This window comes from Cephus cinctus, unplaced genomic scaffold (assembly GCF_000341935.2).
Source record: "Cephus cinctus unplaced genomic scaffold, Ccin1 Ccin1_scaffold0101, whole genome shotgun sequence".
In the NCBI taxonomy this organism is placed as follows: Eukaryota; Metazoa; Arthropoda; class Insecta; order Hymenoptera; family Cephidae; genus Cephus; species Cephus cinctus.
The window spans coordinates 1223727-1362102 of record NW_014332838.1 but is presented as its reverse complement, the minus strand read 5'-3'; the positions used below and the strand labels follow the sequence as shown (position 1 = coordinate 1362102).

The following is a 138376-nucleotide window of genomic DNA, read 5'->3' as shown; positions in this document are numbered from 1 at the left end:
TAAATGAAATTCGAAAAACTTTCTTTTTCCATTCCCTTTAATTACTTCGATTTGTACCACAGTCGTAATCCATCGAATGGCAATTATCCCGAAGACACTTTCCTTCCTTAGCTCCCTCGATTAATTAGCTGAACGTCTCAACAGTGCCCGAGACATTTTTTTCCCACGGGATTCCTCCCACCATCCGAATGATTGTTACGTTTAATTTTCTCGTCGCTACGACATTTCTCCCGAGATTGGATTAGGAGGATCATGGTACAGTAATACATACCACCGAGTTATCGTTTAAAGATTATTTGTCCAATTAACCCGAATTCAGCATGGAAGCCTTGTAAACACGGTAGCTCCGTACTGGTAAGTTAGGCAGAACGATTCATCGCCATTACTATGACTTCAAGAGATTGCGAAATAATTACAGAAACCATATACGTATAACGTACTGTAAATTTCTGAGAGATTCCTTTGTCAAGGCAGACATACGCGTATCTGTACTAACTTAGGTTGATTGAATTAATTGTCATCGATGTAAGAAAAATAATTGAAACAAATAAAAGCATCGACGTAGCGCCAGGTCGAAGGTGTCGTGACTAAAGATAAATTAGCCAGGAATCAGGCTCCTGAGTAAAAATTCAATTTAGGTCAACCCACTGGCAATTAATCTTCTGCTTGTAAGCTCTACGTCTCCAGGCGCAGCACGAAGAACTAAGCAAATAGCTCAGTGGTATTAACCTGCGGTGGATTCACGTTGCAGCGATCTTTCGAAAGCACGTCGACTTCGTTCTCCGAAGTATCACATGAAATCCTCGACGATGAAGATACGATCCTCTATCTATGTTATTTCCTTGAAATATATTACCCTGATGCTGTAGGAATATTCCAGTAGACGTTATATCCATCTGGATAAATACGGAACTCTCGGTTAAAATAGTAAAGGACTTTGAAAAAAAAAAGATATATATAACATCTATAGGATCACATGCTCACTCTCTACAGTAGTTATTTACTTAGTGATAATCGAGGTACCGATAGCAAATACGGTAAAATAATTCAATCTCGAGTGAAACAGACTATACATGATGTATTCATTAAGGTTTATACTTAGCGTAATGTTTTAATGATAGTCGATGCTCGAACCACGTGCTATTACAATACCAGTACGTAGAGCGGCACGTGCGTGAGATCGCGAGTGAATGAAAATTACCTAACCTCAATATACGATGATATAAAGGAGACACGCACTTCTGATGTTTGAAGAACATTTGTGAATCCGACGAGACGTGAAATGTTGGCAACGACGAGGTTAGGTACGGCGTCGAGCAAAGGACTATTTGCACTTTGGCTTAGTAGCTGGGAAATTGGAGATAATGATGACGTACTTAAAAAGCAAGCAAGGGTGTGCGCGCAGGGGATGTGAAAAGGCTCGATAAAACCCTCTGTGCCGTTGTTATCGAAGATGGTCTCCGTGAATTGGATGAACTTTATCGCGATTTTTAATTCGTAAAATGGTTTCGTACCAGTCGCAAGCGAGGACTCAACAATGGCTACTGCCTTTACGTGTGTTGACCCTCGAATAGGATCATTAATAAAATTGACCACGCGCCAATAGCCTTCGAAGGGTAGGTAACACAAACGCGTCAAAAGTAGGTAAAACGTAGGTAGGCTATGTTATATGAAAAAAAAAAGGACCTTCACAATATTACAAAAGAGCAACATATGTTTCTGAAGCGTGCTAGGAGGGTAGTGGGTAGCACAATGCGTAAGGATTCTAGCGTCTAAATATATTGAAGATACGTCTTGGGCACGGTCGCAATATCGTACGGTAGGACATTGGTGTCGAACTAACCCGACTTCGGTACGACTTCCAAGAACTGAGTATTATGGAGAATCAATGTCCTGGAAAATTGCTAGGTTACTTAGCCAGCCAGAACCACTCGTCTACTATACCGACGCGTGTAAATATTCAAAGAGAACCATCTTCCTCAGTTGCTTTCTACGAGTCTCCGTTATCCTGACTGACAGTATTACATCACTTTTCAAACACCATTCTTTAACTAGCTACATATATACTTCGCCTTATTGTACAGTACCTCGTGATTGCAAATGTTTCCATTTTCTTTTATGCTATCCTCGTACGATCTTTCCTATGTGTCTCTGCGTGGGTTACGTTGACACGAATACTGCACAATAATGCAAACCAAAGTATCATGTTAAAATTGTAGGCAAGTATAGCTTTACGTGCCGTGAATCGCGCCAGGTCGCAATTATACATTTATACGTACGTTCTAAACACAATGACTGATACAAACAACGTAAACAGAACTTTCGAGAAGGGAGACTGTACACTGGAGAATAACGTACTTCGTTTCCGTATGCTACTGCATGAGCAGTTCATATTTTATGCATTAAATTATTTCTACATTCGTATTGTGTACAAAGTGACATAACCTCTTAACGTACGGGACGAAAGCACAGTGAATCCTCAAGTTTCCCTTAGGATCGCATCGCGTGTTGACTTATCGATCCTAAGTCCTGTTCACATATAGACTGCAGGGTATATAAGCACTTTGCGAGTTTAATGAACCGCCACTAAGTTTTATGACGTGGATACTTAATCGTAGAAGTGCACCGCGCACGGCATGTGTTACTGGTTGAAATCATGAAGCGGGTCTCTGCGCATGCGCGATCGGGCCGCCCTCTACTTATACAACTTTCAAAAGGGAATAGAGCGTGCCTATATATTTCACGAAACATTAAATTACACGGACCAACGGATCGCCATCGACAATATGCTACTTGTTTACCAAATCACTCCTCATTGACTGGCTCGCCAGATAAATAACCACTAACAATAATGAGAGACACTTGATTGTGCAGCAAGGGTGAAGACGCGTGCGCCTCTATACTGCTTGTTTATTCCTTTAGCATCCCACGGGAAGGCTATATACGTCTATCGGCATATGTATGTATATTATATATCATACATATATAGTATATGTTGTACGCCGTAGGCACACTCCCATATAATGCTAATGGCTATAACGAACCCCATTCGAGGTTAAATTTATATTACGGAGAAATGTCGTTTCGCAATTTGCTCCTTGCATAAACACTCTAAAGCGTTTATACGAAACGTGGGGAAGATATATTTAAAAAAAAAATGAAATAAAATCATTGCCCTTTGATATATTTCGATGGTAGATCCTATTCGGAGTCAAGGACTTTGCAGGGAGAATATCTAAATGGAAAACGGTACGGAACTCCAATGTATAAACACACCGTGCGAGGGTATAGCGAGATTTTCAATGTGCTGATTGTCAAAGGAACTTTTATGAGATTTGCATGTCGGTCTGATACGCTTTCGAATTTCGTAAAAAGCGGCGGCACGAATGACTCGTATAAACGATTGGATACGTTATGTGTATATATCGTGAAAAGCACACCGGCTATTAATTTCGATTGCTATCGGAATTATTCAATTTCCTTTGGGATATCTGACTTCCGATATCTTTTCTCGAATCTGCATAACAAAGCACACCGTCCAAATGCTGTTTCTCCAACATATGACCCAACCAATTTCCACCTCGACAATAAGAGAAATGCATTTGACTGTGGACTCATCCCAACTGTTACGTCATTGTGTCCTGAATGACAAGGCGAAAAAATAGTAAAAACGAAAGTTGCCTGGTCATTAATACGAATTTGTCGTACGGTCGACTCAAATGAAATTGATGACGGCTCTATTTCCGTTGCAGCCTCCTTTGCATCCGACGTCATAATGACATCAATTCTTTTTTTACCTACAAACATCCAAAACTTAACAATGTAAATGTGCCATTGGTGCTATGTATGACAATAAGAATCAACACGTGCCTATTACACGTTAACATGTAATTTTTTTATGTTTTCCAGTGCCAATGTATCCCTATAAAAATAACTCTAATGGATACAGGCATTTCGGAAAGAATAGATCAAATGATATGCGAAAAATATACAAAATTACCTTTGTATAATACATATATTTTTATCATTTATCATCGGCTGATCATTATTAGTAATCCATAGGGTAATGGTACGTGTTACAGTATATATATGTATATCAACACGTATGCCTATGTCTTATCCAACTCCACGAGGAATACCGTATAGTACAGGCATGTCTACCATATCGTTAAACTAATATCGTTGGGTGTCGTAATTATCTAATTCTTCGCGGTATCTAATATCAACACAATATTGATATATAACAGACATTAACGCTCGTCACTGTGTCACGTATCTGGTACGGGGACCATGACGAACTGTCCAGTAGTGCACGTGTGCTCCGTGACGAGAGGGTGAAAACAACCCTAAGCTAGGTCGCTCCAAATGCAGTGGCGCAGGCGGCAATATCAGGTACGGCCTTCTTATACCATTGCGCAACGGTAACCACCACTTGTTATTTTTCAATAGCAACAAACTTTTTCCATTCTTTCAACTTTGCAAATTACCCGCTCTGACGAGGCCATTGACTGTTTGACTTTAATTCGCAGCGCCGTATATAGAAGCCGGAAAAATATTGTACTAGAGTTCAAAACTTTCTTAGCCCCTCCAGTTGCCCGACCACGCCAATGGAGCGCTGCTGTAGCTATGAATTTGCGATGCCGTTCTTTTTAATTCGATAGTCTAGGGTGAAGGACATATTGCTTTCCGCACGAGGAGGGTGGCCAATGACAGTACGACATTGTATTTGTTTCCTATGTACCGTGCTTAATGTTCTATGTGCACTGCGTGGTCGTGACAAAGGAATACGATCGTGCGCAGGTGCACGCTCGAATAGTCGTAGAAAATTACACGTGAAACGAATTCAACTGTTTGTTTAATTAAAAATTAAATTCTCGCATCGACCGTTTTATCCGAGTCATTGAAAATTCCGTGTTTCGCGGGTGTGAATCTGTGAAGATTTCAAGTTACACTTTCCGCTCTTCCCGAGAGAATTTCAGATAGAGGTTAGGACACCGCTCGTCAAAGTTCCTACCCAATAGATTTTCTAGTGGCAAATCACATCTATCTTTTATGTACGAGTCTCATCAATAATATCGTTCTATAACGACCAAGGTACGAACTCCACCCAGTTTCACGCTCGGCTGCTCTCGTCTAACAAGGCAGGTTCAAGTACCCATTGTCAAGTTTATGAATACCGAAAATACATTCTTGAATCAGCCATATGAAATTATGATATATTGCATGTCGCGTTAGCCTACAGATGCAGCGTGATGACAAACCAGACAATAATTTCGTTATGGCGGTCGAATATATGCGAGTATCCTTCTTTTTGGGTTATCTCACCAGGCGCGGAAGGTTGTGCTGAATTTTTTATGGACTCCATAAAAAAAAAAAACATACAGAGTGGTTCGTATATTTCTTCCTGTTTTTTTTTCTTTTTTTCTTTTCACGCCACAGAGACATTTTTATGAAAAACAGTCACATGAAAATTCACGTTTAAAGGCTCTAATCGACGTCGTGCGTTAGAGCCGCGCGAGGATAGCGTGTGAACCGTTTCATGTGAAACCGTAAAGGTCAGAGACTCGAGGCTCTAACTAGATGCTCCAAATAGGTAAGTGTTACAATGAATCCGCTGTGTAATGCCGAAAACTCACGTATCATTATACGATTATTAAAGGTGTTAAGTTCTCGAGGGAGATTAATGCATGCAAGCAGCTCAAAAAATGGGGTGGCCTTATTCAACTGCAACGACAGTATAGAGAGCGTGCGCTAAATTATTACTTTCCAAGGTGCAACGTATACGACAACCAGTACCCAATGAAACTGCATATTTTTCAACGGTATCATTCGTCAGGGCAATATTAATTTTGTTCGATCGGCTATACAAGCACCTTCGACGTATACGGTATGTTTATTAGATCGATGGATGTCATTGACACTTAAAAAAAGAAATAGATAATAAATACGAGAAACGTAAAGTCTTGGGTCTTCTCGATAACAGAAATTAAACCGATGACACGATAATATCCTCCCTGTCTGGTATTTGAAGTTTGGATAGGGGTTGGAAATCTCGCGTTCCAGATGTCTGCCTCATCCACAATATCCCATATTACTTACACGCTCGTCCCGCCACCAGGGCGGTCCCTTCGTCCCTAACCTAATAGGGCTACCCAGCTACGGGGGTGCAGTAGGCCGAGAAGGGCTACTCGATCCCTGCTAATTATGCACATAGAATGGCGCCCTAACGTTTTTATTGGAACTTTTAAATCGAGGCGGTACCTCCGAGGAATGTTCAATTTAAACATAGTGCAGATTTAGCACAACCATAAAAGCACCCTCCCCCCTCCCGCGACATTGTGCGTCTCGGTAAGAATGTTTAATGGTGACACCGAGCATCCCTCTCGAGAGGCCAACGCAAGCGCAGGTGAACGCACTCACGGCGAGGCTATAGTTGGAGATCGAGTAAATTTACGTGAAGGGCGTTTTTCGGAATTCCGCCAAAAGGGCCACAAGTGGCTTCGACTTTCGACAAATACTCGAGAGAGGACTTCGCATTTGGATGGGGGACTGGAAGAAAGGCCCTGGCCGCTCTTTCACGGACGCCTGTAGCGCTTAAGAATCTACGACAAATAAAGATTTACGATCGAGAAAGCGAACCAACGAAAAGTCGTGATGCCGATAGAAACGCGAAACAGGAAGTACACGGTGAAGCGTCAGCCAGGAGGGTCAAGGCTTTATTGAGTATTAAAATGTTATAGCTCACCTCACGCCCAGGAACTCGCTACATACTTTTTACATACATACATATCCAATTCCCGTAATTGTAATTTCAATCGGGAAAAACCTTAAGGGTGCTGGCCGATCGCGCTCTTTATTATTTCATCTATTTGCATTATAAGTTTCAGAGAGAAAATGAGAGAAGTCGCAAAAGTTTACTCCTAAGAATTGCGCACGCTTACCCGTGCTTTATCTTCCAGCATGAGATACATGACACCGAGAATAGCATCGGTGGTAGGAATGGACCGGAGAAAAATACTCAATATTATAAATGATAGAAAAAGGTCTCGTGTACATCTTGAGAATCATAGACTGTGGAAATATAGAGTGGAAAACCTTTCGGTGAATCCAGTATGAATAAACGAGAAGATCCTATAGGGTAAAGGAGTTTCGAAAAACGGAAATGCTCGAGCCATTATCTGTTTGTCTATAAAGATAGGCGAGTGCGAGGTATATAAGGGTGAATGTCGTTCAAGAGTCGCCTAAACCTTTTTTTTTTCTTCTTTCTTTTTCTTTCATGAAAATACCCACAGTGAAACCCCGTCGCGACAGTAAGCATTACCCCGTAGCAAACGCCTACGAATACCCGTACGATCCATTCACCCTGAAGATTCTTCAATGAAAACGACACTTGGCCTTCATTCGGGAAAAACCGAGGAAAAACATCTCTCAAGATGATCCCAAGGTGCCCAGGATACTTTTCTCTCAATGGATGTTCGGAAGGTCTTTCGCGCGCGGCCACGGCCATTTTCTTTCCTCCCTTCATTCAAGCGCGAGAATCTACAATGAGCTCTGGGCTTCCTTTTCTCGGTACTTCACGCCGAGAAATTTGAATTTTACGTTCGCAGCCATTGGTGGGGATCAGGTTAGGTTACAGGTACTCCAATGACAATGTGAATTCGTCGAGTACGACACTTTGTGAATGAAATTCATACTACCGTTCTGGAGTCTTAGCATCTGGTCAGCTCGCCTTACTACGAGCATAATGGCGGACCAAGGATCATTGTTGACTACGGACTATCCCGGCTGGTCTTTATGGGGGTTTACGGTCAGCAGAGTAGTTCGAGAAGAGTCTCGTGGGGTTATGGCATACAGACACGTGTTTTCTATTGCCCAATGGAAAATCGCATTACGCGGATATGAACGAGGATGCCCGAGGACGTTATTGATTTCAAATTAGTTAGGGCTTTATCGTACATTGCGATTTCGCGTTACTAAGATAATCTAGGGGGAAAAAAAAAAAACATAAATTTTTCAAATACGCGACAAAGCTATCTGTATATGAAATTTGATGTGCGACATAAAAACCAGTTATATCATCGTTCTTTAGCGAAGAGATGAGCAAGGGAGGAAAAATATATTTTGGGAAGTCGAAAAAAAAAATTCCCCAGGGGGATCTTAAATCACCCTGTTCCCCAGGTGTGTCGCCGCTAATCGATTTTCCCTGTGTTTTATAGCGTAAAAAACCAACCTAAACCTTTCGTCCTCTTACACAATACATTCGTATTGATTTTAGTATAGGTTTTTAAAAACGATTCTTTTTCACAAAAAAATTTAACGCGTAAAAATCTTAAAAATATATGTTTTGTTCTTTCAAAATCGTCAAGTCAATCTTTTGTCGAAAGTCACGTAACTCGACTCAACGATCCTTGCTATGTATGAGCACAGTATAAGACTAAAGTGTATTGCGCTGAGATAGCCTAGTATTCGGTTTACTATAATAAAACAAGAAGCACGTTCGAGATTTCGTTTTACAGTATGTGCATATATATATATATATATATTGACTATAAAAGCAATCGTACATCTGCCAGTCGTAAATTTCACGCGAATTTCTACTCCCCACTGTACCCAGCAGTAGCCATGGTACCTTGGAACTTGCGTCATAGGTAGGTACTTCTTGAAAATTCACGCGTAACCGTGAGCAGTGCAGCGCAAAGCCACTCGAAATTGTCTGAAAAGAGGGAGAGACGTGGAGAAGTAAAAAAAAATAAGAGAGAAGAGGAGAGAAGAACTTCAAGGGCCGTGAAATCGCGGTGTGCCCGGTAGGATTTTCAAAAATCCGCGTGTCGAATCATAGGGGTGCACTGTGCGCTTTACTGGGATTGGGGTTGCTCGACAAATCGGTCGTCTAAGAAATTGACAAGGAATGAAAAACGATCTTTGAGTACTTTACTGTTCCCGTACAGCTGCAATCGACTGGCAGTATAAGTCTGACGTCACAGTGAACAATTTATAAGCGATACTAAAAATCGACATAGAAATTCACAGTAATTTTATTTATAAATTAAATTCCTCATCTTGATCTTTATATCCGTATTGAGTGAAACAGAAGAACCTTGTTGGATTAATTTTAATAAATTGTCCTGTCCCAAAATTTGCTCTTGGTTTTTGGCTAAATTGATAGTCTGGTTTACTTAGGGTGATTGCGTGATTTGTCCGGCAGTCGTACCAACACCCCAACGGCCTTGGGTAAGGATGGCCAGAAATTTGTCTCCTCCACTTACGGTTTTCGACTTCTAATTTGTCAAGAGGCAACAAGAGCCCATGAGAATGACAATGGGAAAAGCAAGATAGAAGTAAATAGGGGCTGGGCCGCAATGGCAAAACAGTACATGGCCACTTGGAGACTCGACGAGGGATGGAAAGTCGAGTAAAATTGAAATTGGAAATGGTCATGGGGTCTTGAGAATTTACCTGGACCGGAACACCTGGTGGGTCTACTTCGAGAGTGTGATGCAATTCTTAAAGGTATTATATAGGTATACACCTTATAATCATTTTTCGTATACAGAGAAATAACAATGAATGTGGCTATAACCCTTTCTTATACGCAAGTGTAATAGAGAAGATTTAGGATTCAGTAGTTCACTAGATAGGTACTCAAGTACTGATAAGGCAACTATAACGTATACCATTGATAAGTGGAAATAACAAGTGGCAACTCAAGGATTCACCGACCCAAAAAGAAACCTTCAAGCTTTTGAATTAATTCTTTGCGTCACAGCCGGTCACTGACTCACCATTTTTCTCTCAAACCTAAATGTTATAAACTAATTTCTGACAATAAATAACGTGTTTTTTTCATTTCTGTAGTGGCTTTAAAACATGGGCAAGTAAACAGAAAATCTATTCAGTCATCGTTATTTATTTGCAATAGTATTATAAACAAACAAATCCTCGAAATAGGTGCTTTAATGAAAAAAAAATCATTTTTGATTAAATTAACAACAAATCCAAAATGATAATTCAGATACTTATAAAGGACATCCTAAAGTATACTTCAGAATTTTATTGACTTTTTTTTAGTAGGTTTTTTTTTATTATAAATTATTTTTCATCTAAATTAACTTTTTTCATTTTGATCCGCCAATTTGAATTTTCAGATTTTGAATTCAGATTCGTAATCAGTGACCTCAAAAACCCCCGAGTACCAAATTTTAAGAAAATCCTAAGAAAAAAATGCATGGCTCTTAAAGAAGCTTCGTTAGTTGATTTTCCAACGTGCCAGTCAATTAAGCACTACTTCCGGTTCTTGTGCTACTAACTGACCGTATTCTTGTGTCTCTAAATTGAGGTTAAAATTACCCAGCCCCGAAGGCATAGGTAAGATACTTCTGATAAAGAAAAAAAAAAAAAAAAAAAACCTCAAATAAATTGATACATAAATGTCGAATATCGCAAAGCATTATTTTTCAAGATTAGACAGTCTATACCTGAAAAATCAATCCCAAGAGACTGAAGCGTGACCCCATGATTGATTATGCCAAAACAATAGATCTTCAAAGTATTTACTAACAATGAATACTCATGTTTCTTGTCTCTATGTGTAAAACAACCCTTTCAGCGTTCCGACGCTATGAAAAACAGAACAGTCGCTCTGGCGATATACGGTTGAAAGGAAAGTACAAAAACTAAGCTACAGCTATACTATAGATATCAGCTATACTACAGGCTATATAGCTTTATTTGAAATCTGTGAGAAACGTACATAAAATTGAAAAATCACCTTTGGGCCAGGCTTATGCGTAACGCGGTGCTTATTAATTTGGGTCAGTAATAAAGATACGTGAACGGTAATACCACGTGTATCATAGAAGAATTATTGTGTGCGAACGACGCAAGTCTAAAGTATCCAACGTGGTTGTATGGTACAATAAAAAGTGGAAAGCTCCCGATGGTATCTTTATATTGCATTATTGCATTAAGCACTTCTGCACACAAACGGGTAGCATCGCCGGAACCAACAATGGCCTGGCCCTGCAGGACCCCGGGATACGACTCCCCGTTTTCACGACTATTGTCGTATTATCATGGACAAAGGCTCTGATCAAACATATGCAACACGGACGTAAGGTACGGATACGCGTACTGGTACATGAGAGAGAAACGATTTACATTGATCCTTCTAACCGCGTTCCTGGCATTTATTACCCGCCATTTATGAAATAAGATGGAAGCTGTTGCGGCACGATATCGTTTACTTAGGCCGCCTCGTATACAGACCGCGAATACCTTTGTGCGCAGCATTATATGCCAAAAATTATAACCGTATTTCGTGACCCGAGGGCAAAATGAATCCAGCGTATCCTCCTCTTACAATTTTATTTTCGACTAAGGACGCTCCATGTTCTTCTGCCTTTCGCACACGAACCTTAAGCCGTTAGCAGGCAATTAAGTAGCCATCCGAGTTTGAAAAATACGAGGAGTCTTTACGACCTATACCTATACGCGATTGGTGGTGTTGTTACTTGGGAATGACTTTTTTTTTCACTTTTACCTCTCTACCGTAATTTCATGAGACGTATATCGTCCGTGGTCCATGCTTTTATTTAACTGACAATAAAGTTCGTTTGCATCGCCGATGGTTGCTGTGTATTTTATTTGCTTCTTAGAACAGGGAATAATTTCGAAAAATATTCACATGGTATTTCAATATCAAGGCACTTTGACGCGTAGCTGTACTCTTTTGAGCGTGGAATTTCCTTTCAACGATTTTCACAATTTGCAATGACAAACGCAAAAGCGGATTTCGCAGAGCTGAGACTCTTCAACAAAACGAATTCAAGGATAATAAGAATTAAAGACAACACAGGGATTAACCAAGCATAAAAGGAAAATTTCTATAGCTCGAATTAATTATCATGGTAAAAAGGAGGATCAAAGCGCCGCGAATACCATTTAAACCTCATCTCCAATCCATCCCCGACTACTTACATATTCCAGCAATAAAACCAAAAGTCGAGTGATGATATACAGGTGAAAAATGAAATCGCAGTGAAATGCAACCGTAGAGTGGAATACATGAAGTTCAGTCAGGTGACGCGATATATCCGACATGTTAAATTAAAAAGATCTTCCTGCAACCGCTATCAGCCCCTCAGTCCGTAGCGGGAGAGTAAAAAAGTAAAATACGTAGGAAAAATGTAATAAAAAGTAAAATCCAAGGAGATTGAGAATAAAGACTATTCGGCGTAGCACAGAAAGAGCGAGCAGAGTCCCAAGACTCGTGGATTTCCAAGGATTTCCAAAGGATACGCTCTCCTCCACCCATCCACTCCCTTCGTGCCCCCTACTAGTCTTTCCGCCCTTTACCTCGAAAATAAGGGAAAAAAAACTTTCTCATTCTTTCTTTTTCAACCACCCTTTATAAGCGACACCCCCTATACTCCTCCTTGGCTGATCTCGCTCCTACCATCTAAGCTCCCGTCACCGACCGAGAGCAGAAAACGTGAAATTCGATCGACAAAATCAAATAGAACGTCTACCTACTCATTGTTCGCGATCTAAGATCTCTGATCTTCCAGATCGCATTTCAACGATCACTCGTTCCCATTGACAATGTCAAACCAAGGCAAATACTATCCCCGCCACGTCAATGATACGTATACAAATAATCTATGACAATCCCAGCGAGCTATGCTAACTGCGGTACGAAACAAGTCCTGGACAAATAACCACGGGTGGCGTTTAAGTCCACAAAGAGCAAATACGACGAAAGGAGCAAATGCATAAACGAAGATTAAGCTTTTCTATTGCACGAGTCGTCGCGTTGTTACAATGTACGTTATAAGTATGTTGAAGAACATTTTACGGTTGACAAAAGGAAGAAAAAAATACAATCAATAAAAACAACGGTAATACCTATACACGCAAAGCCGTTGCAAGTATTGACACATTTTTTTAGTCTTTTATCCGCCATTCTCAAATATGCGACAACGTTATGAAAATTTTACGTTTAAATAAAAGACAATAATATTTTACTCGCGATATCAAAACTTTAGATAAGTTCTTTACTGTATTTTGAATTTACTAAAATTTCGTGTCGATTGAACTTCCGCGGTGATTTACGACTTGTTCGTTAAGTATCTATAGGTATACAGTAATATCTATTGGATCGAGTCATAAATAAGTTCCGTTTTGTAAATAAAATTTATTTACCTGCAACGGAAATTATTTGTGACTTAATTCAATATATATGTATATGTACGTGTGTATATATATATATATATATATATATATATATATATATATATATATATATATATATATACACCGTACCTCAACTCATTTCCCTTTTATTCATCCTCCTGAGATACTTTTCAACGTTTCAACAATATCTCCGTATATTTCACCCGCGCATCCTTAATCTGCCAAACGTATATTCTCTTTACGGCCGATATCTTACTGCTTGCTACTCCGCGCAAATAATATTTTTTTCAATAAAATTCTTTCAAACGAAACAACCGTATGTAAATTATTACTGTAAGATATCAATTTTAAGAATATTACTCTCGTATCATCCAATACACTTTTAAGGTCTTACCTTCAACCTCATCTATCATATCCAGAATCCTTAAGCCTTGCACACTCGAAATGCTTAAAAGTCAAGCTCCTTATCCTGTTAACAAACAAAACAAAGTAAGTCAACCACCGTTCCTGACCTTTGATCTCGTACCATATCCTGCTAATGCGATAAGCTCTTTAATGTTACACAGCTTATGTGGAAATTGCAGTGTTAGGTCATGATAACGTAATCTACTGTCAGTTCCAATGCAGCTGTGGTTTTACGCGATGCGTTCAAACCCGCACCGAATATCGTATATTATAATATATATATATATATATTCGGATTATTACCAAGAATTTAATTAGCTTGAGTTGGTTGACTGTGATCCGATCAGTGTCGACTCCACTAAGCTACTACTAGGTTTCTGTCATTACTGTGTAGGTACCGGCTTCTCAATAAAGCACTTGTCCTCAGTAATGACATGTGGTATAGTACCAATGCAACATAGTACTATACAATGCACTACGCTGTAGAGTAGTGTTATTCATCCCTGTTTCTCTCTCTCTTTCTCTCTCTCTCTCTCGTTCTTTCTTGTCAAGCCATTAGTACCCCTTAGGGAGAAAACCGACTGTGACTGTATGCAAACGGGACATTGTTTCATTAATTCAGTAATTTCCTAGTTCATCGACTGTGAGTTTATAGGGATGAAAAATGTCTAGCAATATCTATAAAACGGGATATTCGCCGATATAGCACGTAAGAGCGAATATAGATAAAAGGAAGGACAAGTATGGAAAGTCGATAGAGGAAAGAGTTTTTGATAGAGAGTGTGTAATCAAGTACGATGAAATGAAGATGAATCAAGAGATTTATCGGGTTGAGAGGAAAAAAAAAACAAGTCTAAGTCGAGAGTCACGTTCGAGAAATTTCTCGAGTTTTTCTCAATTGCGAAATTCCGCCCTGGGAACCAGACTGATTAATTGCATTACCTCTTTCCCTGCAATCAGATAAAGATGCAATCAAATAAATTGCCTGCCCATCAGCCACTCTGATAATATTTCGATTTCGCAACGAGAGCTTTTAATTAACGTCGAGCTAACAGAATAATTGGAACAACGCAAGGGATCAGGGTAGCAGTATATAAGAATATTCGTACACTACCGGTTTTGAATATTTAAAATCTTGTTTTTCTTTCTTTCTTCTTTTTTTTTCGTTTTTCCATCGCCACTCAATAATATACGTATGAGCAGTTACCATGGCGACTAACAATCAAGGTTAATTTCTAACGCGTGGAACTTGTCTGATTTACTGGCTTGATTAGTTTCGCAATGATATAAAATTAGCATAGGCATAGGTTACTGGCCTTTTTTTATGGCCAGTTTTGGACTCGCGCCCCTTGAGTGGCGTCATTGTCCCATTATTACCGTCGCAGAAGGTAGAATCAATTTTGACGTCGTAGGGCTGAAAAAAGTTATGCAAATTTGTTATTAGTACCAGCCAACAGGCAAAGTGACACTTACCCACGGGAGTAAAAGGGTTCCTAACTACTATGGGTCTAAGGCAGCTGAATATAATTATCAACATGTTTTCCGATTGAAATTAAACACGAAGAAACATTGAGAGATGCAATAGCTGTAACAGATAATTTTTTAATTCGTCCAAATGAACTTTTGTCACTGACATTGGTACATCTGTACAGTCTGCTCTGTAGAATTAATACTAAAGTCTGTCACCACGTGGAAGACAAAAAAATCAATTTGACCTTTAGTTTCAACACCAAAACGTGTATCGACCTCTGTGCCGAAATAGCTGAAACAGTATAAACTTTTTGAGGGAAAAAGGTAGAATGACAAAAAAAATGGTTTCTTCATTAATTTTAAAAGAGACTGCAAACAGTCTACGAAACACAATGAAATCTTTATATGAAGAATATTAATATTATTAGAGAAATTCGATCTTCTCTTAACTGGGTATATATAACACAGAGAGAGAATCTCGTTTGCGGAGTGAAGTTGTTAACGAAACGCTTCAACGAGGATGCCGTGAAGAGTCCCAGCGGTCTCCTATAAGCGCAAGAGAATTCATTGCTGCCTGCGAAACAGAGCGGCTTGCTAGAAAAAGATTGTACCAACTTTATACTACATTGTTCCCAGGTGTAAAACAGAAACTGTTACCAATTACAAGTAAGTAATACGACGAGTGATATAGAATAAATAGGCAAACATCTTGCGAGTATAAAAAAAAAAATTAGACGTGACTACATAAATTTCTGAAAAAAAAAGAAATAATGTCAAAAAAGAGTTATACCACGTTGCGGCATAACATTAGAAAATTTACCGTGACATATCGAATACGTATTCGTAACACGTACGACACCTGTCATTTTTCCTTTTTTCTTAAATTACACCAGCAAGGCAAGTAAGACAGTGCAGGTGTCGATTAACCATGAAACGTATAGTCAGTTTAAAAATAAAAGTTTCAAAAGAAAAGTAGACACCTTACGCCCGTTCGTCCCGCTATACAGGAAAGTTGGAAGAATTTTGCCCACGAGTCAGTCAATTTACACGACAAAGGAGAAATGGAGACTGAAGTGAAACTGACAAGATTTTTACGCGATCGCACGTCGATTAGATTGCATCCTGATATAACCAGGCTCGTACACTAAGTGGTGTCTTCTCGTGCCCCATTGTATTTTGCGGCCAGCAGTTAAGTTAATCCCGCTGGGCTGATCGTAGATAAACGCGGGTTAAATAAGGATTAGCGCGATGACTCGGCGAGATCAGAGGACCAAGGATGCTGGAAAACTAGTGTACTCTTCTCTGTCCAGTCACCACTTTACCAGTGACAGTTCCAAAGGGTACCTACTAGTCATCCAATCGGATTTTTTTTCTTAATTTCTTCAAGGGATGAATTTCTCGAAATTTGTGTCGCCCGCGCGACCGGGAACAAGGGTAGATCGTTATCGAATGCGTTAACCTGCCGTTAAAAGGTCGACTGACTTTTTAAGGGATGAAAGGAAAATCTCTCGTTAAGCCCACGACCGTATGGTAGTTGAAGATTTTGTCAAAGCTCGATAAAATATATTTATAAATATTTTCTCAGGTATACCTATGAATGTCTATTCATGTTTTTTACCTCTTTCTCACATTTTTTTGGTCAAACTATACAATAGTCCAATAACCCTCTGAACTTTAACCATCTATTCTTACCACAAAATATACCGAGGGCGAACGTTTGCGGTCGAAATGATAACAGATTAGACCCCACCCGCCCCACGATATACGAGGACCAACGTTTAACCCCTGCGACACCTCGCACCCCTTTAACGTTAGCTATCAAAGACAGTCTCTGTATTTCCCCTTGGTGTACGATCCAGACCCAGACCCTTTTCTGACAACGGTTGGTAATTTGTTGCCTCCAGAGCCGAGAATTAAGTATCACGAAATGATGGGACATTGTATTTTTTGTCGAGGTAATCGTTTTAATTTAGCGTGGTAGCGAAAGAGAGAATTGAAAAAAAAAGACTTGACTACGACAAAAAATAGCTCGGCAAAGTATTCGCTGTTTTTTTTTCTTTGAACAGCTCAACAAATTTAAAATTAAGCGACAATTTCATGCTGCTGATTGTGAAAAATTGCAGACTTGAATATATCATAAGTGTTCGTACTGTTGATACTACCATTTGCAGAAAATCTTATTTCGTTGGCCTTCAATTACGTTGCCGTCCATTCAGAATGTCTGTCTATGTATGTAAATCCTTAGTGTATCATTGGTAGACATTACGACACAATGGACGTAGCGAAGGAAAGTATATATATATATACTCCATTGCGCCCTCTACTGGAAATCTACTGCAACACAACTTCACGTAGATAATATATTATGCTACGGGGTAACCCGAAACGTTCGCGTGGCGAATCTTAATGCAAGCAGCTGGATGATCCAGTGGCGTGATCATCTCTTGCATTGTGAAAGTAACCAGGAGAAGCGTGTAGGATTCCATCAAGAAAATATTTCACGTTTTGCCGCCAATGGACCTGCATGCAAATGATTTTCTAAGCGGGTAGCATGTAACAATCTTTCTATCGCTTGCATAATACAGCATCGGCAAATTTCACCAGTGTGGCATCCCAGCATTACACGCCATCTAGGATGAAACATATCCTTACAATGTTTGCACGGCATATGTATACATACATTCTACAAAAGTTTTAAGGAATCGGGCGAAGATTAGTTTCCGCGTGGTAAGCTTTATATGTATATTTTATACACACTGTACGAAACAGTATCAGCAGACGAAATGTTCCGAATACGAAATAAATAAGAAAATTCTTAATCGATAATGTACACGCTATTAACGTAACGATAGATTAAGCAGGCATATATGAAAACATAGATTTTATGTTTAGTCTGTCTAAAATGATTGAAAGTGGAGTGTTGATTGTAATACGAAAAAATTGAGTACTAGAAAAGAATGTATTATTATTTAATATAGCAATTTTGAAAATTAAAAACAAACAGCGGCTCAGTGGTTTTTTTTATGTTTGTTTTTTAATTGCACCTAGAACCTCATATACATTTTTATTAAAGCCTAAAAATCGCAACAAAAAGACCTAAATTTATCCATAATCATACTTAAAGCTGGTTGGTTACTGTTGGTAAATCTCACCAACTATCACACTATAGTTTTGCTTTATTTAGTTATCCTAAGTCAAAATTTTGAGTAAAAACTTAGTATTTAGTTTTAAGGTAGCTTCTTTTTCGTTAGATGGGGAAAGTAGGTTGGTAAAAAAAACATCTGTCACTTTTGAGAGAAGGTCATGAAAAATATCAAAGAGCGGCTCAGTGGTCTAGGGGTATGATTCTCGCTTTGGGTGCGAGAGGTCCCGGGTTCAAATCCCGGCTGAGCCCACTTTTTTTTTTTTCATTTCCTTTCACTATAAATATCCAGTATATGATGTATATATACAAAAAAAAAAGTATTAAAGCTGCAAACACTAGGTGCAACGCATAATGAAGATTTATAGCGAGCACATTAATGAAAAAGATCGAGCGTATAACCATACGCGTACAATTCATTGAAATCTATGCTATAGCTTACATGGATCTACCGTCTACTTATTTAACTTTCTACTTCTACACGCGTACAAGCACTCGCTCAGAAACAGAGTGACAAAGCGAAGCAACAAATTAGAAGAAAGTGATTTTCTGGCACTACCATATACGGAACTACGGATCTTTCCGATCGATATCCAATAAATTCATATTATTTTCATATAAAAAGCAAACAATAACATTCCTTTGAATATTGTTACAAAAAAATTATAATAAATTACAATTAAGTTATTCAATATTCGTATAATAATGGTAAACGAAAATCAATATTAAGAACCCGAGTATCACACCTTGTAAAACCGCCGAGGTAAGTGGTACAGCAATAAAACTCTCAAACACAATAAAAATTCTATTTGCCATAATTACATAGTGGGTATCCAGGAGCAGCCATTATTTATGTAGGTTTAAAACTGTGGGATACGTATGGCAATCTATTGCTGATTACTATACGCTCGGTCAGGTTTTCGGTTAGAACAGCCATTTCTGAGGCAATTTCCTGAAGGCGTCGACTAGAATTGAACGGATACGATAGTCACAGGTGCGTTTAATATGTGTATTTCACGGTTTAACATAGATCAAACAGCGAACACGTACCCACAATGAGTGTAGGAGGCGTCACCTGCCACCAATAATGACCAAATAATGACTTTGTGAAACCCTAAATTCATCACGAGTATAAGACTAGCCCGAGAGATCACCTTTTATAGGTATATAAGCTAAGGGTTCTTCTTCGGTACGATGAAACACTACCCTCAACGTTTCACGGATTAAAATGCTTTCATGCGCTAGTCATTATTTTATGTAAATAACTATTAGATACCTTAGACCAATTCTGCTCGAACCCTGAAACCGGTTTCTTCCTCTTTCTAACCAAAGTATAAGACGGCACCTCGTTGTTGCTAGGATGCTCCTGATGTAAAATATCGATTTCTCAACTGAGCTTTTTGCTTAATCAGCAACTCGCTTAGAAGCTCCTTACAAAAAGTAGACCCTTTCCCCTTAGGTTTACCCCTCTCAAAAGAAAATCATAAAATTAGTCTTTCGACATAATAATTGGTAATATTACGGATACTATTAAAGAGAGCCTGATACTATCCTTCGTTATGTTTAATGAGACATCGGAGGAAATATATTAATTGAAATGTCAATTCAAAAAGTTTGTTATGACATCAGAACATATATAAGGTATCATTATTCAAATGATAGAATTTGAGTTATAATGCGTTTATCAAAATAAACTCTTTATGGTAAATTAAGAAACTTTTAATGGGAATGTAATCTGGTCAATATCTTCATAAATTTGGAAGACTTTTATGCGGTTAAATTTACATTTAGCCATCCCGTTATCGCTGGAGCTATTTTATTATTTTTTTTTTTTACGGTACCAAATCCCATAAACAAAGACGAGCACGGTGTTATTTGTTTTTCTTGATTATTGGGATAACAAGCATAAGCTTATTAGTATGCTAAATAAATCTTTCACGAGCATAAAGTAGAGGTGAAATCTTATTGAGAATCATACGAGCTCTGAAGCTTGTTCATAATGTATTTGATACCCCCAATAGAAGCGATATTTGGCAGTATAATTGTTTCTAGTAAAACCCCTAAAAATTCTCAAGTCAAACGTAAAATAGTAAATACGGGATATAAGAGCTCGTTACAGAAAATAATTCATGAAAATATAAAACTTTGAGATAACTCTGTAGTAAGTATATACGTCATAAGACAGTACTCCATTACAGAGCATTCCAGTAAACCGGTAATACAGTCTGGAAGGTCACAAGCATCGTATCAGTTTACACGGCAAGGAACACGGCATTATAATGAGTCGAAAAGATACAAAAAGCGCACGAGATCAATTCCAAAGCCAAGAGGTACAAATCGGTTGGGTAAAATGATTCTAGGTATAGGTTTACTTTCGTAGGCGGATTTTCGAAAATTATCCGCGCATCATCGAGCACGCACAGTGAGCTCTGTGTAGTCATTGTTAGCAGACAGTAGAAGCGTCATGATGCATCGACGTCCCTGTTACACAATGCGCATGCGTGACAAAGGCTAAAGGACATCGACACGAGAAAAAGGAAAATTCTTCGATTCGTTCGCTTGTAAAATTCACAATTCCTCTCTAACCTCCACGTGGATACCTCGATTGTGTACGAAAGGCGTTAAGTAGGTAAATTCTCGAGCGTGCGCGCGCAGATCTTAGGCCTCTAATGCAAAAAGCGTGTTTCACCAAAATATATTTAATATCTCTACCGCGGTAACGTGCGATCCGTAATGGCGGACATTTTGGTATTGTCCTCAGCGAGAAAACGGTTTCAACTTTCGAGTGCCCGCAGCCTGAACTCGAGTGTTGTCGGCTGTCGGTGGCTTTTTTCAGCTTTGATCGAGCGCCACTTCAGAGTGCATAAGATGAAATGAATTAATGTTGGGAACGTGGAAAAAAAATATTAAGAGCAGGAGAGCCAACAACAAAAAAAAAGAGAGAGAATTACGTGTTCCGCGCTACTTCTTGGGTACTCTCCTTTTTATGTGTACTTTATGTCGACGGTTGATGTCGCACGCTATTTATATATCAACAGTGTACTTCGTATTATGAATCTTTACATAGAGACACTCAGAGAAACATTCAACGGTTTCAATGGCATAAAATGTATATACTAATATTAGAGTATATATAGATATACTGACAAGGTAAACAAATAAATCAATTAGAAATCGAATAATACCTTATTTTATATATACAAAATTTCTGTACGTTATCGATGGATCGGTGCGGAAGTATACACTTAAAAAGACATTGACAAACTATCCGAATTCGCGTGCCGTTTAGAAATTTTTTTAACAGTCTATTAGTATGCAAAGCTCGGTATTTGAGTAGAGAAGAGAATTACACGTTTCACCGATAAAGCAAACGAAGGACCCTTCCCATTTAAGTTGGTGTTGGCATTAGGCAGAAACGTGTCTGATTAAACAAAGCAATTTAGTTAGATGCCTACATTGGAGAAACTCGCGCTGGCAAAGTCGAAAATAAACAAGCAATCATAATTAGCAAATGTTATTGCGTCCGAGAGAGCGCCATTCACTCTCCAAGATTGTCATGTTCCTACTTAAAGACAACGTAAGGCTATAGAAAAAATTAAACGGAAATTTTGGACGCCTGATATCCGCATGGATATCTGCAGTACGTTCCACAATATAGAAGCGATAGCGAAATGGATTCTTTCTCACCAGACTTCAAGTTTATTATGAAAGTATTACGATAAATATTATAAAGACAAAAATGCATTCAGAAAACAGAAAGAGCAATTCAAGATAGCATTGGATAATGTAAAACAATATTATGCACAACATAACCACGAAATCGCGTGTCCATATTTCTCGAGACTGTCCATCTCGTCCAGAATGACAGTTCCTTTCGGGACGTTGTTTACTCTACGATTACTTTCCATCGGCAAACTAAACGAGACATTAGAACTGTGCACGAGAGTTCGTGATTTTAATAATCGACAAAGACTCACCGAAAGCAAACGAGGATGTTCCTGCGATAGCTGGATCGGTGTAGATAGCTGTAGATCACTGCCATAACTAATCTGACTGACTGTCCCTAAATTAGCACCCACAATCGCGACGGTTAGAAGAAGCAGACTGAATCTTTAGTTCAGTGGTTGTCCGTCGGCGGCGCGTCGCCACTCTTGACGTCATGCCGACGGACCCCGTTGGGCCTCGCTGCGCTCCCGCACGTGCCATCTGGCGTCTAGTAAATCCGAAATTCATTTTTCAACTCTAGATTTGAAATTGTTTAATTCGTTAACGTCACTATCAACATTTTATATTATTCTCGGTAATATATGCCCATTGAAGATTTTCCCTAACGGATTTCGAAAAGTAACGATTACGAGACACTCGCTTCTTGGACTTACTTCTCCTCGGTGGAGTGGATCCTTATTCTTGTGAGCTTTCCGATCGGAGATTTGGAAGGCATCCAGGCCAAGTGTTACGATAGTCTTTTCGATGGGGACTGATCCTCTCCATTGTCCACACTCCCGGAGTGGCAACGACATTCTTGTACTTGTCGGTTATCCCCAGCTCGGTATATCCTCGGGCGCCTGGGTTCTGATAGCTCGCTTTCATTACAGCAGCTATCCCTCCTTACGGCTACATATTGGAGATTCTCTTGAGAAAAGCGTCTGATCTGTAACAGGCGCACACTCTTTATAGCGTCTCTTGTGTCTCCCCATTTCCGAGGCGACTTTCGATAAGACCTTCTAGCTCGTTCCTGGCTCCCTTTTTTAGGAACTTTTTCTGGGCTGAATGTCATCAGGTGTCCACAACGACTAGGTCACGTTCCCTCTGTAGCTCCTTATAGCTTGATATTGGCATCATGGTGGTTTCTTGATGAGCTTCCCGTCGAGATCTACAGCGTCGTTGCTGTTGGTTACACGTTAGATAGTATAAAGAAAAATCGAATCGACTAAGAGAAATGAAAAAAAAAAGATTAAATTTTTTAATGATACCTTAGGTGATCGTAGGTGACTGTCGTGAAGCGTTAAGTCCGCTCCATCGAAATACGCGAAAATAAGCCTTTCAGAAAGGCTCGTCAGCATGTAACATCACAAAAAAAATATATATATATATAAAAAGTTGAATCTAGATTATTTTACTAATTAGTACTTGAAATTGATATATTTCAAATGATTATATCACCATGGACCAGACTGAAAGTTTTCAAGAGCCTTCAACAATTTGGGAAGAAAATGGCATTCTCGACAAATTAGATCTCCTTAAAAATTTCACTATATATATATCGGTATACTTACGTTTGTCAAGGGCCCCGTTAATGGACCCAAAGAATCTTCTTCGCGATTCTACGTTATTTCGTGGAACTGTCCCGAGTGTAACCATTGGAATCTAAAGTACGGTCACGAACAAGGACAACAATGTGTAAATATCTTACGGACGCGTAGGAGAGGCGTTAATAAACGCCAAGTGGCGTGGAAAATGCTGAGAAACATCTAAGCGACTTTGGCTACCACCTGACTGCATTGAAATCGCTAAACGTCATTTAACGGCGGTAATATCAAAAGGACCGACTTCGGTCAAAGGAATCGAAGGTGACAATTTTTTATTTCACCCTGTGACCTTACGAACGCCCATTCACTAAAGTCAATGAATGGAGAATTCTTGGGCTGTTGCTTTCGTGAATGGAGCTGAAAATAATGCCGTGACGTTCCTTGCGTTGTGTCGTGTAGTACCTATAGTATACTGTAGTACTATTATATATACTATAGTGTAGTACCTATAGTATACTGTAGTGCAGATTGTGTAGAATATGGATAGTACGGTCTACGATGGTGATCCTGAAAAAAAAAAGGGAGCCCAAAGTACTGTGTAAGGCATAGGACCCCATGCTGGGTCTTTCGTGATACAAGTGTTCCATTGTACCATTTTTGAGAGTGACATTGTGTCGGCTGCTCTTTAACACCATTAACTGCGTTTTACCTTAAATTCACCCCAAAGTGGAATTCCCTCTTGACAAATTTTTCCTTGATTCACGACTTTGCCGTGGCTTTTCATTGGGGTTGGTATAATGCGGCGGGTTGCTACTTCAAGAATTGTGAGAATATGGAAAAGTTAATGTGGCGGACTTGTTTAATCTGATGGAAATCGAACGTGTAACGCTACGAATTAAAGTTACCTATTTAAGCGATACAGAATTCTTGGATAGGGACTATTTATTGTAACTGCTTATTGCGCTGTGTAGCACGAGGAAAACGTTTGCTTAGAACGAGACATAAAGTATACGAGTAGGAAGCGTACAGAAAATATTATAGATCTTTACTGGCAAGTTATTCGAAGTTTGTATTAAGAGAATAAGAAAACGAATAAACGAAGATATTCAAATGTAAATCTACATCTCTCAAAACTCAATTAAGGTAGTTTGTATTTTTAGTAAAATTTGTTCCATAAAAGTAAGATAGTGGAAATGCCATAAAAGAAATGTCCAGAATATATTTTTTAGTTCTTTTTATTTCCTTCGAATTTGTACTATGATACGTAGTAAAAATATACAATTATTCTTGACAATATAGATTCTATTAAAAATATATACAATTTGTACATTCAATTTTTGAGCTGCTACGTAACCGGCTGCACTGGATACTGATAAATAAGGCAAAAATATCGTATCGCCGCCAAATACAAAACTGTCTCACATTACTATAAAAGAGTCTTTTATACTATCTTAAGAATTTACAATATGTTCGACGGTATGCTTTGTGCAATTACGATTTCTGTATACCGGAGTAGCAATGGTTTCTTGAATATGAGAGTCATACGGCGATTCGCTTCTTCTTTTCTTCATCTCAGACTCTTCTAATCTATTCGCCGCCCGCTTAGAACCTCTTGACAAATCATGCACGTCCTGAATAGATGGTAAAAGATCACAAGTCATTGATCGTTGCTGTAAATTTGGCTTCTCATCTCCGCAAGATCTGCGTCGATACTCAGTATCAATTGCCACGGTTAAGCCAGTCGAATTTTCGAAAGTAGAAGAGGACGAGTTATCGTTAGCAAACTCCGAACCGCCGGATGGTCTCATTCTAATAGCCAAGGATTCATCCTGGTGTCCTCTAATCTCGCCATCCTGCTGACGAGCGTCCCGAAATTTCTCCTGACTGACTTCATCCTGCTCGCACTTCCGGCCCTCATCAGCGCAGCCATCCTTTTTCTTCCCGCAGGTTCTCAAACAGCAACACTTTTGACTCTGACCAGCTGGTAGATCCTCTTTCTTATACTTGACTCGGCGATTTTGAAACCAAATCTTCACCTGCTTCTCGGACAGCCGTAAATTCGTAGCAATCTCAATCCTCCTCAGACGCGATAGATACATGTTAGAAGCGAATTCCCTCTCGAGCTCCAACAGCTGAGTACTCGTGAACGCAGTACGAATTCTCTTGGAGCTACTGGCAATGGAATTCGGCGACTTAGGCGGTGGCGTCGGGGTGCTGTTTCGCGAAGGCGACTCATGCGGCACGGTGATATCTGTAAAAAGGAAATAAAATGAATTATTTACAGTTCAAAGTTAGAAATTTTTCTATAACACCGCGAGTCAAGGAAACAACGTGCACCCGAATAAATCCCAAAGGATATTATCAGTGATAAGGATACATCCACCGTGTTCCCACATACCCCCATTAACCTTATTAATATACCATCGAGATATTAACCTGAGAGTCGGCTCGTGGAGACGTTCAATGGCGACGGAGGACTCTGTCCCGGAAGTGGCAGACCAACGATCCCAGGAGGACTCAGAGGAACAGGAACTGGCAATGCTGGCGCTCTGGGCACCGGTCTCACGGGTTGATAGCCCAGACCCAGGTTGAAAAAGTTGAACATATAGTTCGGCAACTGATTCCCGTAGTAGGGCAGTGGGTAAGACGGTGGCGAATTATTGCCGATCAGCGAATCCACCAGGAAGCTACGAGACATCTTAACGTTTCTCCCAACCACCTTTTCACACCCCTCACGAGTACGAGTATTCACTTATGCTTTCACGGTGTTAATTATCTCCACACAGTATCACAGAAAATTCCTATGTTTATCCCGACATCTACACGATCCAGGAAACACCTCGTAGAAGCAATTGGCATTAGGAGAGGCTCCTGGAGAAAATAAATATCCAGGGTTCTACACAGTTCGGAGTCACCCCGAGTTCTGAACCCAAAAAAGGGCCCGTGCTCAGATATATACAGGGTGCTAACTCCACCCAGGGGTTGGTATTCTTTGGGGGGCCTTTGTTAAGGGCCCCGCCCTTCGTAGGTACCCTACCAGCACCCTAACCGACGGGAGCACGATGCCGTCCCTGGGGAAGGTGAATGAGTAGGGCATTTTAGGCGTTAATTCGACGGGTGGTCATTTCTAAAGTTATGTATGCTACCCAATTTTGTTTTCCTAATTTTTGTCAATTTACACAATTATTTTTTTTTCATTTAACTTTGATTATCCCTTCGCGATACCGTGATACTTTCACCTTTATTCTTTAAACTCCTATCAACCTCTCTCGAGAACGTGCTGGAGAATCGAGAGAAGGTAATCGAGATAAGCTGCTTTTGTCAAGTTGAAGACACTTACTTAAGGGTGTCTTCTTCGGAAGCCTTTCTTGGCACGGTAGTACCACTGGATTATGGAGATTTAGAAACAAAAGAGAAGGGAAAAAAAAAACGTTAAACCAACATTTTCAGAAATTCACGATCAAACAGATACAGACTGTCCACGATACTATACATTATTCGGGTATCCATTTCTAAATTGTAATAACGTATACGATAGCAGCTCAAAATTGGCAAACGTATTTATGCAATATTCCAATTTAATGGGAGAACATGCCAAAGTTTCAGACGCGTTGCTCAATTTACATAGCAATCTACGCGAGGGATCGAAATTACCTATTTTCACCTGAGTTATATGGAAATGCAGGAAGCGGCTATATATAAAACCATACGTGCAGCCACATCGAACAATTCAATTTCAATTATCGAAATTGGAAAAACGACACTCCTAATGACCTCTCATTACGTGGCGCAGGTTCGAAAAAAAAAAAGAAAAAAAAACAAGTAATGATTGTTTCTCCTATACTCATCATACTCACTGGGAGTATACACGTACTACACACGACAGTCTGTTTTTAGATTACACCGATCGTACGCATTTCATTGGCCTTGGCGCTAAGCGCCAACAACACCCTCTGTGAAAGTCACAAAGCGGAAAATTAACGTTTAACGTAAAACGTTGAGTATCCGCTGTCACGATCGACGTCAATATTTTCGCTGCGTCATCTATCGCGTTTCGCCTCGTGTGAACGACACGCTCGTCTACACCTGTCCGTCCCGATACAAGAAACTACAGTCCATTTCGAAGGATATTAATAAAAAAAAGTCCTATTTTTTCAATCTGAAACTTCAATTCAAAAATTATTAATACAATACACAGATCGATCGATGAAAAATAATTAAATAAAATTATTCGTATATTTACATCAGCTTGTATTTCTAGGGTTCATTTTAAATAGCTCAATACAGCTCTAATGAGTTCACGCGAGAGTATTGTTATTAGTGGAAATAAAAATTAATTAGTGAATTATTAGCGTAATTATTATTACATACATAGTATACATACGTATTAAGAAAATCAATTCGGTACAAGCCAAGTACGCGGTCCCGTACAGTCACCATTTGAAAGCCTTAATAGGAACAGCTAATCCCGTTACAATGTTACAACCCTGTACCCGCCGGCAACCCCATCATCACATTAAAAATCATAGTAACGTTATCTTATGGGATATTGAATAATACAACGTGCATCTCGGCATATGCTATAGCTAAAAATTATATATATATATATATATTCCATGATTCTAAAAGGGTCGCAACCCTCGAGGGTTGTACGATCCATGAATGTACCGTATGTGTGTACGTGTATGCCATTACTCGAGTATCTCACGTCATTACGTATCAAGGATATTTTAATTTCGGGGCAACCCCACCCGAACTAGAACCATACTATTGGTTCAAATTCGTCCCTGGGCGTGTCGACGATATTAAGGGATGCGAAAAGAGGGTCCTTTTGCCACTGGATTTCCGGATCAGTACTCCGTGAAATATATTCGATAATACAACGATATGAATATACTTTGACTAAAGTTTCAACGTTTTCAAGGTAGCTTGTGATATTTGAAAGAAATTCAAAAAAAATTTATCAACCATGTAAACCAAGGGGATACCAATAAAACGATAGCCAAAGATTTATCAAACGCAATTTATCAGTCCGCTTAATTATATATATTTTCGTTTGACACCCCAGACACTCCCTCAAGAAAATATTTCTCAGAAAGGACGCTACCTTATTTTGTACCGAGAAAAAATAATATTTGTCCCCGACGTCGCCGGTTGGCACGGTGAGAGTGATGGGAGGGTATGTGGGAGGGAAGGGGGGATGAATTGACACGAAAGAGTAGGGCAAAAGTTATCCCGACTTCAAAACTACCGACAACGATGTGCATAAAAATCCCGAAAAATTGTCTCCATCAGGGATTTCCGTGCGAGTGGCGAAAAACTTGAAAAAACTTCAAAACCTTAATAAAACTAACGGGAGTAAGAAGCAAAAGATCGAAATAGCATAAGTAAAAGAGAGCACAGTGCGTATATACGCGAAGGGTTGAGTTCGTAAAATCTGACAACCCCTTGGATTTTTTAATCAATCCTGACAAGCCCCATCTTTTTACGTACCCTTATCTCCCGCCCTTATTTCCAATAATACCTTATACGCGTCCCGTATAGATAAGTAAGGAAAAGCATATCCCAACCTTGAAGCTTCAACCAAGCCGAAGGCCATATTGAATGCTAAGCTGATAGTGACGACAGTGACGTTCGATCAGCCACTATTCTTATTTTATAAAATAAAAATATAAATAAGTTTATACATACGGAGTCACGTGCTTATGTATACAGCTGATACACATATAAATTGTGTGGGAGATCGACTGGACGGAGAAAACGTATATGGTATTTACTTACTCCTTTTTTTTTTTCTTCCTTTTTGGTAAAATCCAAAATTAGCTCGGCTCATTTCACCTGGTAAAAAGTGCATTCTTCATGGAGCACTCGACAAAGGAACATCCCATTGAGTAGCATAGCACGCCATTGGTCAGCCATAAAGGATGGAATAGAAAAGCCGGGAGTAATCATGGGAATGGTAAATACGATTCGAGATGTCTTTTGGTGGCACGCCAAGCAAATAATTGAAAGCTTCAAGAGAGAACAGGTAATAGTATATATATACGTGTGTGTGTCCTTATTGAAAAAAGGGCTAAAAACTTGCGAAAATCCTTTCTTGCCATAGAAGCCCAGGACTGAAACGGCATACGTCTCCGTTCCATTGTCGACGTTATAAAGGATAAAGATATCTGGGCATCGGTAGCGACAAACTTTAAACGATTTGAACGAGACGACAAATCGCTCTCAACCCTTTTCAAACGTTACACATGAATATCCGCTTGAAGTTGTCGCTTCCGTTATTTTCGAAAAACCAACAAGCACTCGATTCAGAAGGATATCGCCCTGCGAATATTTTGATTTGGATCTTCTCGATCTCTATCGTGTCCACGCATAGGAATAGCTCCAGGCAACGTTTGGAAATTCTCCTTCGTTACCCAAGCGCAGAAAATCCAGATCGATAACAGAGGACAGACTGAAAAATTGTACCTCGGTACTGGTAAGCGTCCCAAAGGACAGGACTGAAGCCGCGGGCATTCTCATATTTTTTGTTCTGCGTCTCTTGGAGGGTTCCATTAGAAAAGTTAAAAAAAGAAATAAAAAAAATTTGACGTACGACTCGTATCATCTACGGGTACTATATACGTATCTATGGATAAACTCGGGGCATATACATGTAGGTATGGTAAATAAAGGGATCCGAATTTTTACGCGAAACTGGCAAAATGGATACCTTACACGTCGATGGTCTTTTGTCAGTGATGCTACATTGTTTCCCCAGTATTGTTCGCAACAATAAGAAATACTCCCTCCTCTCGAAATCAGCCTAGCATGCATCATTCGGTAATTTCCCAGTGTATGCGTATACCCGCCGGATAGCATCCAGCATCAGCACCCCATCAGGACCACTTATACTCCGTACTCGGAAGTTTAGTATTTTTGTTTTGACACGCGTAGAAGAGGCTACGTTAGCGGCCTACGTTGTACGGATACCCCATGGGTTGTTAACTCGACTCAATTCACTAGAATCTCCTACGAAATTATGGCTCCTTTATTCACTTTGGGCGTTTAAGATTTAAGCCGTGAGAATATCATGGGATGTAATGACTGGCCCGTGAAACATCATGGGACTTGGTGCTTCGGTCATTCTGGATAAAAAGAACGTTAAGCCCATCTTCCCTGTGTATACTGGAACAATGGGATAAAGTACTTAAAGTATATTCCATAGCGAACAATTGATTTGTCTCGGTGTCTTCCATTATCTCTGTTTTTCAGTGCATTCGAGTTGAGATGATTTTCTTGTTCTTTAATCTTTTTTTTTTCTTTCTTTCTTTAAACTTTTCTACAAATTTACAGAGACTACATTTTCTCGGCGAGCACTTAATCCATAGAAATTGACTGGTGCTTATCGATTCTGACAATAGTATTTTTCCTGGTATTTATTCATATTGATATTAAGGTTAGAATTACAGTAGGAAGTTCATTAATCGTTATGTATAATCTGTTGAGGGGATCATTATTTCTTTGCGTTTCTTGATACCTGAAAATTCTGGAACAATAAGACCCTCGGGCTCTTTTTGCAAATATAATGGCCAATTAAAAAATGAATAAATTCCCATTATGGATTTCATTTGATCTTTGTTACCACGTTTTCGCGACGGTCAATTCGCTAAAAGCTCCTGCCGTTGTTCTTGTACTCATGTCTAACTAGCTCGACGAAAAATGACTGTGCAATGACGACGCAACTAAAACCTTTGAACCGAATCCTTTTATAAAGCTCTAATTTTCCTGCACCCCATTTCTAACGATACGGATACGTGTTAGAAATTCATCACTTCGTCTGTTTGCTAAGGGCCCATGGGAAGGTGCTGTAAGACTCTTTATAAAATATGTTCGGTATAGGTTACTTCGAGGAACGATTATGCAGATACGGATACGAACAAAAAATGACAAGGAATGCTATGGGGACGATATCAAAAATGTATTCACCGCATCGCATTATGAGCCGATTTCTACTGTGAATAATGTATACAATAACAGAGAGGAATGAAAAAAAATTTTATTTCCAAAAAAAAGAGAACAAATATTATTATTATCGACAATGGAGCTTCGTGTTCTTAGTAATCGTATTTAATGTAACTTTATTGCAGATTCCCCTATGTGTAACAACAATGAAATAAAATTGCAACGTAACAACGTTTCGCAAAGCGGCTACCCACTTCCGTTCACGTGTCGCAGAATGCACGCGTGCAACGGGTAGTAGGAGTCGCCGACGCCCACTGATTAGAGATCCATCATTGCGCTAATAGAGGCATTGTCAAAAATCGAACAGTCAGGAACAAAAGTTTCGCACGATAATAAAATCCAGCGAGTATTCGCGTATCGTTAACGATGTATCGAAATAAAATCGATAAACCGATAAAAGCATGCTGGTTACTATTTTGTCTTATGAATTAAAAAAAAAAAACCAATTCTTGGCATGCGATACGACACGCGTATTAAAAATCACACAGCCAGGTGTTACCAACCTACGGGAATCCCCTAAAAATGTCCTAGGGAGTCACGAGTCCATAAAATCCCATAAACACCCTGTGGAGTGGTCCAGCGCGCGCCTGAAAGGAATAAAATATCGCTTTTCAGGCAATTTTACGGCAATTTTCCGATCGGGTGACTACAGCTCGCGCAGGACACACTGATCCCAGGTGATGCTTTAGGACTTACGATGCTCCTTTACGTTTCAGTTTTTTTTTCTTCTCTCTCTCTCTCTCTCTCTCTCTCTCTCTCTCTCTCTCTCTCTCTCTCTTACGAACACGACACGACCACGAACTATTCGCTTAATAGCGGCACCGCCCAAAACGACGAATTTTACGTGGTTTCCAACACAAAAACACGGCATTGGTAAATGGCCCGTGCTCGTATTCATAAACTTGTGAGCTTCCCTACTTGATGATAGAAAGTGCTTCCCAATTTATTTATTCACTCACAGGGGTTTCGATGAACTCGAGAGAAGCATGAATGCAGAAGAGGATTTATTACCGGATATTCAGGAAAAATTGGTATGTACGTTCGAGTCGAGTACCTTCTAGATATAGTAAATAATTATTTAAATTAAAAATTAAATGTTCTAGGATACTTGAATTGTGGTTAAAAATTTCTTTGTCTATAAACGGTATTATTGTTACTTAGGATTATTAAATTTTATACAAAAGTTGTGTATCCTTTCATTTTTACGGCTACGTAAAACCGTGATTATACGTGGTCCCACCCGTTAGGAGCTATTTTACATTTTTCGTATCCGCCAGTTAACGCGAATCGAATCGGCTGAAACGTTAACAATATTCCAGCCCCCCACTGGCCTCCCTTCTTTCATAAGCACAAACTCGAATGACAGAGAGATACGCCATTCTGCCCAAAGTATTCCGATATTGTGTTCGAGTGGAGTCGAGTGTAGTGTAGGGCCGTGATTTAGTCATGGCAAATTAGTCACGGAAAGCTTCCTCTACAATAAATTATATCCTCGACACACGGTAGACACTACTGGTAGTATATTCTAAGGATAATTTCAAACGATTCTGTACCAGTCGCCCAAGGCTCGGAAAATCATACACAGCGTGTGCAACATCCTGTAAGTTTTCGACGAATCAACACATAAGAAAAACAAACGAGAAACTTGTCAGCACGAAATTTAGTACGAGGATGTGCTGCTATAACGTAAGAAAAACAAACTTGGATATTTACGACTATGAAAATGACTTCGCGAATACCTTTCAAATACGTATATACCATTTTGATAAACTTTTAATTAAATTACACTAACTCTATTTGCTCGAACTTCGTTCGACCAAAATTTTTCTCACGTACTCTCAGAACCTTCATTGAATCGCGTAGTAGCAATATGACCTGTCATGTTTTCTATCCGCACAGCACTGAATTTTCTGTTATGACTCTCGAAACTTCTATTTAGGTTATGCAGTATAACACAGTACCGTAGAAATACATTCGTCCGTTGATATGATTGCACAATTTCAATGCCGAAAGTGACGGCAGAACTTTTTGATGTTGAGAAAATTCGATAAACCCTCGACGCGAAATGCATTATGAAAAATTAGTAGCGTTACGCCGACGCGTGCCACGGTAAATATTTTTCTCTAATACAATTTTCAACGTGCACTGTAAATCATAATCTAGTCAGCAGTGCGCAGTGCCATCTAGTGTTTCATTGTTCGAAGGTCTTACTAAAGGAAATCACATAATGGTCGATAACAATCTTCTACTTAACGTTGAGTCCGCGTTGGGTATATTGAAAGTTCTTTTGTTCCTGATTACCAATTGTGGGGCAATAATGAAAGCCGTGTTCGTGCGAACTCTTAAATTGATGAAAACTTCAAGCCTGACAATTATGAAGCGTTGAAATTAATAGTTTCGTGATACATAATATTATAGATTCGTAAGGGACGAGTGAGAGGCGTTAAACGCGAAAACTCGAACCACGAATTTTGGAATTTGCATAGATATGAAAGGGAACTTTGATATTTCTATTTGAATATTCTCCAGTCCTTCGTCATACTTTGGAAACGTTGACGTACCCTATATTCCCATAGGTTTATATACATAGAGCGATATAGAACACGAATCTAGCGGTTAACGCGTTTGGCCCTTAGCCAAACTTTATGGCTGAAACGTACATACGTAACAGTATATTTACTCAGGCCAGATTTCCTTTCAATTCCATATCAAGAGGGATCTAATCCCTCAATATATGAGGCTAATTTGTAACTTGTAATCTCTCGTAAATTGCCTTGCCTAACGTAGATTTATAGGTGGAGAGGACAGTTTTTACTTATTGTACCAGATCTAACGTACGGAAATAGCGTGGCGCGTCCTTACTTCAGTTTTTTTTTGGACTACCTCTGTACAACCGCAGGGGTTAAAGAATCTTTTGCATACTTATAAGCAATTATTTAAATTATTCTCAGAATATGTTTTATTTAAAAAGTAACGTTGGATATAGATTTTATTATGATTCATAAGGGTTAAAATTTACTTTAATAATTAACATGATAACGAGAGGGTTCAAATAACTACACGCTTAGTGTATTGTCTTTGCGAGCTATAGTACATCCTATCGTATTCAACAGACTTCTATCGGTCGATATATCGATTTCTCGTTACATACGATATTCCGGAGACCCATCTATATCATGGGCGTGCGTTACAGTTGAGCTAGCAAAGGTCAAAAGAAATAGTAAAAAAGCAGAAACAATTAAATATCGCACTATCGGTACAGTAATGAATAATCGATGATTTATCAGCCAAAAAAAAGTGATTTATGTTATTTGAAATTTTTTCAGCTTACAGATGTTGAAGTTACAAATATTTCAGAATATGGTATACGTGTCGTGGCCTTTATTAGCAAGAAAAATCCTTTACTCCCCTCCGAACCGATTATCACTCCATTCGAGCGAAATTATTGGGAATCCTTGTCCCTGTCGGATTACGTAGTTTCCAAAAAAGCGCAAAAATCTTGCATTAGCATAAGCGGCTTAACAGTCTGGGCTCGTGGCAACGGCAGCTGGAAGCTATCTATCCAAAATCTATCCCTACCCGTCAAAATGGCGGGTTAATCCGATAAATACGAAAATTATCGAAAGAGTGAGAGTGAGAGAGAACGACAGAAGGAGGGTGAATCAACGGGGGAATGATATTCCAAAACTAGGGAAAGGTTACACGGTACCTACAGTTACTACCAAGGGTGGATTTGTTTAATAAGTGGCAAGCGTAAGGGTGTCTTCCCTTTAAAATCCCTTTTGATACAATGCATACAATATCGACGATACACCAAGTTTCCTGACGGCTCGCCAAACAAAACCTATACCCAACCTCATCGTATTGTCATGCCTCTCTTACTAATCTTAGATCACGTCGACTGGCATTACCCTCTGTGACTATAGCCACAGACTGTACTAAATCTGAAGTCAAAGAAATACGAAGCACGTTTATCCGACGTTATGACACTTGGTCAAACAAAAAAACTCTATCCATTTGAAACGGACGTGGGCGCACTCTGTCGGAGGATGACTGGTAGATGTCAAAAAGTTTTATGTAAATCTATCTTGGTTAGGTTTCTGAATTTTTCGTGTTATCGTAGTATAACTTTTTTTTTGTTACTTTTCCCATATGAGATTAGCAACATAAGAAACGCCATATTCCATGGGAATATACTGTAATCGGGGTACTTCAAATTTGCTATTCCGTATCATGGCTGTTTACCGTTGATTATATTTTCGTCTTGGCAATGCTCTACCCTAATCATCGAGTTTGCACGTTATGGATCCACTCCCGCCCATCTCACCCACCTCAATTTGATACAACTTAGAAAGTTCCTTCGTGTTGAACTCTATGAGGAAGTGTGATAAGCAAGGTGAATATAGTTGAGAACTATAGGGATCGTCTGTTTACACGGAAAGAATTTTATGCTAAAAATTATCCTGACTGGTAAGTTGATTAAATTATATTTATCAATAGATTCTGTGCTGGATGTTAGTAAATATTTGGGAGTAATGGAAAACTGATTGTGAAAAATGTTATCATTTCTTTTCTGACAGCGTCATGAATCTTTCAGGACTTTCTTCAACTGGAAGGTATTAACGTTCATTTCCGACCTGACAAAACTTTAAAGACAAAATGGGAAATGGGTTCTAATTATACACTTTGTGACTAGATATAAATTATGACTGTGGCTTACCAATGTAATTCTGCATCCATCTTCGTTTTCTTTTCTTTCCTACCTACTTGAAAATTAAACGTCCTTTTCCACATTAGTCTCACACAACGTTTCTTTTACTTAAGCTCCATAATTGTGGGATTGTGTACACGGAAAAAATACAGTCTGCCACAATAGTGTTTATCCTCTGCTGTATATCATTTGCATTATTTTTAGCTGCTACTTCAAAATTCTGCGTGTAATTAAGACACGAGAGGTAACCTACTTCCAAGCTTTAGAGTAATTGTATGATCAATTTTTCTTTTACGCACGTGTTAATTCCATCATAAAACTCACACTGAAACTGATACTTCAGCAATGAAAAAACGTCGAATTTATCGATCTAAGATAAAGGTTTTTTGTATCGAAAAAACTGCACCATTGACGGAAGATAGACTAGGCATTCTCGTGTGGTCCTAACGATCGAATAAAGTTCGAATAGTTAAGAGTCAGCGCCACCTCTCGGTACATTTACCTAACGTTGGTATTTCAGTTGGTACCTTGATCTATGGGTATCCGCGACAGCCTGGCTCGCATGGTCTCCTATCGATAGGCGCTGACCTATACTTCTTTAGTAGAGAATAATATTTTGATATAAACAAATTTCATTTCAAACGCCTGACACAGCATAGTCAAGAATTTTTTAAATAATCAGTATGATATTTATTGTATTTTAACCTAAAATGACGAAGTAGATCAATCAATCATATCTACTGGCACTCACGAATATCTTCGATTATGATATCCGAACAATAGTATGTATCCGATCAAAACTAAAATTTGGTATGCTTAATGAAAAGAGATAATTTATTACAGTTTCAATTTAACCGTGGTTGCCGCATAGAAATCGATTGGCACGCTTCCAAACCCATCGTTCAATGGCCTGAAAGTCACAATGCATCGGCAACATGACAAAAAAGATATAAAATGTTCGAACCATAGTACAATCTATTTTCAACGTTATATTCAAGTAAATATAAAGAATCCAGCTGTAGCAACGAAGCATGATGATGCTTATCAATAATCAAATATTATCAACCCAATGTATTTACTCTCTCAAAAATCAAGACGATGAGCTGTCCCTCTTACTAAATAAACCAATATATTCCAGATACAATAACTAATCAAATAGTCCAGCATAGATAACTAAATCCAGTATAATTATAGTCAAGACAGTAAAAGAATTCTGTTACAAAAGTAAAGGCGTGTATGACCCCTACTGCGAGTACCGTCACAATGTAAAATACCGAGTGTAGGCAACTACCCTTGGATCTGCAACATACCCCCATAATACATCACAGCTGCAACAGTCGGTAAATACATCTAAACAATACAGTTGAACCATGGTAAAAGTATTATCCATCATCAATATGTATCTTCTCCATAAGGTGTATATCTACATTGAATCAGACACCATATACAACATCAAAATAAATGCACAACTACATAATGCCATTAAAAACAACCCACGCATGCTTCACCTGCACCGTTCATTGTCCTTCGATCTATAATCTGAAATTGTGAAGTTTCGCTTTATAGTAGGAGCCATAGAACCCCGATAAAACGGATCAATGATGTTCCATAGTTCCGACGTAACTTTGCAGTCCTTTCTGAGTCGGCGCGAGGCTTCTCCTTGAAGCGCCCTCTATTTGGGTAAGCCCTCAACATTACCAATATTCCTCAGTAACTTCCATAGGACGGAGACTGTACGACTTGTCGTGCAGATTCAAAGTTCAAACAGAAGAGACGTCGTACTGAAAATTCGGACAGGACAACGACAATTCCCAACGAAACATCGATTGTGCTGTTGTTCTATTAAGGATCACTGTCATTGCTGTCAACTTCCAGGTACGTCACATGACAAGCAGCTGGATATTCGATGTTTGCAGTAAATGACGCGTTATGCTTTAACACGCGATCAATAGAACGGTGTAGTTATTCTTTTCTTGTTGTATCAATGATAATGAACTTCAAGTTTGTATCCTTGGGACTTTATGTGTATACTTTTATCAGAAAACATATTTTGACAAGGCTTGTGCGAATTCGTCGGTATCTCGAGTGTTTAATTTGTTTGCTCTTAAAATATTGCCCTGTTTGACAACATGGCTCCTGAATATTTTTGAAAATTTGACTGTCCGTACATCAGTTACGTCAATTTCGTATTGCTGGGAGTAAATTCATTCTTATACTTGCCGTTACACTTTGACGCAGTCTAATCAAACAAAGGATCTTGCCATTCCATACATACTTTATCTATCGTGCTGATTGCTACATGATTAAATAAATATGAAGCGATAGGTACATAGGTACACGATTTGACAGAATTGTCATAACTGCTAATTCTCCATTGGAATCTATAGGAATTGTATGATTCTCAAGTATATTTATTCCATACATGTTCTCTCGGTAAAGGATATTTACTGGGACGGTAGAAACTATGCGCAAGTCCTATATAAATTACAGCTTAGAAGGACACAGGAGTTTTAAACACTAAAATTAATTTGAGTACGAAACGTATTTTTAGTTCATTTGTATAGCCTGAAATTTAGCTGTTGATACGGCCAGTGAAAATCGTAAATGATATGTGTTATCGCACTTGAGTTTCCAGAATTAGATATTGCAAATGCTTATATTAAGACGAGATGAATCAATGTAGTCACATCGTTAACTAATCTCAGTACTGTAATCATAACTTCTCAATCTTTAACAACAAGCCGGGGGGTCCAATAGCGCAGTCATTAACATGTCGTTGACTGATAACAGATTGTATTTTTCATACATCGTATTTCTCACGATTGCTACAAAACTTTATGGTTTTAAAATCTTTAAATAGAATTAGCCTCTGTTTACCAGCTCGAAATAAACATGCAATGCATTTCAGAACGTATAAGCGACTTGTGTATCATTGAGATATTTCTAACGACATTTATATATGTTATATATGTAAAATGGCAGTAGCCTGGGGATATATGTTAGTGATGAATGTGACCCCTACTGATTGCAACAATTACTTCTTAATTGGAACAGATTTAATAAAAACTATAAATGTTCTGTTATTGATATCGCGTGATAATTGATACCACCATTGATACCAATTGATGTTATTGATACCACGTGATAATTTTAACACGCCATTAGTGGAATATAATACACGATAGTCTGATATAGTATACATATTAGCATAAGTTCATTAATTAATATCGATCGCATTTTTTTGCAACAAAGAAGCAGGATTGTGATTTGAAAATGGGTCGAGCAACTTGACTCTTTATGAATAGACAAATTTTACTACAAACATGGAAAGTCTAATGAAAAATTGTTTTTTTTTTCCATTTAAATGAAAATTACTACCAACAAAATGGAGACTTCTTTATCGATCAGCAAACACAATTTATCTCTGTTAAGAACACCCACGTTATAGCTTAGCTAACCAAACGTTAATTGATATTGCTCGATTAATTGGCCAATAACGTAGTAAAGAATATACAGTATTCGCGCATAATGGCTTCCTTAATTCTTCGATCAATCAGCAATCAATCAATATAATTAGTATCTACTGTTGCAATCGTATGTCAACGCGATTCAATCGTAGAATCGGGTTGTCAGATTAAATGAAAAAAAAAGAGGTTAGCTTGTGTCAAATAATTTTGTAAGCGTGTTTTGGAAACCTCACGAGGAACCCAAACAAAGAGTATGTAAAAATAGATACGGGAAACATAAATATTTGCCACCGCTTGGTAAGCACTCTTTTCATTTAAATACGCAAGAATTTGCTGGGAACGCAAGCCGGATTAAAAGTGAAAAATACAGCTAATCAAATTTAATTCGCATGTTAAAACTATTTTTTTTAAATAAATATTACAATGCGTAATGGCTTTTCCACGTTCTATACGGCCATACACTATAGACAATGTACGCACTGCCGCGTATCAAAGTTCATAATAAGTAACTAAATTTCTGAAAATTTTTTCAAAATAGCTATTTACGAGGGCTCGGTCACGTACTCATATGCATCCGTGTACTCTGGATCGTTTCTTGCACACGAAGTTGTAAACAGAAGAATTTCGATAACGTGACGTAGATTCATCCTTATCAATCGTCATTGACGTTGTAGAATGTCTTCAATCGACAATGTCATTCTAATAGTAAACATCGTACGTTTTAAATGCCGTGACGTGATCTCCATATTGCACTATACCAATGGCACGTCGCACAAACCAACCATATAGTCATCTGATATGATATATATATACACACATGATAGCGAGCATAATCACAATGACAATGGTTCGTAAATAAAATAAATATCCCTAACATTACTGATACACTATATGAATTTTTTTAACTACTTTTCGCTTAAATTCGCAAATAGCAAATGTTGTGAATTAACCAGCAAATTGTTTATATCATAGAATAATAATTTTATCACTTCTCCCGTTTCCGTAAGCACAAGATTATCAAAGAAAAATACGTTGCTGCTTGGATCATAAGGACGTGTAGAGAGAAAAAAATGGAATATCTTTAAACGATACGACGATTTCAATTACGATTAAACAGTGACAACAATTCTGATAAGAATTTATTAATTATTTATGTTTGATAATACCAATAGGCTTGAAACTGTCAGATCAGCTGATATATGCACGTGCTATTCAATTTTAGGTCAAAGGACAAAATTTTTGTTTACGTCTTGAGATAATGAAGAATAAATAGCATGACTGGACAAATAGTTAAACAGTTGTAGAAAGTACATCATTCGTTCTTCGTATGGAATAAAGATTAGGCTATAGTCAGGATCCAGGTGCTGAATAAAGTTAAGAGATACGTTTATACAGGGCAAAACGAAATCATAGATAATCATTGTTTTCGAGAAGTTCGGTCGATACCGATCCAATGCGTTTGGACGGATTCGCATATTCGGTATTCAATAAGATCCTCATTTGAAGTTATATGCTGATGTTTCCTTTGTTCCGTAACGTACTCTTTGTCTCGCTTAGGACTGCACGGAACAAAGTGAGAAGAAAACTGTATAGTTACAGGTATCGACAAACAGATAAGTAAAGCGAAGGACAGGTGCCACGTGATCGTGTCAGGGCACGCATAGTTATTAATAGACAACACGAGGATCGATAATGAATCCCATCTTAGGTCAGACGCATCGATTGATCCCTGTAACGCTTAAAAGATTGCCGACTCGCACAAACTCTTGAAAAAAACATGATAGTCTTATTTGCGGACAGAACGACCTCGGATAACTATGTATTTACTTCGTAGCATGACGACTTTTTCGTTTAGTCATTCAATAGTGTATTCGATAAATATTGTGACTCATACTGAAATATTCTACGTTTAGTTACATCCATGAATATATTAAAATCGTGCTCTTTCGAATTCGTCAATTCTACGCACTGTGGTTCTGTTACGCGTTGCCATAGGGATATGGAAAATAGCGCTAGGGAGTGTTGCGGCACTATCGTCAACTAAATTGAATTTGAATTTACGCCCGTGACAATATTCGAGGTCGCCAACTTAAAAATTCTCAGCCACAACATGAGGTCGAGTGAGCTACGGTGTCGGTACGTAATTTTAAAGGTTAACGAACTATGCGTTGACTTTCTCGCCGGGATGTTTACTCCATGATTCTTTGGGCCACGTTATTTTTCGTCAGTTTCCTATACGTTACGCATATTTGTTCTTGCCGATAGTGTTTTGTACAGATGTTGAGAAGCTTGCTTTTATCTCAATAAATAAAATGACTAATGTTTTTCTGCGACGTATTAGTATGATTTCGCAATACAATTTGGCTAAAGCGTATAAAAATAATAAAAAGAATTCACTTCGCGTATACCGAGCATCAGCAAACAAAATACTTAGACCAGATATATAAATTCGCTAGATTTGTTATCATTTGTGCGATCGGTTACGCAATCGCTACTGCGATTCGCTTCTTGCATTCAGAGAATTGTTAAATTTTTCTATCACCCGGTATAGCCGACATCGCTTATAACGCGTGATCAATCTGTCGTCATCGCTGAATGTGACAGCTGCGAACGTAAACAAGTTTGTTAATCTTGTCACGTAATACAAAAGGTATCAACGTTTCCCCTGTGGGAATCTTTTTAGACAACGACAAATCAGATTTTTCGAAAATACAATCAGGTACAATGTACAAAGACATTCTTGTATCTTCGGTCAGATACAATTTCACCTCTTTCTCTCGCGTGATTTTTTCAAGGGTTTACTTACGTTTGTCGATGATTTATGACGAATAATTTACCATACATTTTTAACAATAATCTCCTACCCTCGGTACGTTCTTTATTTTCACATGACCTATGGCACAATTTATTCCAACTAGGCTGCTCTTTGTCGAATCAATTTTACATGATCTTACAGGTTAACTGTTCTCGTACGTGTATTACGAACACCATGTATATCGTGGCATCAATCTAATGTCGCCATTATAAAAAGAACGTGCAGTCCAAGCACATTAGTTCTCTCGCAAGTGTCGAGCCGTTGAGCACAGGCTTACAGAAAGAATCGTCATCACAATCGAAATTATCGTTTGTGCGAGAACTGTCGAAGCAAGTAAGTCATCGGTATTAAAATTCATACCAATGAAGTGTGACACGTGTTTTTGTGTATCTTTTTTCGAATATATTACAGTATACTCGTGGCATGGTATAATTCACGCCTGTCCCAAAAGTCAATGGGTATTATAGATATGACAATTTCGTATTTGTCCTTCCTTTACAAAGAAAATGGGCCACTTTCACCGAGAATAATAAGAGACTTTATGGACTCGTTAAATCACTTGTCTTTTTTATCAGAGACGACGTATTAGAAAACACGTCATTGCACTGCCGCACGTAAATAAGCATACCATACAATGTCATCTGATAAATAATTTTTCAACTCATTGAGGATAAAAGATTTTTTTTCACTTTTATAAAGTAATTCAAAAATACAGTCTGCACGCCGTTGAAAAAAAAATACACCGTTAAATAATCTGACCCTGAATTATGTATAACCCTGTACTTCGTTTCTACATCTGTGGTCACTAGAAAGTATTCAACCCACGTAGCAATGGCTGCTGGACCGTATTTTTCATGCTACTATTCAGTTATTCTAATTAGATTCATATAAAATCATATATATATATATCGTTCAATGGATATTGACAATCCAAAATTATATATAATATTTCAAGAGATTTTTTACTGTTTGAAAAAGTCTCAGATTCTCTTATACCCTTATCCTTGGAGTATTGACCCCGACCTTGAGTCCATTCCATATATATGTGTGTGTATATATATATATATATATATATATATATATATATATATATATTGTTCAGTGTTCAAGATTGCACAAAGAATGGAATCACAGTTCTTATCGTATATATACAAAAAACATTAGATATAGATTGTCATATAGATTTAATAAAATAAAATACAAATAGCACTCAACTATTAGAGAAAATCTCGCCTTTGTCCGTTACGTCGCACGAAACTGATTCGACTATAGACTCGAGCATTCTGTGTCAGTCCAGCTCTATAACGAATGATTTTTAGAGCACGTCCGCTAAAAAATAATGTCCTGTAAAAAAAAAGTCTCATTTACAATTAGAGTCCTCTCAAGCTGTTTAAATATTTTCGTATACGTGTACTTAATAAACTAACACGTAGTAAAACAGCTGATGTTATCGTGGTCTTCGCCGATGAATCATAAGAGGATGCAGATTTGCTGGTGACCATAGTTGACTCTCTTGTTTACTCCAACAGTTCTTTGCGCAGTTATGAATTCCAAGTAGTCAAGAAAAACGATTCGTCGTGTTTGAATAAAGTAATCGATCTTTCCGAAAATTCAAGCTTTCTGAGCATCATCTGTGTTACAATAGCTCAATAGTCAAGCGGTATGGTCGAATTGTTAGATTCGTAGAAAGGAAATGAAGTTAAAAAAAAAAGCGAACAAAGGAATAACCGGTTTTTGTTCACGTTAACTCATTGTGGACTGCTAAAAGAAGACTTTAGCCTGTTTTACGATTAAACGATAAAAGCGTATTTTATTTCATAATGGCATTACATACGTTTATGTTGCAACATGTGACTACGTAGTCTGTGCAAAAGATACTGCAATTTCCTAGTCATTGGCTTATCTCGAAATCATGAGCGAATCATTGAATTCACGATTAAGATTGTAATAAATCAATGGCCAATAAAACTTTAATATGTCAACGTAATTATTATAACAGAGATGATTATCTAGGCTAAAGATCTATGAACGCCTTGACCCTAATCTCTTTTTAAGTTACGAACAGTCAATACTCTCAGAATTAACCGATCGATATATAATTCGTTTGATTAATGAAACATATATATATATAATCCATAAATCCGTATGCGCTACAGCTATTGAAAATCAACAATGACTTCCCATAAGTCAACTCGATCATCTGACCAAAACTTACAGGTCGTATATTTTTCCTCGTTACGTCGAAGCAGATGTAACAAATAAACTCCCGAGTGTTCCACAATCACATATAGACAGGGAAAGTGAGAAAGTTTTGTAAGTACATCGATTACATACGTATAAGAGATACCACATGAACCGTGTACGTTCTCCTTTCTCAAAATGTTAAACACACCTCGTGTAAACGATAACCTACGCAAAACGAAGTTTCCGTCGTAGTAACTACATTGTACCATATTATGGTTCAGTATACAATATGTCTGCTGTAGATGGTGCACAGCGTATACCTCTGCACCACGTTCGTATCATCAGATCGTCTACTGATTCTGAGTCACGGAGTCTTTCGATTACGCGTGCGCCTAGGAGGAAACGAGGTAAGCCCTCACTCCATGAAACGGTTTGAATTCTCGAGAACGTGAGAGCGTCTAGTGATTGAGTCGGTCGAGCACGCGGATGGTCGCTGATCTGCACGTGATTCGAGCGTGCCGCCGAGTCGCGGCATCGACCGCCTTCTCGTCCCCTACCCTACAGTCACCAGCAGAACTACGACAGCCGCCACGATACATATGGCCAGCTAGCCGGCAAGCCAGCTGGTCGAGAATATCCAGAGAGTAGGAGCGAGAGAGATGCCGACAGATATTACGATGACGCGTAAAGGAGGATTCGGTAGAGACATAGGACGGAACAAAGAGGCCCTGGATTTCGCTCCGGTGGCAACTGACGTGTTTCGCTTCTTGTTTACCGTAAATGATGTTTTTTTCTCTTGGTACTCTTTGGCCTTCTAGATGATTTAGCATTGATATTATAGCTTTATAATTTTTCGAGGAAACTTGCACTCTGTCTTTCACGTGGTATGGTGCCCTTCGAATCACCCTGGAAATATTTATCGTTCGGGAATATTGGCTAGACATTTGGATTCTTGAGCTTAGTTGGCGATTGACGAAAGCTTTTTTTAAATACATTTTAACGGACATAAGTGTGTAATCTACGTGACGAACGTTTTATCAAGGAAGATTATGATTAAATAGTGAAGATTGTGAGCTTTGATAAATGTAGTTACTGAACGGTGATAAGGTGTGAAAATATAAATCCATAATAACAAATCAGGTGTTATTCGTATGCTGTTATGAGATTACTAAGATTATCTTTTTATTTGTCTAATAGTCTAAACGTCTTAGCAGAAATAATTTTTTTTTTCTTTTTACTGGAATTATCAGTCTTGTTGGTGATTTATGAAAAATAAAATTAAAACTTGTTTTTGTAAATTCGTACCTTTTTTTTTATAAATCTTCGTGCTATGTTAATTGGCGAGAAATACATTTGATTTGTCAGAAAATTTATAACGTTATGGTCAAAATTAATATTTGGAAACGTAATTGCTGCCGACTCTAGTCAATGTTCACGGTTAGTTCTGTACCGAATATATTTTAAGGAGTAACACAAACTTTTCCTCTTTCTTCATATTGTTACGATACCTGATTTAATGAAAATCAAAATATTTATATTGAGACAGAAACGATTAAAAGACCGTTTAATATTAATGACTGCCCGTGCGGTTTAATATGCACTGTCTAGCGTTAAGCAAAAAATGCAATATGAAAATTTTACTGTCTGCGTAATCGTAAACAGCACACTAGATTATCATAATGTACTTGATACAAATTTTACATTTTTCGTTAACAGCGTAATTCCGTTTTTGTTTGATATTCGTAATAAATTTGAGAATTACTGTTTTCGGTGTTCAATGAAATTCAAAATTTTTTTTTCCAAAGAAATTTACTACCCTGTTTTTATCATCCGTACGAATACGGTTTAATTTGTAATTATTTTTAAACGAGCGAAGATATTCGCAAGGCGTTCAAATATAGAAGAAAGTAGAATTACAAAAAATAATAATCACTGCTGCTGTTCTTGCTAAATCAACGAACGAATTATACATAGACCGAGTCAGCTGATCTTTTCCGCCAGGCAAATTTTTAACGGCGTTTCAGTGTTATTCTAGTCATTCGTAGTAATAGACGCTTCCCAGACGTCTTTAAAATATTCATCTGTACCTTCGAATTTCCAATGTTAATACTTTGCGAAAATTTTCTCGCGCCACGATCTAAATTACATTGTAAATATTCGGGTGAAATGAATTTGGAAAAATTGCCTCGTGTCGGTATCGATGACTTTAGAAAAGTGTCAATACTTCTTGGCAAAGGGTGTGCAAGCGGGATTACCCATCAATCACAATGACACATCATAGAAATTAACGACTGACGGAACATTTGGAAGAATAATAAAATAATGAATCAAAATGACGTCTAGTGACTTGTTATATTCGTAGCATGACCATCAATAATGATACGTGCTGATGAACGACGCGATCATTAAGTTAAAATCTCGTTTATCGAAATGACCTGAAATGCTTGTTAAGCCAAAAATAGGTCATGTCAACTACCTAATATATACCACTTAAGTGCTATTGTTCGCATAACTTCGTCACTGACGCTGCAAAGTCATATCATTCTTGAAATGACAAAAAAATCTACACAGCGATCAACCATAACCTAAAATTGGATGTCGAACAAAGTAATTCGTCTGAATGTCAACTGATAGTTTTCCCAATGCAAACTCATATTCTTCGTTTATATTGCGAGGAAAACGTAATGGCAGATTATGGCTGTTATGCAACGAACAAGTGAACGGTAGACATTAGAATTAGAACACAGCTGCGTACTTACCATGGGGATACGACTGAAAACAAACGGTGGGTTATCTAATGTTCATCACTGTTTTCGAAATAATGATAACGTTATATCGCCTCGTGTAACATTAATGAATTTATTACGATTTCGTGTCTATCAGAAAAGCTTCGTCTTAATCGAAAACAACACAAAGTAACCCTTACGTTTCTGTATTGTTACAATTTCCTACCTAGCGATGTAACAGTCTTATATATCAGACATGCCATAACCACTGTATCCTCCAGTATGAAATTTTAACATTATCGATACGTAACCATTAACTTATCTTTGCTAGGAAGCGATCGACAAAGTTCTGATATGTAAACGAAAATGATAAAAATGCGTTTACCCCTGATGCCATTAATTTGTAGACCTTTCTAGAACGTTGGGAGGTGAAATATGTAAAATTAAATTTGTTTCCTAGCTTTTTTTTTTTTTTTGTAAACTGTTACGAGATTTATTCAAGCTGTACAAACAGCAGAGAGGTCCGCTAAGAAATGATCTTCAGGGATGTTCCAACTCTTTATAATATGAAAATTTGTTAAATGATCTATTTTCAAGAAACATATTTTTTCCAAATCATATCCGATCAAAATCAATGTAGTACGTTACGTAGATCAACGTAAACAGAAAAACACGTTCATCGATCTGCCACAAAAACATCAATCGATCAATTGTGTGATCGAAGACTTATCGCGATCTATATTAAGAATATCAAAACAAAATTATGAAACTGCAAATCCAAGTGTGTTATTCTCTATCCTATCTACGGTAGTCGCTTTTTACGCGCTAACAAGTGTGTTGTTATTCCCACATATCCCAACGTAAAAATAAAACGCTTGCTTGTGAAAAGTGCACTACCGTGGAAAGGATAGGGAACTGACACATTTGGATTTGTAGTGTTTGCGTTCTCAAGGAGGGGCCACCTTCTGTCAGTGGATCACGATATAGTACGGGATGTGGTGCGTGCTCTGAAACACGATAAAACAGCCGTTGCACGCGTTTTGTGAGTGCTCGACGGTTTTCCCCTCCTTTAAGTTCCCTTCCAGTTCCAAGCGGACACGTATATAAGCACCAGAGTACGCCAGGCTTCAATTAGAATTTCACTCGCAGTGAACCGGTACTGTTAGGTCTACTGTAAACATAGCATTTTCTCCCTTACAAAGGAGTAAGGTGTAATCGAAAAGTTTGGTTTACCTCGTAAATAAGATTAATTGCATAGTTTTGAGTGCGCGTACTATTTAACGAGGATTTATTTTAATCAACTGATTCTAGTGTGTTTCGTATAGTCAATAATGCCTGTCGAAATAGCACCTATCGCGCCACCCGCGCATAAGGCTATGCCTACTTACAATGGGTACGCATCTTTTGTCTGATTATTAATGAGAAAAATATTTGTTTTATAAATTGGTATTAAAAGATTAAAAAATTCTTTGATCTCTTTATGAGAGTACACTTTGTTTATGATGTGAATTCCTTTATCTTTACAGAGAGCATACGATGAATAAGCTGTGTCGTCAATTATCTATCGAGAGTCCTGGACTGACTAGCCGAGATTGCGTCTTCAGTTTCGATGTACCAATTCCAGAGGTCCCGGAACACGGCGCAAGAATCCGCGTAGTGTGTGCAGGGGCCTGCTACCATCCTCGTCGTTCACCAAGTTTCTCCAGTCTCACTTCCGTATCGAGCTCCGGTAGCCTTCCGTCGGAAGTCTCTCTCGAGGGTGACTTCCCAGTGACCCTACCGCATCATGGAGTTCGTGATGCAGCTCTGTTTCCTGGTTACGAAGTGGCAGGAGTTGTCGAGACTCTGGGCGAAGATCTGCCAGGCGATTGTGGTTACGCCGTAGGAGACCGCGTCATCTTATACCCGTACGAAGGAATTCCAAATGCCTACGTCGAGTATCTGGTCGTGCATGATCTCAAATATCTCATAAAGATCCCAGACAGTATGCCGTTAAGCGTGGCTGCCATGCTACCGACTGGTGCACTTCTTGCTATGAACACAGTCTTCGCAGCACACGAGCACGTTCAGGCGTTGCTGGCACAAAGAGGCGACCACAGCGTCTGCAAAATCCTTATTGTGGGAACTGGAGGATTGGCACTTTGGGCTATGAGGATTGCGGCATATCACTTCAGCAATATGAAGGACAGAGTGACCATCACTGTTGCGTCCCTTAAAGATGACGGCCTCATGGTTGCACAGGAGTTTCAACGGTAGGTTCTTTTGCAAAAGCTCATCCACGTAGAAACATTCGCACGATTCGTAATATGTCATTGGTTTACACGAGGAGTCATTAAACTTTATCGTATAGGAATTAAAATATATAAATGTCTAGACCAATCTCAGACAGTATTTGATCTTATTTTACGACAGTATTAAATTAGCTTCATGCATATAATAAAACTTAAAAGGATTCGTGTTATCTGTTTAAAATTAGCAACTCTGTAATCTGTTTCCGAGATAAGCATTTTATTGAGCTAATGACTCGGACGTATAAATTTTGATATTACTATCGAGTTTCATTTTCGGTCATCGCTCAGTTTTTTCTGATTTATTTACCACTAGAACCTATTGTGATTACAGTGTAAACGTGGTGCAGTGGAACGAAGACTTGTATGAGAAACAGCTGATCGAACGCACCATGGATGCGTGTCAAGGTCCAGTCGACGTTGTGATTGACTTCGGTACGACGTCACGCAGTTTACACAGGAGTATGCAGTGCTTGAACAAGGGAGGCGTCGTATTTGTTATACGGGAGGTCGCCGATAGACTTCTACCAAAGTTCAGCAGACGCGCTGAGGAAAGACAACAGAGTATCAAGCCTGTCGAACAAGGGAGTCTTGAGCAGCTCCGAGAATTGGTTGAACTGGTCGCTTCCGGTGAGATTGAACCACCGCCACATACGGTCTATCCAGCGGAAGATGCTCTTGATGTCGTACACAAACTCTGCCATTCCGAGATTCACGGTAGAGCCATTCTTCGCTTTTATCCTACAGACTAAATTAATGTATTCCATTTTTAAGGCCTCAATGGGGTTTTGAACACCGCTCGACGTTGTCCATGCGATGTTGGGCTCGTTGCGACGTCTTAGACGCAAGTCGTATGACTTAAATGACATGTTTCTATCGTTTAATAGTTCCAATTGAATCTGTGAAAATGTAGGCAAAGTCCATAGTCTCGTTATGTCACTTGGGACTTTGCTGAAAAATGGTGATATTTATTTTTCTAGTTTTCACGTCGCTTCGAGTCCGACCTGAAATTATCAACAGGGACAGCGTTTCGAGAGAAACCTTACAAGGTGTCTCCCTTCGATTTTCTTCGTTTTGAGATGTGTTTATCGAAACCCAAGTAACACGTGTCAAAGTTGGACAATTTTTCAAGTTTCACATATTTCCAATCGAGATATTTAGATGAAACCGATTGGAGGATAATGGTCATGACAAATTATGAAAAATGCATTTTGTTCTGTTCTGATAGGCTAAGTTCCTTAAACATGTGTCAGTCAGATTTCGATGGATAATAGCATATCTCAAAACGAACAAAATCAGAGGGAGCCATCTCGCAAAGTTTTCGTATAAGTCACCTCTCGTTGTATCTCTTAGATCAGTATTTTTTATTTGACGTAAGTTAATCCATTGACTATACATGTTATAAAAATGATATCTTTATATCACAGTTGAAATCCTTGTACCTTAAAAGACTGTTCGTTTATTTAATGTTCTTTTTTAATTTTCTTCGACGATAATGTAGCATCTAGATACGCGTCATAATTTTAGTGTAATAACTGTTATTGTAACAGTGAATGTACTATATGGTAATAATATAGCAAATACGTTTTTTATAAAAATTATTCAACTGATTTTCATTGGCAGAAACCTTGTCCTTCATTGTAATTTGAAACCCGGAAGGAAGTAATATTAAACTACATCAGGAAAAGGATACAACATAATTTTCAGAAATGCGGACTTGCGGTACAAGAGTGGTATAATTTATTTCTTTGCAGAAATGCTAGAAGTATCTCATCATATCTGCACATACAATTTGTTTCAATTATATATGTACTAAATACTTGCATACAAATATTAACGATATCTTTATAAAGTTACTGATACTTTATAGTACATATACATCTGTGTTATTATATCCAATATTTGTACAACTGAGGTGGAAACGTTAAAAAGATGAAAACATCTATGGACGAGTAATGGTATTTACAAGTTGGTCATATACATATGTATACTGTTAGTTCAGTGAGAATGATTCTTAAAATATCATTTTCACGTATTCAAATACAATACGCATTGCAGATAAACCATGAACTTCAAGTTATCTTCATTGATAAAAATAACTTCTCCTGGACAAAAATTCGCGTGCAAACACGAAAAAGATAAAAATACTAAGATGCATTTTCCATGCCAACAAAAAAATTGGTATGAAGAGGCAATAATGATACGTATATGTTTCTCAAAAAAAATAAAAACAAAGAACTAAAGGCAATAATCGTTTACGTCAAGTCAAAGTTTATCAATTATTAGCTACAAATGACTTAAATTGACTGTAAACACCAATTGATAAAACTTAGTGTTACCAGTACCATTAAATTATCACAGCTATTCCATATCTGTACAGGAGAAATTAACCTCATATTTACAAACAGCATTTACAAATAAATCAAGTTAATTGTAAACTTTACATATAGATATATGTTTAAATATTTTGTATACGTATAATCCAAAATTTGATTAAATTCATAGAATATATAGCGTACGAGTTACCTGCAATGCTGATAACTCGTGTCGTGAACGATAAGACAAAGCATTTTTGCATTTACCATGAGTGGATGGGAACATAATAGTTATCTATCTTAATAAAGGTCACTGACTCACCAAAGCAGCTGGTCCTAAATAATTATGTGGCACGTATCCAGTCTTACCATAACGATCCTCTACTAACCACCAAGCCTCGTTATTCTTCTGATCATGTGTTTGTAAAACTTTTACAGCCTGCCCTTTACTAACTGAGAGTGTACCTGGCAATAATCCTTGGAAGTCGTACATCGCATAATAAAACTGTAAAGAAACGATGAGACGACAATTATAGCTTGTGCCAAAAACAAACATATGAATACACCTTATGTGAAAATACTTGAAATTGCATTCCTCTACAAACAACAGACACGTGATAAGAACATGCAAATCACGAAACTGATCAGCATACTGTTTTCATACAAATTGTATGTATTCGTTACGAGAATATAATATATAATGATGTTTGCTAATTGGAAAAAAAAAGAAAAAACCCGTTTGTATCGCAATACGATAAAGTTGACATAACATTGCAAACGTTTTAACACTACAAACCTTAGGGTCAATGTTTTGGTAGGATTGAGGCTGACTAGCCTCTTTTACGTTTCCATAATAGTGATTGTCTGCAGATTCTTCCTCGACGATTGAATAATAAGATTGTGGTCTCGAAGTCGGTGTCTGTGAAGCTTCCTTTTCCGGTGAATCCAAAGACATAAGATCAACACAGCTTTCTTGACTTGTGAATGATTCGCTGCTACTTATAGAAGTCCGTTGTAACTCATACAATGATTTTAGGCACTGGCTTGGTAAGAAACCTTGAGTAGATCCATTGTTGACGAACCATCTTGTAGTATCTCCCATAGGATCTTGTTTTTTTATTACTGCTACCAAGGTGCCTTTCACAGCTCCGATGTCTAATGCCGAAGTACTGACTATATCGTTATTCACGATATATAGCCTCTCCGGAGGAAACTTATTCTGGAGCATCATTTTCTGTTTGTTATTCTGCGGACCCCAGTGCACCTGAGTTTCTTCGATTCTGGGATTAGTACCAGCCATGCTAAATCGTGTAATTTGATTCCATAGTAAACTATGATGTACTAGGAAGGATTCAAGAATGTCGTGTGGTTTTACTTGAGTAGCGATCTGAAAATGTTATCTTTGTTACATTTTTTCTACAACATACTCTAGTGATAATTTTATTTGGTGCAAAATTTGGTTAATTATTTATATATAAAAATCACCTCGAAGAGTCCTAAATATCTTTTTGTAATTTTTCCACTCAGGAGCTTGCGTGAATTTGTAAATGCACCAATGCAGGTGACCAGAATTGTCGTTGCAGATTCAATTAGAGATGGTAATTCATCTAACAATTGTTGATTCAATGCTTCAAAGTTCATTTTTGCAATGGACAACTCATCCTGAACCTATGTAAAGAAATTCAAAAGAAATAAAGTAATGATGATCGATTTCGAAATTAAAAAAGTACCTACAATTTTGGCGTCTGGATTCCTTTCACTTCTCGATATTGCCGCATCGTAATCAACTAGTTTATCATATCTTTTTGTGATTAGCATTGATGGTCCCTCTAGAAGTGTGGCGAGAGTATTTACCGGTGTAAGTACTCTTGTCTGCAGACATGTTCTAAGATCTTCCAAGAAAGTCCTCCAAATCACCGAACGAGTGTCTTTTAATCTTCTTACTTCGTCACTCACTGTACCTTGATAATAACTGAGTATACTATCAGCCAATAATTTTCCAAAAAGTGCTTCTTCGCTGACGAACGTAACAGACTGTTCAGCATCTTTTCCAAGTTGGTATAGACACTTTTCTATGGATCTAAATTTTCGCTCGAGTTCATTAAATTCAGGATCGCTTGTCAGATTAGTCAATCCTAGGGAAGCTGATAATTTAGCACTGAGTCTGGTCGACATCTTGGCCACGGAGTGCATGTTCAGTTTCGCCATTTTCCTCATTAAAGTTGTTTCAGAATCGAAATATTTAGCTATTAAATCTTTTCGGCGTTTATATTCATTTATGTAGCTTGCTACATCTGTCATAGCCTTCCATGCTTCTTCTATCTCCGGTTTATCTGGATGGCCATCTTCGGTACACTACAAGAGTTCGTTGTTATCAGAATTAGATATATTAATAGAACTTAAAATAATAGAAAAGTACATGTACATACCTTAATTAACTCGTACAACATAAGAGGATACTTTAGAATTCTTTGTACTGGTTTAATTAAAATTGAACTCATATCAAAACATGCTATCTGATGTCGCAAAGTTTCGATTCCCTTCTCAAATATGGCCATAGCTTCTCTATTTTCCTCATACTAAAAAAAATTGTTTTTTATTACATCGGTATAAAATAATCAACAATATTTTAAGTACAAGACAGTACCTTTTTCAATAATGTCAATGCCGCTTCATGATTACTACAATATTTAACATAAACATGTTGCATTTTATCAGACATTTTCAAGAAGCAGGGACCTATTGTCTGGCATTCTTCGTCACAACCTTTCATCGCTCGTAAGATTTTATCCAATAATTCCTCAGCGACTTGAGTGACCTCAGCAATATTTCCAAATAATACTGTTACATCAATACCACGCGATTCGAGAAAATTATGATCATATAAGTGAAAAGTTTCGTATGTTATCTTCAAGTCTCGTACGTATTCCTTCTCTGTCAGTACTAGTTCGGATATAACATTTTGTCTATGATCGAATTTTTTCTGCTTCAGAGCAGCACTTGCAGCATCTGCACTATCGCTCTCGTTTGACGATTCTTCAGGTCTATTTTTATCAGGAGGAGATGGTTTTTGTAATGGTGTCCGTCCAGGTGCAGGTGCTGGTGGTGCTGGTCGATGTGGCTCAGAAAGTCTTTTTGATTTCTGATCTTCAACTTCAGTCGAATTTTTTCTTTCTCCTCTTACCATAACATAATCGAACAGGTGCTCATCCGGATCAGTATTTTGCTCCATAACAGGATTAAGATATCCTCTAGGACACAAGCCAACTTCGCCATCTTTATCCTTTACACTTACCCAGTCATCATTGGCCATTTCAACCACAGTAACGATATCACCCTCTGTCACACTTAAATCGCCATTCATTTGAGCATTGAAAGTAAATTCTACCTGACATGGCGTTTCTGGCTCTAGTGCATCATATTTGTTTACTGTCACTGGCGCTTCTTCAGTTAGTGACGGTTGGCTGTTACTGACTTCTATACAATTGACAATAACATTTACATACGATATTGGGAAGATTCCCTTGGCATTGTCTATCGAGCCTTCTGCCCATTCTGTATCTATATGCTTTATTAGATGTACCACTTCTCCTGCTGCAAAACTTAGTTCATTTGGAAATTGGGCATTAAATGGAAATAATGTGATTGCATATGGTTTAACACCAAGAGGATTTAAATTGTTATCATCTAAAACATCCTGAGATGATTCATCCAATTGTTTTGATTCAGGAAATAAATCATAGTAATTAGGTGCGGGCTCTTCTTCATAATGTTGAACAGTAGAAAATTCACTGAAGTCTTTGTAAATTCGATCATTGGTTGATAACGATTGCATTGCGCTATTGTCCATTGTAGATAATGTATCAGCCTGATTCACAACTGATTCTTCAATGTACGCTATAAAACCTTCTGGAAACGTACCTTGGCTACCATCTTCAGTTATTCCACGGCACCACCCATCATCAAAAATTTCAGTAACAGTCACAATTTCTCCTTCCTTCAAATCCAATTCTTCATCAAGTTGTGCTTGCAACGATGTTTTTACTTTTGCTTTCTTGCATATATTTTTCTTTGTTGTCTCTGCTTTCTATGAAGTAAAAGAAAAATGGTTTTTAATGTGGTATGAATTGCAATAACGATATGAATTCTCAGTTTTCATAAAGGTATAGATACAAATATTTAACAATATTAAATGTAAAATTACCTTCAGCAAAGTAGAGTCAAGCTTCCACACATGAGAAGTTGGAAAAATTCCTTTTCTTGAGTCTATATATCCCAAGTACCAATTTGTTTCGACTTCTTGTATACCCACAATAAGTTCACCTTGAAATAGAAACAAAAAACTCATCTAAATTGAGAAATAACATCTTCCTGATATTAAATGATACATTAAAAATTAACGTTATTCGTAGAACATACATTATGTATAGAATTTGATCATAAATACATGTCTGTATATCTGGCATATGATAAGATTCATAAAGATAAAAAATTACCATTAACATGGTGGGCAAAAAAAAGAACTTTTCTGCATTTTCATACTCAATAAATAACATATTTATTAAGTTACCTTCTCCAAATGATAAATCTCCTTCTTGTTCTCCAGAGAAAGCTGCAATAGAAATGAACAAGCTTTCGGTGTCCTGTATTTGTGGAACTTGAACCTTATGCAGATAATTAAGTGGAAATTTTCCTGTCCTGCTGTGAGATTGGCCGTAACTCCAATGCTTATCTATAACCGTGTTTATCTGCGCATAATGTATGGAATGATCATTAGGATTAAATATCGTTCGTCATAGAGTTACGTCAATATGGAGCCATGTCAAATTACCAAAAAGTAATCTCCTTTAAGGAGACTCAATTCACCATCGACAGTTGTCAGAAAGTCATGTAAGACTCTTGTAAGAGTTCCTGGCTCCATATTTCTAGATATTTTCAGCACTTCTTCACTGAGATTCTGCAAAATTCTTCTTCGGAGAACTACGACGGTGACAACTCATCTATTTGACAAGTCTTATCGCGGCTTAAATCTTCTATTATAATTCATGTACTGTTCAATATTAGTTATTATTTCAAATTTTTTACTATTCATTACGATTTCTACGTAACTGTTGCTGTGATGTTTTATTCTTATGTAGGCGCCAGCGCACTTCACAAGCATTTTAATGAATAAACAAGATTTCATCACTTCCAGAAATTCATGATCCTCTTCTTCGCTTCAAGCTTTACTAAGGCCGCTATCTTTAGTAGTTTATTATTATGAAATGGTTTATAGTATCCAGAATAGCGGAACTTCATTTTAATATTTGCTCCTCATGCGCTAAGAGCTTTAAACGATTTAAATTAATTACCATTTATTACCATTAATTACGGGAACATGAATTATTCGGTTACCTGCGCCATGTTCCGACAAACATTTGGTTGCAACAATGGCGACCTGTTCAGACCTATAGGAAAAGTACTTTTATAACACTAGATATTATTCGTCAATCGTTTAGTACTTTTGCTAAACCAATAGATAGACTCCTTTTATTATGTAATTCAAGCTCCTATTGGAGATATATCAGCTGTACGTAAATGTAACCGAGCATTCAACAGTTAGTAGAGGTAGAGATCTAATTGCATGTATATACAACGTGCTGTAAAGTATGCATGACAGGATAAACAATAGCAATTTTAAAGATTAAAAATTGTTTGAAATCCACACTATATTTGAGTAGTAGTTGAATAAGTGAATAAATAAATAGTGAAATGATTGGAATGAGGATGAATGCGTTTAACGACGCAGGACTTGGAGAACCAGAACAAGATGCTAATTCAGCTCTTATAGAGCTCGATAAAGGTTTGTTTTGAAGTAGCCGGTTTTCTCAATCTAAAGTTTTAATAGATGTTTAATATTTCTTTATATTTCTTCAGGACTCCGTTCTGTTAAGACTGGTGAACAATGTGAAGCCATTGTACGTTTTCCTCGCCTGTTTGAAAAATACCCCTTTCCTATTTTAATTAATTCGTCATTGCTCAAGTTGGCTGATGTCTTTCGCATAGGTAGCAATTTTTTGAGAGTATGGGTTCTTCGAGTATGTCAACAAAGTGAAAAACACTTAGATAAAATATTAAATGTGGATGAATTTGTAAGACGTATTTATAGTGTAATTCATTCTAATGATCCAGTTGCCAGAGCTCTTACTTTACGTACTTTGGGCAGTGTAGCTGGTATCATACCAGAACGGCAGCAGGTATAAATATGTTGCTTTTATTATTGTTAAAAAACACTAACTACAACCATTAATTTTACTTATGATAATTTAAAATAGGTTCATCACAGTATAAGAAGATCTTTAGATTCACATGATTCAGTTGAAGTGGAAGCTGCAATTTATGCAGCACAGATGTTTGCTGCACAATCAAAATTATTTGCTGTTTCTATGTGCAGTAAAATTTCAGACATGATCAGGGGTCAAGCTACCCCATCGTCTATGAAGCTTCAGCTTATACCAATCTTACAATACATGCATCATGATACTTCGACTGCTTCCATGGTATGTACATTCTTTATCAATCTTGTATATATTAGAAGAAAAGATGATATACCTTATCATTTTACATAGGTGAATGAATTATGCATGGAATTACTTGGGAGTTATCCAGCTGTTGAATTTGTAAGAGTGACATTGAGTGCACTTAGCACACTTGCATCTGCAACAGTAATAGATGTTTCTGGACAAGTTACATTATTACTTCAGTATTTACATAATGATCCACGATTATCGGTCAAACGTCATGCATTACATCTTTTGCATAGTCTTGCCAGAAGAGGTGCTCATCTGTGGCCACAGGGTGCACTCACCAATTTGATTGGTATATAATCTAACAATATCTTTTTACTTGTATACATACATAGAAAGGAAATCTTTACAAAACTAAAACTTTGTGTTTTGCCATCTTCTAGATAGTACAACAATACTTTTACAAGATGGAACCGAAAATACGGATCTCCTTATCCGTACTCTAGACGTTATAGAGGTTCTAACATTATTTACTATATTTCATTCACAAAATTTAATAATTCTATTACAAAACTTATTAGTACTATCAATTATTTTTCTCTACATAGGTATTGAGTCAAAGCGCAGTAACCTGTGATGCAAACATGGAAGAAGGAAGTCCACTTTTGTCTCTCTGCGTTAATGCATGCTATTCACCAGATCCTTTTGTAGCTGTAAAAGCAGTGACAATTCTTGCAAGGATTGCTTGTTACTGGTATGCTATTTTTTAATTATACTCTAAAAATTAAATATTCGAGTGCTAACCATATAATCATTTTATTCAGCTACGAAGAGGGATTACCAGCGTTTGGAGCCCAGGATGTGGTCTCTTGTCTGGAGTCCTTAATTGTACTTTTAGCGTTAGATGAAAAACACTTGTATCAATTAAAAGGTTGTTTACGATCCACTGTTAAACTTTGCCAAGCTCAACCAAGTCATTGCACTATATTCGTTGATGCTATTGGTGCAACATTAATTAACACTAGCCCTGAAGGTGGTCAAAGCGATGGGCAGATGGTGGCTCTTTGCGAAGCTCTAGGGGCTATAGGAAGCTTGGGAGACAATGCTCTTTTACCTCTTTTACCAGATATTCTAATAAAGCTCAAACAAACGGTACACGTGCACACAAAGGTTGGAAGCACTTTGTAGTATTTTTTTAAAACTCTAACAAAATACTACAAAATTATATTTTTAGGTAATGCTTTGTACTTTACTATTTCAAATAGTCGCAGGGGGTTACGAATGGAATGCTGAATGTCTTGAAGCAATAAAAAAGGTCGTTAAAAGTGTGGATGGTTGGGCCAAATATCGAATTGCACGTAGTGCAGCAAGATACGGCCACCATAGAATTGCAACACGCATATTTTATGGATTAAAAGAAGCCGTAGCATCGGAACAATTGCATTTTTGGCTTTCAGGATTACAGTTAGTTACAAGTGCAGAAAGTCATCTTATGTCAGTATCTTTAAAAATAAAACCCATGTTTTTTTGCAGTTGTGTCTCAAGAGAGTCTTCGTTTAATTATTGGATAAACATTTATAAATTGTAGTATGTTTCAGGGAGGAAACGGAGGATAATGAAAATGGTAGAAAATCTGGTATTGTGGAGAAATTAAATGGTGCGATATCACGTTACGCTAGTGCTTGCGCTTCAATGAAAGCAGCCAGTACACCATTACGCAGTTTGCAATTTGCCAGCGAATACTCGATACTCCGCTGTGAATTTTTGCAAGCATTGGTCCAGCTGTTACATTCTTGCAGGTTAATGCCATATATAAAAATTAATGAACTTAACGAATTTTTTAATTATATTTTTTGTTTACAGATCACTTTGTACTGCACCACCACCGGCAATTGCAGTAGCCGTAGTACTTGCTACTAAAGATGATTTGCAACGATACGGAAGAGTTACTCATCAGGTAATAAATTAAGGCAATTCTCAATCTATTGAATTTATAATCCATTTCATGTTGATAGTTAAGAAAGTCAGCACAGGATTTACGATCGTGTGCAGAGAATTATCAAAAACTTTATCAATCAGCTTTTGATGCTGATCCCGGATCCCTGGCGAATATTCGAGCGTATCCTTTGAACTTTAGTAGTTTTCGAATAATTCCTCATCATTGACACCATTAACGATACCATAAAAGTAAAATCATTCATACATGATCCTTAACATTGTAATTTAGGCTTCAGGAAATGTGTAGATTGATGGCCAACAGTGTTGAGCGAGTCTGTGGAGGAGTAGGTGTTTCCAGATATCGACAGAATGAAGGGGACTTCAATTTTGGAGATTCCGTAGAAATGCGGCAACTTGCACGTTGTTGTTCAGAAGTTCGTCGTCTTGCACCGCCCTTGGAAACCGAAGGTGGTGCTATAAGCCATCTTCGTGTCGGTTGTTTGATCTCTCAAGTGATGTTACTAGCTGGTGGAAAAATGCGTCTACCAATACCTCGATATTTCTTCCAAGCGTTGCAAGCTACTAGTGTGAAATTATCAGTCTCTCCACAACCTCGAGTACTCGGTGAACCTGTATCAGTTCCTCAAGGTAGTCAACTGGCTCTCAAAGTGGAAGGGGTCTTGAGACATGGTCGTAGAGCATCTTTGTTTCGTTCAGTAGCTGCTGTTTGTATCTCCATATCTACAGTACCTCCTTCAAAGATCAACTCTGATCAAAAGGTGAGAATCCGTCTTATTATGTTTCGAATCCATAGACATTACATGCTTACTTCCAGGACACAAACATGAACGAATTGCAGCAAACAGTAACCCCTCATCGCGATTTCTTTGCTTGCGAGTTTTTACTTTCTTTGGGAAGTCCAGCTACTGGTCCAAGTTGTAACAGTAACATCAACAGTGGCGGCCAGTATCAAGTCACTGCAAGTGCCAGTATACTTGACAAGGATGGAAATGTGTGGAAATGTGGTCCTCGTTCTACGTTACAAGTCAAAGTGCACGAGGAACCTACCAAACGAAAACTGCCTTGATCTGTAGAGTACTTCTAGAAGGTAATACTTTTCTATACACTAATCTTATACAGTTTTTAAATTGTATTTAAGCAAATGATAATCAAGATTTTTATATAAAAATACTCGAACGTATCAATTATAGGTAAAATGATGGATGCTATAGGAAAGTAATTCAACATTGATATTTCATACAAGATTTTAATACCCATCTTAAAGAACACCCAACGATATTAAAATATAGAAAAGGTATATAACGAACATACAAAATTTAACCAATAGCATTCTATAGTTTATACAGTACAATTGGATATGTCAGGAGTTTTCACTTAACAAATTTGTTCTTTAAATTAAGTCATATATTTATACTTGTACTCAATTGAGCAATAGTGCAATCAGGGTAATATAATTTCTTTATCCCTGAAGAAGTCTCCTTTAGCACCTCCAGTTTTTGAAACCAATTCTATGCCAGTTATTTGCATGGAATGCGCAGAAACAGATTTGCACATATCATATATTGTAAGAGCTGCAACGCTCACAGCTGTTAAAGCTTCCATCTCCACACCGGTTTTTCCAGTGCATCTAACTTCCGCTGTGATTTCAATTCTATGCATTTCCCAATTAAGTATTAAACGAACGTCTACATAGTTTATCATTAAGGGATGACACAGCGGTATCAATTCCGAAGTACGTTTAGCCCCCATAATCCCAGCCAGCTGTGCAACTGATAGTACATCACCCTTCTTCATATTATTTTCATTAATAAGCTTACTGATATCGTGTCCCACTTGTACAAATCCCCTTGCTTTTGCTATACGTTCAGTTGTACTCTTCCTTCCAACATCCACCATACATGCTTTCCCACTTCTTTCATCCACATGCGTCAACGATGAATACAGTCTTGCGGCTGCACTCCGCTGAGAAATCCAATGTATGTGTTCCATGTGTGCTATGCATATATTATTATGTGACGTATATTCTTTCGAATATAGTTGTCGTATTTTCGCACTGTCTGTAACCACATAACAGGTATGATAGAAAAGTGTTCCCAGTTCACTGATAAATCGAGTCTTAAAATTCGCAAAGTACGACAAGCACTGTGATTTAGCGATAACGTCTTGTTCTGGATTATAGAAACGAAACTTTTATCCTATAATTTCATGATACGTGCGTTACACTTCTTACGGAATTATTTAACCACCAATCAGAATCATTGGCCTGTTTTCCATCTGGGACAGATTGAACATTCCTGAAACATACGCGGTGCAAACGTTATCGCTAGTTATCCGTTGCAAGTTTTCCTCGGGATTGTCAAATAAATTAAAAAATATATATACGTATTCGAATTATACTTCTTCTCCGTTATAGAAAATGCTTTTATATTTATAATACCTGCGTGTTGCTTCTTTTTACGAAGTACCGCTCCACTTATTAGATTTCGCAAGTCTTGTTCAGTTGCTCCACTTCTCAGTGCATCTTTCAAGGACACTTCGCCCTTACCCTCAAATAAGCACACTTTCAGATTTCCATCAGCCGTTATTCTTAAACGGTTACATGAATTACAGAAATGCTCACTCATTGAGGTAATAAAACCTACTTGGCCTTTGAATCCAGGTACTTTGTATGCCTGCTCATCAGAAGACAAATGAGACAATTGAAAATCGTTCTGATAATATCATTAGAATAAAGATAAGCGAATTGAAGAATGTATTACATCTGAGATGTCATTAATAAAATTCTATGCTAACAATTATTTAAACAAAATACCTTAGATGTATTATTCGGCTCATTCTCAATGGCATGAAATTCAGGAAACTTCGTTCGAATGATTTGCTTCATATTGTTAAAGGAAACCATCTTGTTTTCTTTCCATTCATTACCAGAAAATGGCATATATTCTATAAACCGTACATCAATGGGTTTATCTTTTGTTAAACCTACAAAGTCCATTAATTCATCGTCATTGAATCCGCGCATTACCACACAATTTATCTAAAAAAAAAAAAAACATTAAAAATAACAGCCTTTCATCTGAACCCAGCACACATGTCTTGTAAAAGTTATATTTCAACATAATAAATTCTAAGTTTTATAGCAGGTATGTAATAGTTACGTAAATGTGACAAACGTGCTTGCTGGGAAGGTAATAGAATATAAATAAATATCTAACTTTAACCGGATCATATCCAAGTTGTACAGCTAAATCGATAGCAGCTATAACTCTTGGCCAACCTTTCCTTCTTGTAAATAGCTCAAAACGATCTTGCTTGAGAGTATCTAAAGAAATATTTAAACCGTCTAATCCAGCTCTCTGAAGAGCTGGTAACATACGGGTAAGCGTTAAACCATTGGTAGTCATTGTTACTTTCTGTAAACCATTCAGTTGCTTTAACCGTGCTGAAATGGTTTGCTATGTAATTATTGGTTTATGACCTATTGTACCATTCGAAAAGCAAATAAAAGTAATATGGGCTGACCAACTATATCAATGATGTCTTTTCTGACAGTCGGTTCTCCACCAGTTAAACGTATTTTAGTAACTCCTTCTTTGACAAAGACGTCAGCCACGCGAATTATCTCATCAGTAGTTAAAATACCTTCTTTCTTAGTCAGCTTTACACCTTCCGCTGGCATGCAATACATACCTGCAGAAAATAGTGCGTTTATTTCTTATCCTTTGAAAAACAATAATAATGGTACTCTGATTTATAAACTCACATCGTAAATTACATCTCTCTGTGACGGAGATTCTAAGGTAGGTATGAACGCGACCAAATGTGTCCGTGAGTATATTTTCATTAATACCATTTTTTATTCTCTTTCTAAATTGTTGTATCTATAAAAAACATTTAATTCGTTGTCTTTTTTAAAAATATCATTGCAGAGTATCATACTCTTACACATTTATATTTTCTTACTCTTGAACTTGATTTTGGAGATATAGAAGCCTCGGTCGTCAATGCTTTGGCATTCAAGATGCTCTTTACCCGGAAGATTTTACCCAACATCTGTCGAATATACGGTTTTCGAAATGGACAGTATAATCTTGCTTAGAGCGAAATATTGAAGCAATAAGATTCGTATTGAAGTAGAGAGCATCATCCAGCGAAAAACAAGGTTATTATGTAACTTGATTGGTAATAATTACGCTTTGCCTTGATAATTTTTCCTTTTATATATTGTAATTTCGTGCATGACTCCCTTGACGGTTCTAGAAAAATCATCGATCATTACATTTAATGCTAGCTGTCATTCTTAGATGATTTATTGCTTCTTTAAATGAATTACCCCCTGCTTAGTTTATGATTGTGTGGCTCATCCGCTTCTCATCTGGAATTATAAATATTTCTTACGAAATTGATACGATAGATACAATTTTTTAATTCGAATTTTTGTCTATCAATTTCCGAATTGAATTCTAGTACAGCGGAAGCGTGCGCTACCAATGCGGTCATATCCGGTATTGCTATAAACTGTTTGCACGCGCAAAGCGTTGCATCACTGATAATCAGATTACATTCTGAACCATTTCTTTCCCATAATAAGATAAAGGGTTGATAAAAATTAATTGCGCTAGTTTTTTTTGAAATCATTTAAATAAATCAAAATTAAATGGAGAATAATTTTACTTGTCAAAACATGTTTTGTTCAGATTGACAACCTTTGTGGTTCTAGAAATAATTGAATTCTTGACAAGCATCCGATAATTTGATATCATTTATAAGTATATGAAATATTACCTTAAGCCTATGTCCGTCCGTATTCAGCTACCGCTGTAGCTCAACAACACACTATGGACTCACGGGATTGACTAAGATTGACTAAGATTTTGAAACGTTGCACCAAGGAGTAATATTACAGAAGAGATGAAAGTTTATATGCTGAAAGTGGTCGATCCTTGGGACATAATTAGTAGTATTAGATGTCACCACTCGTAGCGTATGTGTTTCACGACTCACGAATAATGATTGCCTGGAACCCGCAAAAAAGAAGTAAGAAATTAGCTTTACAGAAGAAACTGCCATTCAAAATTGAACCTGAAAAGAGATATTCTAGACGGTACTTGATGTTATAGGATCACGAGTATTATGAGCAAAAAGTACACATGTGAAAAATTGCAAAATAACATTTTTTTAAAAATATCACTAATGTTATTTTCCGCGAGCCGGTCTCCTATACTGGTCTCTTGGATGCTCCTACGATATCCATTTCTGTCCTTTTTTCATATTTCTTTCTTTCTTACTTCTATACTTCTTTACCTTTACCTTTCCACTTCCATATTTCTTTGCTTTCTTATTTTTTAATTTATTCTTTACTTTTCATTTTTGTTTCTTTCTTTATTTCTTCTTTTGCTCTCTTTCCTCTCACTCGCTATTGTGATTGTCTTACTTTTCCTATTTTTTTGGTCAGGCTCAACATATTCATTTGAATTATCATAATTAGAGTAATATAGGTGTTTTTGAGCACTTTTTAAATTAAAGTCACCTTCAGTGGGGGACACTTCGCGTTTAACTTACTGTGTCTTTTTTGTCGTTCAACCTGATTTCGTTTAGTTCATGAGGTTTTTCTCGCCGAGCTCTGAGCACGGAAGCTTAAGGTTTTCTTTCCCTCAATTCCTGAAATATGATATTTGTTGGCTGTTTGAGGGCTTCTAGCTCCCTTGTGAAAAGATAGGGCCTCACGAAAATTGGCAGGGAGAAGCCCATTTCACAACATCTTTCCCAATCTTCTTCATTCCCTTTCAACGATTGAAGCACCTTTCTTCTGATGTTTTCACTTCTTCGTACTTCTTCTTTCCACGTACTTTCTAAATTCACTCTCTCATTATACTTCTCTTACACTTAAAAGAATTAAGTAATTCATATGTCGAAGAGATATAAGAAAATTTCCTTCTTCCCGCGAATTATTCACCCAATCATGGATCACAATGTTTGGAACTCTAACGCTACGAATGGCGGCAATTAACACGACTAATCATGGACTAAGGAATCTATATTTGAGGTGATTTTCAGAACAACATGAACAAACCTGAAAAAGCTGTAACTTGGCTCTCGAGATTTGTTCGATATGAATTAGTTTAGAATATTAATAGAAGTGTAAAATGTCATTATTTCCTGCGTATTCGGATATTAGTGTGACCGGTTCGACTGCGCGTGAAGAAATCGATGTAAAAGATGGTAAATTAAAGTTTTTTTGTAAAGCTTCAGATTTGTAGCCTTCAAATCTTTGTATAAACAAACTTCACATATGTTTGTTTACTACTTTTTATAAGTGAAAGCATTAGCGTAATTATTTTTTTCTTGTAGCTTATACTGTCTATATATTATTGTGTGACTTGCTGATTTATGCAATAGTAATTCTTTTATCCTTAGAAAAAAGAGACTGGCTACAGAATTCCAGTTTCCCAGCTGCAGTAATATCAAGAAATACATTACTTGATATATCTGATTCTTCAGAAGATGATTCTATTGTTATATTATCTTCACCTGAGAGACCTACAAAGCCACCCAGTACTATTCTCATTAATTCAGATTCAAGTTCTGAAGAACTTTACCAAAAGTCAAAGAGAATTAAAAAACATAAAAAAGATAAGAAAAGACACAAATCTGTAAAATCAAAGCATCAAATAAAATATGATCGTGAGGTAGAAAATGTATATTACGAAGATAAATTCAGGGATAAAGGAAATTCTAAAGTGGATACTCTTTGTTCACGAGTTAGACCTATCTATACTCACATGAAGAATGCAGGCCTTGGTTTTGTTCCTTTTAAACAAAATAAATCATCAACCTTTCAGAGATATTGTGTCACTAATATTGACTCCATACAGAAATCCTTAAAAAAAGATACCATAATTAAAAGACATTCTGAAAAAGATAGCATCAACCAGAATGATACCGAAATATTGAATTGGTGTGTAAATATTGAGGAAGAACAACAATCAAGCATTCGAGAATTTAATAAAAAATTAACAGATAATCCTAATGACATACAGCTGTGGCTTCAATATGTGTATTTTCAGGTAACACGTTTTATTTAAAGCATGTCTTTATATTAAAAGTCATATTTTCATAACTATAATCTTTACATTCTTGCAGGATGTCATTGCAAGATTTCAAAAGAATCAACTTGCAAAAGATATAAGAGTAGCAACTTGTCAGAAAAAGGAATCAATTATAAACAAAGCTTTGGAAAAGAATCCAAATTCTCATGAACTTCTAAAGATCAAATTAAATCTGATGAGTGAATTACTTCCCGCCGATCAACTCTCAAATGAAATGGAGACTCTGGTAAATAAAGATACAGGGAATATTACACTATGGCAAGCATTTATTATGACTACACAAGGGTCTGTGGCTATGTGCACAGTACCAAAAGTTTTGAGTTTATATTCAAAATGTCTATGTACCCTGCGACAAAGGTCAAGAACAAATCCTCATATATACGATAAACGAATATTAGGTAATTCAAGAGTTCAGTATTATGATCATAAATTAAAATAATAATAATTTCGCTAACAAACATAACATTTTAGAGATGTTGTACCGTTGCCTAATATTTTTAAGGCATGCAGGACTTTGGGAACAAATGTGGGAGACTTTAAGATTGAACCTTTGCCTGAATCTCAGTCTAAATAAAGACAGTTTAAAACTGCAAAGTTCCATCGACGAGAAAAAATTAAGTAAGTGAACTTACTGGAATCTTGTATATTTCTCTGCTTCTTATTTTTCCTATTACTCATGAAAAACTTTTTTCTAGTTGGCATGGAAGAAGTGGTATTAACGTCCAGATTACCATTAAATCAGTTATGGCTGCGAGTTGAGTCTCTAAGAGAACGATGTCACTGGCTCAGTGTGAGTAGCGATGAATTAGAATTAGTTGGTGATTCTCGTCGATTTGTTCTCCCAGAAGATGTGGCAGATTTTGTTCATCCAATGGTTTCGATGCAATCAAATTTCCGGTTGGCAATTTATTCTCTTATGTCATTAAAAGTTCCTCTTCTACCTACTCGAGATTCGATATTACAGGTATGTTTACTTATACCTTTGCTGTATTCTTGTCTGACAATTAGTGTAGCACAGTCAAATTTACAGGACTTGGCGATTAAAGACTTTGATTGGAGTGGTGAATCTTTGGAGATGCTATTGCCATTAGCATATCCTTCAATAGGAGTCATGGCTGCTCATACACAACGAAAGGCTCTCTTGGGCGGCATACTTGAGGGAAGATTAACATCCGGTCCCCAATATTTACGATTTCATCCAGCTCAAGAACCATACTTAGATTTTATACGAGACGCATTTAAAGTAATCGCTGAAAATCTACAAACGTCGCAGCGTACAAGTATTTATGTGTGGTGGTTACGGTTTGAACGGCTTCTTGTATTTTTCAGTAAAACTGATCCTCTCAAGAATGACAGCAGGTATAAGTTATTAAATTTTGAGTAACCTGTTAGTCATTTATAGGATAACACTCATGAATTTTTTAATTTTATTTTAGGAGGAAGAAATTAAAAACTAGTTTAAAAGAGTTTCTGAAAAAGGATGAGAACAGAAATAATCTACATTTCTACAGAGAATATGCATTGATTGAACGAGAAATGGAACGCTTTGATAACTGTGTCAATATTCTTGAAACTACTATTCAGTCTCAGGGACAGAATTTGGAATCAATATCAAATGATGAAGAAAAAACAGCTCTATTGAGCGTGTACAGAACACTACTTGAAACTCTGTTGGATGTTGATACATATAAAGAGTGTCATAATGACCGAATACTGAAAATCTATAGTCATATTGTATCAGGATCAAGTGAACCTCGATTGACTTTGGTTGAACAATATCTTCAAAACTCAGTGCAACAATTTTTGGAAAATCCAGTAACAACAGAAGTGGATGAGACATATTTTTTACCCAGTTTTGAATGTGATATTATCACATGTTATGTTTACTTTTTGTATGTTACTAAGCGGAGTATTAATGAAATTATCCAAGTTTTTGATGAATGTCTGGAGCATTGCCAGGACAGTAGATTTTTGCGGGTATGCATACTATCTGCTAGTAAAATTTATGCGTTATAACTATTATTCAGGAGTATTGAAACAACTGGAGTTGGCCCATCTATTTGATTTTTACTATAAAATCACCCACAGATAGTGCAATACTTCTGAATAACCTGTATACGAGCTTTTGAGTTAAGACATAAATAAATAACGATTTAAATGATTATATGATTTTGCAGGAGTGCCTGTATGAAAGTAAAATATCGTTCTTACAACTATATATTGAGCAAAGACACAATGTCCAACATATATTAAAGGAGACTGTATACGAAGCCTTAAAATTATATCCAGACAATTTTTATATGTTATCAGTATTTTCTGGAATTGAGGTAATTATGAAACGTAACTTAAAATTGAAAATTGTATACAATATTTATATATGAAATATAATATTGTGTCTTGTAGATTGAGTTACCATGTTGGAAAATTATTATCCGAAGTGAAAATATTCGTCCATGGCCAGCGATTTCTATGTGCTTGACTGCACGTGCTCGTATCATCTATTTACAAAAACATGGATTATTTGATGCTGCGAGAGCAGCTCTGAATAAATTGTTATCCTTCCATCGGAAACTGGCAAGGTAATATATGTTTCATGTGAATGTTAATTCAGTGAAAAAATAATGCAGAAAGTCATATAAGAATATATCTATTTCTAGGGTGGCTGAAACTCGATGCTGTCCATTAATTTGGCGGTTATATATGTTATTGTTACGAGAGCAAGATCTATGTGAAAAACGAGGTGAAGAGGTGTACCATGAAAGTGTAGCACAATGTCCATGGGCAAGGTGTATTTATATAGATGCTGCAGAAGTTGCTCCACAACTTTTGACACAAATTCAAGATATTATCCGGGAGAAAGAATTACGAATGCATGTTACTCCGGAAGAGTTGGATATTCTAAGAGGATAACTCTATTTTTGTAATATTCTGTTGCGTATATATTTTCATTGTAATTATATGTAAAAAGTCATTTAGTTCTAAGAAATATGTAAGAAATAAAACACTATACCGTTAAACTAAAAATATAGTATACCTAATGTCTGTCAAAAATATCTTGAAACTGTATTTTTTACGAATATGAAAAATCGATTGATTTTAACAAAATTTCACCTAACCCTCTAGAAAGTAAGTAATCTTTCATGGTAGCACTAGCTATACCGAAAAATATTCTAAAACTGTTAATTTGATACTTGAGTTTAAATAGACTGTCAGTAACTTTTGTCAACGTCAAATAATGGATAATTGTCAAAACAAAACATGGCGTTCTTTGAATATCTAATCATTCTGAAGTGTCATTCTTCTATTTATTACTAAAAATCTAATAATTGAATATATTTGATTGGTAAGTACATGCTTGCTGTAAAAAAATGGATCACAAAGCTGTTGTGATATCTGGTGAGGCTCCAGAATCTGACGATGAAACTGTAAACATTGCGACGGTGGGTATAACCTATAACTCTAGATGTATCGTAAGAGATTAGAAATAATTTATTGTATTTCCATATTTTTATTAGGGTATGGGATTTCCTTCAATGCGTACACCGAATCCGTGTGGTACAATTATATCCGGTGAAGCCCCGGAATCTGATGATGGTGATGACAATGATTAAAACTGTTACAAACACAAACAATAATAATAATAATTCTGACGGTCCATTGCAGATGGGACCAGTTTAAGCAGCGTTAGTGGTGCAGTTGATGCTACTGTTTGCCCACCATACAGTGATGTTAAAATACCAAAATCAAAGAAAAGTTGTATTAAGTACAACAGTTTGCTCCATAAAAAATTACGTAAGACTTTATATTTGTTTGTTAATATTCTTACTCCATATTCCATTGTAGATTGTTTATCGCAATTTATATATTTACTAAAATGCATTTATTGTTTATAGATCAATTTTTCAAAATTTTATTACGATGAACAGTATAATCAAATATATTGAGACATAATTATTTATTGATACTGTAGTAATACAATCTGAATTACAATAACTGTAATAAATAGGATTATACGATGATAATTTAGATACATGGAAAATTTTTAATCAGACGTATATTCGCTAGATCGAAGCCTCTATATTTATCAGGTCGTCTTAATATAATCTAGCTTTCTTCTCTTTAAATCGAGGCACATTACACACCCTTAAGTATTTTAATCGCAAAGTCGTAATTAGCTCCTATACTTTAATGAATGAAGGAAATAATTTTTTACAAGGAATGTTACTGTTGCGAACTTACGGACGGAAACAGAACGAACCTATGTATTAAAAAGCGATTTTTTCTGACTGCAAACAGGTGAATGCAACGAGGCATTAGACAGAGACGTAACAGAACTGAGCGGCGATATGATTACTGCTGGTGTTAAAGAATTGACGGCGGTTAATCGGCAATTATTACGAAGCGAATTCACTCTGCAAGAAGCTGCTTGTCAATTACGCAACGCGTCAAATCGTTTGCGAGATACTACCAACGATTTGATACAGCTCATCGATGCCAATTTCTTACATAGTGTTAAAACTTAGTCAGTTTCCATTTTCCTACTTAACGTTAGTCTTGTTGGCACGTTCTTGGTAATTCAATAATGGCCGTAACGTGATAATAAAGTGACCCTTTCGGTCTGAATATACTAAATACCGTTATATTAAAAAATTGTTAAACCTTGGGGGGCTTTATTGAGCATCGATCGACTTTGTTCTTAACTGGCAGTTCTATTTAATATATTAGTTAATCGCTAACAGCACATCATTCATTAATCTCAACTGTACCTAAAATATTAATCAATTATCAATTCATTATGAGCTAAGGTTATTCTGATTTATATAACGTAATGTTTATAAGTAGTAACACATTAGATTATTAACGAGTATTAAATACTCTTATACTGGTCGTTGCATTTCACTTTTTCTTTTCTTTATGACATGAAAATTTTAATGACAACGATCAAATAATAATGTGAATATTGCACATTATTTTATAGATGTCAAGATATATCAAAGAATGCCACAATATTAAGTAATGGGGCTTCTGCAGAGAATGATGGTCGTACGTAAAATTTTATCTTTCGCGGCAAACGAGCCGAGTGCTTTATCTCCTTTATAGTTAAGCACAGCATATCTACCATAAATAATATTGGAGCTCTGATTCAAGTAACAAATCTTCAACCATCTCGATCACCAAACAGAACCTTCATCGTTCCTATTGTTATGTACATAACAATATCCTTTTCAGAAGCCCCTATCTGCTTTCTTCATTTTTGTTTTTCTACGTGTTTCTCTTTTTTTATCAAACTGACAACTTTGCCTGGTATCAAAGGGTTGATATCATTTTAATTCTCTCAAACGTATCGCTAGTGTTAGTGCACAATGAATTTGTGATCTAAATGGGGATGAATTTTTTTTTCTCTATGATCCTCAGTCTTAGATATTTCCCCAAACTTCTTTTAACTTAAGAACCGTATGGCATAACTAGATACAAATTGTGGTAACTAAAATCTTTTTTGTGCTCTTATTGATATGGCAATATCGCGACGAAATAACTTTCTTTCGCAGTATTCTACGTTTCATAGTACATCTGTTCTGTTTCTTTACGATTGAATATATTCGGAGTATGCAGCGGATAATACTATGTTTATGTACTAGGTAGGTATTTGCTGAGCATCGAAGCAATTCCGTACAGTATATTACGTACTATCACGCACAATAGTGTCGAACTCACAACTAAGTATGCATTTCCCCGTAAAAGAACCGTTGTTAAAATTAACATGCTCCTGAGGAATTTTTGTAATTACTAAGCACTGCGAGTCAGTGCTACCGATTACTAAAGACAACTCATGCTAGGGATAAGCAAATACTTTTTTTATCACCAACACATGTCTGATTAACGAATTTAAAATTCGAGAGATAATCTAAGAGATAATGCCAAATGCTTTTGCGGTAACTTACTTTTTTTCCCTACTAGTCAAAAAAAAGAATTTCATATATCCCCTGTATCCTCGTGCACTTGGGTTTCTTCAATGGAAGCAGAAGTTTGATTAGAGTTATGCAATTTTTTACTTTTATCAATCACTATTCAGATTTCTCTGATAACACGCATTTCTATTTGCGAGTTATTAAATTTGCTTCACCACTTGGTGACCAATTTTAAAAAATGGGCTCAATTCCAGAAAAGAATTAATGTTTGCTGTATGTGGCGACCTTTGTAGAAGAAACGACGTCGCACTTGGTACATATTAGCCAGTGTGAGGGCGCCCACACCCCACATGGCCTACGCACGTTCCATCTCACCTCCACTCGCGTACATCTGGAGTAAAGCCATGGATTCCTGAGCTTGTCGTTTTTCAGCCAGGAATCTGCCTGATGCTTCCTTCAATTGTTCCAGAAACATCCTAAAGGAGATAAAAATTGATCTTGAAAGAGTCATACCTTGCATTTTATTCCCAGGTAATTCAGTGTCTTTTTACTTACCTGTCTGGCACAATATCAGCCAGACTATCTGGGTCCATGTCGCTCAGTAATTCCAAATCGTTACCTCCCAATAGAGAAATATGAGAGGGATCTCCATGCAGGGATGAAACTAAGGGTTCGATCGGCGTTCTGGCTCTTCTTAGTACATCACCGCTACCTTTGGAACCACCCTGTGAATTGTCTACGTTATCTACCACGATATAACGTGAAGCAGCTTTTCCGCCTGCAGCTATCCATTTCTGATCTCCATGAAGCACCATGAGACTTGTATTTCTTTCCAGGGTAGCAAAGTACTCCTCGTCATCTACTTCTGTTCCTGTGATTTGAAATGGAAATAAACTGGTTAGTTTATAGTATTTTATTTCTATCTTTCAGAATTACTGATCCTGCAAGTTCATTAATATTCTTGCTATTACATAGGAGCGTTTTTACTTACCATCTTGTTCTAGTACAATGGTGAGATCGACATCCTGAGGCAGGGCTAAGCGGCTTCTGGCAATACTCGTCAACTCTTTGAGGGATGATGCGGTGATCCCCTTTCGCCGCTCTCTTGCGTAATCGACAATTTTGTAAGGGTTGCCAGACCCATGAATTACTACTGCCGTCTCTGACATGTTTCCTTGGAGATACTGACAACAAACACTTTTTTAAAAGTTAAACTTTCTCAAAACTTCTAAGAATTAGGCTGAATGTCGCTTCAATTAAATAACAATTCCACCAAGGGATCAATGGTATTCTTTAAGTGGAAGGGCCCAAGCTAAAGCTTCACCGTCAATGTACATTGAGAGGTCAATGCACTGCTACTGGAATTCCGTCAAGTCCAAGTTTTCACAAGCGTCGAACGAGAGTCGTAAAAAACAACTCAGCAATACTTGGAAGGTACGTGATTAACTTGGAGCACGTTTAAAGGATTTAAGGGCGTTTTAATCAAGGTTTTCTTTTCCATTAAGCACTAGGTAAGGGTATTTTGGGTAAAAGTTTATACATTCGAAACGCAAGTAAGAAAGGGCAGTGATTTTGGATTGTTTCGAATATTCTTGGTTCCTTAGGAATTTTATGATGGAGAGCAATTTACAGGCGCGATTAAAAAATAGAAAAGGCGGTGGTGTGTTAATGTAGTGTCTGAGTGACTGATCCGACTCTGTGTCAACCCAACACTGGGTCAATGGTGCAACTACACCTCCTATTTATACTCCCCGTAGAGTTCTGCGTATATACAGTCAAGAGACACCCCCAACAGCATTCCCTCCCAACATGGCAGTCAGACAGAAATCAATAACCTACCCCACTCTCATTTAATTTTTTACCTCGTCCAGACGAACTGTTTACTCGAGCCAAGGGTAAACCTTCCAAATTTAGATTATTCCGCGACAGTTCATAAAAAAGAAATAGTATGTACTGATAAAATAGGCGTGCTATTCTATCATGGTTTGCGAATTTATTTGTCAATATTTATCCATCTAAGTACAACCTCATTTAACAATGTTTCTTCAAAATGCTGACTGAAAGGTACCGTCGACATATTAGCCATTTTACTATATGTCTCTTTCAAATGATTCAAATTTATAATTTATTAGATATAACAAAACTTGTTTTCTTTTGTAGAAACATGTAATATTGTATTTTGATATGAAGTTCATAGAATATATCGAATTCGGCAGAGCGTATTTTTAGTGTAGAATCATTATATTCCAAACAGCTTTTGTAATTTCAAATAAGAATGATGAATTTACAACATAGTTTAATTAATAAATATGTATTTGACGACTTCAAATCGAAGTTATCAATAATCTTCACCACATCGTAAATATTAATGCATGTCATACTGCTTTGGTGTATGATACATAAAGATACTTTTAACATTGTAAAATATGCGGTATCCTTTTAATAGAAATATATAAGTGTAGTTTTTATTACACACTGATCATGATTCATCCAGTAGCATGTGCATACTACTACCAATAGGAAAAAACGTTGGTACTATAAATATAGTAGTATATCTATTTATATAACGTAAGTGTCATAGACATTGTAAAACTTTGTACATGGCAATAGATAATTTGGCCCTTTTAATAGGTAACGAATTGACCTACGTAAATAATTAGTTTAACAAAAACTTAATTGAAAACATAAAAGCAATTATTGACAACGGAGTCTGTTTGAGATTAATTGAAATAGAAATTATCTATACAGTAAATGGCGGTTTTAATAAATAAATCATTATACACAGATTAATTGAGAATCAAAAAGAAAAGGTATAATCCACTTTCTAATAAAGCGTAAAAATTTATGCAGGTTACATGACTTAAAGGCACAGCACTGCTTCTAATTTTAGTTTGACGAGACTAGACACTGTTTCAAGTTTAAAGTTAGCCCGGGCCTAGCCCAGTTCAGGCTCTTGGTTGAGCCAAAGACTATATCCGAATGATTTAATCGAATTTAATTGAATATTAAACCGATCAAGATAAAAAACAACAATGCCGCCTCCGAATACGAACAAAGACACCGACGATAGTCAAACGTGGGAATTGGCTGAAAGGTGTCTTTTGCCTATTGCATTTTCGCACGCAGTTGCCGTTATTCTCGCTACCATTCTGAACACCTTTGGTATCTCACAAACTTCAAGTTTTGTTCTGTTCTTGATGTTACTGGCTATTTCTTTAGGCTCTACATTATTCTACCATAATTTGAAGGTGAGTTACTTATGTTATATAAAAAATTGTCCCCGTGTAGTCTCTAACATGGTTTTGCAAGTGAACGACTACCCCAGGGTTTTCGAGACATAGTGTGTACAGTTTGATAAAATGATAGTTAATAATTATATAAATGAAAAATCGCCATTTTATACAGTAAAATGTATTAATTGCGCATATAAAATGTGATGATCGTATCGCACGTATCCCTGTACGTGGTTAAAGGACAAGTCATTTAAAGGTTCAAGAGTGAAGATGTCCTTTGACCTCTTGGAGAGGACAGGAAATAATTGTTATCTTTACCCTTTAATAATGTCAGATGCATACGGGAATTTAAAAGATCAAAGGTATTCTATATTGAAATTATAGTTCGATTAGAAGGGGTCAGGCATGAGCTTTTCACCTTTGTTTCAAGTTAATGTTAAATAAAAGTTGAACATTACGAATACTTTTATATATTCTGTTCTATGTGGAAGTAATATACTTAATGTCATTTTTGAGTAGTAACGTAATACTATGATAATTGAATAAAGCTGATGGTGTATTATTCAAATAGGTAACTGCAGCAGGCAAAGCGGTACTTATTACAGGTTGTGACTCCAGAGTTGGATACGCTTTGGCAAAACAATTAGATGACTTGGTACGGATTTAATTATTAGAAATGAAAGGGTGAAGCATATAAATAATAATTTCTGTATTTTATATTCTTCAAGGGGTATACTGTGTTCGCGGGATTTACGAATAAAATCGAAAATGAGGAGCTTGCGCAAAAGTTAAAGAAAGAGGCTTCAGGTAGACTACACACTTTGCAATTAGATGCGACGAATGAACGTGACATTCATTCGACTTTTCTTTACGTTAACGAGAACTTGCCAGATGGAGCGCCAGGTATGCAATTAAGATGCTCAGACGTTTCCAACGATTTCAAAAAGCTTTACGTTCTGCAAAGCTTTAGTACATGATTTTTAGCCACTATTTTTAATTGAAAGTTATATGGTGATGATGTTTGTATTAGGATTGTGGGCATTAGTACATGCAGCGGCTTGGGTTGCCTTGGGTGAATGTGAATGGGTTCCGCCATCTGTGGTGAAGAGGAGCATAGACATTAATTTCATTGGTGTTACTCGGTTAACTCAGGTATAAACTATTTTCTTAAAATGGCATACCTTACCTACTGGAATTATGTACAGTTTTATTGTATAGATATTTCTACCCTTGGTGAGACGTTCAAAAGGTCGTGTAGTGCTGGTCGGTAGTCTCTTGGCTCGTATACCTAGTCCTGTACGTGGAATATATTGCGCAGTTAAGGTAATATTATTATAAGCAAATTACTTATTTTCCATGCGATATATTATCAATCATTTCTGATATGCTTCTCGTTATACATGCTATGTATTATTGATGTACAGGCTGCAATTGAGGCTTGGGGAACTTGCCTACGTTTGGAAATGCGTAGATGGGGAGTGGATGTGGTTATTGTAGAAACTGGAGAATATATCTCAGGTAATGCATGGCTGAAAGACAATGCTGCCCTGCTCGAACAAGCTAGAGATATGTGGACCCAACTAGATCCTCAAACTCGTAAGGAATATGGACAAGAATTGTTCCAAAAAGAAATGTTAGCTTTGGAGAAATACACACAAGGTCCTGAAGCTGACCTAACTCCAGTTACAAGAGCACTAACTGATGGTGTTATTAAAACTTTTCCATTGAGAAGATATACTCCAGTATCACGCAGTGAAAGAATACAAGCATTGCTCAGCGATCATTTACCAAAAGCTGTCTATGACATAATCTACACGAATTAATATTTTCTATTAGTGTTGAACAAAAAGTATAACACTTGTGGAGTTGTCAAAAAAATTTTAAATTACGACAGTAAAATAAAACTATAAATTAGACATAATTAGATTAAAACATTTTGAGCACGTTCGTATAAGACTTATTACTGTTGAAAGTAATAGTGTTAATGCCTAAAGATTATATTACCAAGTAGTTTATAATTCCGTCAAATACATGTAACAGGGTTAGTACCATAAAATTATTAACAAATAAATTTTTAAAATGAAATAGTAATGTAAGATCGGTTCAATAAAAAAGGAGATATAAGGATTCAAGTATCGATATATTTTTTCTCTTACCTTTACAACATCTTGATGAAATCAAGTGATTTCATAGTAATTTGACAGCTATATTTGGCGCGAGTCACACTGCAACACACTGTACACTGCTGTACACCTTACTTGCTTCCACACATTGCGCGATGACGCACAATTCTTTTTGTTCTCTTGCAGCATGGCAGCAATTGAGAACCTCTTATACGACTCTTTGGTTTCCTATACTGCAAGAAATCCCCTACGTTTATGATCCTTTGTCCCTAGCAATTATCACGGAATGCAGTAACCAAAGAGGGGGTGGGAATAATAAACGCTAGGCGTGTCGGCGTCTGTTTTGACACGAAAACTCGAAACTTTTTAGTAAAATCAAGTGTCTTCCATACAAACATTCATCTACACTGTTAAGGGATTTAAGAAAATTGTAATTTTTACTTGAGTATGTTAGGAGTGAGGGAAAAATCGAATGTGCCGATGTGGAAAAGGCTTTCGGCCGATGGCGTGTCATCACGCAATTCCTAAAAAGCTCACGGTCTCTTATCCCTTTGTAAATGCTGTGCTGGTTCACGTGCGAATGAGGTAATGCGCTCATATGGGGTAGCGCTAGGGCGGTAGCCTATGCCGGGGTATGGAGACGGAGAGCGTAAAATCTGGGGCTAGCGAGCATAGCCACAGCCATCATAGCCGGGGCTCGCAAAAGCACCATAGGTCTCACAGTAACAAGGGTCATCACAGACAACATTCCCATCGATCTAGCAGGTATATCATCAATATATACATATCTTATCTTTCACAGTCATAATAAGATTCTCTTACAATCTATGTGTCGCTTCTTGATTAGGAGTAGTCGAGGCCAGAGAAAAGAGAGACACAATTTGGATTCCAGTGAAATGGCACCCTTTCAAACGACTGTTAATGTCAGGGGCGACAGTGTGGATAATTTAGGCCAAGAAGTTATAGAAGTACAGATATTGCCCCAAGATGAAAATTGGGGTGAAAATACAACTGCTGTAACAGGAAACACATCCGATCGGTCAGAATCGACTGAGGATATAAGTCATTGGCCCAATGAAAACGATGGTTCATTTGGGTTTACATGTAATCGATATGTAGGCCCAGTAATAGCCATGATACTAGGATTAAGTGCTTTTTTAAGTCCTATAGCCATGGTTGTTTTACCAAAGTTGGGATTTTTCCCTGATTCCACTAGTGTGCTGACTTTACAACAGAGATTACAACTATTATCTTGTAATGCAGAATGTAAGGGACAATTACTGGGTCTGGCATTTAAGCTAGTTCTATTAGGAATAGGCTGCTGGGCTGTGTTTTTAAGGCCAGGAAATGCTACCATGCCACGTGTCTTTCTTTTTCGAGCTGGAGTACTTGTTCTCACTTTACTCTGCATTTGCACTTACTGGCTCTTCTATGTTGTACAGGTATTTATTAAATTTTTAAACAGTAACCATATCAATATGAAATTTGTATATCTTTGCATTTTATGAAAACATGATACTATTTCTTATTACAGGTAACAGAGAGCGCTAAGACTGCAGCAAACGGTGAAATCACAGAGTACAAAAGTTTAGTGAGTTATGCAGGGACTCTTGCTGACACACTCCTCTTTGTACATTATGCTGCTGTACTATTGATAGAGATCCGCCATCTACAACCCACCTTTTATCTTAAAGTAAATATACTATCTACAATATTTATGCACAATAGTATTACCGAATTATACCTATATGAATTCGTGATATATTAATTATTTCAATGAATTGATTGTAGGTAGTAAGATCACCAGATGGTGAATCGAGATCATATGCAATCGGACAACTGTCAATTCAAAGGGCTGCGGTCTGGGTTCTAGAAAGGTATTATACCGAATTCCCTATCTACAACCCGTACCTGGAACGGTTGCCTGTCTCAAAATCAGGTAGGAAACAGTCAAGCTTCAAATTTTATGAAGTCGATGGTGGAGTTGGAACGGGTGTACAACAACGTGGAGCTGGTGGTGACAGAGCCGTTCTAGCCGCTCAAGCGCGTAGAAGAGATTCCAGTCACAACGAGCGTTTCTACGAGGAACACGACTATGATCGTCGAGTACGAAAGAGAAGAGCCCGATTAATAACTGCTGCAGAAGAGGCCTTTGCACACATTAAACGATTGCATTCCGAAGCGGAATCCGCTCCGAATCCTGGCCCGATGGATCCCATGGAAGCTGCGCAAGCGGTGTTTCCATCGATGGCTCGAGCCTTGCAAAAGTACCTGAGGGTGACGCGGCAACAACCACGACACTCTGTTGAATCCATTTTAGGCCGATTGGCAAGATGCCTCGCACAGGATGCTGCTCCACGCGCATTTCTCGAGCCTTTCTTTACTACGAGTCCAGTGCTCTCAAACGAGAAGGAGCGACAAAGAAAATCACACCATTGGGCCCTTGTATGCGAGGGTGAACTACCCTCTCGGCCTTTGGCACCTGGTTGTGAGTTTCAACTCAGACAAGGAGAAGTAGCTCTTCTCTGCACGGCTCATAGGTTGCCACATTTCAATCTGACTGAACAGCTGGCTCATCCTAAGTCTAATAAGTTTCTTCTGAGGCTGAATTCCGAGACATCTGTTTAATAGTAATTTATCACTTTATCTTCTATTTTTTCTGTTTCTTCACATCTTCCATATAGTAAGGAGGTATACCTCGTACTACTGATCGAGATGAAATACTCAAATATCTATTGTCATGTTGCTCTTATCGTTGCAAATTGTACAGTGATACATGACAATGGTGATACATAGTGTTAGGCAGTGATACGTATTATATTATATACGTACTATATTATTTTGTCGTTGGTTAAGAAAACGAATCAGACAGTTAGTACTCAGAACTTTTCTAACGGGGAACAGAAAGATATTCCTGGTAATGGAATATATCCATTATTCGCCCTGTTTCTTACATGCTCGTAAAAGAATTAAGCAATGATGCTCGGCGGGCATTCTTAGAAAATCATCTTCACATTTCTGTCTATAACCCATTCTTAGTTTTTACATATCAATAAGTTATTACGCAATTAAGTCGTGTATATTTAAATGAACGTCGCCCGACGTTCTTAAAATAATCATTAGATTACTTTTCAATTTGTTGAGACGTTTAAAGCCTTCACTTGACTTTAAAAGCGTCGCAAAGGTACTTATAAGTTCTTAAAAACTCGGTGACTCGTAATATGTAAACTCTTACAAATTTTTCAATGGCTGCTGTGTATCTTTAATACAAAAATTCGTTTTTTACACATTCAATCGCTAATGCCGTTATGAATGTATTTCAGATAAGACGTGTTGATTAATTTTATAAATCAAAACTTAAGCTATGCCTAGATTAATTGGAAATATGTGTGCTTATCGTTATCATCATCAGATGCACGCTAAGTATCAATGTTACTCAAGCTGGATGGACCATAAGTATTTTAATTACTTTTTTAATGGTCCTTCGTACAATCCTTTTGTCATTAGGCATGTTCAGCAGAAACAACGCTGAGGTAGCTGATACATTTGATTGGTCAAATATTACATGGTCGCAAGATTTACGATAAAAAAATCAGTCAAAAGCTCTTGCTGTCTTTAGTGCTGTTTCTGCTGAACATAATCATTCAAATGCCGATTACTAAATTGATGACAATTTAATGCACCGGCACTCAAACTAATAGCCTCTCACTGCCTTGATACATTGAGATTCGAGAGGATCTGTGTAACTTAATGATATTTGTAGAGCTACAGTTTAGAATTTGATAAGAGATTAGCAGTATTTTTCATAGCCACATATCAGGAATATCAGAACAGGACTACACTGCTTGGCTCATGTCTATTTGATTGAATGAAATGAATTGTAATTAAGGTAAATAAGTCGACTAGAGCATTAAAAACACCCGTAGGCGGTAATACTTGTAAGATACTACAAACATTTTTATACTTGTGCATTTTTGTGACTACACGAACGCTGCTAGTTGGCGTAGCTTTTTTATGCGATTTTTTTTATTTATGTGTGCGAGTGATATGACAGTGTATCTATTGATTCACCAATAAATGAAATTTAATGTATAATTTTATAATGTTATGCTATAAATACGATGAATTATCTGTACAAATACTTCATACATCTTGCGTATTAATGCATGAAAATTTCATGATTCCCGAATAAGTATTTAGCTAAGTACAAATTGTTTGATTACTTAAAATCATTTAATGTTGCATGCCGGGTATTAAAGAATAATAGTTGATGGTTTCAATGGTTGAGAACCACTAATATTAGCTATCTAGGAATTTTTTCCCTTGTAGTGAGTCATTCCCTAGTAGTATCGATATAAAATTTGAAGAGAAATGGTACAGGTTAAGTAGACAGCCGATGAGCCGACTGCATTCTGTACAAATTTGTGAACAAGATCTCCTAATATGGCAAGCGACAAAAAGTCTGGAAAATCAACGTCCAAAGGAGGTAATTCCAATGAAGAGATATTCGCTGGATTTCAGACCCTCCGAAATGAACAAAGGATGATGGCTAACAAATTGTCTGAAATGGAAATGGAGTTGAACGAGCACAAGTGAGTCGACAAATTTTTAACCTAACTTTTTAGACTGAGCAAATTTTAAATCTATTGAATTAAATAGAATTGGGTATCAAAAATCAATTATTATAATTATCTAACGTTAATTGCGTTCTCAATCAAATGAAACGTTTTTTTTAAATACTTTATCATTAATCAATATCTTATCATATCATTGTAAAATATTCCATATATGGAGAATAATTATGAATGCTCTACTGATGTATACATTTCAATTTCAATTAAAAGATTAATAATGAATTCTCTATTTCAGAATAGTCATTGATACTTTAAAGAATGTGGATCCTAAAAGGAAATGTTACAGAATGATTGGTGGTATTTTATGTGAACGTACTGTTGAAGACATAATGCCCACTTTAGTTTCAAACAAAGAGCAGGTGCTATATGCTTTTAAGTTTTTATTTTTTTTTATTTTTAAGGCTGAAGTTCTAAAGTATGTTATTTTTCATGTCACATATAGCTGATCAAGGTAATAGATGCATTAAATGATCAATTGACAAAGAAAGGAGTTGAAATAAATGAATACAAGGAGAAACATAACATCAGGATTCGAGGACAAGATGAGTTACAACGACAGGAAGAAGATGATACCAAGGAAGGCACTGAATCTAAAAGAAATGCAATTGTGGTTGATCTTATGAAAGTATAGATGTATCTATTACTTGTTTCAACATTACTATATTCTATTTTACCCAATGAGTTGTCATTCAAATCTTTGATTTACAATCACCCGCATTTATTTATTAAGGTTACTAGCTTGTTTTTGTATAATATGAAATGTCATTTCCTATTGAACATATTATTCAAATATTTCATCAAACTCATACATTGAGTTGTGTCAGAACGTTATACTATGTTGAAAAGATACTTTAACAAATTATACAATAGATCTATGACTTATAATGATATCCATTCTCATAGAGTACCATCACAATAATACACATTCTATGTCAACATGTTCAACCACAAAAGAGAAAGGCTGCTTACACTATTTCAAACTTTACCTTAATCTATTCTTAATGTGGATTTAAAGCTTTCCAACATTACATTAGCTGAATATAATAAAATTAATTTTGTAAGTATAATTTACTTAGTGTCTTTTACCCCTAAAATATCGACCACTCTATTTCTATACTAAAATATATATTACATAACATTAATATTCTAAGTCAGCATAGAACAAAAACAATCTATGTAAGGCTGTATAATTCCTTTTTGTATTATTTTCATTTTCATCAAAATATGATCCAATGTGGGCGCAACATCGCGACTGTGCTTGTATGCGATATCTATCATTAGACCATAATTTGTGATTAATCGATTTCTCACAAATACGAAACACCAGAAAAATGTTAAAACGTTCATGCGTAACTGTATCCTAGCGTACAGCTCATATTGAACGCATTGCTCGTAGTTCGTGATTGATAAAACAACCCTTCGAGTTGAAAAATGGGATAAAATCCCGCTAAAGTTCTAAAGTCGGTGTTAATTGTATAAATGTCAGTCATATCTTAACCTTATGCTTATTATTGGTAAGCTAATTGGATAGCGAAGAGAGTATTTATGAATATTTGTTGCGCGACAGCAGATATATATATATATATATATGTGTGTGTGTGTGTGTATAGATAGCAAGGAATGCGCAAGTTCGGTCCAGCGGAGTCAGGGGATGACCCTACTGAAGATGTCTATTTTCCTTGCGATATCGAACCATCGATTTGTATATGCATGCGAGCCGCGAGACCTCCCATGATAATATTGTACGAGGAGTATTTAAAAAATTTAAGAATGGAGCAAGTTAGCTCCAAAATTGTGAATACTAAACGAGATGCTTACTATGATAGTGTGGAGTGAATTAGAAAATAATTAGTATGAAGTTATCGGGCCAGATCTGTCGTGTTAATTTATGTAGCGTAGGAATGACTTAGATTCAATGCGAACCATACGCGAATTGTTTAGAAATGGAGGTGTGGTGGTTCTCGCGTGTAGTGGCACATCACCCTTATGCTATACTTGCTGCAGTTTTTGTATTTTCATCCACCTGTCTCATCGTACCGCTTACCACCAAGAAATTTCCAGATTTTTCGGATCCACAACTTGTAAGTATTCGTGGTGCAGTGGAATGGATATCAGTTGATTTTAGTTTCATTTATGTGTGTTATAAGTGCACTGATGTTGTTTCAGGGCTTCGAAGCACGAGGTACAGTACTAGCTCAGAGATTAACAGCATGGCAAAACCTTATGGATGCTACTGCACCTAGAGGAGAACTTGTCAATAATCCATTGGAGTACTACCAGTACTTGCAACAACTCAGTCAACTGGTATGCTATAAAAGAAATTTTATTCATGATTAATACGTGATACAAGAGTCATTCCATGATTTTCAGAATGAGACTACTTTCCGCAATCATAGCAGAACGAGTCAGGGAATTGTGAGAAAGAGACCAAGAATCAAGAATAGAAAGAAAGGAAAGAAATATGGAAAACATAATAATGGCACAGGAAAAGATCCAGACGTTACTGAAGACAGAGATATGTGGGAAGAACTATTAGAATTAAGAACAAAAAATCGTTTAGATAACTCAGATGATCATGATGAGCGCAATCATTTAGAGAGCGATGGGTTCTTTTGTAATTTGCCAACTGCTTCATATGCTCGTGTTGTTCTTGGCTCTGAATCAGGAGAGAATAACTTGTGGTCCATGGAAGGCGTGTTGGCTCAATGTCACGTTGATGCAGCTTTGCGTGCGAATCCCGAGTTCTCAACCCTTTGTCAGACCCAAATGGAGCATGGCAGAGCAGGACAAAAATGTTGCCGCAGCTGGTCTCCAGCTAATTATGTAGCTCTTTTATCAAATCGAAGTTCCTGTCTTGGTGTCACTGAAAGCGATCTTGGTCGTGTGGAAATTCTGTTACAAAGATGCGCTGACTTCTATCATAACCTTCAGCTTACTCCGGACTGTGCAGAAGATCTTAGTTGCCAAAGACGGGTCCCTGCTGAATGCTACACTCACAATGCGCCATATCATTTGCTACACTACCTTCTTGACGTTGATTTTATACCAAGCAATGTATGGCTTAAAAAATTTTTTTTTTTTAACCAATTTTAGATATTTCATTGCATAACAGAGAATTTATTTCAGAGGCGGAGTCCTGCCAACAAAATAAACTCGACATTGCGCTCCGCAATGTTATTCTTGCCTATTGCTGCCAGTTCAGCGAGTCTAGACTTCTACAGAGGATTAAGCGTCGATGGATTAACATATGGGAAGTTTAGAGTCTTGGGAATGCAACTGGGGCTCAAGAGCACTCTTTTTGATCGACTTTTAGTTTCTGACTCGCGCCTAGTCCTTGCCGGCTTTGCTTTTGTCACTATTTGCATTTGGGTCTACACCGGTTCCCTTTTGCTAACAGCAACAACCATCCTAGCTGTACTTTTTAGTCTAGGAATTTCATATGCCGTATATACTCTTGTATTACGGATCACATTTTTTCCATTTATGAATTTATTGGCGATTGTCGTTGCCGTTGGTAAGTTTTTATTCTATATCAAAAGTTCGTGAACCTGGGAACAATAAAATATGTTTAATTATTCATTTTATGTTTTTGAAAGGAATTGGAGCAGATGATGCGTTTATTTTCTGCAAAGTATGGGAATGTGGAAAGCAGCAAAAGTTAACTAATGGAGGTCTAGTACGTTTAGTACAAGAAACAATGAAGCACGCTCTACCATCTATGTTCGTCACATCGTTAACTACTGCAGTTGCATTTTTTGCATCTATAGTGAGCAATGTCACAGCCATAAATTGTTTCAGGTATGATGAAATACATATCCATTCCATCTCTCAATATTAGATACGTTTATATAGTTTAACGAGGTATGCCCACAGTTTGTTTTCAGGCATGACTGTCATAGCCAACTTCTTCCTGATGGTAACATGGTTACCCGCGAGTGTAGTAATATCCGAGCACTGTCGTCTAAGTTTCTTATCCCCAGCAAACTTTATCGCCAGAAAGATAATACGTCCTTTGAGAATATTCGCTGACAAAATGGCAACCGGGTTTGGCAAGCTTCTAACGCGAATAGCGATAGATTTAAGATGGTTGTGGCTCGTAGGTCTCGGTGGTGTCGCTATAGCCAGTTGCATGGTTGTTTTCCGCTATCCAGGTTTACAACTACCAGATTCACCAGATTTTCAGCTTTTCGACAGTTCTCATCCATTCGAGAGATACGACTTGGTCTACGCCAGGCGATTTTGGTTCGAGAAACTTGATATGGTATCTATATTTTTTACGAACATATACAAAGACGTTCATGGTGAATGATTATAACAATATTACAGAGCGATGGTAGTGAGGTGTTACCACTGAGATTCGTCTGGGGTGTAAAACCTGTAGACAATGGAGATTATTTAGATCCAAAAGCAAGAGGCAATCTTGAATGGGACGAAAGTTTTGATGTCTCCAATCCAAAGTCTCAACTCTGGTTACAACAATTTTGCCGTGGGTTACGTGCGCAACCCTTCTACCGTAGCACCCGGGGGCCGCTTCTGCCTAATTGTTTTATCGAATCCTTACGGTCTTGGATGCAACGACGTTGTGAGGATCCGATAACAATGAGAGCAGATAGGGAACCATGCTGTGAGCGAAACCCATTTCCATATATGCCGGCTGTATTGCAGCGATGCGCAGCAGAAGCAAGTGCTGAATTACATCGCACTCCTGCTCATTTGTGGAACAGAGAAGGTCCAGTTACGGCTGGTTTGAAATTCGCCAAAGAACCCTTACAGCTACCTTCAACATCAAGCAATGATACAAAGTCATTGGCATATCCATCAACAAAGATCAAAGCTCTTGTCGTGGAGTATGATAGTACACACGCCTACAGCTTATCATTTGCTGAGATGGATCAATTTTATCATCAGGTAAATAATATTTATATTATATTATACCATATATGTACAGTACAAGAAACTATTTTATACAGGTAGAGACATGGATGCAAGATCAATTGTCAAGTGCACCCTTGGGCATGCGTGGAGGTTGGTTCGTTAGTCGATTAGAATTCTACGAGCTGCAACGCACTTTATATGAAGGCACCCTGTGGGCCATGGGTGTATCTATGATACTTGCCCTTACAGTTCTGGCACTTGTTACCCTCAACCCTTTAGTCAGCCTTTATGCTATCTTAGCCATTGGTGCTGCGATAGTAGTGACAGTTTCTGCATTGGTTCTACTTAATTGGAGACTCAATGTACTAGAAAGCGTTGCTGTATCTACAGCAATAGGTAAGTAGTATTCGGATAACGTAATCAGCAGTATTGCTTATCAGAGTCATAATGTGATTTCTTTTGTTTCACTTAATTCAGGATTAGCTGTGGACTTTAGTTTACATTATGGTGTGAGTTATCGAGCCTGTAACTCTGAAGATAGAATAGACAGGGTAAAGGCTGCATTGGAACAAATGGGTGGACCGACATTAATGGCTGCTGTAACCAGCGGTGCAGCTGGCGCACTTATGCTTCCTTCTCACGTATTGGCCTATATACAAATCGGTGTCTTTTTACTACTCGTCATGGGTATCAGTTGGTTATACGCTACTTTCTTCCTCTGTCCATTACTGGCGGTTGTGGGCCCCTCACCTCATTTTGCTCAGTTCCAATATCCACGGTGAGTAACCAGTGAAAAGAGATTTGAAATGAGAACATTTTTAAAACTGTAAAAATCTATAAAGTTAAAATTATTTTAGACTACAGACTTTCTTGTTTAAGTTCCGTAAGAATGGAACGGACGGTACAGCAGAAGTGTACCGAGATAAGGGTAGAGATCGAAGGAGAGGCAAGGGTAGAGGAATGCTATCAGAATCGACGCTGAGTACCTCCAGCACAGTGTGTCAATTTCATTGTGGCGAATTGGAAGCACTTGCTACACGCCCTTCACTTTCTCTACCTCCATCCCCGACTGCGACTTTACTTCATTTGGATCCCAGTCAAACAACGGTGAGAAGTTACAGGCGAAAGCAGACTAATGATCTTGACTGAATATTCTGGGATTTGAATATATTTTATGTTTCTGAAACCCCATTCTTATTATGCGTTATGTGTCAGGTATTGAGTTATGATCTTATTACAAAGTAACGTGTAAGTGGCTGTGCTGGCATGACTTATACAAGTATTATCAATATATTTACATATTTTGTTATGATCAGTCGAGCTCTACGTTAACTGATGTATTATATCTATCTAAAATTTTTAAGAATTGTTCGTAAATATGTTAAGGGACATTTTTATTTAATCATTCATATTTTTAATTTATTCCTCGTATCGTGACTTCACTTTGGGACGTGTTATATATGTGTACTTATACGATACTAATATAATAGATAGAAGGTGCTAATGAGATGTGTTTACATGTAATTAAAGATGTCATGAGTCTAATTACATATCGGGGAGTATGTATAATGAATACCTTTACTTTATACAAACAAATGATTCTCTTTCTCGTTGATTTCCTATGCTGAAAATATTGTTTGGGAAGAGCTGTTAATAATGTAACATTATTTTATTGCGGTTGATTAACTGACTGTAGACAGTGATTGTAAGAAATCAATTGTTTATTAATATGTATAAAAACGGTACTCCGTTCACGTCAGTTTTGCACTGATACTGCGGGACCTGTGTTATCAGCTCAATTTTATAAATGTTAATGAACATTGTAAAAATATCTGACAGTAACTTGCGAGTATTTATGGTTGATTATTATCTGATGAACTATTTATTGTTGAAGAGACACGGTTAAAATTAGCATGAAATTGTTGGATCGTATTCGTGATTGAATAATGTCCTCGTTCTTATGAAAAAAATGTGTTGAAGGGAGTCGTCTGTATTTTCATGTAAAAGGAGATACGAGTCATGGTCTGTGTTCTGTCCATATAAGTATTATCGTTTTGTGCACAACCAGTCTCGTATAATACCAATTGTTGTCAAGCATTTATTTAATATAAGCGCCGACATAATATCATAGGGAGGATTATTTATAAGTTGAAGCATTTTAATGTATTTTATATTGTAATGCACATGTTGTATATGGTATGTTTTGTACTTAATACGTTTCTAAAAATTAACAGTTTAGATTAATTGACATAACTGGAAAACAGGTCTAATGACAATAAGACTTTGACTTTTTATTATTTTCCATTTATAGGTAACTTTTACTCGTTTTTTATATATTTACTTATACTTAGTGTCCATACACGAATAACTTTAATCTATGTTCATAAAGTTCCAATATAGCCATTGCTAAGCCTAAACAGTATTTTATTATTATAGGTAATAAGTATATACATGTTTCCATGATAGGAACGAAAAGATTCTGATTGATGATGATCATCGATGATAACGAATGTTTATGTCAACCTGTGTTAGCATACTGCAAATTGTAAGATGACAATCATGGAATTAATATTGTGACATGAGCTTCCAATTGGAAGTTTTAATTATTATTGTTAACGCGTGCATAAAATTATACGTATAATTCATTTAAATTGTACCGTCATATACAAGTAGAGTATGATGATTACTGTAATTATTCGGTTTAATCATTTTTATGTACTGGTTGTGTACAGAATGTTCTAGTTACACTTCTTTAATAGAATAATTAATCCAAAAATGAACAAAAAACAGTAATTATTCGTTGGCTGTATTATAAGAATCTAAGAGTATAGGTATAGTATATAAAGCTGGTATTATGTACATCTAAAGTTAACAATTGTTAAACTAGAATTATTTGTAAATCGTTTGTTCTTCCATAAACGATTTGATACATGTTCGATAATTTTAGCACTTGACAAATGATAAATTTTAATGACTATTGACGATATACTTGTGGCGTTTTTAATTAATATATTTTCATTTACACATTGTCATTCTTATTCATTAAATATTTTCAGTTTATCAAATTTCGAGTGTATAGCTCACTTGAATGCAAGGATTTTATTCAGAACTTAGGATTACATAAATATTAAAATCACTTACAAAAACCCTTAAGTTACTCCCGACGATAAAGCACAGTGGAATAAATATATTAAAATATCGTTATCGTATAAAATATTCTTTTAAAACTTATGGAATATTTGCAATTACAAATTCATTAATTTATAATGCCAATGAAAAATGTTAATGAAAGCGACGACGCTTGATACAAAACGGCGTCATAGGTTCCGTGAGTGGTCGTTTTTCTCGTGGCGGTAATTGCTGATATGATCGAACTGGATTAGCCTTATGTATCAATTGTTTTCGAAACTTCGCAATTTGACGTTGTTCCATTTTCTTAGCGTTCTCTTCCTCCTAAGAAATATGGAATAGTTACTGATAATTTCATTTGTATTCTTACTGCTAATTATACACTTACAAGTTTCTTGGCCGTTTCCGATTGCACTTCCCTTTGTTTTATTGCATTGTCGAATTGTGCTCTCTGTCTGGCTCTTCTGGCTGTATGAAGTACAGGGCTTCTTGGCTTTGTTTTTTTTACTTTAGTACTCGGTACTGGATCTTGAACTGTACTACTTGGATTACATGCAATTTCAGAATGAGATTTTTGCGCACGCGCCTTTATATATCTTGGTACAGGTTTCGCGTAGAATACGGGAAACATTTTTCTTTCTTCTTCTAACATCTGCAAAACAATAAAAATGTATACATTACAAAAAGAAACGTAACGTGCGTTTGCGTGCTTTGTTGAAGGTGTGATCACATATGTAATGTATGACATCACACCTTTTTCATACGTTCTTCCTTGCGTTCCAACATACGTTTATTTTGCGCATCAAAGCTAAAGGGACTAAGTTTGGTGCAATGACGATTTCCGGTTTTTTGCTGATTATGTACGGTCTTTTTTTCAGATGGCTGAAATGATTAATTACATATATTTATCTACGCGGTTTTCGTTCCATCAGTGTATTTATAATTATTAGTATATTATTGCATACGTGTTTACTCGTAGAAGGTTGATTTAGGTTGATCGTCGCACCATTACTGCGATGAGAATGTTCTTCCTGCTTCTCGTTAGTTAACGATAAACCAGAGAGTAAAATACTGAAAAAAAAGTATAACATTTGATTTTGTTATAAATTTTCAGTTAAATCGTTATCTTACTCAGCTACTTCGTCATCTGGATTTGGAGAAGGGACATTTTCAGTTTGCTTCTTATTTTGTGATGACCATTTAGGCGTTCCAAATTGATCTTAAAACGTATTGATTTTTAAATACAATTATTTTTGTGCGTAGGACTGTACTCGTTATAATGAACATATATAATTATCTTTACAACATACCCAAATATGGAAGATCATGATTGGTAATTTCATTAAAATCGAGAAACTGTGGTGAATCGATACATTCCCATATATCCTTTACATTTCTATACGTATTCCAATTTTCGTATTTCTTTCTATCATTATCTTCAGCAATTTTCTCAAGATCTTCACTCATACTTTTTACTGGGCTGAATATAAAAATGAATAGATCGTGTCAATAACAAATTATGAGAATATGCACAAGATTATTACTGCGAAAATTTGATGACAGTCAATAGCGTTTGATTACCGGTGATGACTTAATTAACTCTATTGCAAAAGTTTAAACTTATCTTTAACTTCTCATCAATGTCATCAGATAATTCGTTATTCTCTTGTTGACAAACAATAATCAGCAAACCTAAACAGAAAACGTGTTTTTGCAACGTATCATTTTAAACCTTGAAAGTATCATTTATATTCATACAGAGCGCGAAATGATACGTATACATTGAAAATTTCAGGGGCGCAGGCCCTAGAGTAGAATTCATAGTCTGTGAATATAGTTATCGGACTTTATCATCTCCATGGTTACAAATATCCAAACAAATCCAGCATGAACGTAATTTCTACCCTTAGATACCTTGAGCCACCCTTTGAATAGTTTAAGGGAATCAGAATGTGAACGTGTTTAACAGGACAATGGTATATCGGAATTTATTTGTTTTCACTGAAATAACAAATATTTGTTTAATAATTTGTGTACACTCAGTGAACTTTAATAACTTGATTGTTTAACAATACAAATCATGAACGGCTTAGGGTAAGATTATTAATAATTCAAATTTGTAGTCTCTGAAACATATCCTCAATTATAATATTTACCAAATATCTTTACTTTTAGAATCGATCGTCATGGTGTTGGCGGTCTTGGAACCAGTAGGTGGCTGGAAGCGATTTGGGAACCTGGTGCTCGAATATATTGTTTGCCAGGTGGTCTGGAAATGCTTGATATTTCTGGCGACGGAGATGCTAGGTTCATCGTCGCAGATTTGGGCACCGGTGCTGCGGAATCTGCCAAAGTATATATAATTCATTCTATAATCATATGTAATCACCAGTCAAGTGATTGTTGTGATTGCGATTTGATTTCGTAGATTAGAGTTTTCAAAGGAGGAGATCAAATTACAGAACACAGTATGATAGATCCACCGTGTGGAGTTGTAGGATTTTATTCAGAAAACGGCGAACCTCAATCTGCTCTATTGGCTGTAGGAGCAGGGTCCAGCGTTTATATTTATAAAAATATGCGTCCACACTTTAAGTATTGTCTACCGTACATGGATGCGCATCCGAAGGAACGCGAAGTATGAAATTATTTTATGATAGAACAAAAAGATTCTATAGTTACTGTAAAATCTAATTTATTCATTATTCTGAACTAGATTTGGCACAGAGCAGGCCTGGAAGAAGAATTAAATGTGTTAAGCTTAAGTGACGAACTTGAATTATTATTGAAGGAATTGGGGGCTGCAACTATATCACCAAGGACTCTAAAGTTTTTAGGAATGGATGTGAGCCTTAGATTTAGTTTTGCTGAACAATATCGACGAATACCGCTTAGTAAAGCTAATGCTGTAACTACCATTGATACCATTAGAAAAGACTCTTGGAATGATCCAGCTAGCAGTTGCCTTCTGATAGGTACAGAATCAGGAGAGATTCTAGTTCTGGATTCTAGGTAGACATCCATTTTGCAATTATACTTTAAATCTTTTTTTTGTTATTTTAATCGATAATATATTATTTTGTTTTAGAGCCTTCTCAGTAGTGGATAAATTACCTCTGGGCTGGCCTCCTGTATCGTTATTGAGCACAGGATTGTGGGCAGGTGATGGACATATAATAGCAATTGGTAGAGATGGAAAATTGGGTTCTGTAAGAAAAGGCTGTGCTTTAAGATTATGGGACAAACTGTCAGCACCAGCTGTTGCTCTTACAACACTTGCAGGAGATAATGCTGCTGTAGCAGCGATGGATGGTACCCTTGTAGGATTTTCTAAAAAGGTACACATACATTAATGGGCTCACAGTATGACCTATTATATTAAATAATAATACTTGAATTTATTATTCCAGGGTATTAAATTGTGGCAATTACAATTACCAGGAATTGCTTTGGATTTGATTAGTTTACCGGTACTACAGAGTGGGCTTTCCTTATTGGCTGTTAGTGTAGCTGGTTCAGGAGTTCTTCTGTATGATGGAAAATTTCATGTAGATTCTATCAAGACAGCAGAACCGATATCAGCCATAAAAGTAAATAATTAAAAGTATATATAATATTGAGTCTTATTTCGTTAAATAGTACATTTATTTTATATTATATTCCTCCATAGCACGGCCGAATGGGTCAAGAAGAACGAGCTATGGCGATGGTAACTATTGGAGGGGGATTAAATGTCAAAATTTTGAAACGTACAGCTGATTTTAGTGTTAAAGCGTCAACAAACCCAACAATGAATTCTAATAACAATAGATTTACGATTCCAAAAAAGACACGATTATTCGTTGAACAAACAATACGTGAAAGATCAGAAGCTGCAAAAATTCATAATGCCTTTCAGAGTGCCTTTTTACGGTTACGTTTGACAGTCGCTAGAAAAGCTGTCGAGATCTTAGCAACAAATCAAGAGTTTAGACCCAATCCTATTACGCTAGAAGCTAGTGTACTCGGGCTGGGGCCAAATTATTTAATTAAAATTTTAGTGACAAATATTTCGGATGGCTTATCCGATACAGAATTATTTTTGGTATGTAGAGATGAAAATGCAGACATTAAGCCTAGGGTAATAGATCTACCTTTATTGCCTAGCGGAATACCAATACCAGTAAGTGTAAATGCTACCCCTAGAGGGAAGATACCGGGAAAGGTACACATTATGTTGTGCAAAATGGGTAAAGTAAAACCTATAGCGTTAACGACAGTTGTACTTCCTGTGCCTGAGGATGACATAGAAGTTTAAGATTTTGTATTATGTTAAACAAACTTTTGTTTCTGCCATATAATTGTATAGTTATATGTATATGGATGTACTTTCACTTTAAATATAGTATATGTATTTCATGAATTATATATATTCATACTTAACAAAAACTGTGAAAAAATCAATATTTTTTGGCTAACTTAATACTGAAGTTTATTTTCGTTATTGCAAAAAAACTATTATCTAACTAATGTTTTAATTAGTATAACAATCAGTAACAAATGACTAACAATCGATGTGCAAGTAAAGAAATTCAAGAAGTCAAAGTTGCCCGAATCAAGAGACTCGATCGAGTCTCGCGCCAAGTACAGGCAACCGGCTGTACAGGGCGCAGCGCGCCGAGACTCTTTACTCGAGTCAACTCCTTATACCTGTGTTTGGAACAAAATATCTTATGAACCGCTATATATGAGGAAAAGTTATTGATACATTCACTATAGGAATTGAAGGTTCTGAAGCGAAGGTTCTGCTGAAGATCAGTTGAGTGATTGCCTTAAGATATCGAATGAGGACTTTACAAATATTAAATCTATAATACTCTTTTAGTTCAAGTATATTTACCCTTCATTCAAGTAAATATTATTAATTATTAGAAACTAATCACATGTAAGTTTTGATAAAAATTTTCATACAAAATTCAAACATTAATTTTATTTTTATCTATTAAACATTCAACCACAGATTTCATAAAAACAAATTAAATGAAAAATATATATTTTAAAGAAAAATTTACTTTGATTTTTGATTTGAACTAAATATGTAACTGATTGTAAGCGTGCAAATGAGGAGGAAATCTTCTTTCCTCATGGAAATCTTTTGGTGTCACGTCTATGATTATCACGGTAGAAAGCTTACGAAGATTCCTAAATGACTCAACTTCTTTCTAAATGAATTTCATTCTACATTTAAGAATATACTTTCCTTTCAAATTTATATATATTTTTGTGTTTCTAAGAAAAATCAATTTATAAATTACATTTATATGGCATTTAACATTTTCGACAACGCAATATATTTATCTGATTAGTGACATTGCAATGCATTTATATTTTATATTTGTTTAACAATACAGATTTCAGTGTTTAAAACTTTTTTCATATATCCTATTGAACAACAAAAACTTGTGATATCCCCCAAAAAATACTTACGTGTAAAAAACTACGCCAAGTACAGGATTGCTGTGAATTCCTCTAACAAAATGTATTGATATCATATTATTGAGGCCAAGTACATAAGTCACTACATGTTTTCCTATTATATGATCTAGTACTGGCCCATCATTTTAATTATGTTTTCAATATTTCCTATAACGTTTTCGCTACTCTTTTATGTTACTGCTGCTTCCCGTATTTAATTATGATTTAATGGTGATTTAATAATTAATAAAACTTTAGGTGATTCCTTATCGAGTACTACTTGGCGGGTCCGTGCATTTCTTGATATAAATTTGGTACAAAACCAGTACCAGTTTTCTATAGAAAGCATATTAACAATAACTTGTCAAAAATAATCACGGTAAAAGCCTAATAACAAACATACAGTATTAGAATACTATGAGCACGTGCAAAGTAAGTACTTTGGAATTCCTGGCACGGACATGCCAAGTAGTACTCGATAAGGAATCACCTACAGTTTTATTAATTATTAAATCACCATTAAATCGTAATTAAACACGGGAAGCAGTAGTAACATAGAAGAGTAGCGAAAACGTTATAGGAACTATTGAAAATATAATTAAAATGATGGGCCAGTGCTAGATCATATAATAGGAAAACATGTAGTGACTTATGTACTTGGCCTCAATAATATGATATCAATACTTTTTGTTAGAGGAATTCACAGCAATCCTGTACTTGGCGTTGTTTTTTACACGTAAGTGTTTTTTGGGGGATAAACAACTTGCTCTACTTTCTTCAATCATGCTCAAAACTGCACGATTTATTATAAAATCATATGACGTATATATATTGAATATGAGGTTTTAACTTGTGTTCCGAAATAAATGTTCACAGTACTGAGAGCTTGTAACAGAACACAGGGTTAAATGCTACAAGTTAATTGATATGCTGTCGAAGTAACGTCAACAAAATTCTTTCTCCAAAAAATTCGTTGAAATAAGTGACATATATATGAGCTATGAATGAGCGATATGCACATACATATGTATACCCTTTAGTAGTGGTGTTCAGAGAACCATGGGCGATGCTATCTAGGGACTTGTACAGTTATTAGAGTGGTTGCCAGATATACAATGATGGTTTCAATCTCTTTTCACGTGCAGTAAATAATAAATAATTAAAATATATAAATGCATGAAAAATGCCAAGTTTATTGTTTTGGATATGAGGAGTTTGCGTGTGGATATCATGTTTGATGCAAAAGGACAAGTAAAGTGGAGTGTGATGAATTCAAAATATATTTTTTCTTGGGCACATCGCTTTTCTTGGATTTTTTTCTTGTCCATTCTATTGTTTATTCACGGTAAGTAAGTTAACTTGTTAAATGTTGTAAAAATTGTATTGTTTGGCTTTTCATGTTCTTGATTTTGTTATGCTAACACTTTGTTGAATAACTAATGTTTTATTTTGTCACACACTTGTTTCCATAACTTTTATGAAACCTCTTCCTACAGAGTCTAAACAATTTTTTGAATTACTTTAATATGATAATTACCTATTTCTTTTTCTTCATAGGTGATAATTGCATGGTACCACAAGCAAGCCAAGAAGGCTCGTTGCACTCTTTTAAAAGTTATAGCGATGTGGCAATATTTCATTATACGGTACCTAAGGAAGTACTTAGAGCTACATGGCAATTTGCTGCATTTATGGATGGCAAAAATTGTTTACCAAGAAAAGTTCATATGTGAGTTATATTGTTTGAAATATATAGAATAATTTATATAGAAAAAAATAAAATTTATTTATTCATAGATATATACAATGGGGGAGTTATCCTATAATATCTGTAAACAATGCATCTTTTCCACCACACATGTATACAAAAAGAAATGGTACTATTTTGGTATCTGTCATGACTACTTTTGAACCAAAGACTACTGCTACTGTACCAATTTATGGACCAGAAGCTGGAGATTGGTTTGTTGGTGCATATATGTCTCACTGGGATGAGAAAGTTCAGCAACAAGTAAGTTTAAATTAAAAATGTTAATAAAAATATTAGGTCTGGTTAGACACAATGGATAAACAGTAAGTTCTCTATTTCAGGGTCTTGGCCATAAGTGCCATTATAGCATAGGATCAGTAGCAATATGGATGCAAACTAATGGTATTCAAAATATACCAATTGGTTATCAGAAAACTTTACATACAACTGAACCAACTTCTTATTACAAGTAAGATTTATTATCTTTTCTAATAATTGTAATACAATAGTAACTAAAGTAAATGGTATTATCAATAATATCTTTATTTTTCATGAACAATTTAGAATATACATTCCATCAGGAACATGGCATTTTCAAGTCCATGTATGGGCTTGTAATTTTACTTTGCATACACAAAAAGATATGAATAAACCTTGCATACAAGGTTTGGCATTGAAGGGACGAGTTCTGCCAGTTTTTAATCACACTCATCCAAGTCCAATAGGAAATTTGACTATATTGGATTCATATACATTTACTGAGTTCTCACCATATGAAGATAGTTATTATTACCTTCTAGTTATTTCGGACAGCGTAATAGATTTTAATGTTAAAGTTATAATATCTGGTAAGCTGGTAGGTTTAAAAAATATATGTATTACTTTATTATCAACAACAACTTTAAATTATTCTTTTTTAGAATGCCCAATTAAAGACCTGGGTAAATCTTTGATGAGGCAATATCTGGATGCGCCTTCATTTTCGAAAGCTCTAGTCAAACTTCGTATGAGGAATGATAGTTTACAACATGATAATTATCGATTATATAAAAATCAATTTGAATTATCAAGTGAGGATGTAATGGTAGAAGATCCATGCGTTCCGCGGTTTCAACTTGCTAGAGTTAAACATTCTCAAACATTCTCCGGCGTCTATTTACTTCAGGTATTTGCAAAATGTTTTCTTTACACTTAATTTGTCTAACAGTTTGCCATTACACAGGTTGAAAAATTTCATGGAAAGAAACGCTTTTTTTGACAGGTTAGAGAATGGTTAACGTCATGGGCGATGCTGACTGATTCTTATCCAATTATGACCCAATTTAATATATTACCACTAATAGATATCGGAGGTACTTTGGATATCCGTGTCCATCTTGAAATGGATAAGGTATATCTGACAATAAAAAATTTCTCTTCTGTCTCCACAGAATTTTCAAATATCTTTAAACTTGCAGCTACTAACAAAACAATTAATTCTTGTCACCATATGCATTCAAAGATCTCGTGTACCAAATCGCATAAATGGACAAATAATTTGCGACGATGAGAACATGTCGATGACTTTATCTTCCTACAATAAACAAGATGGAAATGTGTTAATACCTTATCCTCAGCCAGATACCTGGTACATCGGTTTTCAAGCTAAATGTTATATGAATGGGCAAGTAGAAAGTCCTTAATTTTTTATGATTCAATAATGTTTTGTTGTTTGAACGATATTAATCTATTCGCTTAGAAATCCGGTAACTTGCGAGATGGAAGGAATTTTAGTTTCATTGGACGTGAGGACAAGGCAGTGTGTGTTTTCTGGTAGTCACGCGTGCGGCCATCATGGTGTTTGTCAAGAGATTCAGAAAGGTCTTCTCTATTATACGACATGCAACTGCTTTGGAGGTACGCGAATTACGATGTAAATGAAATTATCTTCTATCGGAATAAATTATGAAGGTCAGTAAGTTCATTCTTTCAAGAGTGAATTGTAATTGTTTAGGGTACAAGGGCTGGGGCTGCACCGATGCAACAAACGCAAGTCCGATGGCCTCCGTTTTATTGACAACATTAATGTTAACGTTGAGCAATGGATTTTTTTTGCCAGCTATATACTTGGCTATAAGACGAGGCCTATACACTGAAGGGCTAGTCTATTTCGCCACTATGTTGTTTTCATCATTGTATCACGCTTGCGATCAGCAATTCATGACTTATTGCGTTGCTAAATATGAAGTACGTAAAGCTTTACATTATTATTGTGAAAGTTTATATGAAAGTAATTGTTTGTAATGTTGTTAAACATACGTTTTATAAATTCTCACAATCATTTTTCCCACGTACAGGTTTTACAATATAGTGACTTTTTCTCGGGTATTCTTGCCGTTTGGGTAACACTCGTTGCTATGGCTGGACTGCCAACACAATATATTTCGTTATGTCATATGTTTGGAGTTCTTATCATCGCATTTGGCGTTGAATCTGATAGAACTGGTCTTCCTAGTATATTGGTGCCTTTAGCCATGGGAACAATTATTCCGGTAAACGATAAGATAATCTTATGTAAAAACAATCATCACGAATTATATTCATGTATTTAAAGATACTGGGTTTACTAAAAGTGTAAAAAATTCTTATTGATAGATGGCAGCATATGTGTATCGTTGTGTCAAAAACAACAAGTGGAAGTGGCCTGATAATATTGTCAAATTATTATTCGGATTGTCTCTGGCTACTGTCGGATTACTTCTATTTTCTCTTGTTGAGACTGAAGCCAATTATCACGTAAGTCAATTATTCACCTGTTATGGTTGCTTCCACTCTGTGTTTGCAGTAATCATTCATGATTTTAATGTCTTCTTACTTGCAGTATGTTCACAGTGCATGGCACATAGTAATAGCATTGTCCTTGTTATTTGTACTACCGCCGGCACGCGTTGAGTCATTCTTACCACTGGCCAATACTTCTCTCAGCGGTTCTGACAGTGAGTTACTTGACTATAAAGACTTTCCAGGTAGTCCAGTGTTTACCATACTTACTGACCAGCAAAACCTGCTCACTGTTCCCAGTTGAATCTCGATATAAATGAGAAAAGTCAGGATGTTTGTATGCCAAAAAATATATCACGTATAAGCTTTTATGTGCCAAAAAGATGTTCTGATCGAGTGATTGGGAGGTGAGTAAATCCATAGAATATCATGATAAAAACTAAAGTCATGAAATTCAATTTTGTATAATCTTTTGCAATAACAGTGTAATATTCAGAAGTACTTGCAAATATTTGATAGAGCGTAAAGTTTTTAAATATTATCAACGAGTCGATGCTGCATTTAAAGGTGCTTATATAAGTTTCTCAATTAATTTGATTACTATGATATATAAGAAGTTATATGATATACTATCTATGAGTAATTCATTAACGTGGTGGATGGTGCCATGTAACATATTATTATATACAATGCCTATTCTTTATTCTGTGGATTGTGATAATGAGGATTGTTCATTGTTTTATTAGTTGTGGCATACACTGCTGGACTAATGATATCTTTCTTGTTGGAAATTGTTCATGAATTTCTCTATGCGTGAAATGCATAGTGTAAACAGCTCTCTATATTCTAATACTTTCTTTTAATTGGCATATATTTCAATTACAAGGTTAGTGATTGCTTGGTGCTTCAAATTTATTTAGGGATCAATTCTGTATTTTGCGAATAATATTAACTTGAAGCTTTATTTTGAGTGAAGTATAGTTTTATCCTGGGCTTGTGATTTCTGTGCATTCTTAATCTCAGTTACTATCGAAGTACCTCATAGTTATGGTGTGTCATGACTTATTTCTATTGGACACATCTACGACCATATAACATATATTTTATTTACAATTAGGTATATTTCAATATAATGAATCAGGGTGACATGTAAGAAGACAGGCGTAACTTATAAGAAATCATACTATACATATTTAGGAGAAAGCAAATATATTGACGCACATTTTAATAATAGAATCCTGTTGGATGAATATTGATGCACAGTTATTGATCTGTACAAATTTAATTTTTTTTTACCTAACTCATGTAAAGAAGTTATTTACTTTAGCGACGTGTGAGATGCATTTATGTACAAGCATAAAGTTTCATTGCAACAGATTCTAACTATGAAAAGTTTATATTTTCATGAGATTTTCTTAAGTGCAATTAATTACATGTCATACTAATTTAGCAATATTTTCTAATATATATCCGTCAAGTGTCTAGGAAAACCATATTAGTTTAATATTTGCTTGTAATATCAGTTGATATTTAGCTTGTTCATCATTTGGGTTTTTCCAAAATAGAAATATTTTTTTACTTTCCATATAGTGTTCGAAGCTGAATATACTTCCATTCCTAAATGAGATTAACATTTTTCAATTAATCCCAGTCAGTTAAGATGGCTTTGAATTAATACCAATATAGCTATATACTTACATTGACATATAATAAGCATAACAAACTGCCTATTATACTTGCTCTCTATTAATATACTATGTAGTTTATATGATCATACATAGTTAAAGATTTACTACTGATCAGTTAGAGAAAAATTAATCGAAAGTGTCAAGTTCATGAAACGGAATATCCTTTAAAATAGTATTTTGGTTTATAATTTTAAGCGGTAAGCATACTGCATGATACATAATGTTACTGATTTTTAAATGTTCATGGGGGAAGATAACCATTAAAAACTGATTTAATATTGAAATAAATAAACATATATTTATGATCGTTGTTTTTTTTATTATTTTTATCATCTTACACTAATCGGATGATGCTTCTATCCGTTTTCTACTGATGTGCTGCATATTGATAATTCTTCAGCAGAAGTTGTTATGGTTTCTGATATTTGATCAGCGGCAATCATTTTACTTAATCTTACACACAATGATTCTTTCCACTTATCACAAATTTCTATCATTGTTGATTTCAATACTCTTAAATCTATGGAGATAAAATGAGCTTGAACTTCATCTTCAACTGCATGAATTTTGATTATCAAGTTTGTACATCTGCAAGGAGAAAAATGTATAACATGTGATAATATAAACATTTACTCTTTAAACATATTAGATATAAATATTCAAATTTTGTTATACGATCACTTACTGTATAATATGAGCTTCAATGATATTTCGATCTATCGTAGCATCAGTAATTGTTTGTGTAGATATTTGGTCAAAAATAATTGATACTTCTTTGATAAGATCGATAGATGCCAAGTATTCCTCAATCCAACCTTGTACGGCCTCCATTTCTACAAATTTATAATTTCAGGTAACACACTGAATCACATTGATGTTTGTTCACATAATTTTTTATTGAATTAAATTAATTACCTGTGTTAATTTCTTTGATTAAATTGCGATATTTTTCATTATCGTTAATACATTGTTTGATTTCTATTGATTTGAGGTTTAATTGCATTATTTTCGAAAACTGTGATACCGAACAAACAACAGATATGATCGAATTGCATATTTGTATTATTGCCTGGTTTATCAATTGCACTTCTGGTTGGAGTATTATCTAAAATAAATATATTTTATAATGACCACCTTATATATTCTGATATAGAATATAAGTTCATTAGAATAAATCAAATGTTACTATAATAAGCAATGTTAATCACTATTATCATAAATAAAATTGACCTTATTTTTTAGGTAGTTTGCTTTTATTCTTAATAATGGTATTGGCGTGGCAATATTGTCTCTGTCAAAAAACTGTATCAATGATGATAATGAGCGTTGAATACACAGAATGAGTGAATCACATAAATTTCGGTCCATCTCCTCAATATAGTTCGTCCAGTACTCCGTTATCTAAATTATACAACCACATATCTGTATTCATATATTTCAAGTACATTCAATGATATCTACATATTCTTAACATCTAACTTCACTGTACTTTGTAAAATTTTATATATGTATTAATGCGAATGCAAGACTGTAGTGATTCCTGTATCATTGATATATCAAATAATGAATGTATATAAAATTAAATTTAATATTTTCAACTATTACAAACCTCTTCTGCGTTGGCGTCAAACATTTTTTCTAATTTTCGTATCATTTTTACTATACTACTATGATACTCTAGTATTTCTGTGATTCCACGGTTTCTGAAATAACATTTATTGCAATAAGTATTTCGTTATTTTTTTTTCACAGAAGCAGAAATAGAATTATCAGTTTTGGAGTTACCTTTCCTCATTCAAGTAATTTATAAGATCATCCAGTGTGTACGTCTCTATTGTAGGATCATTACTAATGAGGTTCACCATAGATATGTTAACAAACAATTGATGGATTTTTAAATTTATTTCTTTATAGGTCTGTATGACTTCCTTAGACTGTACACAAATATATTTACAGTATAATTCAAATTTGTATTCAATGAAATGTTATTAGTGTATCACCTGTAATATTTGGGCAGTGCATTCATTATAGAACTTTTCAAGAGAATCAGAATCCCATGTAATTTTGTCAAATCCTTGTGAAATCGAGTTCCTGAGACTTTTCAGTAATTCTTTGAACAGAAGTTGTTCCTTATTAGATAAGGTCTTTAGAACTCCATTATATTGGATACACAATGATACTGCCCCTTGATATTTGTTTCTCAATGAATCCATTTTGGGCGGAAGTGCTTTTATATACTGTTTCACATCATACTTCAGTTTATTCCATCTGTAATTTTATTAGATATTATTGTACTTCCACGAGTAGCTATAATGATAATCTTGTGTGATTCCTTGCCCTTTAATTTCCTCGATTATCATTAGCAGGTTTTGATCCATATTAACTTGGATTAATTCTGTCTTATCCTTTTGCTGCTGTAAAACTGGTACTTTCAATTTCATTTTAAAATTTGTAATATCGTCAACTTTGTCATTCCACGATTGGAACAGTGCTTTTTCCTTATTGATAATACCGATGATTAGATTCTTGTACTTCTGTAAAATTTCTCTGAAATATATTTTAGTATGTTCGTGTAAGAGGTATGCTTTAGATAAAGAAATTACTCTTACAATTGGGCATCGCAATCTCCAAACCAATCAGATGAATTAATCATAATTTCATGTTGCCTGGATAAATAATTTCGTTTTATTCGTAATGCAGTTGCGTGTCCTGAATAATATGGCACCGACGGATGATGCATGTCCAATTCGTCAATAATTGTAGTTACACAATTCTCCAGTTCTTTATTAAAAATTTGCCAAACCTTACGAATGTAGTTTAAAAGCCATTAATATCATACAACCGTATTTTATCCTCGTATGAATCGGAACAATGAGAATACTAAAAAAAAATAACATTCAATATCTTTGATGCTTACCCCAACCCATTTGTTATGCAAAGTCTCCCGTAAGTATTGTCGTTCTTCAAACATTCGAAGTGCATACAACGCTTCAATTCCTTCCTCTACGTTTTGAACGTCAGCAAACATATCGTCAATTAAGTTTCTGGCCATATTTTCTAATTCCATCATGTGATGCCTGAATTCGCTTATATCATCAAGCCAAACGGGCTTTGCAACGTCCAAAATATCATCATAGGAATTTTTAATCATATCAAGATTTTCGTAGAATAAACTTTCGATCTTTGCATAATGCTTTTTGTGTTCCAGTCCCTTGCTGCCTCCAAATTTATTCTCTCTATAACTTCTGAAAATCAAATTGTAGTGATAAACACACTTCATGAACAATTCGTCGAACATACCTGCCAAAAACAGTAACTGCATCACAAATTTCAATGACATCGTGGCAACGTTGCGTAAACGTGTCTACGTGATTAAACACCTTTTCTTTATCCACGTTCCATTTCTTACGCGATTCAATATCCGAAGTGATATTGGTCAGCTGAAAAGAATTTAAGATTGGAAAAGATCATTTGCAAGTGCACTAATGTGAGTCTTCAGCGTCACCTACTCTGTCATAAATCTCTTTGTAATCTTGACAACAGGAAATGCATTTTTTTAACATGCTTCTTCCTTTTTCTGTATCGCCTTCAAAAATAGTATCTAGTTCAATATAATCTTGACATTGATTTATTATTTGCGTGCTCAGAGCCCGGCAAAGAATTTCAATTTTATTTCTGAAGACATAAAAAAATAAATTATATTAATTAAAAGTTTGTCACGTCTATTGATTGTTTGAGAGAAAAGTAAGTCGTTCTTACGAAGTATTATAAAACGGCGAATCCGTCCAGATAAATTGTATTAGAAACAATATTTCCGTTATGAAAGGCTTAACGGATTCAGGAGCTTTTAGCTTCTCACAAAGCTCAGTTAAAGTATTTAAATAAATAATATTTGAAGCAGCTTCCTTTATTCCCATTTGTACTTTTTCAGTTAGCGATGCGAATTGTCTTACACTAGCCGACCGAACGTTCTCTAGTTTTTTCACGATGAAAAGAACATTCTCGTTTATCAGCTGACTATGCAAGCAGGACAAATTACCATCTATAAAAATAATACTGCATTATTTTTTTTTACATTCAACCAATATTCACAATATTAATTAATACGTATACTAAGTATACTAACGTCTGTCATTCCAAAATGCAAACTCATCTATTATGCTATTGATATTATAAGGTGCTGTATCCTTTGCCAAAGCTTCACGTATCTGCCTGATCCAGTAACGTGCTACTTTTTCCAATCTACCAATTAATTCATTCTCTTCACTTTCACTTTTTTCAGGCTCTTCTTCGGCATCATTTTCCAGTAGGATATACTCTTCATAAGCCGGTGATTTTAATTTTTCAAATTTTAAACCTTCTCTGGGTATATAAAGTATCGTAAGGCCCATAGCCTTATAGGTAGCATCGTTTAAACTTATTAGAAACATATTTAAATTTGTACAGATAGCATCTCTCATTGCTGTTTCAAAAAATGGAGAATATTGATAGTTAATACTAATTGGAATAAATCTACAGAAGAAATAAAATAGAAGGTAAATACTTTGTGGCCATTCCTTGCTACTAAACACCATAGGTGAGTATATGTTCTCCATGAATTTCAGTACAGCGTTTTCTACATTGTGATTAATGCTTCCAAATATAATAGTAGACAGAAAATTTTCAGCATTATAAATTTGCCAGGGTGATCTTAAAAAGTAGGTGAGACCATCCACAGGATAAGTTGGAAACTCGAGCATCGATTTTAGTGAATTGTGATCATAGAAAACAGTGAGAATTATTTTAGTGGGATCGCGAAAATATTCTCTTATGACTTCGCAACATTCTTCATTCCAGTCTGAATCATCTAATGCATAAAGAACAGTAAAATCCATTACGTACTGCACCTAAAAATATGGAAAATTAGTTTCAAATGCTTATTCGTTGTTACCGCCATTTGAATATTACTGACTAGTGTATTCAGTTCCTCTAGAGTAAATATAGGCTTTTCCGGTTCAGCAGGTAACTCTTCCTCAGATTCTGGGGTTTCTGTAACATTATTATCTTTTCATAGAATGCTATATACGCAATAATGCGATATACGTTACGCAATTGTTCCTTCTTTGGTTATTGCTACAGATAGGTTTACTCTGTTTCTTGGTTATTAGAATTTACCTTGGTGACCAAACTCTTCCTCATCCGTATCCATGTCTAAATATTCTCTATGAAGATCTGGCGGTGACTTTTCAATCTTTCTTGGTCTTCTCGTGTCTGATTCATCATTCTGATTATCCTTTTTATCTGCCATCTCGTCACAATTTCACTGTTTTAAATACACAATTTTGTTATTTATTCGTAAAAGCAATACAATTCTTTTCCCTTGTAATTCTACTCTGCTGTTAAACTTTACATTAAATTCTGGTTACTAAGTGCGCGTGATATGTTATATCAATATTATAATATATAGTAATCCAGTCGTGGGAGTTTATACCTAGAAACAAAATTTAAGTTAATATAAATTTGATCAAAGAAACATATACGCGTAAAAGATATTAAAATCGAGTTTCACAATTAAAGATTTATGTATTGATTTTATTTTTATTAATTTAACTTTCTTTTTCTAGTTAAATCCCTGTTCTGAACTCTGCTAAGAATCGACTATAAGGATATAATTGAATTCGATATAATTATGGTATAATTAAAATATTGGGTTCGAGAAAACTGCATTTTTATTACTAGAAAGTAGATAACAGAATAACTCGTAGAAAGGAGTATTGTGTTATACCATAAATAGACTATATCGAATATTGCATTCACGATGGTAGACTCATAGTGGAGTTACATGATATAAGATGATGCTAATTTCCAGTGGCAGTACCGGCCCATGTTTCTGCCTCTAAAGTAGTTACATTCTGAATGTCTTACTGCACGTACGTACCTTATCACGGAGCTTGTCGATTTCATTGCAGCGAATAGAAAGTAAGGCAATTTCATTTTAAAGCAGTATAATTATTAATTTCTACAGTTTTCGAGATGAGCAGATAAAATATTTATTTCAATATTAATTAAAAAAATAATCAGTGCTTACGTTAAATGTTACGGAAATTTGTTTGTGCTTATAAATTGTTTGGTGCTATAAACACATTTTGTTGATGTGGCAGGTAAATTTTTTTAAGTATCGAGTTTTTGGTGTAAGCTAATGTCTATATAATATAGTTACTTTGAGCGTTTCATGTAAATGAGTTAATGAGATGCATCGAATAATGTTACTACATTATGTAAATTTTATGACTCAGGTTGATTATGCTTGGGTTATTAATTTTTTATTTAAATATGTCATTAATGGAATGATTCACTCCTATGACTATATATATACTATGATTAATAAATAATTGAAACGCATTTGCATGTTCCTAAAGTAACGTTCCTGCTTATAAAATCCGATTGAAACCAATAGAAATAAGCCGATTACCGATTGTATTGCAATGGGATTTAATTAGACGCATTTGGTTCCCAATCGAAAATTAATCTGAATGAATAAGCATCGTGTCAAATGGGACTTTATTGGTGATTATGTTATAAAAGAATTAATCTTTAATTGCAATTATAGAGAATCCCGTTCATTAACGTTAGTATATATCTGTAGGATTTAATAAAAAATGATTCATAAACAGATCTGATTTATTTCGACTTTTTTTCGATTGAGTTCAGTCGCTTTTTTTAAAGCAGGAATGTCGCTGATAATATGTTACTGACTGAGCTTACATAATAAAACTGTCATGTAATTTTTGTTGCAGAGGTTGTTATCTGCAGATTCAAGGCTAATTCAGAATTATAGTCTGATTCACATTTTATAAACCTGTCACGTTTCCTGAAGAAATTTTCAAAAATGACGCGTCAGTTATTTGTCGGTCCATTGATCCATTCAAATGAGAATGGCCAATTAATTGTTACTCAGCGAGTAGCAATTCTGGTTGAGGATGGAAAGGTGATTAATCTCCCATGATGCAATTAATATTTGATATAACTTTGTATTTGAAGTAAATTATTTGAAACGTAGTTAAAAGATTATAATGGTCTCTTATCAAAATTATGTACGGTCGGAGACGATAATGCAGGCCAGGGACAATCTCTATAACTAGTTGTACTACTCTAACTACTGATAAATTGAAATATTTAAGCTTCATCTTACAATGATGTTTGTTTTAGATAACAACTGTTATGGAAAATCCAAAACCTGGTGATATGACAGCCGATTACGTCACTCTGTTGAGCGCTGGCCAATTTTTAATTCCAGGTTTCATTGACTGTCACATCCACGCGGCTCAATTTCCAAATCTAGGTGTTGGATATGATAGAGGACTTTTAGATTGGCTAGAAACTTATACGTTCCCATTGGAGAAGCATTATTCTGATCATAATTTTTCAGAGAAAGTTTATGATGTCGTTGTGGTCAGTTTCAATGATTCTTATAAAATGGATCTTCTATCAGGACATATACTATATTATTGTTTGTTGGGTACAGAAACGAACACTAACAATGGGAACAACAACTGCTTGTTACTTTGCATCCCTTTATGGCGAATCATCAGTGATCCTTGGACAAAAAGCAGCACAGTTTGGACAGCGCTCACTAATTGGCAAAGTTAATATGAATGTAAAACGGAATGATGGATATTGTGAAACTACGGAAGAATCTATAATTAATACAAAAAAGTTCATCACAGATATAAATAAGATTGAGGTAAAATTTTAATTTACTTTGAGGAGATATTAGAATATATGCTTTTAAGAAAGTAAAAATAATTGAATGTTTCATTATAGAGCCCTCTAGTAAAACCTATCATTACTCCTCGGTTTGCACTAAGTTGTGATATGGAATTAATGAAAGAATTAGCAAAACTCGCTAAAAAGTTTGATGTCCATATACAGGTATGACAATGGCATAAATATGCTAAATAAGTGCATTTTAAGTAATATTTAAAATGATATTAATTAAACAGACGCACATTTCTGAAAATCTTGATGAAATTGAAGCAGTCAGACATTTATTTAAGGATTATTCATCGTACAGCGCTGTTTATGATGAAGCTGGACTTCTTACTAATAAGGTATATGGCAATCAATCATAAGTTATCCATGATGATATTATATGTTATACGATTGTGTGTAGACTATACTGGCTCATGGCATATATCTTACCGATACTGAATTGGATCTTTTAAATAAAAGGGGCACTTCTGTGAGTCACTGCCCATCTTCTAATACTTGTTTACGAAGTGGCCTTTGTGATGTAAAAAAACTGAAGTCTCATGGTGTGAAAGTTGGTCTCGGAACAGGTAGATACTTGTGAACTGTATTAAAACTTGTATAATAACAAAACAATAAATTCCCTATTGTCTTCAAAGATGTTTCAGGTGGTCAAAGCTCATCTATCATAGATGCAATGAGATCGGCTCTGCAGGTCTCTAATCATATTGCGATTCAAACACCTGGATATGAACCACTAAACTATAAAGATGTATTTTATTTAGCTACTCTGGGAGGAGCCACTGGTACGTTGCAATGACTAATTTATATGATTAATTTATTTGTTTTACAAAGTGTTTCGATGAGTGTTTTTTAGCATTGGCACTGGATGAGCATATTGGTAATCTGGTACCAGGAAAACAATTTGATGCTCTTGTGATAGACTTAAATGTCTCAACTGGTCCATTGGATAATTTGATTGAGTACACGCTTGAAGAAAAGTTACAGAGACTTATTTATTCTGGGGATGATCGTAACATTGTTGAAGTATATGTCGCTGGTCAACGAGTTAAATGAAGATAGCAGATTTTTATCATTAAAAAAAATGTAAAAACGTGTCAAAATGATTAATGAAATATGAATAATATGATTATTTATTTTAAACCTATTACTGATACAATCGACATTACAATTAATAACATTTATTTTGTATCTTTCACTAAGACCCGTTTTCTTCAGCGCGGTTCAATTGATAAACTGTGTTTATCTTCAAAATACAAGTGTCTGATTGGCTAATAGCACAGTTAAATCGAGTTTATGCATTGAACCGTGTCGAAGCAAATAGACGTAAATCTTTCTTTTTGATCCTTTCCAATGGGGGACTGGACAATTTTATATTTTGAATAAATTTCGAAAGTAAATCAAGATCCAATAATATTTAGTAAATATAGAGGTGCTACACGGGTGTCAAATGGGCACACGGCATTTTCTTAAAAATGTCTTTAAAATGTTTCAACAATAAGCTCTTTTAATAGTTTTTGAAAAGTTCTATAGTTCCCGGTCTCGTTCTAATAGTTGCTTTGGGAACCAGCGGTGAGTAGCGGAGAACCTCTGTCCGCCATGCTACACGTTTTTGTTTACGTTTAGCTCGGCTACGACGGGATATGCTTTGTCGATGGAGGCGATGATCACAAAATCCTACTTCCAGACTCGTCGCTACGATTTAGCGCCATGATTTTGGTATCGCCTAAAACCGGAGCGTTGTGCATCTCCCCACTCATCACTGCCGTAGTGTTGTGAATCTCCCTATTCATCTCTGTATGTGCATTTAGTTTTTAGAATGTAATCTTATCGGTAATTTGTAATGTAGATTCCTATACTGCAATTGTAGCAGTACCTACAGTTGAGAAGATGAGAAAATGGAAACCACCCACCGCATGTAATTCATCATAAGAGTTTTCTGTCCTCATTGGAAAAAGTGAATGTTGTTCCTTGGGGTTTCTATCTGTAAATTGGTTCGACTAAAATTAGGAGATCTGGTGAACTGGACAACATATAACTTGTGCTAATCAAACGATAAATTAAGTTATTTAATTACGTGTACCTATTTAAATTAGTTTACTTGCATTGTTTATTATGCGTTTGCCAGCATAATGACAGCTGACAGCTAACCTGCGTGACGTTTGGAATTTACTTATTTTATGATGAGACAGAAATATAGCGTTTCTTTTATCATTTTCCATGCCTTCGTGTTTTCGACATTTCTTTCTGGTATAATATCAATCAAGAGCTTGTAATAAGAATTTTCACATGTATACATTACTGATAAATTAGTGTAAATAAGCTATTGTCATTGCTAAGTGTTTTCATTTACGGACGGTAATTAATAATAAAAGCAAAATGCTCAATCGATTTAAGACAGTTTTGATGAATGCTGTTGGCGCAAGTGAGCTGGGTACTAGCGAACTTGGCATAGAATATCCTGTTACTGATGGCGATGTGGATATCGACTATATAAATGCTAATGCAGCATTGGAAATAGAAACTATGCCTTATAGTAGACCAAGCTTCTTAGGATTAACTAGTGAAGAAACGCAGGTATATACTTAAAGATATATCAAGGTATCTAGTTATTTCTGTTAATAATTTCATTAAAAAATAATTCTTTGACATTAGGTGAGCGCTGACCATAGAGTAAGACCAATTATAGTACCCAGGGATTTGAGCAGACTGCCATGGTGTGCTGGATATGCGGAATGCATAAACGCAGGGAAAAGCAAGTTAAATGAAGATCAAGCTTCAGCCACGCGGGGCGATTTAAAGTTACATGATTCTAATATTACAATACCATATGTAATGTTTTCTATGTTTGATGGTCATGCAGGCTATCAAGTAGCTCTCAGTGCAAGAATACATCTTCATAGAATTATTCTTGTAAGTACAAACAATTTGTTCATAATGTTTAAATTGAAATGTACAAACTACTTTGCTATAAGTCAAAGTCTTACAACTCTCTTTTTTATAGGATAGACTAATGACAATACCCAGTGTTGATTTATTTAATGAAAGTGATACAGCTGTAGTAAAGGGTAGTGATCTTGTTACGGGTGCTATAGAAATAGCTTACAGATTGATGGATCAATCTGTTGAAATGCAAGCTCAACGTGGTGGCGGTGGTTGTACGGCTATTACAATTTTATTCTTGAATGGCAGATTATATGCAGCTGGTGCGGGAGATTCCAGGTATTATACTATGACTTCATTTTCCGATAATGATTATAAACATATCTTATTTATTAATTATTAACTTAGGACTGTCCTCGTTGTTGGCGAGGGACAAAAATCTCTCACGAGAGATCACACTCCAGATTCGGAGTCGCACCGTGTAAGGGCTTTAGGGTCCCTTAGAGGTGGAGAATTATTAAAGGGTCACTTTACACAATTAGAATTCATGCGCCGTCCAATTCAACAAGAACTAGGTCTAATGATTTTATACAGAGATCCTCACATGACTGGCTGGGCATACAAATCTTTAGCCCGACCAGATTTAAGATTGCCACTAATTTCTGGACGTGGTAAAAGGGTAATTACACGTTCAAAATCATTCTTATTCTCAATAATAAGATGACTTTAGAAATGACGATATGATATTTACAGAGCAGAGTAATGGGAACTATTGGTGTCACAAGAGGATTTGGTGATCACGGTCTGAAGGCAGCTAACACCGGTGTTAGCATTAAACCGTTTTTGTCTTCACAACCCGAAGTGACATCATTAAATTTAGATGATTATGATCTCACTGAGAGGGACTGCGTTATTATGGCAACTGATGGGTTGTGGGACGTCATTACAGAAAAAGAGGCTGCTAATATATTAAGAAAAACTCTAGCCCCTGATACTCCTTCCTTGGAATACAGGTAATACCTTTATACGAATGTTCATCTTAGTGATTCTACAGATTTATCTTTTTTTCCCTTCATTGTTAGACTCACAATGGGAGCTCAGGAATTGGTTCAGGCTGCAAGAGGTCAATTGGTAGGACGAGCTTGGCGAACAAAAAGTGAAAATTCTGAGGGTATTGCAAAAAATACTAAACCTTCGATACCATCGGTTGATGACATAAGTGTACTAGCTGTACCAATTTATCCTTATTTATGTGAACATAAGCAATGGATAAAAACTACACAGCAATATACTTCAACTTAAACAAAGAATTTTACATATCTAGTGATGCGATATTTAGTACATACGTTTAGTATGTTTCAGATGCCAGAAGCACGTGGGTTTTTCAGATACTCTTAATTTCTTTTTTGGAAATTTATAGCCATGCAATTACTACTAGGGATGAATCTTTTTGTACAGTGAATTTAGTGCATTTATTTTGTTTTAATATTAAAACATGATCTTTCAAAATCTCTCTTGCATTAGCATAAGAACATCCTCATATATTACGTATGAAAGAGGCACATAACACGAATATGCATTCCTTTACTTGCGGCACGGTTTACTCTATAAATATTCCTATGCCGAATTATTTATTTGAATTAATTTAGCCTGTGAGACTTTGTATAAGATACTATTGATGATATTTAACTCGAATGCATCGTGTATAACTTTTATAGATGCACGTGATTCCAAATAAATGTAGGTATGCAAAAGTGACTTTGAATAAGTCATCTATATATATTACACTTATATTTGTAAATAGATAACAATTGCATTAGTATATTTTTGAAAGCGAAATAATATATAATTATTCGCTAACTAATCATGTATCATATATTGTACGACCTAGTAGCTGATTGTAATTAATGTAACGAATAAATGGAAAAAAAGCATTTAAAAATATTTTTAATAATTTTTCTAACGGCCATTCCCAAAATATTTCTAATTTCCAATATTTCAAAGTTTTAAAGTAATGCAATCTTCGTGAACTACTTTTCTAAACTACTCAGCGAGTTCAAAGAAAAGTCTAATGTCCGTGTTGGTGATTTTCTCTGTTAAAAAAACCAACAAATAATTGATAAGTAATTAATAAAGGAATAAAAGTTATCTGAAAATATGAATAAACTTTTGTTTAATTATATAAGATTCATACTGCATAAGATCGTCGTGGAATTTGCGTCACTTCCGATTTCCCATAACGTACGGCCATTAGATTTTGTAACGGTCGACTGCAAGAAGTCTGTGCAAGCTTTCTTCCACAAGTCACAATTCGTCTCGGATTCTAGTTATGTTATATGAATATATAGTAAAGGTAAGAATTGAACAATATCAAAAGTTACAAAAGGATACCTGCGTGCCGTGGTATTGTTGTGGAGCTTCGCTTTCATTTTTCAACGGTATCTCATATTTTCTATCGGTTCTTCCATCTTGCAATCTCGCAACATTGTAACGTCGCGAAACATAACTTTCGATAAGCGAAGGATTCTCCTTTTTCGATTGAGTATAAGGTTTCTCAATCTCTATGACAGGACTGCTTTCTATCAGAGAATTGTCTGTGATATTTGTCGAGTCTGTATAGGTACGTACAGGACTTGAGAAATCAGGACTATTGGAATTGTTCCATCTGAACGATCTCATAGGTACCGGTATTTTCGATCCTATCCATAAGATACAAAGCTGCAATAAGGAATAAAAATTCAATTTCTACTTCACAAGTTATTAATCTACCACTTTCTGGTGTAAAGGTAACATTCGCTACAGAGTTGCAGCATAGTTTTCTCATTAAATTTCGTGAAGGGAATAACGGGTTCAGCCATATTTTAAATTCATCCGTTTTAGTGTGAATGGCTGTAATAACATTTCATTGTTAACCGTTGTCAGACAATGATTTTTCTTGTTAGTTATTCTAGTCAGTTTATTATGTGTCTACTTGGTTCTACGCTTGGACTACGTCTTGGAATTCTACTTTGCAGTCGTGATACATCGCAAGTGTGTCTGTGCTCTTCTGTAACAATTTGTGATTCACTTTCTGCACGTCGAGATATGTTGGATGGCGTCTTCTTAGACCTGCGGAAGTCAGATATACGTATGGTGAGTCGAAACATTTATTTCTCTCTACGGTACGATATATATGACGCATATCAAGATATATATATATATATATATATATATATATATATATATATATATATATATATATATATATATATATATATATATATATATATATATATATATATATATATATATATATATATATATATATATATATATATATATATATATATATATATATATATATATATATATATATATATATATATATATATATATATGTTATGAGATAGTCAAGATATATATGTTCTATACAAGGACTGGCTGCGATGACTTGATTTTCTGGAAGACCTGCTTGAGTCGCTTTGATCTTTCCTGTATTCTTCTCTAGGTTCGTTTAATATTTTCAGTTCATCCAGCCGAACGGATGAATTTTCCTTCCCCTTGTTCTCGCATTTTACTGCACGCTTTTTGTGAGACTCGCATTCGCCATATGATTTTTGATATCCCGACTGAAACGTAACTAGTAAAATTATTTGAAAATAAGTTTATTTTAATACTATTTTATGTCAATTACTGGATTTACGGAAGTGAGGTTTTGTATATCCGCGATTGGAGAAAAATCAAGTTCTGGTAATTTCGGCGCGAAATGTCCAAGAATATATGATGAGTTTCGATTTTCGCAATTCTAATAGCGGAAGCAAAATTAATTGATATCGAGATTTAATTTGAAAATTTCCGTTTAAATAATCTTACTGCTTGTGGAATTAATGGCGATGGTAACGCTCCGCAAATAGATATTGCTTCGAATTGAGATGTTTTATTTTTAATTTCATTCTGAATAATGGACACGTCTTCCGCGTCGCAGACGGGTATAGAATCATCAAGAGAATTTGTTTCACTTCTATTAACATTTTCATGAAAATTTGTCGTTCGTGAATCACGACTATTTAAAACGTTAAGTGACGAGGAGCATTTGGGTGTTAAGATTAACGATGTCAAGTCAATTTCACTAATTTCTTCCTCTAATCTGTTTACATCCATTTTGGGAGTGAGGTCTTGAAAATCATTTTTATCAGAAATCGATAACTTAATTGCATCCTTTAAAAAAGCTAAGACTGACATTTTCCCAGTGGAAGTACCAAATCCAGCGGCCTGACTTGTCACATCGTTCCTCGAATCACGTTGAATGTCAACTATACAAATTGGCGTAAAATAATATAGCTGGCCAACCTGTGACAAAAGTTCAACTCACGGTTTGGCTTCTGTGCTATTTTTGAAATTTCTCTATCAGTGCGAACAGTCGGTTTTACAATGGCTGTGAGAGTAGACAAAGTTATGCCAGTTTCCGAGACAGTTTCCACCAGTTGACTTTCTTGTCTCGACCTGATTTCGTGCTTGTCCTCCGATATTAAGATTGGCTTCCTGTCCATCTGCTTCTCATGAAGTCGTTTTAGAGAGTCCACTCGAAGGAATTGTCCCATAATTTCATAAATTGCGAAACTAAGGTATTAACGTTAATTGGAATATTTTAAAATGAAACTTTTAAATGAAACGTGTATAAGGCAAAAAAGTAATACTAACATAATACCAAGTCCCATAATGACTATAAGAGCAAGCACGTAATATCCACGAGTATCGGGTGTCACATAACCCATTAACTCCCATATATATAGTTTAAAGTGATGTACCCAGGACAAAAAGCGTTTCGACCAGGTTTCATTTTTCTCCCCACGTGTTAATAAGTTCCATTCGTGATTTAGTAAAGTATAAATCAAACGAAGATCAGATATGGAGTACATGCTTTGATTACGTTCTATAAAAGTAAATTATTGTATCTTTTTTCTCCATTACAGAACCTTCATTCTGCATCATTGCTAAAAATGGAGAAGCATTGCAGACAGTGACAAATTTTCTTTTTTTTAGAGGATAAGCTTCCAAATGTTCTCTCTGTCAATCTCTCATAACACGTACAACAACTTCCAGACTTACTAGACTTGGGGGATGCGCTAAAATGCATTAGAATGACAGAATTACGAATATCTGGTGTCCCTTTGACGCTACTTCGCTAGCGCTACCAACACTTTGGTAACGCTCGGATTCGCGCCATATGATATGGCGAATACTTGCAGACCCGTAGAAAATGCTGCCTAGTAAAAGCAAAAGCTCATTCGTACAAAGCTCGGTGGATGCTTTTACTTCAGTCTTTCGTTTCATCAGAAAATATCTTTTGCATCGGTCTGGCAAAACTATTTGATTTCTTTTTATTTCACAAAATTCTGATATGATGCAGTATATAATAAATAAATTTAACATTGACAAGTGATATTTAAGGTTATCCATATAAGTTTGAAAAAAAACTTCGGTATTCAATAAGTCTTTATAATATTATATCACTGAAGTATTTTCAGTTGCTATTGTTAGTGTTTATGATATTATTGAAGCATGGTCAGTGCTCTAGTAGTTTCATTTTTTATCGAAGATCTACAACTGACACCCATATCCGACAATACGAATTCACGTGTTTCCCAAAATGAAAAACAGCCTTAAGCTTACCTCGTTTCACGTGCTGTTATTCGGTTGCGGACTAACACTGCGGCGATGTCCGACCCAGGAACTTTATCGTGAACTTTCGTAAAGCGGCAAAAGTCACTGCGAGTTTTGACCGCAACGACGTATTTTCATTCGCGAAAGAAGTAGAAGAGCGTGAAAACGGTTGAACGACGTAGGAAACAAGAGCGGAAGCTCCTCAGACTTTGTCCAGTTACTAAACAAGAATACAACGTGCGATAAGTTTACGTAAGTTTATAGAGAGAAGGAGAATCAATTGTACTATAGCAGGGTATGATTCGGTAAAAAGTTTGATTAATTAAAATAGCACTGCGAGTGTAGGAATATTGTAATATATAAAATTCTTCTTCCCTGCAGGCAACAAGGATAATTCTGTGAAGACGTCTAGCCGCAGCTCAGACTAGCTGACTATACAGATTCACTTAACGTATTTAGGGATTGAAATATAAAACGGCTCTGAGCCGTGTTGCGCCCCTAGGAAGCTGCCAGGGGCGGTTGGCTATTAAAATGAGCCGTGGATGCATTAGTGGAAGGCTAATGAGAATCCTCTTACGGCTGAAAGTGAAAACGAACAGAGAGCATAATCGAGAGAGCTCGAGGGATGAACGATGGGTAGAAGGGAAATAAAGCGGGAGATACTAGCGGAGTGCAGAGAGAGAGAAATGCTGGATGGGGAGAGAATATACGGAGCAGTCGAAACGTTCGGGAGGAACCAAAAGGGGTTTCAAGAGTCTTGAGCTTTTGAGAAGGAGAGGCCACCTCGACGTTTATTAGACGGTATGGCGCCCTGAAAAGCAGTATCGCGATAGTCAGGAAAAATAATACCTACCCTCGAAAGAAAAAGCGAAAATATAAGGTCAAAGAGAATAAAGTAAAAGAAAGCACTTAGATGATAGCGTCAATCCAATGGAATGGCCCTTTTCCTCCTTGACGTTATGTATTATATACGTTATACCATTCAATCTTTAAAATCTCCAATATGACCCACCCACACGTGGCGCGCTCCAGTACCATTCCAGTACCTTTCCTGAATTATCCGTTTGTCCATTCCTACACGGATCGACCGTCGTTAAAAGCCATGTCAGCCACAGAAAGCCATCACCCATTACTGGGATGCCGCTTGTAAGAAGTGGAAATATTAATTTTCTCATATCGGAAAAGCCCCGGGCTCCGGTTTCCCAGAGGATGATTGTTGACCGTAGCGGGTCTTTTGCTTTCGAAAAAAGCCTAAGTGTACCAGCGAAATAATGTTTTTCACGATGCCGAGTTATGACGGGCGATCAGTCACCTTCTGTCGTAGGAGCCCAGTGCCTTGCAAGGGTGGCTGGTCGTCATGGAGAGTATGGTGCGGGCAGTAGGGGATGGCTATGGGGATGCTGTGGTCCAGAGTGGCGAGAGGAAGGAAGGAAGATAGTTTGGTCGCATCAGAATCGCCAGAACTTGGAGGTCCTGTGGTCCTGCGATACATCATCGTTAGCGAACTCGAGAAGGTTTCCTTGCTTAGGCGTCGTCGTCTTATCGGATGGACCCTCGATATAGGCGGTTCCGTTGCTTTTATCAACTGACGAGATTTAACGCGGGAACGAGAGGAGATACAGGGCGAGAGTGAGGGAGGAAGGGGGGAGAGAGAGAGAGAGAGAGAGAGATATGCGAGAAAATCTTTGAGTTTCGTGCCGTGGATCAGGACCGAAAGTCACCTTGAATTTCCGGGAAAAGCTTAATGAAGATTCGTCCTCTCCGCACCCTCTGGATCATGGAGCCACCGTTGCCAGAGACTTGTTTCCGTCATCAACCGTTCCTCGTTAACTCGTCGCCCCGACTCGTGCCTATTTTCAACCCTCTTAGTCAGGATCCAAGGACTCTACTCTGCTTGCTATTAGCTACCAGCTTCACTCGCTAGTATCCATATAGTAGTAGCCAGGATCCCTTTTAGCCAAAACGTTGCGTCTCGTTGCCGAACGTGATCCAGCGTATAATGCGGTAAGTTTGTTCCCGCGGGATAACCTTACTGCTTTCGTAACCGCTGTTTCTTCTTCACCCTTTCTATCGTTTTGTATTTTCAGAAGACACCTGCTCACCATACCCATCTCTTGTGCTCCTCATCGTATTTCCTACGCCTGATAGCTCCGAGAGCTGCAAGGATGGAACGACCTTAGTAACAACAGTCGACATAGGACGCAAATGGGAAAGACCGGAAGTCAGTAGCTTTGAGAGGGAAAGTTATTGAATTTCCAAGTGGAATTTCACTTTGAACACATTAGAAATATACAGGTAGAGGAATTAGTGAAGATTAACGTGGAGTAAGCAGTTAAACGTGGGTCCTGCACAAATGCAATTTCGAATACTTGTAACGTCACCTTGTTACTGAATTCTTAGGGTTATTATTTATGTCCAGTGCACGGTTCTCATTGTTTAAAGTGTCTCCTCAATAATGGCGAAATGGTGTTGCTGCAGTTGTAGCGACATGAAACAACGATGAGGGGTTTAATTTAAAAATTCAAAATCGCTTTTATCCGAGATATTTTAACGATGTCAAGTCCAACTTCATTTTACGTCGTAACTCGTTCGTTTCCTTGACACTTCCGGATGCGATGAAATTTCAAAGAGACTCGAGAAAAGCTGGAGAGAGTGAAAGTGGCAAGGACTTGAACGGGGGGAGCGCGGTAAAGTGAGATGATTTATAAACGTCGCTAATGGAGTTTCCGCGAGCTTATTGTCTTAAGGGCTTCCGGGGAAATCAAAGGGAAGCTTTAATGTAACTTGTGGTCTGTTGTGATCAAATGACAAGGAGTTGCAAAAACATAGCTGGTTCGATCGATCAGTGTGAGTGAGCCGAAGGGTCAAAAGGAACGGGAAAAATAGAGAGGAAGAAAATTTCCTTCCTTCCTTCCTTCCTTCCTTCCTCCCTTCCCTCCTCTCAGGTTCGCGAACGCTTTTTGCCGCCATTAACTATTTTTTTAGATAATGGCGGGCCCGCCTCGCTACGCCGTCAGCAGATTATAAAACCGAGAGCGACGGGCTTTTCTCAAAATTTTTATCCGTCGGGGGGCGGAGCGATTGCCCGCATGTTGCGTCGCTTACATATAGTTACGTATATGGTATACACGCTATATATATATATGTATTATATAACATATATATCTCCACGCAGTATAACCCAACGTGAAATCTCGCGTGTACCAAATTAAGATTTTTTCAGTTCCCTTTGTGTAATCTCCGAGAGATTGCTTTCAGGATTATGTGGCTTTTCGAAGGTGTCCTTTTATTTCGTTTAGTACTCTCATTAAATTTTGTATGGTGCTTTCAGATCACTCATTTAATGTTGTCAGAATCTGCAGTGATCATAGGAACGGCTTTCACATGTTAATGTCTTTGTGGGAGGATCGTTGCCAGACGTGGGTACGTTTCAAGCAGAGGTATGGTTGCCCACGACAGAAACGGTTATCCAATATCAAATTAGCGTACGTCGGGGCGAGTTCCTCTGCGCTCCGTTGCGCTATGCCAATAACTCCATTTCGCGCTGACATAACCTGTAATGTTATAATCCGTCGTGCTTGGTGAATCGGGCGTGCAAAGCTGCTCTTTGTGAGCTGCGGAAAATGAAAAATATCCGCTTCTTTCATTGATCATCGGCCAGCCTCAAATAACCCAAATCCAATTTTGCGAATTGATTTTCGACGGATGTGACGTAGTTTCCCGCAAGCGCATCCTTGCGAATCTTTCGAGACTCAAGGAGCCGTCGTCTCCTTGTAGCGAAAGCTCCTTGCTATCAGCTACAGTGATACGACGACGTCCGGCCAATTAATCCCTCTGGTGCTTTAAAAACTTTTCTTTTTTTTCCACTGGCCAAAGGGGTTAACGGCCCTGACGGTTAGAATCCTCCTTGAGGATTCTTTTGCCACGTCCTCATATTCTTTGTCTCGTTTTGCCGCTTAGCAAAAAATCTGGCACGTGTCTACTTACTAATTCCTAATGTCAATTGTGATCTTGGTACTTTAATAGACTAACTTGGTTTTTGTAAGCCAACAATCGCATGCCAGGAGACACTTTCATTGGGAGACGCCATGAGTTCGCATGAACGATCAAGCTGTGCTCAGTCAGGACGAACAAATCCCCAGGTGTCGTCTAATTGCAGCAAGCAACGGATTCCTTGTTATACGCAGACCGTCCGAGGGCTCCTCGTTGTACCAGGAATTGTTTACGTCGCTCCTACCACCTTTGTGTATTTGGTCGATGATTCTTCCTTACTCGCTACTGCCTCCTGGTGGAGTTCATTGTCCAGGATCACATTTGAGGGCTCATAATAGGCATTGGCGCGTACAAGAAATTTCACGTACGACTGCGAATGTTAATTAATCGAAGCACGTCCACGTTCTAAGCGCAAATCCTGGAAGCAGGAAGCCGCCGAATTATTTGGGGCCCGAAGGTGCTTCTGGGTTAACCTACAAAATATATCTTTTCAGTCTCCCGTAAGATAGACCGAGATCTACGCGCGATAAAGCCAGTCGGAGTTTCCTTGAAGAGGGTGAGAAACTGGAATCGCATCGGGGATTCATGGACGCGACGCTTTTCATTTAACCTGTTAACTTTCGGAACTGTAATTTGCTTTAAAATTAAGGTTAATGCGCCGGAGGAAGCTCGGCTAACGCTCGAGTGCCTCGGCAAACGGGAATGACGTGGAGAAAAGAAAAATAAATTAAAGAGAAGCTACAAGAGCGAAGAAAAAAATTGAGGTTAGAATCGGAAACTAACCGTACAGAAGAGGGATTGGATGCTTGCTCTTTCCAACGCGTGGTAAAGCGCGCCGAGCGAGAAGCGTTATCATCCTGACGTTATATCGATTTACTGCAGTTTTAGTGCAGTCGGCACGGGTACTTTTAGTTTAACGGTGCGGTCTGCATAAAGATACAAAATCCCACCTTGCCTGCACCTATAAGGGCTTTCATTCCCTAGGGAACATCTCGTTGTAGGAAAAATGTAACCCACAACGACATTGTGTAACGAGCTATTGCAGTCAGCCAATCTATGTAAACTACATTTGCGGAAAGCAAAACTTCACGGTAGCGCCACTGGATCCACGGCGACGTATTGTAACGCCTGATTTACGTACCAGATTAACATGAACAACCCTGCTGAAGGAGCCTATTGTGAAATATTCATTACCGGAGCCAAAGTCTGGACTGTGCCACGATTTTTCATTATAATCGAGAGGAATAGAGAGGCAGCGAATACGATAAGCAAACGGATCGACGTTCTTTTTCATCAATGGGGTTAGTGTGATGTAGATAGGCAGACGGTTCAAGGTCGAGGTACGTCAAGTTTCATTGGTATTATGAAAAAGTGGAGCTTTTACCTCTAGGCCGAAAGCTCCTCGGCTTTCGAGTCCCGGATCCAAGATCGAGGGTTTGAAAAAAATTCCGAGTGCCACTCGAACGCGTCAACTGAGGCTACTCCCTACTCCATCCCGACGACCAACCCCTATATCTGATCCTAAACCCATAACCCAGGATAAAAAACAGGAACAAAGGAAAGCTGATGAGGAGAGGCCGTTCAAGCATGGATACCACAGAAGAGATAGGTTGATATATAGGATATAGCGCGGTGGGGGAGGATTCATGGTTAAGATTTAATAACAGAAATACGAACGGAATCTGTACTCGTACCTGTTCGTGGTATGTATCGTATATTAACGTATACTTGGGGATTTAATCCAAACTCACCACCTGAACTTGGATTTATCATTAGAACCAAATGGGTATGCTATCATCAGGTGATGCGTTTGAGCTGAACAACCCGGTGTACGTATCGAGCATTGCGAAACGGAAGGTCGCGTTTGTAATTTGCTAGAATTGTTTAACCTTATCGTCCCGTGACAAACGCAAAATAGAACAGGCTCCCTACCAGCAGTTGTTTCCCATCTAGGATCGAAATTCCATAGAGTCAATCCTCATGGTACAAGCATTGTTGTATGTATGTCTACGTCCACGAGTGATCTCCCTATTAGTAAATATGCATTATATTTGCAGTACGAAGCTCATATAGCATTTAAGTTACAGCCGCGAAATTAGAGGGTTTACTCAATTTACATGAAACTTTCTACGGGGATATAGCTGCATATTATAGGTATGCAGAATTTATCGTATCGAACTGCATAGGTTGACTTGCTGCCTGAAATCGCATCGGTTTCCTATATCTTGTGCAACCTCGCGCTACGTCAATTTGGCGAAAACGCTCTGCGCTCGACCCGGAGAATCTAATTACGAAGCGAAATTAATTGGCTTTGGCTGCCAAGCGATTTTCTTATCACGCTCGCGGTAACGTGCGGGAGGTACCTATGCTATATGTAGAGCGGGTATGCTCCACGAACGATCCAGTCTGTTTTATCTCGATCAGATAATCAATACTCCTTCGCGATCGACAGCTCTCCCAGTCTTTGCTTTGGTTCATTATTTACTGCTGCTTCAATTTTATTGTATTTTGTATCTGTTTGGCTTTGCACTCTCGGCATGAAAGAACTTTACGAATTTTCGTGGATAATATTTGTCAGTTTAACTTTTTGACAGGATTCAGCGTTTCGCATTAACGAAAATCTGTCGCGAGTAATGGAGGAAACTCGTACCCGTCGATCTGAATTTTTGTGATGATGGTCACTCCCGATCTGCACTTGATATAAATCCAATGGGATTTTTCTCTTCTTCTAATTGTGCTAAGTAATGATTTTGTGCTCATATTATTTCGCATGAGATCATGATCTAGTTTGGATCTTATTTACCTTTCTTTCAATAAGTGTCGTGCAAAATGGTTTCGCTTTAACTACTCCGCGGATATTCAGTTCAATAGTAGAACTCTATGTCAGGGTGTAATCGTGTGATCCTGCAAGGCAATTAAATTGCCAACACTTTGGTGTCGAGGAAAAAAGTTTTTAAGAGATATGCGTTTTTTCAAATTTGCATTTTAGAGTTGACTTTTATATCTTCGATTAAGTGAGAATTTACTTATTTTTGTAATTACCTTACGCATGACCAAGGTGATGAAGCAAGTCATGTAACTCAGCGTCATTAATGGCGTTCTGCTTGTTGACGCCGTGCGGTGAGGTAAGAGAGGAGAGTGAGCGGTGACTTTTTACGTATCTCGGGCCGTGCGTGTAACGGAGAGAGCACTACTGTCCAAGCGAAGGGCCAAACCTTGCGAGAGCTACGCTAGCGTTGTATTGCCGACTCGTTCGCACTGATGCTCTGCGAAAAGGACGCAAGAGCGACGCTTTGGCGTTTCGCTCAGACTATAGTATCCTCTCTGTCGCTCGCACGGCCTGAGGTACGTAATTAATCCTGCACTACTCTCCTCTCTTACCTTTACCACACGGCGTCAACAAGTTGGACATTGTTAATGACGCTTATCTGAATTCAAGATTACGTTTCATTTTGAAATTTGTATATATTTTTTTATATTTCTTAAAAAAATGAACTTACAAATTAAATTTATATGCCTTTTTAGACTGCGTAATCTGTGCCGCGCGGTTTTGATATGTAGAATATACTATATGTATACATAAGAGTAAATCTTACTCGGGTGGCTACCAGTGATTTTATCTAATGGTCAGAATGTTACCCAGAATGGCACCCAAATGTACCACACTATTGAAATGAAATTCCCTGAATGGTTATTCTCCTGAAATGCCGATGTATCGCAGTGCTCTGTTATGTTGCTGCATATTTCAATTGAGTAGTCGTTAGCCGAATTTATTTTACCAATAATTCATATAGAATTAAAAATACTAAAAACCTGACAATGAGAATACCATGGCAATTATTTGTCGATAAATGAAAAATTTAAGATCCGCCAAGTAGTACTCGATAAGGAATCATCTAAAATTCTATTAATTATTAAAAGACCATTAAATCGTAATCAAGTAGTAATATAAAAGAGTAGTGAAGACGTTATAGGAAATTTTGAAAATACAATTTAAATGATGGGCTAGTGTCAGATCATATAATAAACATATATGTGCTGATTTATATACGTGGCATTAATAGTATGATTTTAATACTTTTTTTTTAAAGAAATTCACAACATTCTTGTACTTGGCAAAGGTTTTTACACGTAAGTGTTTTTTGGTGTCCATATATTACACTTCACTATATTAAATTTTTGAATATGTTACTTAATTTGCAATACGAATCTGCATCAGTCATAACATGTACCAAAAAATGTATAGTGATAAAACTGAAGTCTCTGGGTGTCTCATGTTGGAACCTTATTATAATTCCATCGTACGTTATATATATATATATATAATCGATTAGTTTTCTCTGTTAATTAACCTTGAAAGCCTCAGTCTATCTGGACATAGAAGCCACTGCTGGGGCATTTTGGCACGTTTGCAATGCTTTGGAAAGGCACGTACCATGGAGCTCAGACAGCTAGTCAAGGTTTGTCTGTTGAATGAATAACGCCTCAACCCTGTTTCGCATCTGGAGTATCTATATGGTAATCTAGATAGTAATAAGGGCATTACCTACAGTTAGTATACATATACCATACCTTAAAATACTACGTATGCAACATCTAATACGGATCTTGGGTACAGTTCATTGCGAAGGCACTACGATATACAGGCTGGAAATGTTCTTACGCGAGAGGACCATGGTGCGCATTCATAGGCCATTCTTGCTTTTGGTGTATCAGTGGTTCCATTCATGTCGGCAGAGCTTGCTTCGCAGTAAATTAACGTTGCATAGAATGCTCGAGCATCTCGAGTGATGCATGTACGACCGCAAGTGATGTGCAAACCTCCAGGGTGGCTGCGAGATGAACATTCTAAGGAAGCTGATGAATTTGTCAAAGAGCTGGTAAGACTGTTAATATTCTATTAGTCAAGCATTTAAGGAAAATTATGTATTGATTTATTTTCAGATTCTGACGTTGTCATTGAGAATTTCAAGACAAAGGAACAAAGGTGTTGAGTTTACTAGTCAATTGAGGGAACGGACAGGGATATACACCTTGATGCATGATAGCTCATGCCTATCGACAGAGTTTGGAGATTCCGCTGGTGTATATCTGGCTGCTGACTTAATGATCCGAGTATATCTACTTCCTCGGCGGGATTAAGTGCGTACGCAGAGGGACATATTGGGTGCTCAAACGGTTAATAAGGATCTTGTCAGGCGTACCGAGACGACTGTGACAAAGCAGCCGTTATAATGCAGATAGGGTAGATTGTAAATCTGTATTAGTCAATGTTATTATTATTGTCCTATTATATGACAACTAGTATCTTGATGAAACTATAAAAAATGACAATCCTTTGACTATTATCCGAAAGAAACCTGTACGCTTGGTTTTCCAATTTGTATGTAAATACTGCTGGTTGCCTAGGTAATTATTGAAATTCGAAGTCATTCGATATATTACGGTTCCAATGAGTTTGTGCGAATTCATTTAAACTGAATTAGTGTCATAGTGTTTTATTGTATGGTAGAATCGATTGTATTTTCTGTGAAAGGAAAAAGAAGGGTGTCCGAGGGTGTCTGATCAATTCTGCTCGTTATTTCTATTGGTAGTGTCATCGTAACTAGAAACGAACGGGTTTACACGTAGGCACGTACTATGTGGGTTAACGTATTCCATGGCGTAGCGTGATGGCTTTCAACCTGGCAGTATCGGCGCTTGTGAACGGAGGCTATCGCGCAGAGACATGTAGAATCCTGGGAACTTGTGTACGTGTGTGATGAACAGGGTCCGCATGGGAGACCCCAGCATTAGATAGAGTTAGGTTACCCATGAATTATAGGGGTCGTCGTCTATTACGAGATTGAGGCCCAACACCTTACCCCTGGCGTCTCATCGACAATAATAATTATTGATTGAATTCGCAGAGATATAGTCCTTTACAGAGATGGGCACGTTGTAATTTGAATTCTTTCTAATTACAAATTACATTTGTATTTAATATTTATTGGTAAACTAATTACTAATTACACTTATATTTAATAATTATTTGTAGACTAGTTGTAATAATTATAATTAGTCTTTTTTTCAAGTAGCATTATATTTTATAAAGCTATCTAACGAGTTATTTACATAGTAAATTAATTACAGTATGAAAAATAATAAAGTAAAATTCACATGAGACAGAGTTATTGTTTATAGAACCACGAGAACAATAATCAATTTTCTGCAGGGTGTTCTATTAGGTTACCCCGTCGAAGATTCTTAATTTCGTAGTTTATTTATTGAGTGACTTTTATGTAATTAAAATAGCCGAAATAGCTTCAAAATTGCAATAGTATTGTCCAAGGGAAAGATAATTATCGTCCTTCAAATGGCAATAGATTTCTTTTATTTTGGTAACATTTAGGCTACTGTGTATTACATACAAAATTTATTGAATATAAAAAAAAATAGAAATGTACAGAATAAAAATGACATGAATATAAAGTACATATATGTAAAATACCATATGTAATGTAGAAACTTGACAGTAAATAGTTAATATTTAAAAAAATATTGAAAATAATTATGTGAGTGCAACTTACGTAATAGGAACTTGGACAGACCAAAGTCAAACTATATAAATTAACAGTAAGAGGTTAGTTATTCCTTTACAAACAAACATAACAGCTTTTGTCTTTGATTCAGATACGAGCTATTCCTTGGAAATACTTGACTTTTGGTTCGGTCTACATACTTTTAGGTTTCTTAAATCACAGAGATAATTCTCCATCGGTGAATCGATTTCAAACTATTTTACAAGTATAAAAAGCATGATCACTACAAATTTATGATGAAAAATATCTTGAATGATAATAGATTTCACATTGCACTCTTATGAATATAATGCTTGAAGCACTCTGAATGCGGTGCTGAATTTACTCAGAACAGGTACTATGACTAGAACAAAATACAAAATATTCATATTAATACAGTTAGCAGTATGATAATGATTCCATAATATATCTGTAGTAAGTATTGTATAAAGAAAGGGTTGGGCGCCAAATATCCCTCGCGGGAGTATTACGAGTACTTCGCACTCTCTGCGTCACCAATTAATTTACCCAATTCGGAAAATGTCGGTTTACACTAAAAACTAAACATGAATATAACGAAATCGGGGACCGCGCCTCCCATGTTAGACGGGTCTCCCGTTCTTGAAGTTCACCCAAAATCTAATTACGAGATGCACTAAGAAATAACGGCTGGTCCGTAAGATGATCACTAACGCGGAAGATGAGCGAGAGGATTTTCAGCACTAAATGCCCGATAAAGCGACTAGCTAGACGGAAGAGTCGTGGCGTTTCGAGAAGGTTAGAAAGAAATTAGGAAAAAGCCATTAAATTCGATTTAACGCACTAGAGGTGTATTTTAAGACAAGCAGTCAATAGCAAATATAAGGAAAACTGATGAAAGAAATTAATACAAGTCAAAACAGACGGCAAGCAGAAACACAAGATATGAGCAATGCGTGGTAAGCCAGATCAGGGTAACAAGAGTCTTACGCTAAATTAACAAAGCAGGAAAAGGTGATTGTATATAAACTAAAATGAGGTTAATTTAAAGATATTACCACGATATAAATGCGGAAACAAAGGTGCGAGTAAATATAGGCAATCAATAGAAGAAATATCAAGCGGAGAAGCAGAAGGAAGTAAAGTAAATCCCCCAAAAAATACTTACGTGTAAAAAACTACGCAAAGTACAGGAGTGCCGCGTATTCCTCTAATAAAAAGTATTGATATCACATCATTGAGGCCAAGTACATAAGTCACTACATATTTGCCTATAATATGATCTAGCACTGGCCCATCATTTTAATTGTATTTTCAAAATGTCCTGTAACGTTTTCACTACTCTTTTACATTACTACTGCTTCCCGTAGTTGATTATGATTTAATGGTCATTTAATAGTTAATAAAACTTTAGGTGATTCCTTATCGAGTACTATTGCGGGTTCGTGCATTTCTTGACATAAATTCGCGTTCATTATGCCAGTCATCAAACTCAAAACCAATGTCAACTTTCTATATACAGCTCATTCACAATAACTCGTCAAAAATAATCACGGTAAAAGCTTAATAACAAACATATAGTTTTAGGATACTATTAGTACGTTCAAAGTAAGTACTTTGGAATTCCTGGCATGGACCCGCCAAGTAGTAGTCGATAAGGAATCACCTAAAGTTTTAATCATTATTAAATGACCATTAAATCATAATCAACTACGGGAAGCAGTAGTAATGTAAAAGAGTAGTGAAAACGTTATAAGAAATTTTGAAAATACAATTAAAATGATGGGCCAGTGCTAGATCATATAATAGGCAAATATGTAGTGACTTATGTACTTGGCCTCAATAATCTGATATCAATACTTTTTATTAGAGGAATACATAGCGCTCCTGTACTTGGCGTAGTTTTTTACATGTAAGTGTTTTTTGGGGGATATCACAAGTTTTTGTTGTTCAACGGGACATAGAAGCTCTAAACACTGAAATCTATATTTTCACAGATATAAAATGTAATTGCATTATCATGTCGCTAATCAGAAAAATATATTGCGTCGTCGAAAATGTTTAATGGCATATAAATATAATTTGTAAGTCCCTTTTTTTTAGAAATGCATGAAGATATATACAAATTTTTAAAGAAAATGTAATCTTCAGTGCATATAAGCGTCGTTAATGGTGTCCAGCTTGTTGAAGCCGTGTGGTAATCGTAAGAGAGGAAAGTGTGCTGGAATATTTACGTACCTCAGGCCGTGCGAACAACAGAGAGGATACTATTGTTTGAGCGAAGCGCCAAAGCGTCGCTCGTTGCACACTTTTCTGAACACTCTAGACTTCTACGTCCGACACCTAGATACAAGAAACTACGGAGCGGAATGCCTGGAAACCCTGGACTTCCACATCCAACACCTGGACACAGGAAACTACGGAGCGGAACCCCTGAACACCCTGAACTTCCACGTCTGACACCTAGATGCAGGAAACTACGGAGCGGAACCCCTGAACACCCTGAACTTCCACGTCTGACACCTAGATGCAGGAAACTACGGAGCGGAACCCCTGAACACCCTGAACTTCCACGTCTGACACCTAGATGCAGGAAACTACGGAGCGGAACCCCTGAACACCCTGAACTTCCACGTCTGACACCTAGATGCAGGAAACTACGGAGCGGAACCCCTGAACACCCTGAACTTCCACGTCTGACACCTAGATGCAGGAAACTACGGAGCGGAACATCTGGACACCCTGGATTTCCACGTCCGTCACCTAGATACAGGAAACTACGGAGAGGAACACCTGGACATCCTGTATCTCTAAAAACTGTCACTTAAAATACGAGGAACTATGCCGAAGCACACATATACATACATCCATACACGCGCGCTTTCACATGAATGCTATTAAAAACTTAATAATTCTTTACTGTTGTGAAAGCACCATTATACTAACTGGAAATTCGGTATGAACGGTAGCTTTACGTATAAAGTGTATTCGATTGTGTTGTGTATTTGTAAATTACTAACACCATACAGATTACAAATAGGTAAAGAAGGCACAGCAGTCAGCGCCATCTGTCGTGTAAAAAATGCGATGGACGTGCGAATACGACGACGACGGAACTGAAATAAAATCATCTCGCTCGCCATCTCAATACGCCTTGATCTCGTATATTAATCGTATTGAACGTGGTGGCAATCAATTCAGGACCCTCAATTCCTATAGTGAATGTATCAATAACTTTTTCTCATGTATAGCGGTTAATAAGATATTTCGTTCCAAACACAGGTATAAGAGTTGACTCAAGTAAAGAGTCTCGGCGAGCTGTGCCCTGTACAGCCGGTTGCCTGTACTTGGCGCGAAACTCGACCGAGTCTCTTGATAATTAATTTATCTAGAGAAATTATATACTGTAACGGTTGGTTATCAACAGAGTTATTTTCTGTATTTTAATTATGCTAAACATCACTGAGAGCTGAGGGCATTATTATACAATACTATTATCCCCTCTCTCTTTTTACGGGAACCAAGGTAGCTAAGAGCACGAGGCTTCTCGTCCCTTTTGCAAATCGACTGTCTCAGACGAAACACCGATTTCTTTAAGTTTTATTAAGTGTTACCACCGAGTATATCAGCAGCAGCGAGAGATATCAGGCGACAGGTTTTTTTGGTTTTCCCTGGTACGGATTCAATGAACAGAAACCACATGGTATCATCAGAACGAAGAACAGGAAAATAACGTGAATCCATCAACCGATCCTGAATATTTCATGGAATATTAAGCCTATGTGATGATGAGGATGATATACTAAAATTACTCTTCTACAATATATGTATATCGGTATTGTCCACCTTAATTACGTACAATTATCTAGACTTCATTGACGAAGGATGGTTGATTTTGGGATTCTTAGTTTATAAAATTCAAGTCGTTTGTGTGGATTTCAAATGAAAATTAGTTGATGTTATAATCAGATTATATATTTATATTTATATTATAATAGTGAGAATGAGTGTGAACGAGTGCGTGGTATTAGTGTTAAATGTTAAATTTTAAGAATATACGTAGGTTTGATTCGAGCCGTATTTTGTTTGTTCCTATATATATCTTTTCTTTTTGTATCACGGTCTGAAAAAATAATTATTAACTAAATAATATAATACGGTGACTTTATACAATTTAATAACGCTAAATATATGGACTCTAATAGCCAAAAGATTCGCAAGGCAAGATAATATGCTCGAATATGAATCAACGAAGATGTGGAAGGAATTTTTATAACATTTTACTTAAACTAACGCAGAAGGAATACTAAAATGACACTAAAACCATGCGGAACGAATCCACGAAGTATCAATCGGATATATAAATCTGGTCAACCTTCTCAAAAATAAATTATACTAATTTTAGGTAAATATTAATTTTTAATTAAGACGATTTTTCGGGTGGTAACAGAATTATTCACGCGAATAGGAAAGAGTCGATCTCAGCGTCTGGAAATGCGAAAATTAAAAGGAAAGCACGCGATACATATAAGATACGAAACAGGTAACACCATGAAATTACATAAATTGTGAGAGCATAAAGTATAAGAAATACTACTAGGAGCATCCTATAGTTGTTATAATTATTTCCTTACGATATACATTTATTTTAGAATAATATATGTACTTTTAATCAGCCGTGCTCGAGAGGAATGGCAAGAACAGCTGGCGAAAACACACGCGATCGTTGCGAGGGTCAAAAGAATTTTCAATATACTCAACTGTATAAGGAATTACAGTTGAAAAATCTACGAGGAGCAGCTAGAAGATGCGAAGCACAAACAAATTATATAATTATGAAATATCGAAAAAAATGCGGCACTAAAGAAAAGCTGCAACATTATAGCAAGGTTATTTTACAGACAGATTTCAGCAGTTTAATCTACTTCAGGGCCTCATGCGGCAAACATCGAAAAAAATGATATTATCGGAATAAACTATCTAATAAATCGCAAAGTCTAGCACTAACGTCATTTTTGTTAGCCCGATGCCGAAAGACATTCACATCGGCACAATCGAAAGCCGGAGATTTTACCGTTGAAGTAGAAGGCCTAAATGGTATTTTTTACTAACACCAAGAAATATTCGCCAAGTTATAAATCGGGTAGTCAAGGGGAGAGAATCAAATATCGCAGTTGACAAGAGCAAATTCTCAGAGGAATCAGAAGGGCGTCCTTTCTTTCTTCCCTTCTAATTTTTCTTTTTTATCGTTATTTCTTCAATTCCTACCCTTGCTACTTTTCGTAAGTGAAATGCTTTTTGATTTCACCGAGCTTGAGACCTCTTGACCCCACTATTTACTTAATCGGTGAGAACCTATTGAATTATTGCAAATAATGATCGCTAAAGGTGCACTGTGCAGTGAGGGTCATAGCCTAGACACGAAGTTGACCAAAGCTGTCGGTGGTACATACTTTCGGAAGTCTTCGGTTGCGGTAGTCCGTTTGTAGGGCAGGGTGCGCAAAAGTCCACGGTACCGGTGGCTCCCCACCATCCCCCCAGCCACTGGCTCCGACAGTTATATGGCTTGGGCCCTTCGTGGATTTTTTAACGGCCTCGCCGCAGGGCGAGGAAGACACGTCGACTCCTGGTCGGTGGCAGTCGGTCTCGAAATATCCTCCAAATTCAGCTCCTCGTTCCTCACTTCTCCTGGTGTTAGGTTCCATACCATAAGTTCTCAGACAAAGTGGTTGCGCCAAAGTGTTCAAACAACAAAGAAAGGAAAAACTACAGCAAAGCAAAGAAATATTAACACCAAGACGGATGAGAGGCTGTTTAACTTAGAACTAAGGAATCTGTGCGTTTTAACCTAGAACTGACGTTTGAAACATTTTAGATTATGCTTTCTACGTTCCCTATAGCTGCGGATCATTTATGATGTGGAATGTAAAATTCATGTTATAATACGTAATTAGTAATTAGTTTTCCAAATAAATACTAAATACAAATGTAATTTATAATTAGTTTGTCAATGAATACTAAACACATATGTAATTAGTAATTAGCCAAATCAAATATATACTAAATACAAATATAATTACTAATTAGTAATTAGTTTGTCAAATAAATATTAAATACAAATGTAATTTACCATACAAATTATAATTAAATACATATGTAATTTGGTGTGTCGATCTGTGGTCCTTTATATTTTTCAATAATAATTTGTTTTCTACTTTTTACATTGCGATAATTTCTCAAACAATCATGTGATTATTGTGCGATTTAAAGAAGTTTTCTTAGAAACATAGTCAAATAATTTCTCAATTAATCATACTTATTCTTTCGAGAAGTTCACTTATGGGTGGGTATGTCCTTTAGTCATCGTGGTAGGAAATTGATAAATATTACTAATCATTTCAGTTAAATGATCGCTTGTTGTCATTATAGTCTGGATGTAATTACTATTATAACAAACACTATTAATATTGATGATATAATTAACATATATAATTAGTACTAATGATAAATCAAACGATAACGAAAGAAAAGGATCGCATCTACTGAATAAATAAAGATGTAAAATGGGTATATAACTGCGAAACACTTGATTATAAATTTAGAATAGCGGTGACTCTGGTTTGTGTAGAATGGTGATATAAAACCATTAATAACGGTTTTAGGATGGGTCAGAAATTTATATTCGTTTTGGCACTTGTGCTGTGTGCAACAATCGCAGCAGGGATTAATTCCGCCAACGGCTACGGTAGAGGCGCCTCCGGAAACGGCGGCTCTGGTAGAACGAACAGCATTGCCAACAACAGAGCCAGGCCCTCGAGAGGCGGCTCTGGTACCTGCAGGTCCGATAGCGGCGGCTCCGGTGGCAGCGGCTCCGGTGGCAGCGGCTCCGGTGGCAGCGGCTCCGGTGGCACGAATGGAACCAATTCCAGCACTACCGCGGGCAATGGCACTCTCAATAATGGCACTTGCAATAACGGAACCAGCTCTGGTGGGACGAACGGCACTTGCAATAATGGAACCAGTTCCGGGAACTCCAGCTCGAGTGCCACGAACGGCACTTGCAATAACGGAACCAGCTCTGGTGGGACGAACGGCACTTGCAATAATGGAACCAGTAGCGGCGGCGGCACGGGTAGCGGCGGCGGCACGGGTAGCGGCGGCGGCACGGGTAGCGGCGGCGGCACGGGTAGCGGCGGCGGCACGGGTAGCGGCGGCGGCACGGGTAGCGGCGGCGGCACGGGTAGCGGCGGCGGCACGGGTAGCGGCGGCGGCACGGGTAGCGGCGGCGGCACGGGTAGCGGCGGCGGCACGGGTAGCGGCGGCGGCACGGGTAGCGGCGGCGGCACGGGTAGCGGCGGCGGCACGGGTAGCGGCGGCGGCACGGGTAGCGGCGGCGGCACGGGTAGCGGCGGCGGCACGGGTAGCGGCGGCGGCACGGGTAGCGGCGGCGGCACGGGTAGCGGCGGCGGCACGGGTAGCGGCGGCGGCACGGGTAGCGGCGGCGGCACGGGTAGCGGCGGCGGCACGGGTAGCGGCGGCGGCACGGGTAGCGGCGGCGGCACGGGTAGCGGCGGCGGCACGGGTAGCGGCGGCGGCACGGGTAGCGGCGGCGGCACGGGTAGCGGCGGCGGCACGGGTAGCGGCGGCGGCACGGGTAGCGGCGGCGGCACGGGTAGCGGCGGCGGCACGGGTAGCGGCGGCGGCACGGGTAGCGGCGGCGGCACGGGTAGCGGCGGCGGCACGGGTAGCGGCGGCGGCACGGGTAGCGGCGGCGGCACGGGTAGCGGCGGCGGCACGGGTAGCGGCGGCGGCACGGGTAGCGGCGGCGGCACGGGTAGCGGCGGCGGCACGGGTAGCGGCGGCGGCACGGGTAGCGGCGGCGGCACGGGTAGCGGCGGCGGCACGGGTAGCGGCGGCGGCACGGGTAGCGGCGGCGGCACGGGTAGCGGCGGCGGCACGGGTAGCGGCGGCGGCACGGGTAGCGGCGGCGGCACGGGTAGCGGCGGCGGCACGGGTAGCGGCGGCGGCACGGGTAGCGGCGGCGGCACGGGTAGCGGCGGCGGCACGGGTAGCGGCGGCGGCACGGGTAGCGGCGGCGGCACGGGTAGCGGCGGCGGCACTAGCGGCGGCTCCGGGTAGTGGCGACTTTAGTGGGTCGGATGGCACTGCGGCCACTGAATTACTTCCGACGGTAATTGAAATTGGAACAATACTATCCATAGTGTTGCTGATGTAAATGACATAATTAGTAAAAACATTCATATGAAAATTTAATGTTTGTGCATCTATTGTAAGCTCTGTTAATGGAGTCAGTAATAATATGAATGACACTGATCTCGTCATTCAGTTGGACCTCAAAGGAAGCGGTTCAACTGTTATGATGCTTCAAATAACTTTGCTCAGAATGTAATTAAATAATATCTGATTCTAAATATTAAAGCATGTGAGTGGTTATATACAATCGTATTATACG

General features: G+C 36.9%; 19 protein-coding genes, 2 long non-coding RNA genes and 1 other non-coding gene across 60 annotated transcripts; 14 read left to right on the top strand and 8 right to left on the bottom strand.

Moving 5' to 3' along the window:
- Window positions 1-5241: 5241 nt before the first annotated feature.
- LOC112495424 lies at window positions 5242-5940 on the top strand. The gene is made up of 3 exons (XR_003061907.1): window positions 5242-5388; window positions 5485-5593; window positions 5660-5940. It is a non-coding gene; the product is annotated as an uncharacterized LOC112495424 (long non-coding RNA).
- A 12448-nt stretch (window positions 5941-18388) lies between these two features.
- Trnap-ugg lies at window positions 18389-18460 on the top strand. Its single transcript has one exon. It is a non-coding gene; the product is annotated as a tRNA-Pro (tRNA).
- Window positions 18461-24701: 6241 nt separating this feature from the next.
- Window positions 24702-30831, bottom strand: LOC107274775 (GS homeobox 1). The gene is made up of 2 exons (XM_015754277.2): window positions 25894-30831; window positions 24702-25708 (listed from the first exon to the last, which is right to left on the bottom strand). The coding sequence occupies exons 1-2, from the start codon at window positions 26153-26155 to the stop codon at window positions 24909-24911; spliced, it is 1062 nt and encodes a 353-aa protein (XP_015609763.1). The 5' UTR covers window positions 26156-30831; the 3' UTR covers window positions 24702-24908.
- A 7049-nt stretch (window positions 30832-37880) lies between these two features.
- Window positions 37881-51253, top strand: LOC107274690. Of its 4 annotated transcripts, none has more exons than XM_015754077.2 (3): window positions 37881-38047; window positions 48891-49616; window positions 49969-50404. In XM_015754077.2, the coding sequence occupies exons 2-3, from the start codon at window positions 48901-48903 to the stop codon at window positions 50402-50404; spliced, it is 1152 nt and encodes a 383-aa protein (XP_015609563.1). In that variant the 5' UTR covers window positions 37881-38047; window positions 48891-48900. The 4 variants fall into 4 exon arrangements, with proteins under 4 accessions (XP_015609563.1, XP_015609564.1, XP_015609561.1 ...); XM_015754078.2 differs by lacking the exon at window positions 37881-38047 and adding an exon at window positions 42659-42787; XM_015754075.2 differs by lacking the exon at window positions 37881-38047 and adding an exon at window positions 48405-48757 and having other exon boundaries at window positions 49969-51253.
- LOC107274692 lies at window positions 43622-44934 on the bottom strand. The gene is made up of 2 exons (XR_003061898.1): window positions 44670-44934; window positions 43622-44085 (listed from the first exon to the last, which is right to left on the bottom strand). It is a non-coding gene; the product is annotated as an uncharacterized LOC107274692 (long non-coding RNA).
- A 649-nt stretch (window positions 51254-51902) lies between the features above and the next one.
- Window positions 51903-57376, bottom strand: LOC107274687 (dynamin-binding protein). 2 transcript variants are annotated; one of them, XM_025092011.1, is made up of 10 exons: window positions 57362-57376; window positions 56799-57294; window positions 56538-56715; window positions 56172-56290; window positions 54615-56054; window positions 54397-54546; window positions 53702-54322; window positions 53453-53635; window positions 52764-53354; window positions 51903-52472 (listed from the first exon to the last, which is right to left on the bottom strand). In XM_025092011.1, exons 2-10 carry the CDS (start codon window positions 56886-56888, stop codon window positions 52278-52280), a joined length of 3567 nt encoding a protein of 1188 aa, XP_024947779.1. In that variant the 5' UTR covers window positions 56889-57294; window positions 57362-57376; the 3' UTR covers window positions 51903-52277. The 2 variants fall into 2 exon arrangements, with proteins under 2 accessions (XP_024947779.1, XP_015609556.1); XM_015754070.2 differs by lacking the exon at window positions 57362-57376 and having other exon boundaries at window positions 56799-57355.
- A 33-nt stretch (window positions 57377-57409) lies between these two features.
- Window positions 57410-61720, top strand: LOC107274688 (integrator complex subunit 7). Of its 2 annotated transcripts, XM_025092012.1 has the most exons (15): window positions 57717-57809; window positions 57884-57924; window positions 58013-58203; window positions 58282-58506; window positions 58576-58825; window positions 58917-58990; window positions 59082-59227; window positions 59298-59643; window positions 59708-59967; window positions 60072-60272; window positions 60337-60430; window positions 60489-60592; window positions 60701-61190; window positions 61247-61519; window positions 61623-61720. In XM_025092012.1, the coding sequence occupies exons 4-14, from the start codon at window positions 58357-58359 to the stop codon at window positions 61496-61498; spliced, it is 2367 nt and encodes a 788-aa protein (XP_024947780.1). In that variant the 5' UTR covers window positions 57717-57809; window positions 57884-57924; window positions 58013-58203; window positions 58282-58356; the 3' UTR covers window positions 61499-61519; window positions 61623-61720. The 2 variants fall into 2 exon arrangements, with proteins under 2 accessions (XP_015609557.1, XP_024947780.1); XM_015754071.2 differs by having other exon boundaries at window positions 57410-57809; window positions 57884-58203.
- On the bottom strand, window positions 61665-65343 carry LOC107274689 (molybdenum cofactor biosynthesis protein 1). 3 transcript variants are annotated; one of them, XM_015754072.2, is made up of 9 exons: window positions 65218-65343; window positions 64766-64807; window positions 64396-64688; window positions 64196-64313; window positions 63920-64122; window positions 63648-63845; window positions 63245-63469; window positions 62870-63104; window positions 61665-62489 (listed from the first exon to the last, which is right to left on the bottom strand). In XM_015754072.2, the coding sequence occupies exons 3-9, from the start codon at window positions 64483-64485 to the stop codon at window positions 61873-61875; spliced, it is 1686 nt and encodes a 561-aa protein (XP_015609558.1). In that variant the 5' UTR covers window positions 64486-64688; window positions 64766-64807; window positions 65218-65343; the 3' UTR covers window positions 61665-61872. The 3 variants fall into 3 exon arrangements, with proteins under 3 accessions (XP_015609558.1, XP_015609559.1, XP_015609560.1); XM_015754073.2 differs by having other exon boundaries at window positions 63648-63874; window positions 63955-64122; window positions 65218-65342; XM_015754074.2 differs by having other exon boundaries at window positions 62241-62726; window positions 63648-63874; window positions 63955-64122.
- A 972-nt stretch (window positions 65344-66315) lies between these two features.
- On the top strand, window positions 66316-70565 carry LOC107274772 (protein NRDE2 homolog). Its single transcript, XM_015754274.2, has 10 exons — window positions 66316-66654; window positions 66850-67499; window positions 67576-67939; window positions 68013-68159; window positions 68237-68505; window positions 68572-68900; window positions 68978-69518; window positions 69719-69868; window positions 69945-70120; window positions 70199-70565. The coding sequence occupies exons 1-10, from the start codon at window positions 66579-66581 to the stop codon at window positions 70449-70451; spliced, it is 2955 nt and encodes a 984-aa protein (XP_015609760.1). The 5' UTR covers window positions 66316-66578; the 3' UTR covers window positions 70452-70565.
- A 206-nt stretch (window positions 70566-70771) lies between these two features.
- Window positions 70772-72173, top strand: LOC107274749. The gene is made up of 4 exons (XM_015754223.1): window positions 70772-70981; window positions 71057-71135; window positions 71205-71333; window positions 71838-72173. The coding sequence occupies exons 1-4, from the start codon at window positions 70910-70912 to the stop codon at window positions 72062-72064; spliced, it is 507 nt and encodes a 168-aa protein (XP_015609709.1). The 5' UTR covers window positions 70772-70909; the 3' UTR covers window positions 72065-72173.
- Window positions 71478-78975, bottom strand: LOC107274748 (DNA fragmentation factor subunit alpha). Of its 6 annotated transcripts, none has more exons than XM_025091912.1 (5): window positions 78840-78961; window positions 77870-77977; window positions 74442-74647; window positions 74006-74321; window positions 71478-73926 (listed from the first exon to the last, which is right to left on the bottom strand). In XM_025091912.1, the coding sequence occupies exons 3-5, from the start codon at window positions 74617-74619 to the stop codon at window positions 73806-73808; spliced, it is 615 nt and encodes a 204-aa protein (XP_024947680.1). In that variant the 5' UTR covers window positions 74620-74647; window positions 77870-77977; window positions 78840-78961; the 3' UTR covers window positions 71478-73805. The 6 variants fall into 6 exon arrangements, with proteins under 6 accessions (XP_024947680.1, XP_015609706.1, XP_024947681.1 ...); XM_015754220.2 differs by having other exon boundaries at window positions 74442-74634; XM_025091913.1 differs by having other exon boundaries at window positions 77887-77977.
- Window positions 75098-78815, top strand: LOC107274746 (D-beta-hydroxybutyrate dehydrogenase, mitochondrial). Its single transcript, XM_015754217.2, has 7 exons — window positions 75098-75514; window positions 76470-76698; window positions 77255-77338; window positions 77412-77586; window positions 77714-77835; window positions 77902-78006; window positions 78108-78815. The coding sequence occupies exons 2-7, from the start codon at window positions 76483-76485 to the stop codon at window positions 78504-78506; spliced, it is 1101 nt and encodes a 366-aa protein (XP_015609703.1). The 5' UTR covers window positions 75098-75514; window positions 76470-76482; the 3' UTR covers window positions 78507-78815.
- Window positions 78976-79096: 121 nt separating the features above from the next.
- LOC107274745 (vang-like protein 1) lies at window positions 79097-82901 on the top strand. Its single transcript, XM_015754215.2, has 4 exons — window positions 79097-79571; window positions 79654-80248; window positions 80341-80499; window positions 80598-82901. The coding sequence occupies exons 1-4, from the start codon at window positions 79441-79443 to the stop codon at window positions 81432-81434; spliced, it is 1722 nt and encodes a 573-aa protein (XP_015609701.1). The 5' UTR covers window positions 79097-79440; the 3' UTR covers window positions 81435-82901.
- A 253-nt stretch (window positions 82902-83154) lies between these two features.
- On the top strand, window positions 83155-84118 carry LOC107274578 (prefoldin subunit 2). The gene is made up of 3 exons (XM_015753845.2): window positions 83155-83398; window positions 83676-83799; window positions 83883-84118. The coding sequence occupies exons 1-3, from the start codon at window positions 83250-83252 to the stop codon at window positions 84069-84071; spliced, it is 462 nt and encodes a 153-aa protein (XP_015609331.1). The 5' UTR covers window positions 83155-83249; the 3' UTR covers window positions 84072-84118.
- A 352-nt stretch (window positions 84119-84470) lies between these two features.
- On the top strand, window positions 84471-89865 carry LOC107274695 (protein dispatched homolog 1). Of its 3 annotated transcripts, none has more exons than XM_015754087.2 (10): window positions 84471-85521; window positions 85607-85744; window positions 85811-86494; window positions 86567-86954; window positions 87037-87238; window positions 87314-87701; window positions 87767-88348; window positions 88411-88711; window positions 88793-89093; window positions 89180-89865. In XM_015754087.2, the coding sequence occupies exons 1-10, from the start codon at window positions 85384-85386 to the stop codon at window positions 89295-89297; spliced, it is 3240 nt and encodes a 1079-aa protein (XP_015609573.1). In that variant the 5' UTR covers window positions 84471-85383; the 3' UTR covers window positions 89298-89865. The 3 variants fall into 3 exon arrangements, with proteins under 3 accessions (XP_015609573.1, XP_024947660.1, XP_015609572.1); XM_025091892.1 differs by having other exon boundaries at window positions 89158-89298; XM_015754086.1 differs by having other exon boundaries at window positions 85384-85521; window positions 89173-89865.
- A 1427-nt stretch (window positions 89866-91292) lies between these two features.
- Window positions 91293-93091, bottom strand: LOC107274701 (targeting protein for Xklp2-like). 3 transcript variants are annotated; one of them, XM_015754097.2, is made up of 7 exons: window positions 92989-93091; window positions 92755-92924; window positions 92576-92663; window positions 92398-92515; window positions 92198-92326; window positions 91833-92096; window positions 91293-91768 (listed from the first exon to the last, which is right to left on the bottom strand). In XM_015754097.2, the coding sequence occupies exons 2-7, from the start codon at window positions 92909-92911 to the stop codon at window positions 91598-91600; spliced, it is 927 nt and encodes a 308-aa protein (XP_015609583.1). In that variant the 5' UTR covers window positions 92912-92924; window positions 92989-93091; the 3' UTR covers window positions 91293-91597. The 3 variants fall into 3 exon arrangements, with proteins under 3 accessions (XP_015609583.1, XP_024947678.1, XP_015609584.1); XM_025091910.1 differs by having other exon boundaries at window positions 93026-93078; XM_015754098.2 differs by having other exon boundaries at window positions 92410-92515; window positions 92755-93088.
- A 126-nt stretch (window positions 93092-93217) lies between these two features.
- LOC107274698 (Bardet-Biedl syndrome 1 protein homolog) lies at window positions 93218-95851 on the top strand. Its single transcript, XM_015754092.2, has 7 exons — window positions 93218-93538; window positions 93620-93797; window positions 93873-94082; window positions 94161-94456; window positions 94533-94782; window positions 94855-95034; window positions 95115-95851. The coding sequence occupies exons 1-7, from the start codon at window positions 93525-93527 to the stop codon at window positions 95739-95741; spliced, it is 1755 nt and encodes a 584-aa protein (XP_015609578.1). The 5' UTR covers window positions 93218-93524; the 3' UTR covers window positions 95742-95851.
- Window positions 95852-97970: 2119 nt separating this feature from the next.
- Window positions 97971-112041, top strand: LOC107274696 (guanine deaminase). 19 transcript variants are annotated; one of them, XM_025091899.1, is made up of 17 exons: window positions 97975-98243; window positions 98456-98627; window positions 98696-98909; window positions 98990-99117; window positions 99213-99496; window positions 99569-99813; window positions 99910-100038; window positions 100106-100311; window positions 100387-100544; window positions 100642-100874; window positions 100985-101179; window positions 101283-101423; window positions 101509-101623; window positions 101709-101815; window positions 107379-107426; window positions 107543-107672; window positions 108700-108938. In XM_025091899.1, the coding sequence occupies exons 1-14, from the start codon at window positions 98075-98077 to the stop codon at window positions 101726-101728; spliced, it is 2409 nt and encodes an 802-aa protein (XP_024947667.1). In that variant the 5' UTR covers window positions 97975-98074; the 3' UTR covers window positions 101729-101815; window positions 107379-107426; window positions 107543-107672; window positions 108700-108938. The 19 variants fall into 19 exon arrangements, with proteins under 19 accessions (XP_024947671.1, XP_024947670.1, XP_024947667.1 ...); XM_025091898.1 differs by lacking the exons at window positions 101709-101815; window positions 107379-107426; window positions 107543-107672; window positions 108700-108938 and adding exons at window positions 109873-110063; window positions 110285-110527; window positions 110601-110732; XM_025091893.1 differs by lacking the exon at window positions 108700-108938 and adding an exon at window positions 109873-109945 and having other exon boundaries at window positions 97976-98243; window positions 101509-101815; window positions 107543-107631.
- Window positions 103395-135904, bottom strand: LOC107274694 (dynein-1-beta heavy chain, flagellar inner arm I1 complex). 5 transcript variants are annotated; one of them, XM_015754081.2, is made up of 19 exons: window positions 135357-135904; window positions 119381-119591; window positions 108251-108398; window positions 108048-108124; window positions 107640-107982; window positions 107223-107558; window positions 106856-107138; window positions 106606-106771; window positions 106397-106536; window positions 106014-106341; window positions 105706-105899; window positions 105434-105643; window positions 105097-105364; window positions 104882-105030; window positions 104706-104799; window positions 104327-104497; window positions 104012-104201; window positions 103782-103929; window positions 103395-103684 (listed from the first exon to the last, which is right to left on the bottom strand). In XM_015754081.2, the coding sequence occupies exons 3-19, from the start codon at window positions 108381-108383 to the stop codon at window positions 103453-103455; spliced, it is 3462 nt and encodes a 1153-aa protein (XP_015609567.1). In that variant the 5' UTR covers window positions 108384-108398; window positions 119381-119591; window positions 135357-135904; the 3' UTR covers window positions 103395-103452. The 5 variants fall into 5 exon arrangements, with proteins under 5 accessions (XP_015609567.1, XP_015609569.1, XP_024947658.1 ...); XM_015754083.2 differs by lacking the exon at window positions 119381-119591; XM_025091890.1 differs by lacking the exons at window positions 119381-119591; window positions 135357-135904 and adding an exon at window positions 109841-109967.
- On the top strand, window positions 112629-115672 carry LOC107274699 (protein phosphatase 1H). The gene is made up of 6 exons (XM_015754094.2): window positions 112629-113422; window positions 113501-113758; window positions 113850-114067; window positions 114137-114407; window positions 114482-114741; window positions 114811-115672. Exons 1-6 carry the CDS (start codon window positions 113225-113227, stop codon window positions 115028-115030), a joined length of 1425 nt encoding a protein of 474 aa, XP_015609580.1. The 5' UTR covers window positions 112629-113224; the 3' UTR covers window positions 115031-115672.
- LOC107274703 lies at window positions 115687-117970 on the bottom strand. The gene is made up of 7 exons (XM_025091916.1): window positions 117948-117970; window positions 117140-117336; window positions 116700-116836; window positions 116498-116617; window positions 116120-116427; window positions 115923-116051; window positions 115687-115821 (listed from the first exon to the last, which is right to left on the bottom strand). Exons 4-7 carry the CDS (start codon window positions 116550-116552, stop codon window positions 115759-115761), a joined length of 555 nt encoding a protein of 184 aa, XP_024947684.1. The 5' UTR covers window positions 116553-116617; window positions 116700-116836; window positions 117140-117336; window positions 117948-117970; the 3' UTR covers window positions 115687-115758.
- A 577-nt stretch (window positions 135905-136481) lies between the features above and the next one.
- Window positions 136482-137139, top strand: LOC107274528 (keratin, type I cytoskeletal 9; the record flags this gene model as incomplete). Its single annotated transcript, XM_025091915.1, has 1 exon — window positions 136482-137139. A coding segment is annotated over exon 1 (573 nt), but the record flags the coding sequence as incomplete, so codon positions are not given.
- Window positions 137140-138376: the final 1237 nt, after the last annotated feature.

Excerpts from the sequence above, each read along its gene's own strand:
- LOC107274775 (XM_015754277.2), bottom strand. The coding sequence starts at position 26,155 with ATGTCTCGTAGCTTCCTGGTGGATTCGCTGATCGGCAATAATTCGCCA. Across the intron at positions 25,709-25,893 it reads CTCCACGAGCCGACTCTCAG|ATATCACCGTGCCGCATGAG; the intron begins GTTAATATCTCG and ends TCCTTTTTACAG.
- LOC107274690 (XM_015754075.2), top strand. The coding sequence starts at position 48,696 with ATGCCTGTCGAAATAGCACCTATCGCGCCACCCGCGCATAAGGCTATG. Across the intron at positions 48,758-48,890 it reads GCTATGCCTACTTACAATGG|AGAGCATACGATGAATAAGC; the intron begins GTACGCATCTTT and ends TTATCTTTACAG. Across the intron at positions 49,617-49,968 it reads GTTGCACAGGAGTTTCAACG|AACCTATTGTGATTACAGTG; the intron begins GTAGGTTCTTTT and ends ATTTACCACTAG.
- LOC107274687 (XM_025092011.1), bottom strand. The coding sequence starts at position 56,888 with ATGGAGCCAGGAACTCTTACAAGAGTCTTACATGACTTTCTGACAACT. Across the intron at positions 56,716-56,798 it reads TTAAAGGAGATTACTTTTTG|ATAAACACGGTTATAGATAA; the intron begins GTAATTTGACAT and ends CATTATGCGCAG. Across the intron at positions 56,055-56,171 it reads TTGACTCTACTTTGCTGAAG|AAAGCAGAGACAACAAAGAA; the intron begins GTAATTTTACAT and ends TTTACTTCATAG.
- LOC107274688 (XM_015754071.2), top strand. The coding sequence starts at position 57,719 with ATGATTGGAATGAGGATGAATGCGTTTAACGACGCAGGACTTGGAGAA. Across the intron at positions 58,991-59,081 it reads GTACTCTAGACGTTATAGAG|GTATTGAGTCAAAGCGCAGT; the intron begins GTTCTAACATTA and ends TTCTCTACATAG. Across the intron at positions 60,273-60,336 it reads CAGCTGTTACATTCTTGCAG|ATCACTTTGTACTGCACCAC; the intron begins GTTAATGCCATA and ends TTTTGTTTACAG.
- LOC107274689 (XM_015754072.2), bottom strand. The coding sequence starts at position 64,485 with ATGTTGGGTAAAATCTTCCGGGTAAAGAGCATCTTGAATGCCAAAGCA. Across the intron at positions 64,123-64,195 it reads AGAGAGATGTAATTTACGAT|GTATGTATTGCATGCCAGCG; the intron begins GTGAGTTTATAA and ends TATTTTCTGCAG. Across the intron at positions 63,846-63,919 it reads TTTTATTTGCTTTTCGAATG|AAAGTAACAATGACTACCAA; the intron begins GTACAATAGGTC and ends AATGGTTTACAG.
- LOC107274772 (XM_015754274.2), top strand. The coding sequence starts at position 66,579 with ATGTCATTATTTCCTGCGTATTCGGATATTAGTGTGACCGGTTCGACT. Across the intron at positions 69,869-69,944 it reads CAGTATTTTCTGGAATTGAG|ATTGAGTTACCATGTTGGAA; the intron begins GTAATTATGAAA and ends TGTGTCTTGTAG. Across the intron at positions 70,121-70,198 it reads TTCCATCGGAAACTGGCAAG|GGTGGCTGAAACTCGATGCT; the intron begins GTAATATATGTT and ends ATCTATTTCTAG.
- LOC107274749 (XM_015754223.1), top strand. The coding sequence starts at position 70,910 with ATGGATCACAAAGCTGTTGTGATATCTGGTGAGGCTCCAGAATCTGAC. Across the intron at positions 71,136-71,204 it reads AGCCCCGGAATCTGATGATG|ATGGGACCAGTTTAAGCAGC; the intron begins GTGATGACAATG and ends GGTCCATTGCAG. Across the intron at positions 71,334-71,837 it reads TTTGCTCCATAAAAAATTAC|GTGAATGCAACGAGGCATTA; the intron begins GTAAGACTTTAT and ends GACTGCAAACAG.
- LOC107274748 (XM_015754221.2), bottom strand. The coding sequence starts at position 74,619 with ATGTCAGAGACGGCAGTAGTAATTCATGGGTCTGGCAACCCTTACAAA. Across the intron at positions 74,322-74,441 it reads CATTGTACTAGAACAAGATG|GAACAGAAGTAGATGACGAG; the intron begins GTAAGTAAAAAC and ends TTCAAATCACAG. Across the intron at positions 73,927-74,005 it reads GCTGATATTGTGCCAGACAG|GATGTTTCTGGAACAATTGA; the intron begins GTAAGTAAAAAG and ends TATCTCCTTTAG.
- LOC107274746 (XM_015754217.2), top strand. The coding sequence starts at position 76,483 with ATGCCGCCTCCGAATACGAACAAAGACACCGACGATAGTCAAACGTGG. Across the intron at positions 77,587-77,713 it reads CTTGCCAGATGGAGCGCCAG|GATTGTGGGCATTAGTACAT; the intron begins GTATGCAATTAA and ends TGTTTGTATTAG. Across the intron at positions 77,836-77,901 it reads GTGTTACTCGGTTAACTCAG|ATATTTCTACCCTTGGTGAG; the intron begins GTATAAACTATT and ends TTTATTGTATAG.
- LOC107274745 (XM_015754215.2), top strand. The coding sequence starts at position 79,441 with ATGGAGACGGAGAGCGTAAAATCTGGGGCTAGCGAGCATAGCCACAGC. Across the intron at positions 79,572-79,653 it reads CATTCCCATCGATCTAGCAG|GAGTAGTCGAGGCCAGAGAA; the intron begins GTATATCATCAA and ends CTTCTTGATTAG. Across the intron at positions 80,249-80,340 it reads GGCTCTTCTATGTTGTACAG|GTAACAGAGAGCGCTAAGAC; the intron begins GTATTTATTAAA and ends TTCTTATTACAG.
- LOC107274578 (XM_015753845.2), top strand. The coding sequence starts at position 83,250 with ATGGCAAGCGACAAAAAGTCTGGAAAATCAACGTCCAAAGGAGGTAAT. Across the intron at positions 83,399-83,675 it reads ATGGAGTTGAACGAGCACAA|AATAGTCATTGATACTTTAA; the intron begins GTGAGTCGACAA and ends TCTCTATTTCAG. Across the intron at positions 83,800-83,882 it reads TAGTTTCAAACAAAGAGCAG|CTGATCAAGGTAATAGATGC; the intron begins GTGCTATATGCT and ends TGTCACATATAG.
- LOC107274695 (XM_015754086.1), top strand. The coding sequence starts at position 85,384 with ATGGAGGTGTGGTGGTTCTCGCGTGTAGTGGCACATCACCCTTATGCT. Across the intron at positions 85,522-85,606 it reads ATTTTTCGGATCCACAACTT|GGCTTCGAAGCACGAGGTAC; the intron begins GTAAGTATTCGT and ends ATGTTGTTTCAG. Across the intron at positions 86,955-87,036 it reads GGCGATTGTCGTTGCCGTTG|GAATTGGAGCAGATGATGCG; the intron begins GTAAGTTTTTAT and ends TGTTTTTGAAAG.
- LOC107274701 (XM_015754097.2), bottom strand. The coding sequence starts at position 92,911 with ATGAGTGAAGATCTTGAGAAAATTGCTGAAGATAATGATAGAAAGAAA. Across the intron at positions 92,664-92,754 it reads TCATGATCTTCCATATTTGG|ATCAATTTGGAACGCCTAAA; the intron begins GTATGTTGTAAA and ends ATACGTTTTAAG. Across the intron at positions 92,516-92,575 it reads CCAGATGACGAAGTAGCTGA|TATTTTACTCTCTGGTTTAT; the intron begins GTAAGATAACGA and ends CTTTTTTTTCAG.
- LOC107274698 (XM_015754092.2), top strand. Across the intron at positions 94,783-94,854 it reads TTGTAGGATTTTCTAAAAAG|GGTATTAAATTGTGGCAATT; the intron begins GTACACATACAT and ends TTATTATTCCAG. Across the intron at positions 95,035-95,114 it reads AACCGATATCAGCCATAAAA|CACGGCCGAATGGGTCAAGA; the intron begins GTAAATAATTAA and ends ATTCCTCCATAG.
- LOC107274696 (XM_025091894.1), top strand. The coding sequence starts at position 98,075 with ATGAAAAATGCCAAGTTTATTGTTTTGGATATGAGGAGTTTGCGTGTG. Across the intron at positions 98,910-98,989 it reads ATGAGAAAGTTCAGCAACAA|GGTCTTGGCCATAAGTGCCA; the intron begins GTAAGTTTAAAT and ends TCTCTATTTCAG. Across the intron at positions 100,875-100,984 it reads ATTGCGTTGCTAAATATGAA|GTTTTACAATATAGTGACTT; the intron begins GTACGTAAAGCT and ends TCCCACGTACAG.
- LOC107274694 (XM_015754081.2), bottom strand. The coding sequence starts at position 108,383 with ATGGCAGATAAAAAGGATAATCAGAATGATGAATCAGACACGAGAAGA. Across the intron at positions 107,139-107,222 it reads TGCATTTTGGAATGACAGAC|ATGGTAATTTGTCCTGCTTG; the intron begins GTTAGTATACTT and ends TTATTTTTATAG. Across the intron at positions 103,930-104,011 it reads AATCAAAGAAATTAACACAG|AAATGGAGGCCGTACAAGGT; the intron begins GTAATTAATTTA and ends ATAAATTTGTAG.
- LOC107274699 (XM_015754094.2), top strand. The coding sequence starts at position 113,225 with ATGCTCAATCGATTTAAGACAGTTTTGATGAATGCTGTTGGCGCAAGT. Across the intron at positions 113,423-113,500 it reads TAACTAGTGAAGAAACGCAG|GTGAGCGCTGACCATAGAGT; the intron begins GTATATACTTAA and ends CTTTGACATTAG. Across the intron at positions 114,068-114,136 it reads GCTGGTGCGGGAGATTCCAG|GACTGTCCTCGTTGTTGGCG; the intron begins GTATTATACTAT and ends TTATTAACTTAG.
- LOC107274703 (XM_025091916.1), bottom strand. The coding sequence starts at position 116,552 with ATGAGAAAACTATGCTGCAACTCTGTAGCGAATGTTACCTTTACACCA. Across the intron at positions 116,428-116,497 it reads TACCTTTACACCAGAAAGTG|GATCGAAAATACCGGTACCT; the intron begins GTAGATTAATAA and ends TCTTATGGATAG. Across the intron at positions 115,822-115,922 it reads TTCCACGACGATCTTATGCA|AGAAAATCACCAACACGGAC; the intron begins GTATGAATCTTA and ends TTTTTTTAACAG.